General features: G+C 37.8%; 1 long non-coding RNA gene across 1 annotated transcript in view; it reads right to left on the bottom strand.

The window, feature by feature from the left end:
* Positions 1 to 143,638: 143,638 nt before the first annotated feature.
* The window catches only part of LOC121489187, a 10,688-nt gene continuing 10,147 nt past the window's right edge, over positions 143,639 to 144,179 (bottom strand). Inside the window, exon 4 of the long non-coding RNA XR_005987292.1 lies at positions 143,639 to 143,759. This is a non-coding gene — a long non-coding RNA (uncharacterized LOC121489187). The remainder of the gene's footprint in view (positions 143,760 to 144,179) is intronic.

Here is a 144,179-nt window from a genome sequence, read left to right as displayed (position 1 = left end):
ATGACCACTAAACCAGCCCTGTAAGAAATTTTAAGTGGGACTCTGAGTGGAGAAAAAACACCAAAAGCAACAGAGACTAGAAAGGACAAGAGAACATCACCAGAAACACCAATTCTACAAGTACAATGGCACTAAATTCATATCTCTCAATAATTACTCTGGATCTAAATGGACTAAATGCACCAATCAAAAGACATGGGGTTTCAGAATGGATAAAAAAAAAAACACAAGATCCATCTATATGCTGCCTACAAAGGACTCATTTTAGACCTAAAAACACCTGCAGATTAAAAGTGAGGAGATGCAGAACCATCTATCATGCTAATGGACATCAAAAGAAAGCCAGAGTAGCCATACTTATATCACACAAACTAAATTTTAAGCCAAAGACTGTAACAAGAGAGGAAGAAGGGCATTATATCATAGTCAAAATCCGTCAAAAATTTCTAACAATTGTAAATGTTTATGCCCCCAACTTGGGAGCACCCAAGTATATAAATCAATTAATAACAAACATAAAGAAGCTCATTGGTGATAATACAATAACAGTAGGAGACTTTAACACCCCACTTACAGCAATGGACATATTATCTAAGCAGAAAATCAACAAGGAAACAATGGCTTTGAATGACACACTGAACTGGATGGACTTAACAGATATATTCAGAACATTTCATCTTAAAGCAGCAGAATACACAATTCTTCTTGGGTGCACATGGAGCATTCTCCAGCATAGATCACATACTGGGTCACAAATCAGCCCTCAACTAGTACAAAAAGATCAAGATCATGCAAATTTCAGACCACAATGCTAATAACCTGGAGATCAAGCACAAGAAAAAAAATTGGAAAAGCCTCAAATACATGGAAGTTAAAGAACATCCTACTAAAGAATGAATTAACCAGGATATTAAAGAATAATTTTAAAAATGCATGGACACAAATGAAAATGAAAATACGACAGTCCAAAACCTTTGGGAGGTAGCAAAAGCAGTCCTAAGAAGGAAATATGTAGGAGTACAGGACTACCTCAAGAAGCAAGAAAAGGGGCAGCGTGGGTGGCTCAGCAGTTTAGCGCTGCCTTCAGCCCAGGGTGTGATCCTGGAGACCTGTGATGGAGTCCCACGTCAAGTTCCCTGCGTGGAGTCTGCCTTCTCCTTCTGTCTCTGCCTCTCTCATTCTCTCTCTCTCTCTCTTTATCATGATAAATAAAATCTTAAAAAAAAAAAAAAAAAACAAGAAAAGTCACAAATACACAACCTAACCTTACGCCTAAAGGATCTAGAAAAGCAGCAGCCAATAAAGCCTAAAGCCAGCAGAAGGGAAATAATAAAGATTAGGGCAGAAATAAATGATACAGAAACAAGCAAACAAACAAAACAGTAGAATGGATTAGTAAAACTAAAAGCTGGTTCTTCAAAAGGATTAATAAAAATGATAAACCCCTAGCCAGACTTATTATAAAAAAAAGAACCCAGATAGATCTTTTGATTTTTGATGATAGGCACAAGGTTTCTAGATTCCTTTATGAAATGAAAACAAATTGGGTTGTTGTTGTTGCTTTCACCTTTTAAACAATGACACCCAGTTTAAGGTCCTCCATTGAACTCTTCCTCTACCTCTAAATGAAGAAAAAATATATTCTTGGTTTATGTGAAAAACAGAAACTCTTAATAAATCCTAAATGCCCATTCACCCTTAAACCCAGGAAGGGAAATCCCTGCCCCGATCCTTGCAATTTGGGTGGCCTGATTTTGGCTTAAACCCTCTGCTGGCTATACTCCTTTCAACCAATAGGATAAGGAGTTTGTGAGTCAAAGTGATGTGTCTGCTCCAACTTTTCCTGTCCCTTTCTTGACTATTGATTATTCTTTCTTAGATTCCTAAGAACCAGAAACTGCTGGGCAAATATTCCAAACATGCATATAGGACATGTACAAACTTCTTGCCAAGGTCTATTCTCCTGAGAGCCCCTTTTCACAGATTATAGGCATCCTTAGGTTCACGGAGCCACAGTTGCAGAGGTGTGGGAAGAGCTAGGGCTTTATGTCCACACATGTATGCAAGGGCAGAAGGTCTTCACTGGGGTGAAAACCAGGACCTGGGTCTACCATATTCTTGCATGCCATTAGAAGAGGCTGAAAATTTGAAGTCCAAATCAGACCTTCCAGATCATCATGGAAGATATTTGTCAAGTAAAGAAGGAAAGTTTGCTAACTTTATGTCAATTTTTAAAATATTTATACATATGGCATATGGCCTCCATTTGTATCCATATTCCAGGCAACTTTGCTGATCCTAATAAATGACTGATTTTCTCTGGGGTTACTTGTTGAAATCTACACAACTTCTTAGAGTATGTTTTCCAGGAGGAATTAATATATATTCTGCAGAAGTATATAAACATATCCTCACATAAAGGAATGATTTCATCTCTGTTTAAGGCTGTCACTGAGTTACATTAGAGAAGAAAATTTACCAAATCTGATTATAATATTCAGACATTGTAGAACTGTATTAGTTTCATGGTATATTTTGTTTTTCCATTTCTGCCCATTTCCCCATCTTTCATGGGTTTTATCCACATGCATGTGTATTTACACATCATCAAGAGGACAGAATGTCTTGTGGATGGGAACTCTTATCTTAGGCAGGAAGGACACGTAGGGCTCTAACCCTGAGCTCTGAGTGGCTGGGGTTTAAAGAACAAGGACTGAATATTAAAGGAAAAACTGAGTTATCAAAGATTTGGGGCTGGAGGGTGACAGCAAACTAAAATCAAAGAGTCAAATCCGAAGGGAGAGAGAGAGGCAAACTCTGGCCACAACATAGACACTGTCACAGAAGACAGGCAATATGGAGCAATTCATTTTAGCAAAGTAAATACAAGATGGATCCTGGAGAAAGTCCCCAACTCTTTAGTACACAGAAGATGACAGGTCACTTGTCACTTGTGCTTGCTAAGGGGAAGAATGGCGATTTCGACATTGTGGGTATGAATTTACACACATTCTAAATAACAGTGAACACATTAAAGGTATAATTATGAAGAGCAGCCCTGCTTGTTAAGTGAACATGGGGGCTGGGAGCAATGGGAAGATGATGAGATGTGCAAAGTTTCAGACTTTAAACAAAGGGGGAAAAAAACTAACAAAAAAGGGGGGGAAGCAGAGAAGGAGGGAGAAAGGGAACATGAATGTTCAAAAGGCAAATCCATGGAAAATGCATCAATGAAGGATTTGAATAATAAAGTCAAATTGTGAAATAAGAAAATAAAGAAGATAAACCAAGTGGGAAATTTAAGGGAGATTAAAATAGAACAGTAGTGTAGTCCAAGAAAGCGCCCACATACCAGGTATACTGAAGTGGAGATAGAATGGATGAGATATGAAGGAAGGAAAGAGAAACAGAAAAGGACATAGTATTGAAATTAATTAAGTTAAAATGCTCTAGAATTATGGGGAATCCAAATGCTATTCATGCCACAGATAATACTGAAATCTAGCTAATGAGCAAAATTCATTCAGTCACTCAGGCATTAGCTATTGAATGCCTCCTTTGCGCTGATCCCTGTTCTTGGTACAAGCTATCTAGTGCTGAACAAGCAAAATATGGTTCCTGCTCCCATAGGGCTTACTATCCATGGGAGCAACAGACTATGGGAAAAATTGACACAGATTCATAAATTGCTGAATTGCCAAATATGACTTGTGGTGTTAAAAATATTTCAATATGAAAACCAGAGTTTATAAAAGTTCTCTTTAGAAGCTACTATTAATATACAATCTGAAATATGAAGGGGGAAATTAGCCAAGCTACCAGAGATACTAGTAGTTCAAGCAAAAGGTAGAGAATGACCAAGATTCCTCAGATGAAAAGAAGGTTGGCTTGGTCAGGTTGCTGAGGGAAAGCCAATATGGGCAATGCACGGTCAGCAAAATGGAGAGCAGTAGGACACAACATTATAAAGTCCACTGCATATTAAGGGAAATGTCTACTGCATATTAAGGATGTGAGCTTTTATCCTAATATATACTAATTTTCAATACAAAGTGAGACCAAAGCAATTTTTGAAGTACATAATAAGTCAGAGTAAGAAATCAAGATGGGTTGGCGTTTAAAAAAATAAAAACATAATGTGTTGAATGAAGTCTGTAAGACCCCAAGCCATACATGCATCCTAAGGAACATGGATCTTTAGGATACTGGGCTAGAGACAACAGAGAATATTAATAAGTAAAGAACATATGTACCCAATAATATAAACTCAAGCTGTTCCCTGGTCATGCTGAATTTTGGTTCAACAACAGCCCTTATAAAAATGATTGAAAGTATTTTCATAAGTGGACTGTTAAAAAACATAATGCAGAGTGCACCCAAACACCACAGATTTTGCAGCACTAGGCAGCTGCGTTATTTGGCAGTGCTACCTCTCATTCTCCAAGGAAAGCAAGAAGAGGTCTAGGATGTAAGAGTGATATGATGGCCTCTCACCACAAGAATGTAGAGGCATTAGCTGAGGAGCTGGGCATCAACACCTACTAAAGTATATATAATCGAAACAAACTCAAATTCATATTTTTGCATGTTAAATTAAAACTAGAAAATGGCATTTTATGTTTAGCTACTTATATTCGATTTTTTTAGCTTTAATCTTGGAATGTGACATCATCATGAAAGAAATCTTTCTTACAAATGATAAATAACGCAAAGAGCCCTAACCTTAAGAGAAGTAGACTACTGTCCCATTGCTAAATTCTTTACTCAAAAGCACCCAAGGAATTATTCCACTTTATTTTCTTCTAGATTCAGATTTTGTTCTAGTGCAAAATAACTGTACTAATCCATATTTATTCTCCATTTTCATTATACTTCTCAAAGGTTATAGTACATCATTATGGTTTTGAGGGCAGGTTTCGAGATTTATATCCAGGCTCTAGTATTTGGCAAGTTGGAGACCTTACTGTGTCTGTATCATACATTGGTAGAAAGGACTGTCTCATGGAATTATGGGAATTGAATCCTTCATAATAGCACCCAGGATATAGCATGGAGCCAGTGGATATTATTATTTTGTGAATATCTATTAAATGAGGCAAACATGTTTAAGTACTTAGAAGTATTAAGTGGTATGCAAAGTGTGACCCATTATTACTTTTATGAGGTAACATTTTTATTTTCTCTTGAAGTCAAAGGGCATCAATGTGAAATTCAGCTTTTTATGACACTCTAATGTCTGTGGCTAATAGTGACAATTGTCAGTCAGTATTAAAAGAAATGTATTTGCTTGATATATGGCAGGTATAAATAGACAAGAATGGATGTGCCAAATACTTGTATTTTCTACTCTAGAACCATTCTCCATCCTTCCTCATCCCGTTCTGGGCCTCTGAGGCTTACCTTCATGGATTACACCAACGGGACAACCATGCCCTCTTTCTTCCAAATGAATTCAGTCAATAAGGAATCCTAAAAAGATCAGAGAAAGAGAGGAAATGCACTAGTTCTGTAGTTAGTTCCATTCTCCGTTGTCTCCTGTCCAGTATCATCACCTTGCAAATCACATATTCCATAGAGTCCTTCCCTGAGCAATTGCCTCCTGCTGGCTGACTCCAAGGAAATGGAGCCTGTGCCCCATGTGACTCTCTCTCCATGTTCTGATCTCTTTGGCCCTAGGAGTGGTGGCAGCCCCTCTGCTGCTACTCCAGGTCCCTGCACTCTTGTGGCTCCTTAACACCTTGCCTTAACACCTGTGTCATAAGATCCGCTGTATATAAGTCTTCTTTGAATGATCCTAACTGAATCTCCTCCTGGTTGGATCTTGACTAATACAGGGACCTTAAATTATTCTTAATTTTACTCTAGCAGATCTTTATCTCAGACAATATATAAGCTATGGCACCAGCATCCCTACCATGAATGACTGAAAAAGAGTCAATTCTGAAGAAGTGAGGTATTTGACTCCCCTTTTCCTAGGGAAATGGTTGGCAGCAGTCCCGAGCAGGGGCTGAGACACTCAGGAAGAAGCCCAGGAGGATGACTGTGTTGAGGACTATAGCTCAGAGGACTTCCTGAGATTCCAGAGGGGAGAAGAAAAGCATGAAAAGTGGATCTGGAACTCTGCATTAGGAGTATAAATGGACTCATTAATAGTTAGGCATACATATTAATGGGATCTCAACAATAGATGTTGAGGGTTCTACTGTTGCTGTTTTACAGTCCTTAGTGACAACTGGGCTTGCCCATTGAGTCTTAGTAACAGGTCATGACTTGTACTGTTGAAACACTTCCTCACAGTGGTCCAGGCCAGTGCAAACTCCTCCTGCAGCTACCTTGGTGTTCTAACACTGTTCAGTACAAAAGGGAAAAAATAATAGAAGAAAACTCAATGACTAATTATGCTTAATTATCTCCAAATGAGTAAATTATACTCATAAATTTAATTTGGGGGCTGCCTAGATCTCAAAGGACATCTAGAAAGTGTGCCATTTACTCTTGAGACCTGCAAAATAAATGCAGTAAAGACCCTGCTATATCCCCTCAAACATGCTTTCTGTCACATTCTGAACACATTGAGCTCTATTTAAATGAGAAGGGTATTAATGGAGAAGATGTATAATCTGGCACCTTAGATTTACAGAGCAACTCTTTATAAAATGTCCTATATTTTAGGACTATTGCAATGGGTTTAAACAATACTAGAGATTACAGATTGCACTTATTTCTTCAACAAAAGAAAAAAGAGGAAGATAATTTGAGATGAGTAGGGAGAGGTAAGCATGGTCCAAGATGCATGGCAGTAAGAAAGAAGGGCAGGGGCCCTAGTGATGGATTTGTTTAAGTGTCAGAGTTGCACACCCCTACCTCTGTCCTCTGCTCCTGAACCTTCTGACAAAGTGCTTCTTTCACATATTCAACAATTTCAGTAACAGGAAATCTGATCTTTCACTGGAAATTCTGATGTAGTTTAAGAAGATATTATTTTTATTCAGTAATTCCTACTGAAACCCCTTTCTAATTTTATTTCTTCTTCCTCTGTAAGTGCTTTTATTTATGATGTCTTATTAATGGCATGGTATGGTATTTTAACATCAATAACCATTAAGTGTTAGGAAAATGTGGTTTATTGAAAATGACTTCCAAAGGGTTCCAAGTATTTTGCCATTAAAGTTTAAGTATTTGAATACTTAAAACTGAATTACTTTAGGCTCTGTTAAGGAAGAGATTTTCAGAGGTGAAAAAAATTGCCAAAGGACATTAATAGAGACAATAAGCCTCTTGAAGGGATTAACAAGAAATAGAATCACATTTACAAACAACAAAGGTTGTGTTCTAATAAAATGATTCCTTTCACCCGGGTCTAGAAAGACAACACTCCCATTCAAAAGATCATTACTTTGCAAGACATTTAAAGCAAGAACATGACTATGGTACAATACGAATAATAAATTATAAAGTCAAGAATTAGTGTGTGGGTGTATTATTGTCATTTATATTCTATAACACAGAAAAGACCATTTAATAAATTAACTGTCAGCTCAGAATTCCTTACAGTTATTTGTTCTACAAGGTTTATTCTGTAGTTGCCTTCTTTGGGGGATTGTTAGGTCAAGTGACATTTTAAAAATACATGATAAAAAGTATATGTCTTTCAAAACTGTTACTTCTATGTTGAGACATTTGATATTTTCAGGCAATTTTGTATTGTTTCACATTATAAAGATGTAATTTACTACCTTCTACTTTATATTGAATATACTAGCTGTACTTGAGGTATATATACTGGGATAGTTTAATATGTCAAAATGTTTCCTAATAAAAGCCCCCTACTTCTTCCTTACTTAAATCCCATTGGAAGAAGCCAAGAAAGTCCCATTTAATTTGAAAACACTTTTGAATAGTAAACATTGCTCTAATGAGGTTTCCGTGCATTAAAAAGTTGATTCCAGTTCCAAAAGTACTTTACTCGAACTCAGGGAGTGATAGAGGTACCACGAGACAATGACTCATTATTCTTTGGTGACTGTCTATTGCAATCCTCAAAAACCTTACATTCATCTGGTTTACTGATCTCTTGCTAGTTAGTACTCACTAGGGATCTCTCTGGAATGTTCTACCCTTAACTTCTGTCTTTTCATAATATGCTAATTTTTCTACTTCCTTTTGTTTTTGTATTCCTATTCAGATATTTGCACGTTATTAGCTGTATTTTAATCATCCCTTCATTGTCAGCAGGTCTTAATTTATACTATATTGGAAGTGCTCATTTGGGGGTTAATTTTATTTATGTACTTAAAATAATACTCTACATTTGATGAATTGATTTTTTAGTAAGAGAAAATTTATTATGGAGTACCTTATGAATATCCCATCTTGAAATCCCTTTTCCTAATGTGTCAGCGCACACAATGACATGACTTTTCATAATAGGTTTGAAAAATAAATCATGAGCAATATTTCAGAAATAACATCGCTAGTAGCTTCCAAAAGTAAAGAAAGGGAAACAAAATTTCAAGGACAGCTAACGATACACAGGGCATAAAGAAATGCTCCACATTCAATGAGGTGCTTTTTATGTTTGCCAGAATTAGAAGAAAAATAGAAACGAATAACATTTTTCTTATACCTGATGGAAAAAAAAATATGTACACAGACTTGCCATTTTTACAATGACGGATAATTTGATGTGCCATGAAGTCAAGAAAACAATAAAGAGCAATATAAAGCTGTGGTAAGGATAGATACCTGACCCAGTTTTCTGTCTTGGAAAGAATTACCAAAGATAATAGAGACAAAAGTTGCATTTGTCAGTTTTCCAACATGTAGCACATTTCCATTTTCCTATGTGTATTTTTGCATGCATTAAGGACTAATAGGTATTAAGTTTAATTGTATGGAAGTTTTGACTAAGATTGCTTGAACAGGATACTTACTACCAAAAACAAGAGACTGTCCTGAGATCCAAACATCTAAATAAGCCTGCAGAGGAGATATTGTATCAAACAAGAGACAAATTTGGTTTAGTTTGATCTGGTGTAGCGTTTCTCCAGAGTAGGCTAATCAGCAAATTTTTGTCAGGAAGCATTTATTCTCATAAAAGCTATGGTCACAACAGCTGTTAATAGCATTAACAACACCAATAAAATTAAGATGCTCTCCTCCTTGTGGTTAAAAACGAAAAAACCTGCTGACCCGAGTTGGACACCTAAGTATACAAAATAAATACAGGAAGCTTACACTTGTGCAATAAGCAAAAAATGATATGATACAAATCATTTGCAGAGGTTTTACTGCTAAGTACCTATTACAGCTAGACATAGAGCATTAAGAACCAACGGACCGTGTTGTATTGGCCCATTTATACTGTCTACACAGTGTGTACTCATTGTTAATACCAGGAGTAATCCAGCAGAGCACATCTAGCCAGAACTGTCACATAAAGGAGTGGACTGTTTGAAGAGGTTATGGAACATGAATGGAGCTAGTCATAAGAGCCATAAGGCAGTCATGAGACCAAAAATCTTCCCTTACCTGTTCCCTAGCTGTTCCTAAAAACCATGAAGATTTCGAGCAGTTTAGAAAGCCCTTTCGCTGGAGAGACCATCCCCCTGACATTGGCCCCATAGCGTCCCTAAGTGCAAGGAATCAGCTCTGATTCAGGTGAGTCAGGAAAACCTGTATCACTCTGGCCAATGAGTTCAATATCTTCACTTCTTAAAATTTTTTAAACATATTTATGGAGGTATTATTAATATATGACAAATTACACATATTCAAATTACACAGTCTTGTCAGTTTGACATATGCATCCATGATAACAAACATGCATCGTTCCAAAGAGTTTCCTTATGCTCCTTGGTAATCCTTTTCCCACATCCCCTCCACTGTTCTCCGGTCACCTTGTCACCAGATAGTGATTTGCTTTCTGTCACTATAATTTGCCATTTCTAAAATTTTTATATGAATTTAATTTATGTAAATTGAATCGTGCAGTATGCTCACTTCTTTGTCTGGGTTCTTCTACTTGCCATAATTATTTTGCAAGTATCAATGGTTGCATGTGTACCAATAATTTACTCAACGTCATTTTGCTCAACATAATTATTTTGAGTGTATTAAGAGTTTATCCCCATTTGTTGCTAACTTTGGGCCTCAAAGACCAAAAAGGCCATTTCATCAGAGGTTTTGACTTCAATTAAAGATGATCTGTGCGACAATCTTTTGTTGTTATTCAAGATTGTATTTTTAAGTAATCTCTACACCCAGTGTGGGGCTTGAGCTCACAATCCCAAGATCAGCGTGTTCTACTGACTGAGCCAGCCAGGCATCCCTGTGCGACAACTTTTGTTGCTTTCTTGCTTCTATCACAGTGATAAGAAATAGCAATGAAATCTTTTTTCCTGCTACCAGCTAGATGTCCCATCATCTGCAGATAAAGCTTCAAGTGCATGCTTTCCTGTTATGAGAATGAATATCTTATAGCTGAAAATAAAGATCATAAAATCTCAATGGACTAAATTCAAAAGGAATTTACCCCAACGAGGTAGTGCAACATATTCCTAAGTATGATCCTTGTTTGTGCACTCTAACCAAAACCCTTCTTCACTACTTAACAGTTGTATGACTATAAGAAATATACCCCCTGCCCAAGGGTCCTGGGTAGCTCAGTCCATTAAGTGTCTGCCTTGGGTCAGGGCATGATCTCAGGGTCTTGGGATTGAGCCTGCTTCAGGCTCCCTGTTCAGTGAGGAATCTGCTCTCCCTCTCCCTTTGTCCCTCCCCCTGCTCCTGCTCACTCTCTCTCAAATAAATAAATAAAATCTTAAGAAAGAAGAAAGAAAGAAAGAAAGAAAGAAAGAAAGAAAGAAAGAAAGAAAGAAGAAAGAAAGAGAAAGAAAGAAAGAAAGAAAGAAAGAGAAAGAAAGAAAGAAAGAAGAAAGAAAGAAAGAAAGAAAGAAAGAAAGAAAGAAAGAAAGAAAGAAAGAAAGAAAGAAAGAAAGAAAGAAAGAAAGAAAGAAAGAAAGATGCCCTATATTGTGCCTCTCCTTTTTCATCTGTAAAATTGGGTTGTGCCTAATTGATAGATTTTTGTGAAGACAAAATGAGCTAATATGTGGAGAACAATTAGAATAGTGCCTGATACACAGTTAACACTGCAAGCGTTACTCATTGTTAGAAGTGGTGGTTATGGGGACACCTGGGTGGCTTGGTGGTTGAGCATCTGCCTTTGGCTCAGGTCTTGATCCTGGGGTCCTGAGATGGAGTCCCGCATCCCTCTGCCTGTGTCTCTGCCTTTCTCTCTGTGTGTGTCTCTCATGAATAAATAAATAAGATCTTTAAAAAAAAGAAGTCGTGGTTACATGTAAATGGCATTTTTCATAGATGACACATACTCCTGGATCCACATAATGTTAGAGAAATAAAAATGGTTTTTCAGGTTTTTGATTTTTTGTTCCTATTAGTAAAAAGATGAAAGGTAATAAGATAAAAGAAAAGTCTGACAACAAACCCTTCTTACATAACTTATTGGTTCTTCTCCTCTTCTATTTAAATATTAAATATTGACATTCATAGCACAACAGCATGTCCTACAGTTGACCCACTTTGCTCTTACAGTTGTAAATCAGCCCACCACAACAGCTCCCTGTCTAGGATTAGGAATTCTAACTTGGGTATCAACTCACTCCCACACCCCATGAAGGAGATGGTACCAAGGTAGCCAAAGGGAGTCCTTTCTATGAGGTGCTCTGTGCTTCCAACCTTGCACCATGAACCTAAAACAAAAACCAAAATAAAAAACCAAGTTGTTGGCCATATTCAGAAAGTCCTATCTCCATGTGGAATTTATCAGTGAGAGGGTGTAGTCATAATGCTTAAAATATTTAAAAATGAGATGCTAGGTTTCCATACAATTTACTGAGTTAGGAGTAGGACTGCAGCTACTGGCTGGGCTAGGACCCTAAGGTCTTGCTCTGGGAAAAGTTGCCAGCAAGAATGGGAAGAATGATCAGGGTACCAGCTACAGTGGTACCAGGTCCGTGAAACTAGAAGACTGTTGAAAACCATGCAGCAGTCCATGGCCAGGACAAACTGGTGACAGTTTGGTGAGAGTCAGTGGGCACAGAGGGGCACAGAGATTCCTGAGGTGCATTTTCCTAGGGAAGCAAATTGCCTCCTGATCTACTGGCAAAGTGAGTTGGGCTCAAGATTCTACCAGCAGGTCTATTTCAGGTAAGCTCAGAAGCCAATCCTCTAGGATGAAAGTCTTCACTACCTGTGGATGGTTGCACTGGTCTAGCAGGGAATGACAGCACAGGAGGAGATTAAAGTTTATGTGTCTTAGGTAAAATGACGACAATAAATAAAATAGCGAAATCTTATTCCTTAATTGAGAGAGTTCTGAGTAGTTGCCTTTAAAAAAACACATTCTTATTTCAATGAAAAGTAAAAATCATTCTTCAAAATGTGACTCGAGAACTTTGTTTTCTTCTCCGTCAAAAATATTTATTTGTACTTAATGGGCCTTTTCTGGTTGTGACACAACTGTCTCCTCTCTCTATTGCAAAACTTCCTTGTAAGCAAAATCCTTGCCTCAACCCCTTCTTGAAAGGAGTTTTGCTTTTCTTCATTTTATAGTTATTGGAACCCCAATTCACTGAAGTGGTGCATTATTTTAAATGTTAGATTTTGGGACACCTCAGTGGCTTAGCAGTTGAGCATCTGCCTTCAGCTCAGGGTGTGGGCCTGGAGTCCTAGAATTGAGTCCCACATCAGGCACCCCTTGAGGAGCCTGCTTCTTCTCCCTTTGCCTGTGTCTCTGCCTCCCTCTGTGTGTCTCTAATGAATAAATAAATAAAATTTTTTAAAAAATAAAAGATTTTTTTACTGGCTCATTCTAAGTAAAAATATCAACCATAAGAGAAGAAGAAATAATTTTAAAGACAAATAATTTTCAAATAGGAGAGGAGAGGAGAGGAGAGGAGAGGAGAGGAGAGGAGAGGAGACAGGAGGGAAGGGGAGGGGAGGGGAGAGGAGGGAAGCGGAGGGAAGGGGAAGGAAGGGAAGGGGAGGAGAGGGGAGGAAGAAGGGAGAAAGGAAGGAAGGGAGAAAGGAAGAAAAATACACACACATTTTTTTTTTCACACAATAAGCAGCAGTTTTTGTCCTGAAAGTAATTCGAGAATGGACACTCATTTTTAGTTTTGTGTTGAGAATGATTTGGCTATAAATGCATGAATCCTGCCGAGGAGTCCCTCCTGTGGAGCAATGTCAGAAAAAAAGGATTATGTTTTAAAGGTGGATTCGTTTCTGTGGCTCAGCATACACAGATATGATGTGGGTCTGCTCCACAGCGTTCAATGAGCTCAAATGCAAAATGCCAGTCTAAGCCCCATAAGCATTACAAGAAACTTTCCAAAAAAGTTCCTGTCTTCGAGAGCCTTACTATTAATTCACATATAAACTTAATAGATTTTAAATTTTTCATTAAAAATAAAAGAATATTGGATGAAAATGAGCAATTATACTTGTTTTGCAGCAGTTGTTTCAAAATATTTCATTATGGTTAGCAACAATGGGAGTTGATTTAAGTAAATCAACTATAATACGGAGTTTATTGAACGGGGTTGAAATTTCCTTGATGAACAGAAGTTAATTCAAGAATAAATAAGGAGAACTACTTAAAATCTCTTCATTTCCTAGCATAGAGTGAAAATGTTATTTCAGCCGTGTGGTCTCCTTTAGAGTTACATTAGCATGCAATAGTCTAGTCGGGCCATCAACAGAAAATTAGGAGAGTATGTTACTGTAGATCCTGCTCTTTGGAAACCTCCAGTAGTTCAGTTATTGACAGGCAGAACTTAGTTTGCATCATTTGGACCAGCTACATCACTGGCTAACGCCTACTGCTATAGTCCAATATATAAACATAGAAGAACTTTATTTTAATTGTAGGAAGTCTTGTAGAGCTAGCAATTGAGGGTCGGATTATGTAAAGACAATTGAACAGGCAATTCACCTTAAAGCCTTATGTCATTCATAAGACTATACCACGCCAAAGACTGGTAGGTTTCAGGGGATGGTGCTTAGTCTTCACAAAGGCCTAAAAAGCTTTTGAGTACCCCTATTCTTCCGAACTTAGAAAGTTTAAACCTTGCACTCTAGGATTGTTTGTGATGATAGGTCGATACTCCATTTGTCAAAAATAGCCCGTTGTAAATAGTAAAGCATTTTGGGATGCAAGATGTTAATCCCAATTTAAAAAGGAGGATGCGACAAAATATAACGTAAGAGCACATTATATTTTTGATACGCTCTTTGAGAGTCTAGAATATGCTCTCATTTATTGGGAGGATTAAAAATATAGCTTTACACAAGAAGAAAAAAAGAACTTAAGTGCTATTTAGGGAAACTGTATGGTGTGCTGTGCATTTATCCAGAATCAGTACGATTTTTCTTTCATGGCTGCGACATTGGTCATTAATCTTTGCAAGCGGCCAAGTGGAAATCTAAGGTGTCATCCATGCATAGCTTTATATTCACAGACTACTAGCAGTACATTTTAAAGTTCAGCTTACTGAATGATTGAGCAACTTACTTTCTCTAAAGAAGTGTACTTTGATCCACACCTTTCAAACTGGCAATGATCAGAGATCTTCACTTAATTACTTTTTAGCAGTGTCATCATTTTTCAAAGCAAAGAAACCATACAAATATATTTTGATTGCAGTTGAAAATAACTTGAAGGGCATTAGATTTGCACAGAAATGGCATTCTAAGTGTAATCAGAGTCTTAGTAAATCAAAATCCAACTTCTTTCTTGTAGACAAATTCCTCTCCTTAATTTAGGTGTTCAGCTGGCGGTGCTCAATAACCACTAGGAGGGTCTCAAAGAATTGTATTAATTTAATGATAATACTGCCAAACACATTCCACTTCAGGCTAGAGGCAAAGGTGATTGCAGAAGAATTGTCTCAGGCAGGCGTGGTTTATGTACACCTAAATCGTTACGAAGAATAAACTGAAGATGTTCAGGAGACCTAGATATAACCTGATTCCACCTCTTACTAGTTGTGTGACCTTGGGCTAGGAACATGCCTCTTACAATATTCATCTAGAAAATAATGATATGGCTTGCTCTACCTAACACACCAAATCCCTATAAAGATCAAATGAAATTATGCATATGAATGTGACATTCCAAGTTTAAATGCTACGCAGGAGAAGCCTGATTATCATACTGCTACATTTTTGCCTCTTCACCTTTCGAGTGTCACCTTCCTATAGCATCTCAAGATAAGAGGGTCTGTTTCACACCATTCCTAAGCCAGTTCACACGCCGACTCCTAACTCCTAACTCCTAAGTGTGTCCTTTTGGTCCCAGGCTCCATTTCATGCCTGGTCTTGCCCTCAAATTCTTCTACAAGGTAGCACTCCTGCCAAAGTGGCTCTAGTGGAGGGTCTATACTTCTAGCCACTTCCTTGCCCTTAGTTTACTACATAAGGAAAGCCAGGCTGCTGCATCAGCAGATCTGGAAAGGTTAGGCACCATGAAGGAGGGAGTGCTGCTTGGGGCAGAGGGAATTAATTGAATTAAAGCTATGCAAGGTACATCAGTTCTTCCCAGTTATCAGACCTACTGAGAATTTTCCTTCAGGCTAGACCCCCTTAGACTTGTTAAACCAAGACTCTGTTCCTCTCTCTTCCCTTTCTCTATCCGACAAGTTTCAAACTCCAATCCATTTCCTTACCATCCATTCCAAAGTAGGCTCTCAACGTCCCTTTGCAGAACGCCTCCCAAAATGAAGTCTCAAAGTAACATAACATCGCTGTGTTCCATTCCTTGGCCCTTACCGAGAAATCAGTTTTTTGAATTATTTTTTTTAAACAGGTGTGAGTGTGCATGTGTATTTGGTTGTTGTTTTATAGTTGTTAAGTTTTAGGTAAGATTCTCACACACAAAAGGAGTGATAAACTAATCATAAATATTGATGCAAAAACACTAAATATTTCTGAGCAAAAATCAGCATGTTGTTAAAAAATAAAATCATCAGTGTTTAGAAGCTATTCTCAGATTTCAAGGATGAGCCGACATCAAGAAAAATAGGGCACCTATGTGGCTCAGTCAGTTAAGCAACCAACTCTTGATTTCAGCTCAGGTCATGATTTCAAAGTTGTGGGATTGAGCCCTGCATTGGGCTCTGCACTCAGCATGAAGTCTGCTTGGGATTTTCTCTCTCAAAATAAATAAAATATTGGAAAAAAAAAATGAAAGTAAAAAATATCATTTTCCTTACTGATAGAGCTAACACAAAATTATGTGACTATCTTTACAGATACTGAAAAGGTATTTGATGAAACTGAAAACCCATTCTGTATATAAATCATTCAATGATATAGGGAAAATAGGGAACTTTAAAATTATTTCTGTATTTACATCTAATTTTGTATATATTATTTATGTATGTATAAAATAGTGGAGGTGTTTACATCCAAAATACAGAAAAGTCATCCTGTATTACCTATACTATTTAACACTGTACTGTAGCAATGAGCCAATACAGTTAGAAATGAGAACTTAATTAGAAAATTTCTAGTTTCAGAAGATGACTGTACCCCAGAAAAGGTAAGAATATATTGAAAAAATATTACTAAAAGAGTACAGAAAGTAAATAATTTTTAAAGATTTGTTTTTTTTTATTCATGAGAGACACAAAGAGAGAAGCAGAGACCTAGGCAGAGGGAGAAGCAGGCTCCTCACCAGGAGCCCGATATGGGACTCAATCCTGGACCCCAGGATCACAATCTGAGCCAAAGACAGATGCTCCACCACGGAGCCACCCAGGCATCCCAGAAAGGAAATGTTTAATAAAAGAGGACATAAAGGGAGAAAAGACTGTTTACAGTGACAACCCCAAACATAAAATATTGAGGAAAAAGATTAACAAGAAACATGTAAATTATAAATGAGGACATTTTTAAAGCAATACAAACAAGAGAACACTTGAACAAATGGAAGCCATGCAATCCTCCTAGGCAAAAAGCCAATGCCATGTTTACATGTACTCAGGTTTGTTTTAAGGCCTGGCAGATAGTCTATCCTGGTGAACAGTACACGTGCCCAAAAGATCTATTTTCCTGTGGCGGAATATACTGTTCTAGGGATGTCTGTTAGATCTAGTTGGTTGTGTAGTGTTCTTCTAGTCTTCTACTTCCTCTTTGATCTTCTGCTTAGCTATTCTACAACTTTTCCCAGTTTTTGTTTTCACAGTAATGCCTTTATCTTGTTCTCAATCCCTTGTACATGATGATTTGTTTTCCTTTCACTGCTTTCAAGATTCTCTCTTTGGTCTTTATCTTTTAGCATTTTTACTGAGATATGTAGGCTTGTGGATCTCTTTGTATTGTTTGGAGTTTGCTATTTCTTAAATATGTAAATTAATGTTTACAGATAAATTTGGGACATTTTCAGCCATTATTTATTTGAATATGGTAGTGAATATAAAGTATGTTCTCTGAACCACAGTGAAATAAAATTTCAAATAGGTGAGAGACACAAATTTGGCAAATTCACAAAAACATGAAAATTAAACCACACATTCACAAATAACCAATAGGTCAAACAGGCCACCAAAAGGAAAATTGGAAAATACTTTGAAACAAATGAAATTAAAGACACAGCCTATCAGAGCTTATGGGATACAGCTGAAGCAGTTCTTAGAGGGATTTAATATAGCTGTACGTGCCTATATTAAAAGATGGGGTGGAAGAATGGAGAAGATCTCAAACCAAGAACTTAACCTTCCATCATAAGACACTGGATAAGGAAGAAAAAATATAACCTGAAACAAGTAGACAGAAGGAAATAATAAAGATTAGAAGTGAAATTAATGAAATAGAGAACAGAAAAGCAATAGAGAAAATTGTTTTAAACCCTAAGTTTCCTTGAAAATCAATAAAATTGACAAAGCATTAAGTAGATTGACCAAAAAAGGAGAAAATTCAAATTTCTAGAATTAGAATAAAAGAAGGTGCATAACTACCAACCTTACAGAAATAATTTTTAAAAGGGATACTGGGAATAATTGTAAGCCAACACATTGTGTAACTTACATGAAACGGACATATTCTTAGAAAGACACAAACCACCCAACTGACCGGGGAAGAAATAGACAATACAAATAGATTTACAAGTAAAGAGATTATTTAGTAATCAAAAATGACCACAAAGCAACAAATCTACAGAACAAAACTCAGGCAGATGAATTCACTGGTAGACTCTACCAGGATACTTAGAAAAGAATTAATACCAATTCCTTGTAGGCTTTCCCAAAAAATGGAGGAGGAGGGAACACTTCCCAAGTCATTTGATAAAGCCAGACCTGACAAAGATAGAAAACTGTAGATCAATGTTTCTTATAAATATGGATTCAAAAATTCTAACAAACTGAATCCATCAGCATGTAAAAAGAATTATATACTATGGTGAGATTTTTTATCAGGAATTCAAGGTCAGTTTAATAACCAAAAAATAGATTAATGTAATATACCATATTAATAGAATAAAATATAAAAGCTATCTGATCATTTCAATAGATGAAGGGAAGTTTTTGACAAAAATCCAACCTTTTATGATAAAAGCATTCAAGAAACTAGGAATAGAAAGGACCTTTATCAACCTGATAAAAGGTGTCTACAAAAATCTTACAGCTAACATCATACTTGATGACAAAAGACTGGGTGCTTTCCCCCGTATTTACCTCTGCGTATAAAAGAATAACACTTCCTGCCTGACCTTTGAGTTGCTTGCATATTTTTGATTACAGCATTCTCCATATTGTAATAACCTCTTTCCCCTTATTGCAATAGCAATATTTGCAACAATTGTTTTGAATAAAGTCTCTCTCTACCTAAGTCATAATTTTTTTTGACACCTTGCAACTACTTTTAAGGAAATGTACCTGTTGTATTTTACAGAAGTTTTCGGTTGCAGAATTGTTTATAGCAGAATAATATTGGGAACAAACAGCCATCAATAGGGCACAAGTGAACAAAATAGTAGTATTTTGACATGATGGAACGTCATAAAACCATGGAAAAGAATGAGAAACCTATGTTCAGTTATAGAAAGATCTTTAAAATGCATCCTGAGAGAAGATACAGATACAACCTTTGGTGTAAAAAAAAGGTGAGAGTACTAATAATATACCTGTGTATTTGCTTATTTTTGCAGGAAGGAAACCAATAAACAGTCACTTTTGGAGTAAGGTATAAATTGGATGGGAACAGCGTATATCCTTATGTTGTATCAAGTCAATAGTCACACTGGGATTGTATTGCTTATAAACACACACACACACACACACACTTTAAGAAACTAGGATTGCTCCTGAAAGCAAGACCTATCATCTAAATAGAAACACTACTTGCTAGTGTGTTATTGCTAGTACTTCACTTAGGAGAAGTAGCAGATTGGACTACATATAGGTCTGCTGTTTCACTGAATTTCATTTTTCAGGGTATATACCCAACTTCTTCTTTTTTAAGTTTTCATTTACATTCCAGCTAGTGTGATACTGGTTTCAGGTGTACAATATAGTGATTCAACACCTCCACACATCACCCAGTGCTCATCACAACAGGTGCACTCCTTAATCCCCATCACCTACTTCACCCATCTCCCCACCACCACCTCCCCTCTGTAACCATCAGTTTGTTCTCTATAATTCAGCGTCTGTTTCTTATTTTGCCTCTCTCTCTCTCTCTCTCTCTCTCTCTCTCTCCTCTCCTTTGCTCATTTGTTTTGTTTCTTAAATTCCACATATGAGTAAAATCATATGGTATTTGTCTTTCTCTGATGTATTTCACTGAGCATAATACTCTGTGGCTCCATCTATATTATTCCAAATGGCAAGAATTCATTCTTGTTTATAGCTGGGTAATATTCCATTATATATATTCTTTATCCATTCATCTATCAGTGGACTCTTGGGCTGCTTCCAAAATTTGGCTATTGTAGATAATACCGCTATAAACATAGAGGTGTATGTATCCCTTTGAAACAGTGTTTTTGTACTTGTTGGGTCCATACCTAGTAGTGAAATTGCTGGATCATTGGGTAGTTCTATTTTTAAATTTTTGAGGAAATTTCATACTGTTTTCCACAGTAGCTGCCCCAATTTGCACTCCCACCAACGGTGCACAATGTTCCCCTTTCTCCACATCCTCACCAACACCTGTAGTTTCTTATGTTGATGATTTTAGCCATTCTGACAGGTATGAGATGATACCTCATTGTAGTTTTTATTTGTATTGCCTGGGTAATCAGTATTATTGAGTATCTCTAATGTGTCTGTTGGTCACCTGTATGTCTTTAGAAAAATGTCTACTCCTATCTTCTGCTCATTTTTTAACCTGGTTTGGGGTATGTAGAGTTTGATAAGTTTTTTATATATTTTGGATACTAACCCTTTACAGATATGTCATTTACAAATATCTTCTCCCATTCCATAGGTCGCCTTTTAGTTTTGTTGATTGTTTCCTTCACTGTGCGGAAGCTTTTTATTTTGATGAAATCTCAATAGTTTATTTTTTTTCCCTTTGCCTCAGGAGACATATCTAGTAAGAAGTTGCTATGTCTGATGTCAAAAAGGTTACTGCCTGCATTCTCCTCTAGGGTTTTGATGGTTTCCTGTCTCATATGTAGGTCTTTCATCCATTCTGAATTTATGGCTGTGAGTCCGTTTCATCGTTTTGCATGCAGCTTCCAGTTTTCCCAACACCATTTGTTGAAGAGATTGTCTTCTTTCCATTGGATATTCCACAACTCTATCATCAATCAATCTTCAACAAAGCAGGAAAAAATACCCAAAATGGAAAAGGAGAGTCACTTCTTCACTTCTTGAGGTGATAATGGAAAGCTACCACCAGGTTTTCATGCTGCATTCCAATCTGTCTTTGAGAACACTCTTCAAACCCTTCAGAAGTTGACTCTATCATATCTAATATTTGCAGTCTGAGAGGCCTAGTAGCTTCTCAGAGAAAACTGTTCCTACAGATTTCTATTCCCAATTAGGCAACTTCTTTCCTAAATTCACACATCCATACCTGTGCACACTAAATAGGTTACCATCTCCTAAGAATGTGACATTATTTGAGATTTTGCCACTATTCACTGGGGATCCTGGGAAGTGGAAAGAGGCAATAATCTGACTTTTAAAATATTAAGATTTTTTTTAATATTTTACCAAAAGCTAATCATAATAATAAGAATTCAGTAACAACTCCTTACTCATAGAAATCATGGGTTCATCTTTATGTCTCTAACATTTAGGATGATGCCTGGCATATAGTGTTTATAGAATGATCGATGAATGAATAAGTGGATGGATGATAAATTGTGTGTCATGTTTCATAACTCTGTAGAAATATCATATTCGGTCTCCTACCAAAAAACCCAATACCTTGATTCTTGTAAACTTGAGCCTATGTTATTAAAGTATGCAAACTTAGAATTGTTATATGTTCCAAGTGAATTGAACTTTGTTTCTAGATTTATGACTTAAAATTGAAATCTATTTTTGTTCTATGTTAATGTAACTACACCAGCTTTTTGAATGAATACTCACCCAGTATCTCTCTCTAGAATCTTTACTTACTTTCAACTTCTCATATATAGAGTAGATTGAATCATTAGCTATTCATTCCCTGTGATGATCTCATAGAAATGGAGTATATATCCATGGAGATTTTGTAGGATATAAAATCGACAGTTTCTGATTCAGTAGGTCTGATGTGGGGGCCAGAGAATCTGCATTTCTAGTAAGTTTCTGAGTAATGCTGATGCTGCTTTCTTAGAACCACAACTTTAGAAGCATGTTTCAAGAAGAAAAAAAAATTATATTTGTATTCTAAGCAACCACTCAGGTGATGCTGTTGTTGCTGATCTAGGAACCAAATTTTGAATTGTGCTTCTTTTCTGCCTCTGAATTCTTCTGATTTTCCATCTTTTTTCTCTTTGTGCTGTATCTGGATAATTTTATATTTTTATCTTTATTCCAGTTTCCAATTCCCTATTCTGCTGTTTTCAATCTCTTAATATAACCATGAAGTTTTTAATTTAGGTTATCTTGATATTCATTTAAAGAAATTATCTTTGCTTATTTTTCAAGCCTACTATGTCACATTTATAAAACCTAATGCGCGGCTGATTTGACATTTGGCATCTTAAGCAGAGTAAGCAGAGTTATATTAAAATTCATGTCTGAGGTTTGCAATTTGTTTTATACTGCTACTTCATATTCACAGTGTTTTGTTTCTCCATGTGATTAGTTAATATTTTAAAAATTAAAGGCCACTGGATTTGAAATATTTTTTGTGAGCATCCACTGGTCCGAGGATGCAGGAATCTGCTTTCAAAAACTTCCCTTGTGCTTCTGCCAGGTGCATAGTTACTACAAGTCATGGATCCCCTCTGAATAAATTATTGTTTGGGCATTCCTTGGTCATCCCAGGCCAAGTGTATTCAGAAAGTCCATGCAAAGGCAGGTCCTTGGCCCTATGTTCTCATTTCCTCCCTTCTGGTTTGTTCTCCGTTCTGCTCAGAGGTATGTCAGACATCTCTGAAGTCCCTAGGGAGGCAAAATGGGGTACAGCTAGAATGGGATTACATCTGGTATACCATTATCCTAAAGACATGGATTCCCTACTTAATTAGGAAAGGAAATCCTACAGGACTGAGCCTTGGTCAGATCCTGGGCCTTAACTTCTGTCTCTCTTACTATGTTCATGGTATCAAATCACCCGCAAAGATAACTTTATCATCAAATGCTCCCAAGGCAAAAATCGACCTAGTATTTATATCTCTGCTAACAGGTTTTTATTTACATATTTGGTCTTGGGGTTCTCCCATTGTCTTCTAAGTCCTCATTGTTTATAAAATTCGTTTTTAAAAATATATTTCTTTGGGCATGTTTTGTTATTTTTAGTGGAAGAGTTGATCAAGTAACTCAATTTTATCATTACCTGAGACTACCCTTGATTTTAAAATACACATTTTTGACAAGAATGTAGATAATATTGATATATATTAGGTTAAAATGTCTTTAGAAGTATAAGTAATACCTGTTTTCATTGCACTTATTTCACTTGAGTGATAATAACCCTACTGTGTGTGAAGTAATTTTGGCTAGCAGTTAGATGACTCTGAAATCAGCATTTTTATACATATAACATAGGGCTTTCTGTTCCATTTTACAACTAATGTTTCACTGTAAGATTTGACTTTTCCTGCTACTTACCATAAACTAGCTATGAATTTCTTGCAAAACAAAATTTTAATGTCTAAGTAGGCTAAGGGTAAATAAAAATTAAAAATAAGAGGCTTAATTCTCTCTGTTAAAGATAAAGGAAAAGACTCTATCCACCCTCCCTCTTTTTTAGAACACTTTGGTAAACTTGTAAATTCCTTCTGTCCCTTTGAAATGTATGTAAATCATTTTTAAAAACTAAATAAGCCTCTAACTGGCATCACAATCTCAGACTGCCTTTCTCAAGTATGTGGAAATCATTCTCTTTGAAATATAATCATCAAGAAAAAGGTCTCCTTCCTGGTCCCATGGGAGCATAGGAGACTAACCTCAGTTGCAGGCTGCCTCTCTCAAAAATGCAAAATCATCGTAAGATATGAAAAGTTTATTTTCTCCCATAAATATTGTCAATTAACTAACACAGAAGTTCACTTCAACTACAAAAAAAAATTGTAATGAACAAATAGTGCTGACAAGTTTTCTTAATTGAGGACTAGTTTTGCTTATCTCCAGAAAATGTACACAATGGGTACACCTGCTTGGCTACATTAAAGAGTAAGACCTTTTTCTAACTTTTAAAACTTTGTGATGGATTGTCTATGGTGTGTGTCACATTTTAGTTTAATGCTTATCCAATAAAAAAAATATTTTCCTTCTCTTCTACCTTTGTGCAGAAATTTTCTGCCTTGGGAGGAGATTTTTGTCTGTAATTGTATTTCCCCAATCACACCAAGTTACATCCAGCTGAGGTACTGTTAAGTATATAATGAAGTAAGCACTAAGAAATCCTTCAATAAACTATAACATATAAAAGGAAATTTCTACCAACAGTCACCTACAGTATGTTTAACTACAGATGGAACTAAACATTTGTAATGTAGCTAGAAATGTTATTTTGTTTTTTTAGAGGTTGCGGAAGGGCAGAGGGACAGGGAGAGAGAAAATCTTAAGCTGGCTCCACAGCCAGCATGGAGTTCAACGTGGGGCTCGATCTCATGACTCTGAGATCATTACCTGAGTGGAAACCAAGACTTGGATGACTAACTGACTGAGACACCTAGGCACCCCATAACTTATTTCTTAACCTCCATTCAAGATAAATATACTTGATATGCCATATTTAGAAGAGTAGTTATAACACCACTAATAATTGCCTATACTTAATATCTTTAGAGTATCATCATTTTTTTTTAAAGATTTTATTTATTTGTTCATGAGAAACACACACAGAGAGAGAGAGAGAGAGAGAGAGAGAGAGGCAGAGGGAGAAGCAGGCTCCATGCAGGGAGCCCAATGTGGGACTTGATCCCAGGACTCCAGAATCGCACCCTGAGCCAAAGGCAGATGCTTAACCGCTAAGCCACCCAGGCATCCCCTTTCAGTTATTCCTAATGAACACTATGGAATATTAAACATATCAGCAAGGGGAGTCCCAAATGTCTTAGAGAAGTCATTAAAATAAACTAAGAGATGCATTTTTAAAATGGAAAATCTAATATCTGCTACTGTTGAGATGATCTAATAGAGGGATTTCTGGAGATGTGAATAATATGAGATATAGTTTATAATTTGAATAAATGATCATCATAATTAACAGTGTTTTGAATAAGTAATAAAAACTCAAAAGTTTTCTTAAACTTTATAGGCTATTTAGTACAATCACTATACACAAAGCATTATTTAGATCACCATACAATGTATATGAAAAACAAGAATCCTGAAGCTGCACACTTATCTCTGCCACTAAGCGTTTTGGACAAATCACTTAATTTCTTTCATGTTCATATCCAAAATTTGAGCATGGAGGTAGAATTCTCATTCTGTTTTTTTGGTTGTTTTTTTTAAGTTTGCTCCAAGCCAAATGCAGGGCTTAAATTCACAACCCTGAGATCAAGTTAGATGCTCTACTGACTGAGCTACCCGAGAGACCTCTCATTCTGTAATTATGATTGCGTCTTTTTACTTCATTTTATAGAACCTTCTCTCGATCCTTTATTTTCACAGGAATAAGATTCAGCTTTGTACATAAGGTATAAAAGTCTGTCTGAGGACATCAGCAAGAGGGCAGATGAGAAAGCTATGGCCATCTTTTCCTCCACAGAGACACTAAGTTAACAACATATGGACCAGAATATCTCTGTAGGAACTCTTACAGATTGGTTGAGAAACTCTAATACCCTGACTGTTGTAAAACCAATAAGGGATTCCAATGAAAGAGGTAAGAAATTTTGCAGGTTTTGACACATCCTCATGCCTCTTCATGTATGTGGCACAGCATGGAGCAACCAGGAGGAAATCTCCCATACCGAAGGTCCTCTATTGTGACAGAAACAAAAAAGTGGATCTTAAATCCAACATCCATGCTTATGTGACCGCTGCCCAAGGCAATAGCTTCTATCTCCCCTGACTCAGCACTAATGGGTCAGCACCAGGGTTTGGAAGCCACTGGAAACAGAGGTGTGCATGTTAGACCTGCAGTTCCATAGGCAAACATGAGAGGCAGCAACAGAACAGAAAAGGTTTGAAAGACCCTAGAACTTCCAGTCTGCTGATTGGTAAAGGATTCCCCTGTGTTAAGCCAGTATGCAGACTGAGATAGGTGGTTGTTTTCTCAAATGTCCACATCAATCCCTGTCAAAAATATTATAAGGCATACAAAGAAACATAGCCCAATTAAAGGAACAAATTGATACTACAGAAACCAATGCTAAACAAATGCAGATCTATAAGGAATTTAAAATAAGTGTCATAAAAATGCCCCAGGTAAAAAAGAGCACAGACACGAAACTAAGTGAAATCTGGGAAACAATAGAAGAGCAAAATGAGAATATGAACAAAGAAATCAATTCTATAAAAATCAACCAAATTCTGTTACTGAAAAACGACAATACCTGAACTGAAAAATTCATCAGAAGGGCTTAATATCAGACTTAATCAGGCAAAAGAAAGAATCTGCAAGCTTGAAGAAAAGTAATTTTAAATCATTGAGTCAGAAGAACAAAAACAAAAAAGAATAAAGAAGTGAAGAGTGACTAAGGGATTTATGGGATATTATCAAGGTAACCAATATACACATTATGAGTATCCCAGAAGAATAAAAGCAAGAGAAGAACTTATCTGAAGAAATGATACCAGAAAAGTTCCCACATCTGAGGAAAGAAATGTTCATATAGATTCAAGAAACTAAAAAACTCCAAACTTACATGAAGCAAACATGATAGAGTTGAAGAGAGAAATAGACAGCAACAAAATGGTCGTAGGAGACTTCAATATCCCTCTGCCAGTGATGGATAGAAAGCCAGACGGAATATCAATGAGGAATTAGAGGACTTGAACAATGCTATAAACCAACTGAACTTAAATGTCATTTACACAATACTTTACCCAACAACAGCAGAAAATACATTCTTCTCAAGGGCGTGTAAAACATTCTCCAGTATAGATTATGTGTTAAGTCACAAAACAACTCCTAATAAATTCAAAAAGGTTGAAATCATACAAAGTATATTTTCTGATCACAATAAAATGAAACTAAAAATCAATAGCGCAAGGAAAACTGAAAAATACACAAATATGTGGAAATTAAACAACTTACTTTTAAACAACAAATGGGTCAAAACAGATATCACATGGGAAATTAGAAAATACCTCAGAATAAGTGAAAATGGAAACACAACATACCAAAAACAATGGAATGCAAGAAAGGCAGTGCTAAGAAAGAATTGTATAGTTGTTAAATATGTATATTAGTAAAAGAAAGATCTCATATTATCAACCTGACTTTACACCTCAATAAACTGGAAAAAGAAGAACAAACCTAACCCAAACTTGCAGAAGGACAGAAGCAATAAAAATCAAGGAAAAAAATAGAAAATTCTAAAAAGAGGAAAAAAATCAACAAAACTATAAGAAACTAAGAGGTTTTTTAAAAAGATTAACAAAATTGACAAATCTTTAATTAGCTTAAAAAAAAAGATAGACTCAAATAACCAATCAGAAATAAAATGAAGGGACATTATAACCAATACTGCAGAAATTTAAAGAATTATAAAAGAATAAAAAACTTGGAAAACCTAGAAGAAATGTATATATCCCAGGAAACACAACCTACCAAGACTGAGTCATGAAGAATTATAAAATCTGAACAAATCACCAAATCACCAAAACAATTTTGAATGAAAATTAATTTGGGGAATTCACATTTCCTCATTTGAAAACATCTTACAAAGCTACCATAATCAAAACAGTGTGGTACTGTCATAAAGACAAATACTAATGAAATACTACAGAGAGCCTGGAAATAAACCCTCATATAAATGGTCAAATAATCTTTCACAATGATGCTAAGATCGCTCAGTTGAGAAAGGACAGTCTCTTCAACAAATAGTGTTAGGAAAATTCGATATATGCAAGTAAAAGAAATGAAGTCAAACCTTATCTGACACCATATACAAAAATTAATTGAAAAATAAAGACATGAAATTAAAGATTTAAAATTTAAATTAAGTATAAAACTTCTACAAGAAAACATGGGGAAAATGCTTCAGAACACTGGACTTAACAATTCTTTTGCAGATACAACAATAAAACTGCAGGAAAAAAAAAAACACCCAAAGATAATCATAGAGCTACGTCAAACTGAAAAACTTTTATGTCTTAAAGGACAACAGAAGAGAGGAAAAGTAAGGTGCCTCAGTCAGTCAGTTGAGCATCCAACTTTTGATTTGGGCTCAGGTCATGATCTCAGGGTCATGAGATCAAGCCCCACTCTGGCTCTGTGCTGAGTGTGGAGCCTGCTTAAGATTCTCTCTCCTACTCTCCCCCACCCCTCTACCTCTCTTGCTCTATCTCTTTCCCTCTATCTCTCCCAAGAAGATATTTGGAAAAAAAAAAAAAAAGAGAGAGAGAGAGAGAATGAGAGAGAAAAGCAACCTATAGAATGGGAGGAAACATTTGCAAATCATATATCTAATAGGCAATTAATATCCAGAGTATAAAAGAGAACTCTTCCACTTCAACAACAAAAATCAAATAATCTGATTTTTTAAATGGGCAAAGGACTTGAATAGACATTTCTCCAAAGATGATATACAAATGGTCAACAAGCATATTTTAAAAATGCTAAACATCACTAATCATCAGAGAAATGTAAATCAAAACTGCAAATATATATCACTTTCCACGCATTTGCATATCTAGTATCAAAAAATATTGAGAAAGTAACAAATGCTGCTAAGAATATAGAGAAATTGCAACCATTGTGCCCTACAGATGAGATTGCAAAATGGCTTGACCCACATGGATCAAGAGAATGAAGAGTCCTGAAAAAATTTAAAATAGAACTACCACGTGACCCAGCAATCTCAATTATGGGTTTTTATCCAAAAGAACTGAATGCCAGGTCTCAAAGACATAGTCATCAATTCATCTTCATAGCAACACTATTCATAAAAGCCAAGATGTGGGAGCAACACAAACATCCCCTAACAGATAAATGGATAAACACAAAGTGGTACATACATACAGTGGAATATTATTTAGCCTTAAAAAGGATGGAAATCCATATCACAGCATGGATGAAACTTGAGGACATCATGCTAAGTGGAATAAGCTAATCACAAAACGACAAGTAGTGTATAATTCCAATTATGTGAGCACTCTAACAGAGTAACATTCACAGAAGTAGAAAGTAGAATGGGGGTTTCCAGGGGCTGGAGGAGGAAGAAAGGAAGGGCTGCTGCTTAATGAGCACAGCGTCTCTGATGTGCAAGACAAAGAAAATTGAAAGCAATGGGAAATTACATAACCTCACTGAACTATATACTTAAAAATGGTTCATAGGGTAAATTTAATTCATGCATTTCTTACCCCAATTTTATTTATTTATTTTAAGATTTTACTTATTTATTCATGAGAGACACAGAGAGAGAGAGAGAGAGAGAGAGAGGCAGAGACACAGGCAGAGGGAGAAGCAGGGAGCCTGACATGGGACTCGATCTCAGGTCTCCAGGATCACACCCTGGGCTGAAGGCGGCGCTAAACTGCTGGGCCACCAGAGCTGCCCCCTTTCTTACCACAATTTTAAAGAATCCCTGTGTAAGGTTTCTCTGAACCTATTTTTCCAGTTTCATGTTACAATAGTCCCACCATATATCCAATCCTCTGATGGCCACCACACTAAGGGGTCATTTGAAACCCCTAAATATTTCCCACATACTCTTTTTTCCACTTGGAGCACTGTGATCTATTTTCTCAATTTAAAGGACTCCTCATTTGGAAGGAAAACTCACCATGGTCCAAATCAGCAGCAGGGTAAGGACTAAAGAAGAGAAACATCTTGCAAGAACTAGGCTCACATAGGACTGCTGCCCAATTTCAAAGGCACCCTCTACCCTCTTTGTGGCTAACCCTGACTTGTTAAACCTGGCTTAGTTGCCCTTTTTCTGATTTGGCCTGTGGTTACAAATTAGCCAGATCTTTGCTACCCTTTGCTTCTCTCCTTTTGCAAATGTGCTTTACTCCAATCATATTTCATTTCTTTTTTGGAAACAGTCACATTTTCCCCCACTTCCAGGCTTTAGCAACGTGCTTAAATGTGCTGGGACACTGTACCCCCTCCCTCCTCACCTGAGTAATTTCTACTCAGTGGTTAGTTTATATGCAATTTCCAATTTCCTCTATACAGTCCCATCTGACATAAAATGTTTTGAGTTATCTATTGTTTCCATCAAGTTCTAGATTGTTCTAATGGTATCTAATGGTAACACTCAACCACAGTGTTTAATATTGATTACAATTGCCTGTTTATATGTCTCGATCAGCATTGCATCCATAGAACCTTGGTACTCTAGAAAATTTGCTAGGTTGATGAAGCGGTGAATAAATCAGCGCTCTTCCTTGTGATCTGGGGAGGAATACTGAGAGAAGCAATCGTGCAACAGACGCCTAGAAAGTAGAGATTGACAGGGTGATGGGTTAATGACCGGACAGTTAATAGAGTGATTGAGGAGATCTGCTCCCACTTGCTATGTAGAAATTCACAGAAGAAAATCATTCTCACTCTGACAAGAACAGGCTGGAAAACCTACAAGATCATGATTATTTTGAGCCCATCACAGAGGTGATGTCACAAAGTAAACAAATGAACTAAAATCAGAAAAGTGACAGCTTGCCTCGGAAAAATGGAATGCAGAACTGTTTCATGTATGGCAGAGCTGGCAAAGAAGGAGGAAGTCACCCAGGGAATTGGGTGAAAAGAAAGCAACTGAACTTTTTTTTTTAAGATTTTATTTATTTATTTATTTATTTATTTATTCATTCATTCATTCATTCATGAGAAACAAAGAGAGAGAGAGGCAGAGACACAGGCAGAGGGAGAAGCAGGCTCCATACAGGGAGCCCAACATGGGACTCAATTCCAGGTCTCCAGGATCATACCCTGGGCCAAAAGTGGTGCTAAACCACTGAGCCACCTGGGCTGCCCAGCAACTGAACTTTTAAGACATGTTTATATTTTTTATTTTTTATTTTTTTTAGTTTATATACATGAAGGAGTATATATGTGTATATAATTGAAGTTCGATTTGCCAACATATAGTATAGCACCCAGTGCTCATCCCATCAAGTGCCCTCTTTTAACGCATTTTTAAAGGCCAATTGCAAACTTGCCTGGCAGTTCAAGAGCCTGGGAGCCCCACGCAGAGGAAAGTCTGCACGCTGTGCCAATTCTGTTCCATGGACCCTTCCTGAGCGCTCAGAGAAAGACTGGTGTAGGTCAATAAGATCTGAGAGGCTGGCTCTAAAACACAAGGGTGCCAGCCTGCCAGTGCCTCCAGGCAGACTCAGAAGCCCAAGGAAAACACTCTCATACCCTGGCAGCCAGGGCGTGTGAGGCAGCTGGCATTACCCTGGGAATGAACCACGAGTGCTGAGAGATGTAGTCAAAAAGCCCAGCTACTTGGGGCTTGCCTAGGGTTGAGGGTGAAGCAGGAATTTAGGAGAAAGCCTCCCACACTCTAGGCCATGGAATGAGTGTGAGACAACCACTACTACTGCTTACAATCAGCAAAGAGTGAGAAACCCCTGCCTCACTTGATAGGCACCCAGGATCTGCCTGAGTCTGGAAGTGAAACATGGGACCCCAGAGACACCTTGCAACACCATGTAACTAAGAAGTACAAGACAGCGGGAAGAGATACCAGGCAAACAGGAGGCATATGAAAGCTTGTGTGGCTACATCAATACCAGACGAAATAGGCTTTGAGGTGAGCAACAACACCAGTTAAAGAAGGATATCTTATAAGAGTCAACTAGCCTAATAAAACTCCCAGGGGTGCCTGGGTGGCTCAGTCAGTGAAGCGTCTGCCTTCGGCTCAGGCCATGATCCCAGCATCCTGGAATCGAGCCCCCCATCAGGCTCAATGCTTCACAGGGGTGTGGGAGGGTCTGTTTCTCCCTCTCTCTCTCTCTGCTGTTCCCCCCACTTGTGCTCCCTGGCTCTCTCTCTGTCAAGCAAATAAAATAAAAATTAAAAAAAAAAAACATAAACAAAACTCTCAAATACATTATGGCAAAAATTCATAGAAATTTTTAGGGAAAATTGATAGGGAAATAGGAAAAAATCACATTCATAGTTAGAGATTTTAACCCACTTGTCTCAAAAATTGATAAAGCACTAGAAAACACATCAGGAAGGATATAGACAATTGGAGCAATATTAATAACCTCATTGACAGATACTCGGAGAACAAGTATACTTGGCAACCACAGAATGCATATTTTTCTCAAATGTACCATATTCACTAGAAGAGACCCTATGCCCGCCCAAACACATGTCTAAATCATTTTAAAATGATCAAAATCACACAGATTAGGTGTTCTGATAAAAACAGTGTTAAGTTAGAAATCAGTATATAGAAATCCCTGTATAACCAATGGGATCAGCAATTACAAAGAATATTAAAAGATATTCTGAACTGAATAATGATGAAATTATAACACTGGAATGTATGAGATGACCTAAAGATAAATGCATTACTTCATGTGCCTGTATTAGAAAAATAATTAAGAAGGTCAGAATCTTTAAATCTTAAAAAAAAAAAAAAAGGATGCCTGGGTGGCTCAGTGATTTAGTGTCTGCCTTTGGCCCAGGCCATGATCCTGGAGACCTGGGATTGAGTCCCACATCAGGTTCCCTGCATGGAGCCTGCTTCTCCCTCTGCCTGTGTCTCTGCCTCTCTCTCTGTGTCTCTCATGAATAAATAAATACAATCTTTAAAAAAAAAAAAAAAAAGGCAGCCAAATTTTTTTTTTAAATAGCAATTACTAGTAAAACACTAAAGATTAGAAAAACATGGACTATAATTATCCATAAAGAAATATATGTACTTTGAAATCTCTTTTCAAATTTAATAAATTTTTATTTGGAGAAGTATAACATTGAAAATTTTTCTATTTATTTGTTTGTAATTCCATGTCTGGCTATGAAAGAGTGACACACACCAGATTTGCTCTATGGCCACACACAAATAAAAACTAGACAAAATCTCTGAAACTACTGTTTTCAGACTTCAGGAAACAACAGCACAGAGCTGTAATTTCTGTAGGAAGGGAAGCAAAAAAAAGTGAGCCCTATATTTGGCCCAACTCTATACTCAGAAGCAAATTCTGAACCTTACAACAGGGAGGAAAATTCTAAACAGAGCGCTGATTTTAAAGTGTCCAAAGTGGCTAGAAGTTGTGAGGCAGACATACAATTTGAATATTTGAAAGAGAGGAGTGTAAAGGGAGCACAGAAAAATATTTGAATAAATAGTGTTTTTTTAATTTAATTTTTATTATTAATTTTTCCCAAATTTCATGAAAATTATGAACCCACAAATCTAAGAAGTCCAGTTAACCCCAAGCATAAGACACTTGTGGAAAATACCAAGATGCTTCCTAACTAAATTGTTTAAAACCAGAGAAAACTTTAAAATAGTCATCAAAAATAAAGCTCACTGAGTGTAAGACAACAACAAAAATAAAGATGACAGTAAGTTGGGATTCCTGGGTGGCTCAGCTGTTGAGTGTCTGCCTTTAGCTCAAGGTGTGGTCCTGGAATACTGGGATCCAGTCCCACATTGGGCTCCCTGCATGGAGCCTGCTTCTCCCTCTGCCTGTGTCTCTGCCCACCCCTCCTCCTCTTTCTCTTCCTCTCTCTGCATCTCTCATGAATAAATGACTTTTTTTAAAAAAGAGGACAGTAAATTCTCCCAACAGTGCAAGAAAAAATACAATGAAACAGGATCTTAAAAGTAATTTTAATAACCTATTAACTTAGAATCTCATCCCCAGCAACACAGCTCTCAAACATGCGGTGAAATAGTATCCTTTTAAGACTACCAAAGGCTGAAAGAAGTCATCAGAAGCAGACTAAAAAGCAACAGACGTAAAAGAACACTCATCAGCCAGAAGGAAAATGATGCCCCATAAAATAGAACAAAGGAGTGAAGAGCATAAGAATGGATAATAATATGGATAAATATATGAGGTCTTTTCTTATTATTTAAATACCTTTAAGAGAAAACAGCCTACAGAAAAATAATAACAGTAAGTCGCTGGATTTATAAACTCTGTAGAATGACAAACTGTGGCAATATAGCCAAAAGTCCAGGAGGGAAGAAATTAACGTGTAGGGTAAGATTCTTATAATATATGTGAAGGGCTACAATTACTATAATACCACTTGATGAGAGACCATGATAAATGAAAGCCGTAGACTGTGGCATCCAAGGCCACCAGTAAAACAATAAAACAAAGAATTACATTTCGTGAGCAAAGAAGGTAACATTGGGAATCATTCTAAATACATACTTAATCCGGAAGAATTAAAAAAGCAGACAAGGAAGAGAAAAGAAGCCAAGAACAGACGTGACAAAGAAAACAATCAGGAAGGTGGTAGATTTAACTTCACCATAAGTTGGTGATGGTCATCATAAACATTAATATTCCAAATACTCCAATTAAAAGGCAGATTGTCAGTCTGGGTTAAAAAAAAAAAAATACAAAAACCAAAAAAACAACAGCTATGCCCAACTGTATGTTATCTACGAGAAATCTATTTTAAGTGGAAGACTCAAATTAATCGTGAATGGAGGACTTTGATTTCAACTTACATACACACAGTGAGCTGCAAAAGCAGAGGTCTCACCTGCACAGCAAGCCAACAAGATGGACAGGCAGCAAATGAAGGACTTTTCTTGGACCCATTAGAGAACCCACAGGACAGAGGACACGTGCCCTTCACATATATTATAAGAATCTTACAATACACATTAATTTCTTCCCTCCTGGACTTTTGGCTATATTGCCACAGTTTGTCATTCTACAGAGTTTATAAATCCAGCGACTTACTGTTATTATTTTTCTGTAGGCTGTTTTCTTTTAAAGGTATTTAAATAATAAGAAAAGACCTCATATATTTATCCATATTATTATCCATTCTTATGCTCTTCACTCCTTTGTTCTATTTTATGGGGCATCATTTTCCTTCTGGCTGATGAGCGTTCTTTTACGTCTGTTGCTTTTTTGGACCATCCTGAAGAGACAGACTTGCAGGGAAACACAGGATTTGCTTACGTGTCAAGGAAGCCACTGCTGGACATCGTGTATATTGGCAGAAACATTAGAGATTCTGGGGCATCGCTGGTAAAAATGTGAAGACTCCTGGGGGCTGAAGTCATAAGGAGGTTCCCATCCTTCTCCAGGCCCTCATGGAAAGGACATGGGAGAAACTGAAGAAATCTCCTCTTGTGGCACTAGCGGGAGACAAGAAAAGGCAGCCGCTGTAAAATCCATCCAGACTCTTTTCCCTTATGGAGCAAGAGGCTCAATCTCCAGGGAAAATGATATCACCTGAGAGCCTAAGGAAAACTCCACCTCAGCTAGGAGAAGAGAGCTCTGCCCTATGCCTATCTCCCTGTCTCACCTAAGAAGAAATCCATAAAAGCCCTAATCTCCCTGGGAGAGTGTCTCAAGGACAGGCTGAGAACACTGGAAAATACTTATTCTGGGGGGCAGAGGGGGAACCTCCATCCCTGGAGAAGGAACACTTGTGAAGACCATGGCCCATATGCCTTCTGGAGACAGCGGTTTAATCAGAGCAGCTGGTGGCAGGCTAACAAGCCTCCAGCCCAGCTGGGAGAACTGGAAGATCAAAAAACCTAAAGGGGAGAAGTCACTACAAGAATTTGCAGCTTCTGGTGCTCACAGCAACCACAGACTTCAAACAACCCAACTCCTGACTTGATTAACATAAATTCCCACTCTAAAGACCTATTTATCTCACTATCTGCTTCCCTACACACATGCCAAACAGAACATTCCAAAGCACGCCAAAGGGCAAGGAAATACAGTCAGAAGGCATAAAGCATTCCTCAGAATGAGACAAAGATGACGTGGAAGTTGTAATTATGAGACAGGGGAATGTAAAATAACTATGATTAACATGATAAAGGTTGTTGTAAAGGAAAGGTAGCCTAGCAGCAAGATTCCAGAGGTCCTTGGAGCAGAGAGGTGGAAACTATAAGAAAGAATTAAATGGAAATGCTGGAATGTGAGCCAAATTACTCTCCTCGATATCCTTTAGTCTTTTTCCCCCCTCTAGTTCACCATCCACACCAGTAAAAAAAAAAAAAAAAAAAAAAAAGTAACTGTTCCTAACTATCAGTAAACACCTTATGGCTCTCCTCCAGTTAAGAATCTTCAAAGGGAAACAATAGGATAAAAAATAAGATTGGAGCCACACAGACTTAGAATGGAACGCTGGCTTCATCACTTCTTAGCTGTGAGATCCAGAACGCCTCAAACACTTTCTGAGCCTCTCTCCATCTGAAAAGTGGGAATAATAACGCACTATGAGGATTAAAACAGGGAACAGAAACACTAAGTCATAGGGCACATAAAGAGACACGTGGTGGCAGCTGTTGTCCTCTGTTAAATCCTAACCTTCAGGACGTCAGGCCTTTCTTTGCTTACACCACCTCTCACAGACCCGATAGCTGCATAGACACCGTTTTCCACTGCATCCAGTCGGGTCCTGCTCCTTACCAACCCTAAAATAATGAAATTCTGTTTGAAGACTCGCTGACTATTCTACTCCTGCTGTTGTGCCCAAGATTGTGAATCCGAGAAACCACCAAGGAGCCGACACCGATGCAAGCACACGAGGGTTTATTTACAAGCTCGAGCTAGGGTCCAAGTGTATACTCCACACAGCAGAGCAGGGGCTTGGACCCCCAAGGGGGTTACAACTGGGTATTTTTATGGGCTGGTCTAGGGGATTTTCAGAAGGGGTGGAGGAATTTTTTCCATTCCAATATGGGGGAAAGGGTGGGGCAGTTTGTTAAGATCTCATATGGGATTCCCTGCCGAGGGCATTCTGAGCTCTGTTTGTCTTCCTGATATGGGATTCCCAGTCAAGGACATTCTGCAGTTTTTCCTGTAAAGTTCAGCTCTTATTCCCAGGGGTCTAAGATGACTGTACTTGTGCTAATGCTAAACTTGAGGTGGAATGGCCTTAATTTTCTCGGCCTCCACACTGCGAAGCCCTCTTCCTGTGTTTCTGAAGTACATTAGTATATGTACCCAAAATATAGCATTAATTATTGACCCTCTGTTTTCCCAGTTAGCTTACCAACACCTCAAGGGCAACAGTGTTCTCTTGAATCTGTTTGCTTCACTCTATCTGGTACAATTTGGGTGAACTTTTCTTTTATTCTTACCCAAACTATATCATATTCAAGATGTAGAAAGGTAGAAATCTCTTTGGGATAATTTAAATAAGTTCTATCTTTCTGAAATTTTCTTTCTTTTTTTTTTTTAATTCTTATTCATTTGTTTGAGAGAAAGAGAGAGTGCGCACACAAGCAGAGGGAGCAGCAGAGGGAGAGGGAGAAGCAGGCTCCCCACTGAGCAGGAAGCCTGACACAGGTGCTTGATTCCAGGGTGCTGAGGTCACCCCCAGAGCTGAAGGCAGACGTTTAACCAACTGAGCCACCCAGGCGCCCCTGAAATTTTAATAGATCCTACAACACTGATGTTCATTCAGTCATGTTAATTTGGAGGACACAATTTTGTGTCTCACATTTCTCCAACTCTTTTGAATTCCCAGACATAAGCATATGTAAAACAAACAAACAAAAAAAATCTTTCTGCGTCACTTCCTTTTTTGTCTCCAAATGTTAGTTTGTTAGTTGTTTTTTTTTTTTTTTTTTTGGTCCACTTCTGTTTGATATCATTTTGGCAATAGAGTTCCTATTTACTAAAAAGAAAAAAATTCCACCAAACAGTATGACCCAGCCCTTGAAGTAAAAATGAAAGGTTTTTATCCCCGCTGAATGCAATAAGTAAAATGTGCATCTTCAAAATGCATAATAAAATAAGGCTATATTGTGTTTTTTGTTTGTTTTGTTGTTTTACTTTTTTTACATTGTGTTTTATGATAAATATTTGTTGCTAAGTTTTATGTAAGTCACAAAAATCACAATGAGAAACATAATTCAATAGAAAATATACATGCCTATATTTTATTTATCTTACCTGCAGCATATGAACAGGCGATGCTTGATAGTTCCGATGATGTCCTCGTCACCAAAGAGCAAGAATTGATTCGAATATTTTCATATGTTCAGGTAACTGGCCCAGTTAACTCTCAGATGTTTTTCAATGTATTTACAACATCATATAATACACAACTTCATCTTTCCTGGGGTAACGGATGGTCTTTAAATTTGCTGAAGACAGCTGAGACTGTCACATCCCAAAGGCATGACCTTGCCTCTCTGGGCTATGTAGGATTATCCGAGGGTCAGGTCAGAGACTTGAAGAACTGCAGAGAACCTACAGGTAAAGGCAGAGAGCAAATATGACTGATAACGAAGGTAAGAGTTTCTGCTTTCTTGCTTGATCACTCTTACCTAACAGCTCTACTGTTGAATTTTATGTATCCCCTCCCAGTTTAGATCTCATGGTCAGATTTTTCAGAGTTATCCTTTCTGGAACCATCCATTACTTTTCATTTTACTCTGGCAAGTGACCAGCTGCTTCCATTGCTTCCATTAGTGACTGCCGAGGACAGCTAAAAAATAAGGTTAAACAAGCAAAAATCCAACCACCACCACCACCACCACCATACTCTGATGGACTCCACCACAAATAAGCCCTGCCTGACATCAATCAAACCCTCTCTCCAGTTCTCCGATTCTTTTATTCATCCCTGTCCCCTAAAGCTGATTCTTGTCCTGGTGATTTATTAAATTCAATGCCCTTAGGAGTAAAGTAGTGAGGAAGCAGGCTAGGATATGGGGAGAAAAATGCAAGGAGGAATATGTTTTACCAGGAGGCTATTCTGTTCCACTGCAAAGCTCTAGGTCATGAATTGTCCCCACAGAGATGGTCCCACCTTGAGTCAAGGGAGTTGGTGTTTTCCCACTTCTATGTCAATACCTGGCTGGGGTCTGCAGCCAAGAGGTGGTCCTATTCTAGAGAGGGTATAGCTGCAAGAACTTAGCAGCCAATAGTCACGGCAGTCAGGGGTGGGCACACTGCCAGTAAAGGGGATGCAGATGGGGTACCAAGAGTGACCGGTGTAACTTCCTTCATACTAGCTTTTATTCTTCACACCAGATTTTTTAAAGGCCTCCCCCATTCCATTTAAGGTCTTGAAAAAGTAAAAAAAAAACTTGATGCCAATTTCCCTCAGCTCTCTTGCCACCTCAATACTTCTCCCTAACTCCACTGTTTGTACCATCCCCAAAGTGTCTCCACATTTTTAGCCTTTCTTGTGTTTTGCCCTTCTAGATCAACATAAGAAATATTTTCCAGAGGTTTTTTTTTTTTCCTTTTGCTTTCCATTTCATCACTGTCTCTCATCTTCAATATACTCATTTCTATACATTGTTCTTTAAAAAAAAAAAAAAGCTATTCCTTGATATTGTGCACTTTGGTCCACTATATTTTCTCACTAACAAACTTTTTGAAAGAGTAGTTTTGGCTCCTGTCTCCACTTAATTACCATCTGTTCATTCCTTAACCATTTTCTTTTTTGGCTCTAAATTGCAATATAATTACATATACTTGGAAGCGGTAAAAACACATTTTCTTCGCTGAAGGAATATCATGATCTGGTTTTTCGGCCGCCAGGATTATTGCTGAAATTATTCCACAATAGGTTAGCTATCTCCTCACCAAATTCAATGGCATTTTCTCGGTTTCAAAATCCTAAATGTCATTCACCATCACTGATTAACTCATTTTTTAATTTCTTTTATTTGGTAGAACGAAATGGAGAAAAAGTGTATCCTCTTGTATTGTATGGAGAAAATTGTATCCTATTGGCTTCTATTTCTGTTTCCGCGTAACACTTAATAAGCCACAGTCAACAGCATAAGAAGTTTCTTTCAAGCTAAGGACATTCTGCTGATTGTCAGGTTGCTTGTTGGACAGAAAACTTAGATGAGTGTCCTATTCAAATTTGGGTTCAAAGCAAGATTGTTCTGCATAGGTGTGAAGAGAGAAACCCACAATGTGAATACCGGGTAGAGTGAATCATTAGTGAGGGAGTAAGAAGCACAAAATTTGGGATATAAAATACATTTTAAAAGATATAAAAATATCTATGGGGATTTTTTTAAGTAAAATTTTGCATGCTATGGGACACAATTCTTCCTGTTAATCTCATTAAACCATCAGTCAAGATTATAAAAATTACGAAGCCTGGTATAACTATCTTATAGAAACCAGAATTGCCTGATTGACTTAGGATAGAAAGCAATCAACCAGCACATAAAAGTGGAAAATGGACAATGAGGTCATTCCTGGCTTCCTCAATTCTACATTATACTCTGCTTGAGGGATCCCTGGGTGGCTCAGTGGTTTAGTGCCTGCCTTTGGCCCAGGGCATGATCCTGGAGTCCTGGGATCGAGTCCCGTCGGGCTCCCTGCATGGAGCCTGCTTCTCTCTCCTCCTGTGTCTCTGTCTCTGTCTCTCTCTCTCTATCATGAATAAATTAAAAAAAAAACATCTTTATACTCTCCTTGAAGCTACTCTTCAATTCCATTTGCTGGGTGTAGTGTGGAGGTGGTTGACCAGTAGTACATAACCTTCATTGAGGACTTACAATTAGACAGGCACTATGATAAACATTTTGTATAGATATTTTATTTAATACTCAAAACCTGTATGGAGGTTGGTTATACTATTAACCCAATCTTTCAGATAAATAAATTGAGACTTACACTGCTGACTGCTTTAGCTATATTTAGTTGTAATTGTAACTTAACTTTTCCAATCCTTACTAGTAAACTGCCCTGGTTTTGTTCACCTTTTTATGTCCTCTCTTCCCAAATACGACTACAGCTTATAAAATACAGACCACACCTTAGTATCCTTTGTATCTGACAGAATTTGTGATGCTGAGAATACCAATTTAGAACATACTTCTGAAGATACTGAAGGTGTCCTAACAGATTCAAGACACACAGGATGAAAAGCTTAGGCTTCTTAGCTTCTCAGTGGGCTTTTCAAATTATTATTTACGAAATGCTTACTGTTCTTAAAATAATCCCTTAGGCCACTTATTTAAGTAGAAAGTTCACTGGAAAAAAAGTCATAAAGGCACAAACTCCACGAGGGCAGAAACTCCATAGGTTGAGTATGTCATTGACTAATATGTTTAGTATCAGTGGTGATAGAATATTTGGCCGCTGATAAAACACATGAATAAACCAGTTAGAAATATTTTGGATACTATAATCGCACACTGCCTATGACCATCAGCCCTTCTAGTGCCTAATGCCTATTTACTGTCCCCAATAAATATTGGAATAAATGTGAAAGAAGGAAGAAAGAAAGGAGAGAAGGAAGGAGGGAGAAATGAGACTTTCTTCATAATTCTAAAATACGTTTAGCTGATATATAAACTTCCATGTGTATGTCCCAAAGGAAGCAAAGCACAAAGCTTTTTAAAATTTCCTTTTAAGGGAGCACCTGGGTAGCCCAATTGATCTGACCCTTCATCTGAGCTCAAGTCTTGATCTCAGGGTTGTGAATTCAACCCTTGTGTTGGGCTCTACTGTGGGTGGGGAATTTACTCAAAAAAAAATTCCTTTCCAGAGGTACATGTTGCTTATGGATTGATTGCTATAGTTAAAATTCTTGTAAAAAAAGGGGGTTATTTCCTTATAAAGAGAATACCATTTGATCCACACCTTAGGATTTGGTGTTAGGATAAATTTGTTCTCACCGTGGCTAAAGATGAAAAACACTTTTGATCCCTAGAAATGATGCTTTAGTAATACAGGTTTGGAAAAATCAGCTTTGTTCTCTCCTAACACCCTCACATGTGCTTGAATATTTGCTAATTCCTTGTATCTAGTGGTGATATTTAGGAAGGACTCCAATTTACTGGTACCAGCATAACCTATGCCAACCTACTGGTGAGAAAGCAGCATGCTCTGGTAGCTTAACAACTCCCCAGATCCTCTACTGAAGCCACCGTGAGGGATAGATGGACTTCCATTGCACCACTTTCATCCAGTCACTTTTTATGGTTATAACTGCATTTAAAAGTCACCGTGGCTGTCACTGATCCATCTTGGCATTCCAGCTGATCCTCCATATAGTCAATCTTGCTGCTTGAAACCATCAGTATCTGTAGTGCAAGTATGTCAAGCAGTAGGAATAGGGAGTTCAGCATTTCATTGGCTGTCTAAATCAATCATTTTTTGAGCATGAATAAGTCATGCTTAAATGGATGGCTTCAGCCCACATTAAGCAACACTTGTGTGAGGAGAAAGTTGAAAAACAGAATAAATTCAGGTGTGGGGATGCCACAATGCATTCTCCTTTAGCCAGTCTCACTTTTTCTTTTGCCAAAATGATAGATATACAATCACTTTAATACAAATCCTGCTTAAGTCTCCTGAAACTGATTTAATAGAACAGCTTGTGATATTCCAGGAGAGAACTCATTAAGGAAATTCAAGATTCTGAAATCAGAATAGCGTTGCTGCCTTTCAGAACATGAAATGATAGATGGGAATGTCTTGCTATGCATGTTTACCAGAAGGCAGGTGTATTTCATTCCCTTGATCCCTTAAAGAACAGTTGAAGGATTTTTTCAGCATTAACTTCTCTCTTTTCAATTCCATCATCAATCTGTAATTCATTTCAGGATGTGTTTTTGTTGGGCATCTGTCTCGGTGAGCATTTCATTGGTTTCTTTTGAAGGTCATACCTTTGTATTTTTCCTATAGCAGAGTTGAGATTTTGCCAAGAGCAATGGGTTATGTGCTAAGGGACTAACCTATATTTCTTCAGTTTCACATTTACCGTGGCCTCTGCCATATTTGGTTGCATACAAATACAAGAATAACTCACTGCCCCAAAAGAAACCTTAATGATTGAGGAGATAACTGCACAATAGAAATCAAGAGAAAAACAAGACCTTCATGCTGTAATGCAAGCTGTAAACAGACATATGGACTATTTAGGTGAATTACCAAAACTCTCATTCAATATTCTCACACTTACATTCTACACCTGTGTTGATAAACCTAGTTGTATGATTTTACATTTCATATAAGATTAGAATCATCAACTAGTAACAAAAAAGCTGGCAACATTTACATTGGAGAAAGCATAATTACCTAGCAGAGAAAAACCAATGTTTATAATTCCATTATATTCATATAATAGAATACTATAGAGCAAACAAACCAAATGATTTACAGCAAGAGTTCGCAAACTTCTCTTGTAAGAGACCCAGTAGTAAATATTTTAGGCTCTGTAGGTCATAAGTTTCTGTCACAACTACTCAACTCTGCTGCTGTGGCAAGAAAGCAGCATAGACAACATGTAAGGCCGACTACATCCCATGGCCAATATTCCAATACAACTGTACAAAGACAGGCAGTGATACAGCTCTAGCCTGCAGGCTGTAGTTTACAACCCCTGATGTACAGTTAGGTAGAGAAACACAGACGAGTCTCAAAAAAAAAAAAAAAAAAAAGATTCAGAATGAAAAAAATTAAGTTGCTAAATGATATACACAGGGTGATGCCACATATTTATTGAAGTAAAAAAAGACATGACATTTCATTGTATGGTGTTTATGGATCGACACACATATCCTAAAATTAAAAGAGCATGCAGAAGAGTGATAAACATAAAATCATGGTAGTGATTATATCTGGAGAGAAAGCTTAGGGGAAGAGGGAAAACAAGATGTGCCAGCTATTTCTGCAATAACTTTTCTTCTTAAGCTCTATGTTGGCTGCAAATATGTTCATTATATTACTGTATAGATTTTTGTGTACCTAAAATATTTCATAATCATAAAAATAGGCACTTTAACTCAAGCAACATGGCATGCTGGGGCAATTTAATAGGGGCAAAAAATGAATTATACCACTTAGTATCTCTAAGTTTATCAATATTTTACATGAAGCAAAAAGAAAATTCATGCATATAACAACAATTATAAAGTTAATACAAAATAGAAAAATTCAATTTAGACCAGACTTCTGTTGAAGAGTCTAAACACATTTTAAATATATTTCAGAAAGAAAACAAAGTTAAGCTCTTGAGCTAGAATATTTTAATGCTTATATTGCTTTCTGTTATTGAAGACAATCATGTGGAATATTTCATGTTTGATTTGCCAAAAAGAGTTTTAGTACGTTGTAATCTTTTTCAGTGTTCAATATCATTTAAAACATATGTGAATATATTTGTATTCTCCAAATTTTCTAGGAATCTTTCCTTACTTCTCGGTAAAAGTGACTATACTATATTTTTAAAAACAGCATGGGATGGGCTTGCTTATTCAAAGTGGCTTCCTCAGCAGAAATTTTTAAGGTTTTAAGCAAAAGAACATGTGACTTTCAAATCAGAAAATTGTGAACGTTATTCCAATATAAGTGACCTCAACTGTACCTTAATTACCATTACCAGGCAATAAATCATTAACCAAGCACTAATAAAGAGGATTCATAGGAAAGAAAATTCTTTCTTCTAAGTGTGGAATTTTAAGCATTACTTCTTGAAGGTATAAAATATTCTTCCAGTTACTGGGAATCAGAATAACAAACCTATAGAGGTTATGGACTTTTAGAAGACAATAAACAATTTTTCATGTAAGTATATATTAATTATTGTAATCAATACATAGACACTGTTCTAGTCCCTGAAAAGGCAATTGTGTATAGACAATCTTGGCTCTGTCGGTTGCAAGAACCTAGAAGTAACAACATCCCAGTAGCAATGAGCATATCTCACACAGAAATCTTAGTTTCTAATAATATTCTTCAGAAAAAGGAACCAACATCAAGACAGTGTGGTACTGGCACAAAAACAGACACATAGATCAATGGAACAGAATAGAGAACCCAGAAGTGGACCCTCAACTTTATGGTCAACTAATATTCGATAAAGCAGGAAAGACTATCCACTGGAAGAAAGACAGTCTCTTCAATAAATGGTGCTGGGAAAATTGGACATCCACATGCAGAAGAATGAAACTAGACCACTCTCTTGCACCATACACAAAGATAAACCCAAAATGGATGAAAGATCTAAATGTGAGACAAGATTCCATCAAAATCCTAGAGGAGAACACAGGCAACACCCTTTTTGAACTTGGCCACAGCAACTTCTTGCAAGATACATCCACGAAGGCAAGAGAAACAAAAGCAAAAATGAACTATTGGGACTTCATCAAGATAAGAAGCTTTTGCACAGCAAAGGATACAGTCAACAAAACTAGAAGACAACCTACAGAATGGGAGAAGAGATTTGCAAATGACATATCAGATAAAGGGCTAGATTCCAAGATCTATAAAGAACTTCTTAAACTCAACAGCAAAGAAACAAACAATCCAATCATGAAATGGGCAAAAGACATGAACAGAAATCTCACAGAGGAAGACACAGACGTGGCCAACACGCACATGAGAAAATGCTCCGCATCACTTGCCATCAGGGAAATACAAATCAAAACCACAATGAGATCCCACCTCACACCAGTGAGAATGGGGAAAATTAACAAAGCAGGAAACAACAAATGTTGGAGAGGATGTGGAGAAAAGGGAAACTTCCTGCACTGTTGGTGGGAATGTGAACTGGTGCAGCCACTCTGGAAAACTGTGTGGAGGTTCCTCAAAGAGTTAAAAATAGACCTGCCCTACGACCCAGCAATTGCACTGTTGGGGATTTACCCCAAAGATACAGATGCAGTGAAACGCCGGGACACCTGCACCCCGATGTTTCTAGCAGCAATGTCCACAGTAGCCAAACTGTGGAAGGAGCCTCGGTGTCCATCGAAAGATGATGGATAAAGAAGATGTGGTTTATGTATACAATGGAATATTCCTCAGCCATTAGAAATGACAAATACCCACCACTTGCTTTGACGTGGATGGAACTGGAGGGAATTAGGCTGAGTGAAATAAGTCAATTGGAGAAGGACAAACATTATATGGTCTCATTCATTTGGGGAATATAAAAAATAGTGAAAGGGAATAGAAGCAAAGGGAAAATAAATGTTGGGAAATGTCAGAAAGGGAGACAGAACATAAAGACTCGTAACTCTGGGAAATGAACTAGGGGTGGTGGAAGGGGAGGAGTGTGGGGGGTGGGGGGGAATGGGTGACAGGCACTGGGGGAGGGCACTTGACGGGATGAGCACTGGTGTTATTCTGTATGTTGGCAAATTGAACGCCAATAAAAAATAAATTTATTATTAAAAAAAAAAGAAAAACGAACCAAGAGGGGCACCTGAGTGGTACATTCGGTTAAGTGTCTGACTCTTGGTTTGGGCTCAGGTCCTGATCTCTGGGTCACTAGATGGAGCCTGGCATCGTACTCCACACTCAGCACAGTCTGCTTACGATTCTCTCTCCCTCTCCCTCCTCCTCCCCCTTGTGTCTCTCCCTATTTCTCAAATAAATAAATAAATCTTTTAAAAGAGGAAAAAAAAAAGGAACCAAGATTCCACTCCTTGGAAAAATGTCTGAGTCTAGAACAGTGGCAGGGAGGACACAGGATAATCCTGATCATCTCGTAGAACCAGAAAGGAAGGAAATGCCCAAGTGCATAGACAGATGGGGACACACATGCACACACATGCACACACACACAACAATGGGAGTATGTCAAAGACACATAGGCACCAACTGAAACAGCTCCTAGCTGTCATAGCTGGCACAATCTGAGTAACAAAACAAAGTAGAATTGAATTATAACCAAATATAAAATAAATACCCATGACTGTGCCGATATAAAAAATAATTGAATAACAAATAGGGGAAAAGTGACAAATCTCCCATTCAGACAAATGCCAAATGATGTATATAGATACTCTATCCTCAGTGAGCTTAACCATAACTCCTTATTCCTTAATTCTGGGCTGCTCACAATAACTTCTTTCCAAAAATTACAGAATAGAAAAAGGGGGAAAAGAGTAACTTTATAATGAAGAAACTTCATAATGAACAAACACTACTTCAGTCAGGTGATCAAGGTCAACATCAGCAGTAAAGTCCTGTCAATAATAGGAACTTTTATATGATGTGAATAAAATGGCACTTTATTTTTGTGGTCTTCTGACCAAGAACACATCATCCCAGTCTAATGATGAGAAAAATGGACAAATGTAAATTGAATGACATTGTACAGAAGACCTGACCAGTATGCCTCAAAATCCTCAAGGTCATCAAAGACAAGGAAAATCTGAGAAATTGCCAGATCAAAGAGGATTCCAAGGAGACATGACTCCTTGGAATCCTCCTAGATGTAAATGACACCCTGGATGAAATTCAGATAAAGGACATTAGGTGACAATGAAGGAAGTCTAAATAAAGTGTGGACTTAGCACTGAGTTATCAATAATGATTCCTTAATTATATGTACACTACCAAAGCAAAATGTTCATATAAGTGAAACTGGATGTGGGAAATATGGAGCTCTGTAATATCGCCACAATTTTTTTCTGTAAATCTAAAACTGTTCTTAATTAAAAATTTATTTTTAAAAAGAAGCAATTGTGCAAACAGTTTATTTCTCCTTTGTTATTTAAACAGGAAATGTTTATTGGCTACATATAATTCAGCTATGTTGAAGCAGATCTCCCCCGAGCATTTATCCCCATCTGATGTAATGTATATTTATTACTTGAAAATTACCATGAAAGCAGAGTTTCTGCATGTTTTATTTAATGCTGTATCTCCTTCATTAGATTGGTTAGCTACTGTTAATCAACAAACCACTCTAAAATTTAGTAGTTTTAACCAATAGTCATTTACTATTTCTCACATGTTTATGGAGCTATAGGTAGTTTCCCTGTGGGCAGCTCCCCTAGGAAATCTGTGCCAGGTTTGGCTGATTCTTGCCGGTTTCATTCATGATGAGTCTTTGGCCAGCTGGCTCGTAGCTGAAGGCTCATGGGTCTAGGATGGCCTTGGCTGCAATGCCTTGGCTCCTTTCTCTCTGCATGTCTCTCACATCCCTATAGCAGGTTAGCCTGGGTTTGTTCTCATGGTAGTTAGTAGCAGGGTTCTGTAAAAGGGAACAGAAATGTGCAAAAATTTTAAAAATATTTCATTAATATTTCATTAACTTTGCAGTTGTTTCATTGGTCCAATCAAGTCACATTGGCCAAGCCCAGAATTGGTGTGCCAGGATACTATCAAAGGCTTTGGACACAGAGGTGTAAGAAAGGGAGGCTCTTGATACAATCAACCTATCAGGATCTTCTAGAATAGCGCTAGGCCCATAATAAGCACTTGGTAAATATCTGTTGAATGACAGAATGAAACTTAACTTCTTTAAAATAACACCACAAAATTTTTATTGATTCTATACTATGTGCAGAACACATCTATTAAATGTGAAATCTAGAAATTTCCTTTATGAAATTTAGACTCCTATAATACATATGCAAATATAAATTTAAATAAATGTAAAATGAAAAGATACATCAGACTTAACAACAGTCTTCATTAATGTGTGTGTGCTTGAGTTTAGACTTTCTATTCCATTTTATTAGTTTATCTACCTTTATATGAAAGTCCACACTATTTTAATTACTGTAGCTTTCTAATGGAGATTAATATCTTGTGATATAAATCCTCCAACTTTCTTTATCTTCTTCAGGATCACCCTCCCTATTCTTAGCTCCTTTGCCTTTGCAGATGAATTTTAGAATTAACTTATCAATTCCCACAAATTGATTTTGATTGAGATTATATTAAATCTATATATTATTCTGGGGAGAACTGACATCTTTACAATGTTACAATCTAGTACCATACAATATCACTTCATTTACTTAATCCCTTTCTAATAAAGTTTTATAGTTTTTTGTGTTGAAGTTTTGCACAGCTTTCATTCAATTTTTCCTAGGTCTTTGATTTTTGTAGATGCTATTATTAACCAAATCTTTCAAAAATCTTATTTACTATGTTTGCTTGCTGTTATATATTTTAAATTTGATTCTTGAGAGACACACACAGAGAGAGAGGCAGAGACACAGGAGGAGGGAGAAGCAGGCTCCCTGCAGGGACCCCAATGTGGGACTGGATCCTGGGACTCCAGGATCACACCCCGGGCCAAAGGCAGATGCTAAACCCCTGAGCCACCCAGGGATTCCCCTAAATTTGATTCTTTTATATTGGATTTACAACCAGCACACTTACTAAATTCACTTTTTAATTAGAATCATTTGTTTATAAATTCTTTTGGAGTTTTAGGTACACAACCATGTCCATCTGTGAATAATGATACTTTTCAAGTACGTGTGTGTGTGTGTGTATTTTTACATAGATTCAAATTTGTCTTTTTTTTTCCAATGTCAACAATAATATGCCAGTGATCTTTCACTCATTCTAATTATTATTGAATTCATATCGAACCAACAATTCTTCTGTTATTCCTTGAAATGTCTTCTATGCACATTCCTTCATTTCTCTTCATAGCCCCTACCACTGTGTTTCTCATCAGTTATTACGGAGATAAATATAATAGTGTCTTAGTCATTCCTCCTATATCTTCTCTTCCTTTTTTCACTCATGATTGACCCCTTCATTAAATTATATGATAGTAAAGTCTATCACATTACTATCACATCAACTACTGTTCCTTAGGCCCAATATTCCCCTGATTCTTTACTCATTTCATGAAAAGTCTAAATTTCTCAATCTAGTAAATTTAAAACTATAAGAAATATTCCCTTATACTAATTTTGCAGCCCTTTCATTTCTGAATTGTACATCAAAACAGTTTACTTAATTCAAATCTTCATGCCCTTGCATTTCCCTACTATAACTTGGCTTTCTTTAGCTCCTTCTACTTCACACGTATAGAATCTTTCCTTTTACAAATATTTTCTACTTTTTTCAAACGCATATAGAACTCCTGGTGTTCTTTTCATATAGAATTTAATTAGATACTGCTTTATAATATTACTTGATACTTCTTTTGAGCTATATAGATATTTTCATGTGTCCTGATTTCCCAAAATCAACAAGTTCCTATAACTCAAGATTTAGCAAATAACTAATTAATGAAACTATGTTTCAGGCATTTTGGAGACAAGGTGTTTGCCTGTCATGATCACAGCAAGATAAAGAGTAGTCAAAATTAGATATATTTTTTACTTTTGTTAAGTGCTGTAAAGAAAATGAACAATAAGATGTGGTATAAAGTAGTAGGTGAGGTCAACTTTGCAGTCATCAGTAAAGGAATCTCTTAGGAGACCATATTTGTGTCAAGAAAAATATGATTAGTAAGAGCCAACTATGATATAAGTTGAGGGGAGAACATTCCACACAGAAGGGATAGCAAGTAAAAAACATCTAACAGATGAAAGAGCTATTTATGCTGAAGGATCAGAAAGGAGAAGAGTTGTCTGGAGATAACTGAAGAGGGAGAGCATATTCATATATCTTCTTACATGAAGATATAAAGTTACCTTATAACTTTATAAGATAAAGTTAGAGGAGTATATAGATTACTGAGGAGCTTAAAAGACATTGAAAATATTTGGATTTTTCCTAAGAAGGATTGGAAGCCAATGAATGGATATAAAAGTAGGGGAAAACATGATTTCTTTTATTCTTGCATAAGATCATTCTGGCTGATGTGTAAAGAATTAGGTAGATTAAGAGCAAGAATAGAAACTGGAAGACAAGATTTGAGGTTAATTTCAGTTTTCTGGGGGAGAGATGATGCTAGTTGGATTCATTCAGGTGGAGGTTGCCAATATGGAGACAAGTCAATGGATTTGAGAAATATTTTTTAAAAATTGATTCTCTTTATGTATTTATGTATTTATTTATTTATTTAAGAGAAAGAAAGCACAAGCAAGAGGAGAAGCAGAGGGAGGAGCAGACTCCCTGCTGAGCACAGAGCCTGATCCCAGGACCCTAAGATCATGACCCCAGCCAAAAGCAGCTGCTTAACCAATTGAGTCACCCACATGCCCCAAGAAGTATTTGAAAGGTGTAAAGATCTGGAATTCATAATGAATTCGATACAGACGGATTGAGCAGCCATTTTTACTGCGATTACAGGAGTCTTGGAAAGGAACAAGTTTTTGATGGGGGTGGTTCCATTGTTAAACGACTAGACAATTGACTAAAGCTTCATAGTGGCAGATGATATGAGTGGGGAATAAATAAATTTGAATTATCAGTGATAGAAGGTATTTGGGACTGTGAGACAAGATATCATCCATGAGGCCAAGTAATTAAAGAAGAAAAGAAGGACTAGGACTGACCCCTGGAAATTCCAAATTTTAAAGGTCTGATATAAAAGGGGCCATGAAAAAAGACTGAAAAGGAGCAGCCAATAAGACATTAGGAGCCAGAGAGTGTGGTGTCACAAAAACTCATAAATGGGTATTTACAGAAAGAAGTAATAGTGGACTGATTAAATATTACTCAGATGTTAGATAATTTAAGAAAAGTTCCCATATAATTAGGCAACATGGAGAAATGTGATTTTTTTTAGATTATTTGAGTAGTTGGTATGAAAAACAAATTGGAAGACTCAGGCTGGAGGAGGGAAAGAAGGAGGTGTTGGAGGCAGTGAAGATCACAACTTTTTTTTGATAGATCACAATTTTTAAGAGATGTTTTTCTGTAAAATAGTGAAGAAATATGTGGTGTCAGCTGGAGGGTTTGTGGAGTCAAAGGACATTTGAGATTTTTGTTTTTTCTTTGGGCTGGTTTTGCTTTATTCACTTGAAGATGGATGTTTCCAGAACATGTGTATACACTGATGGGGATGAAATGGTTCAGAGAGAAGGACTAGTGATGTATGAGAGAGAAGCCATAAGTTGAAAAGTGATGTTTTAAAATATTGCTGAACTGATCTGACCCTGGCCCTTCAGGCTCATAAATAGAGCACACTCCTTATTGTTCCTATTACCAAAGACCTGGGTCAGCAGAGATAGATAAAACTTGGCATCATCCCAATCCCCAGGCTGACTATGAATCTCAATCTTCTCTCTTTTCCTTCATCTACTAATTTATTTTACATCCAAAGCTGTTAACAAGTCATGAAATATGTGTAATGTCATCCTTTCTACAGTTCCTTTATGGAATGAGACTAGTATCTTTAAGAAGAAAATGGTCAAATTTATATAATGAAAGCAATGAAGAAGCAACAAATACTGTCAGTCCACAAATTTACCAAACAATTTTTTAATTTGTTTTCATTAGACACCAAATTCTTCACATGATGGCTGTTTGCTGAAGTATGCTTGAAGGACTGTTGTAGTAAACCAGGTGACTTGACAGCAGGTGCCATACTGATGGATCAGGAGAGGAGGCGAGCCCCAACTGGAAAGGTAGGGACAAGCTGGGAGAAAAGGCAGCAAGGGAAACAATGGATAAGAAGGGAGGGAGGGGACAGGTATGGGAAAAAAGTCTGGAAGCTGCTGAAGTTTCTCTCTCTGACTTATTATGACTCAGGGTGTGTGCACAGGGCATATTCCTAAATATGTCTAGGTTCTTTTTATTTTTTTAATTTTATTTATTTATTTATTCAGAGAGAGAGAGGCGGAGTCACAGGCAGAGGGAGAAGCAGGCTCCATGCAGGGAGCCCAACGTGGGACTCGACATGGGACTCGACCCTAGGTCTCCAGGATCACACCCCGGGCTGCAGGCGGCGCCAAACCGCTGCACCATGGAGGCTGCCCAATATGTCTAGGTTCTTGCACACAATCCTGCTTTAGAGATTTTAGAGTAGGGGTGGGCCAGCTGAGGTTAGGTAACTAGAAAACAGAGGAACAGCCCCTACCGAAGCAAGGTCAGCTCCTGGCAGGCACAGCTGGAACCCAAGATCAAGTGCTTGAAGAAGATGAAGGCAAGGCTGAAGTTCTAGTCTATTCCAGCTTGCTCAGAGGCAGCTGAGTTGAACTATGAGAAGAGATTCTCAGGAGTCTGTTAGAAATGTATTCTGGTCTTGGCTGAGACAACTATGTGAGCCTCCTGGGGTTCAATCACATGGTATGCATAACTAACAAAGGAGTTTGTAAGTGCAATGTCTGAGTGTCTGGTTAAAAAAAAAAAAAAAAAGACTGAACCCTGGTTGGAAACCCTTTCACTTCGTTCATACAGTCTTCCAATCTGCATATAATTGTCTGAATTACCTAGTTATTATTAACTTATCAGAAACACTTGTTGCAAATATCCTAAACATGAGGAATTGATAGTTTTGTTGATACTTAGCAAAACTGGGAGTTATTAAATAAAGACATGTTCTGAAGAGTACATCCAGAAGAGCCTTCCAGACGGTTTCTTGAAATAAAAGCTTGCTGAGGAAAAACCACTTATATCATTTTGATTGAAAAAAAATTAATTTTTAGCATTGGAGAGATGGTTAAATATCTTTTATGTTTTCCTACTCATAGATATGCTGACTGATATTAAACATTTTTAAATAGCTGTGCATAATTAACTTTAAACCCCATTTTCATCTCAAACGGGCAATGTACTGTGTAATTATTAGTGACTAGCAAACCCTATTTCACAGCCCAGAAATTCTGTAAATCAATGACATACATTATTGCACTGTTCTACTTAATTTTTTTTTTATTTTTAAAGTCAATAGTATAGCTTGGGTACACGTTTATATTTTGTTGTATATGTATAACATGTTTTGGTGCATACACATTTTTATGGTTACCTTATATATATCACAGGTAAGTAGTTATTTTATACATGGAAACATAAAATTTATTATATAAATAAAGTGAAAAAAGAATACTTTTAAATATTACAATAATAATGGAATAAGACTATGGCAAGTAGTATGAAGGTAATTATAAAAACAGAACAAAGCAGAAAAACTGAAGTTTTTTTTAAGAAATGCTGTCTTAATAAAGAAAATTAAAACGTTGACCATCCTTAATCAAAGACTTGTCTTTTCCACAATGACTACAGAGAATCAAATTTATTTCTCAAGATCATTCTGGAGTTAGGGCCATTTTATTACACTTGTAACTACTTTAAATCGGCTGAAAAAAATTTTAAAGCTACTTTAAGAAATGGTGCTCAATTATGATTCCCAGTGTATCAAGGTGATTTTTTTAAATTTAATAATGCTACAATATAACATTTGAGTAGGTATAGCCCTACCTATATTAAAAAATGAAAGTTAAAAAAACTGTATTACTGCTACCTAAATATAAGGTTTGCCCAAAAAAGGCTCATAAAATCCTTTCTCAGCTGCCCTGAGGTGGTGGGCTGCAGGAACAGGCATTCCAATGAAATGATAACAGCACCAGCTGATTGGCCTGAAACAAGGTCACAGTGCAGACCAGAGAGAGCAATACTTGAAAAGTTGCCTGAATTTTGTTTTAGAAAGGTAACTTTTGCCTGTTCTCTGAAAATTGCTAATTTTACTCTGAAGCTTGTGGACTCAAATACTCAAAAACTGAAAGTTAGAAACTCTTAATCATTTTTGCTATTCATTCTGTGACAAGTTCAAGGAAAGATTAACCAACCACCTTTGCAAACATTATCAATAGTTGAGACAAAATTATTTCTTCTCCTGTGTCTATTCACTACTCATCACAGGAGAGACCCAGAGAGGAAAGGTACCTGATACATATGATTTCAGATTTTAGAAACTTAAGAGCCGAAGAGGACCCACCTCAGAGATCATCTAATGCAACTATCTGCACAAAGGAAGAAATTAAGGCCCCAGAGTGGAAGTGGCCCGGGCATGTGCACATGCACGTGTACAACCGACTAATGATACGGAAAATGTCACGTGTTCTTTGCAAGGCAAAATCTTTTTCAAATGATATATGAGGTTTCTCCATCTCCTCATTTTTATTATTTAATTGAAGGTGTTTCTTTCAAAGAAAAGTAACATAGATCCCTATATTCTAGTTTACAGTTTGCCTACATTTTCTGTCTTAAAATGTATCTCTAAGAAATAGTTTTCCTTAAAACTGCTTATCGAAAGGAACAGGAATAAGGGTGACACTTCAGAACAGGTATCAGAGACCAGGAGACACAGAGCTCAATATAATAGCCCTCAGTTGGCAGCCTTGAGGCCACCTTGATTTGGTCTCTATTACAGCTAAGAGAATAACTCTCCCCTTCTTAGAGCTGGCTCACATTCAACGAGCTTATTTCATTTCTTAAAAATAATACATACCCACAGAATTCTTTTTTTGATCATATAAGTAATAATAATTCATGGTTATTATAGAAAACCTGGAAACCTGGAAAAGAACAGGAACAATAATAAAAATCAATCTCAATCCCACTGTAGTGGGAAATTATTGATTTCATTTTCAGAATCCATTCCTACTTCTTAAAAACCTCTAGCTTTATTTTTGAATTCATATGTTTCTGGGAAAGCAGATGTCTTTCGAGCCCCAAAGGGGGTGCCCAATCAGTGTATATCCTCTGTCCGTGGCCACAGTGATAGGAGTAAAATCAACTGTGTGATTGCTTTTTCAATGAAGGATATTATCTCATTATCATATTTATTGCTAATAGCTCCCAATATGTTTTTTTTTTCAAGATTTTTAAGATTTATTTATTCATGAGAGACACAGAGAGAGAGGCAGAGACACAGGCAGAGGGAGAAGCAGGCTTCCTGCGGGGGACCTGATGTAGGACTCGATCCCAGGACTCCAGAATCACACCCTGGGCCAAAGGCAGATGCTCAACCACTGAGTCACCCTGGTGTCCCTCCCAATCTGTTTTTGTTTTCCTTATTTTATTTATGATATTTTAATATAAACAATTATTGAAATTTTTCATGCGTGCAAGTACACTTTTCTGTTTAGAATTTTGTTATTGCTTTCAGGTTGAAAAGTCCATTTCTGCTATGGCCTGAAATTTTGTGTTGTCCCAAATTCATAGGTTGAAATCGTAACCTCCCAATGTAAGGGTAATAGGAGCTGGGGATTTTTCAAACTGATCAGTTTATGAGGGTAGAGCCCTCATGAATGGCAGCGGTGCCTTAACAAAAGACCTCACAGAAAAAAAAAAAAAAAAAAAAAGACCTCACAGAACTCAAGTTCCTTCTACCCCATGAGGACACATGAGAAGGCGCTACCTATGAACCAGGAAGAAGACCTTTAACCAGGATGTTACCATAAGACATGTTGATCTCAGACTTCCAGTCTCAGAACTATAAGAAATAAATATCTGTTGCTTATAAGCTACTTAGTCTGTGATATTTTGTTACAGCAGAACAAATGGACTAAGACAATAACCGAACCAGAACCACTTACATATTTATCTAGGTTTATGGCATCATGTTTTGCATCAAATAAAAAAATTAATACTAGTTTGAAAAGCAACCCAAAAACTGTAAGTACTTTCTATCCATATAGTCCTAGGTTATTTTTTTTCATATGTGTTATTTTTAATTTATTTAGCATTCACTCAAAATACATTCATTGAGTTCAGACTGTATGTTAAACTCTGTGGCCATTACACGAACAGAGTTTCTATTAGACTGAAATCAGAATTATAATAGATGTCACAGGGACTCCTGGGTGGCTTTGCTGGTCAAGCAACCAACTCTTGGTTTCGGCTCAGATTATGATCTCAGGGTCCTGAAATTGAACTCCACGTTGGATTCCATGCTGAGCATAGAGTCTGCTTGAGATTCTCTCCCTCTCCCTCTGCCTCTCCTCCCACCCTGTCTGCCTGTCTCCCTCTCTCTCCCAAACAAATACATAAATAATCTTAAAAAAAAAATAAAGAATGTCCCAAACTTCAGATTTAGGAAGAGAATTTCCTTATACTTGAAGTCAATATGATGGACTCCATGAAGGATTCTGAGGAGGGCAGGGAAGGGTTTAAAGGCAGAGATATAAGAAGCTGAAGTATAAAGAGGGAGAAGCTTAGGGAACATGATTCACCTTCACTGAAACCTAGCACACACGAAGAGTAGTTGAAAATAAGACTGGACAAATGGAAATAACACAACACAGAGGCCTTGAAAAATCAGACAAATTTGTCCATTATTTCTGGCACAATGAGTCCGTTCAAAGGGTTTTTGCAGGAAATTGAAAAGAGAGATGTTTTAGCAACTATATCGCTAAATTGTATTTAAAGAAAAGACTGAATAATTACATATTTCTAATCTTGATAATAAAATAAAAAGGAAATCTGACAGCTTTTGATGGTGTCAAAGACACTTCACATGATAGCAGATAAGTTGAACCACACCTACAGTTTTCTTAACTCAACAATAACAAAGTTCATTCATCACTTTGTAGGAAAATTGTCATGTTGTCCTTCCTTCCCATTTATTTGAAAATGAAAGGGTCAGGAATGCTATCCTTCAGGTCCTCCTGCGAGGTCCTCAGAGATAGAAAAAAATTCTAATGAGAAATTAGTCAAATAAAGCAAGGAGAATAGCTGTGAGGGGTTTTCTCCTCCATCTTGTTCTCTTAAGATTTCCAAACATTATATTTAAGTTTTGAAGTAAATACTACTCTTCCTCTCCATTTTCAGTTGCTTCTTAGGCTGATAGCTATCTTTAGAGAGACACAGTGAATGTCTAATTCCTATTCATGCATTGTACTCTTTGCTACTATGAAATTAAATTCGAGCTGAAAGTGGAAATTTTCCTGCTGCATTAATTCCACCACACACAGCATAGTTCGAATCATGTTGCTCTTCATGGTTTCTCCTGGGGGCAAAGTGAACTTCATAGAGCCAATTTATGACCCCCTATAGCAATTTTATGAACCTGAAAGTATGGAGCCACCTCTATGTGCTTTTCGTGTACCTTAGAGAATCAGATTCAGATGTAATAGAATTAATCTTTGTATTATATTCCATGAAATGTTGACGTTCCTTCTGCCATACTAGCTCGCAATGCCCTGAAAAAAAATTTACCTTAAAAAATTCTAAATATTGAAAATAATGGGTTTACATTTATCATGGTCCATTTGAGCAAGATGCCCAGGTATAACTAGGGTCTTTATTTGAACTAAATCCTGATCTAAAATCCTATTGTAAATGTGACCCCTAGATTTTTATGGCCGGGCTATAGTTTGAATGAAAAATTACCTCATTTAAACATAGTTTCAGGTAATGTTTTTCTTGACTTTTATACAATGAAGTGTTTTACTGCAGCTGCTAGTGGATAAGGTACAAATTTTCAAATCAATGTGCTCAGCACTTTTGAAGAAACTAATTCACTTTTCATAGAGCTAAAATCATATACATTTATACTCAAGCATTAAATTCCTAAAAAATATCTATTCTGTGATACTTACCTAATAGCAATACATTCATATTTAGTAACTAGTATATTAGTATTTTAGTACTAATTCAATTATTTGTACATTCTGGTTATGCTTTTATAACAACAGAAACAAAACTGCTCAAAAATGGTAATTGTTGAAATATTTCAACAACTTAGTAATAGTAAATCAAACTGAGTGTCAGAATATTAGGGGAAAAATGTGTAGACAGTATTTGATTAGGCCATAGTTTATAATTAAACTTACGCAAACTATGGTAAAATTAAAAATGCCATAAAATTATAATTATAAACATAAAAACTAACCATATTTTATCTAAGGGAACATTTATGAAATATGTGGAAAGTAAGTGACCTTCAGAAGAACATAGTACATATATATCTAAGCAACAAATAGCTCTGTAGATAATATTCAGGTAAGTGATTCAATTATCAAAGTGATGGCTTAATCCCTAAATTAGAAAATAGAAATAAATGAACAGACCAGAGAAATATGGTTGTCTGGATACTCGCTGACCAGTTGAGTACAAAGCCAGTTAGTTACTGACAGGATATCTGTTGACTTCAGAAAATGAAAAATAGGCCAACCTCAGAAGGTATAAACAAATTTAAAAACTTACTAATTAAAGCAAAAATAATAACTATGTGGGGCCCCTGAGTGGCTCAGTTAGTTAAGCATCTGCCTCTTGATTTCAGCTCAGGTCTTGATCTCAGGGTCCTGGGGTCCAGCCCCAGCTGGGCACCCCACTCAGCAGATTGCTTATCTCCCTCAGCCGCAACCCCCCCACCTCAGTCCCTGCATGTCCTCTAAAATATATAGACAAATAAACCTTTTTAAAAATATTAATAATGATAATAACAATATATAGTAGATCTTTTACCATATTTAGAAGTAGAATGTGTGACAAAAATACCATAAAAGATGGGAGGGGGGAAAGAACTAATTTTGTGCAGATTTCTTCCACTGCCATGGAAGGATACAAAGTATTTGAAGGTAGACTCAGAAGCTAAAAATGTGCATTAAAATCCCAAAAGAAACTACTTTGATAAAAGAAAACAATGAGGTGTAGTTGATAAAACACTAAGTGGAAATAAAATGAAGTCATAAGAACAAAACTTAGTTAATACAAAAGAAGACAAGAGAAGAAACAAATTGGAACAAAGAACATATGAGGCATATACAAACAATAAACTCAGAGATTTAAATCAAATCATATTGATTAATTAAATAAGCAAGTTAACCTCAAATATAAATAGTCTAATCACTGAATTAAAAAAACAGAAACTTTAGAATTAAAAATCTAAACACAACTATCTGTTGTTTATAAGAACCAGAAGTTACACTACTGTCTGTATATTTGAAAATTGTTTAGAGAATAGATCCTAAGGATTCTCATTACAAGGAAAAAAAACTTTTTTTTCTTTCTCTCTCTCTTTTTTTTTCTATCTACGTTAGATGATGGATGTTAACTAAATCTATTGTGGTGATCATTTCATAGTAATATAAGTCAGGTCTTTTTGCTGTATACGGTAAATATACACACTGCTGTATGTTAATTGTATCTCAATATTTTTGGGGAAAAAATAAATTTTATGTACAACAACACAATGAGGATAAAATTTTTAAAATACTACAAATTTATGTAAAATGAAGTATATTTTGAAACCAAATATTACTAGGGATAAAGAGTAATATTTTATAATGACAGAGAGTGAATCAGCAGGAGCATATAAAAATCACAAATGTGGATGCATCCAAAAAACATAGCTTCAGAATAAATGAGGAAAAAAACTGGTGGAGCTTAACAAAGAAATAGACTAATCAACAATTTGAGTTAGATATTTCAATACTCCTCTCTTGGTAACTGTTAGAAAAAGTAGAGAGGCCATCAATGAGAATATAAAAAACTTGAGCAACTTTTATCAATGTACTTGACCTAACTGATGTTGATGCCTAACTCCACCCAAAAATACCAGCATATGGGCTTTCGAGTATACTTAAAATATTCATCAAAGAAGAGCATATACTGAGCCATAAAATCCATCTCAATAAATTAAGACTAAAAACATATAAAGTATGTTCTCTACTCAAAATGAAATTAATGACAGAATAATATAGGGAAAATCCCCACAGATAGGGAAACTTAAACAACATATTTCTAAATTAGACATGGATTAAGCAGAAATCCAAGGAAATTAGAAAAATACTTTGAACTAAAAGAAAATGAAACCACAATACGTTAAAATTTGTTGGAAATCATGGCAATAAGTGCTTACACTAAAAATAAGAAAGATCTCAAATCAACGACCTAAGGAACTTCCATCCTAAGAAAGAAAGAAAAAACCCAAGCAAGTGGAATAAAGGAAATACCAAATATAAGGATAGAAGTCAAAGAAATAGAAGGCAATAAGGAAAATCAATGAAATTTTAAAAAGTTGGTTTTTTGAAAAAAAATCATTAAAATTGAGAAACCTCTAGCAAGCCATCTGAAAAAGAAAAAAGGAATAACATGCTTAGTCATCATAAATGAGAGGACATCAGTTCAGATTGTAAAGACATTAATAAGATAATAAATATCATGAACAACTTCATGCCAATAAATTTGAAAACTTAAATGAATTGTATACATTCCTTTAGAGACAAACTATCAAAGCTCATGTTTTAAATGAAATTGTGGTTAAAACTCCTTCCAGAAAGAAAATTCTAGGCTCACAGGGCTCCACTGTTGAATTCTGCCAAACATTTATTTAAAAAACATCATAATTCTACACAAATTTATCCAGGAACTAGAATAGGAGGAAGCATTTCCCAATTCATTTTAAGAGGATATCAAAATCAGACCAAAAAAAAAAAATAAAATAACAAAAACTTCAGACTACTACCCACAATAAAGCATTAGAAAAATCTTTAAAAATCTTAGCAAATGAAATCCATTTTTTAAAAGCAATACATCATGACCAATTAGAATTTATTTCCTGAATGCAAAGTGGTTTAACATATGAAAATCCATCAGGGGATTCACCAAATTGTGATATTAAAATTAAAAATGATTTGCCTTAATAGATGAAAAACAATACATTGGACAACATTTCACAATCATCATGATAAAAAAAAAAAAAAAAAAAAAAAAACTCTCGGCAAGCCAAGAATGAAAAGAACTATTTCAAATTGAAAACAAAATCTATTGAAAGCCTATAGCTAACATCATACGTAACTGTGAAAGAGTGAAAATCTTCTGCTTAGAATCAGAAGTAAAACAAGGGTGCCTGCTTTCACCACTTCTATTTAACACAGCACTGGAAGTTCTAGTTACAGTGGTTAGGTGGAGATTTGAACTGAGCAATAGTTTATAATCGTAAGTCAACTAGTAGAGCCTAATACCATTACCCTGTGAGAGAGGGAGGTACAGCCCAAATACCTAATTGACCTTTTTCCAGCCTGAATTCAACTACTTAGTTTGAATAAGGTTTTGATTCATTGTGTTTTATTTAGTAAATTGTACTGCTAAATAATGCCTTCTGAACACAGCATAAGAACAATACTATAATTGATGTTGGCAAATCGAACTCCAATAAGAAAATATAACAAAATTAAAAAGAGATGAATCGTGAAAAAAAAGAAACATATCAATAATAGTTGAACAGACAATACCAATAAACTAATCAATCAACTACTATTCTAACTACTAATCAACTAACAACCTGTAGGGAAGTTTCTTAAGAATTTCTGACTATTCCCACTGTATCTCTCTTTGCTTGCCAAACTCTACGTTCATCTGATAAGTAAATACAGACTAAGCCTACTGCAGTAATCATTTCACAATATATGTAACTCATTTATATCACTACCCCTTAAACTTATACAGAGATGGATGTCAATTATTTCTCAATAAAACTGAAACGAAACTTTTTTTATTAAAAACATCTTTAATTCTTTAAAAAAAAAAAAACATCTTTAATGGAAAGAAATGATCTGTGCAAATTCAGTAGGTAAACTGTCTCTCGTGGATTGCCTCTGAAGTTTTTGCTAAGTGCATTTTAGATGCTCCTCTAAAAATAGAATCCTACTATATGTAATTTGTGTTCAAAAATTATACTGAACAACTACATACATCATAAAGCTAATCACATCAATAAACTGTAATAGATTTAATTTTCCATTTCGTTAATTTTTCACCTCTAGAGTAGGTCCTGCCTTGATCTTCAGAAACTGAATTTGGTTGTATTCCTTATGTGTCTGCTTGATGCACTCTAAAGTAAGACTGAACAATTTCAGCTTCAAAAATAACACCAATAAAGTTTATGTATGAGAAAGGTGAGTACTTACCTTTTGTGTATTCTTTCTCGATACACATAAATGCCAACAGCCCTGTACATATACATGAGCATAGGCATATTTTACTGAAAATCACTCATTTCACAAACTAATGGAACTCAATTCTATGTTTCTAAAATCATAATTATCAAAAGTATATACTCATATAGTCAATGGCATCCTAAGAGCATTGGACGGTGAGCATAGTGCATAGTATGATGTATAAACTTGTCAAATCACAACGTTGTACACCTGAAACTAATGTAACATTGTGTTCCAACTACACTCAAAAAAAATGTTTAAGTATATATTCTTCCGTAATGAACATCTTTGCTGAAAACCCCACACTATTTCTAAAATTAAGGTAAGAAGTGTATTTCTATCTTTATTATTTCCTTGTTTCTGTGTTAGTATATATCCAAAATGATGCATGAATGAACATGCTAATTGGAAATTAAATGAATATCCCAAGGTCCCACAGAACTTGCTGAAATCAGTGGTGACGTGCCTTAATCTATAGGCAGCATTAATTTCTATTTTATGCGACAGTGTTCTGCTGACTGTTGAAATTCTATGTCACCTTGTGCGGACCTCCTAATGCTTTTAATGGTAAAGCCATGGCTGCTTACTGTCTACCATTCTTAATAAGAGAAGAAACCCTTAAAGCTTAGAAATAAGAAATGTGACTGAGTGCAAACATTTAATTTGGGAATTAAGAAGGAAAAAACAAAAGAGGCAAGGGATCAGAATTGTGATCTCCAATCTTAGACCTCACTAAGGTCCCTGCACGTGGAGGCTTCACACTTTGGGCCAGAACAGGAGAGCAGGGGTAGTAGGGCTTTGGGAGCCCTTAGATCTGGCCCACACAAAGGAGAGCAGAGTAAAGCACCCAAACGCTTCCCCCCCACTCCTTCCACTCCTACACACAGGGTGCACCGAGCTGATTTGCATGTCCATCGCTGTCTGCTTTCTGAAGATCATTGTTCTCATCCTATAGATGTTCATGGAAATGAAAAATAGAACAGGATTGGGAGTGACTTTGCATAAAAAGTTGTCATGGGCAGGACATAAAAAGGAAGTGAATCAGCTTAGCTAATAGCAACAAATGCAATAAGCCCCTGATTGAAAGAGGAAAACCAAAATGGGAGCAAAACAGAGGGAAAGCCAGGGAGGAGAGATACATATTTACACCTCTCTTATGTCATCCCTCATAGGTGAACCACAACAGCACTGCTCACTGAAATCATTTTTACTGTAAGAAAACATACGTAGACACACACACATATATGTATATACTGATAACTGTGAGCACTCCAATGTTTTTTATGCGCTCACAAATATCAGGCACCACATGGAAACAGTGAAGTGACTTCTGAAAGACATTTCCAATTACACGTCCAAAGGGTGTAAATTATCAGAATGATAAAAATAAAAAACAATGGGAACGGTGCTTGTCAGAGTATCTCCGTTTTCTCACATTTATCTTGAATCCACATGCAGTGCTTTCATGGGGCGAGATCTGGAAATCAATGCTGTAAGTGAAATATCATTGGCGGCCTCTCCTCATCTCAGCTGTGGTGTGAGTGAAGAGCGGTGATGTCTCGATAAATAATGTTTAGCTTCAGTGTCTTTTACCCTCGTACCAAACAGATGAGCAATTTCTGAAAAGCAACTGTAGAAGATGCACTTTTACCTCTTCATCAAAAACATATAAAAATGAAATATATTGTGATATTTATTACCATGTATATTACAAACCACCATGGCGATCCAGTACAAATGGCTTTTTTCTCTGTGGCACCGACCTTCAAAAGTGATGATGTGGAAAGCCCTAGACTTTATGACAGCTTAACTAGAAATACATTACAGCTGCTATATTAATATGTAGTTGTGGCTTTGCTATAAAGCTGGAATATGGAAAGAAACTCTAAACCTTGTGCTCTGCTATAAACTTTAAATATGCAGAAAAATATGTTCATGAAAGCAGCAGAGGAGGTTGAGACAATGTTTATATGAAATGATGCTGCCTCTTCTTTGTAGCCTCAAAACTTCATGGCAGTTTTTGCATCACGTAATTCAGTATTAGCAACTGAATGGCTGGCCTCATCTTTAGCACAGCAGATCAGAAAAGCTTTCCAAGTTTGTAAGTGTGCACGTTCACACTTTCAGATCCCTGTGCATGGTGACATGTGAGTCTCTACAGATACTCTATATTGAGTATTTCCTGTAGAGAAAGAGAGAGGTATAGATATGTTTAAATTCCATATTAAATCAACGAGTACGTTTCAGTGCCCAAATGCTGAGTAGTGAAAAATTGATGGGCAATGAAATATTACTTTGAAAGCATCAAATGTGCTTCCTCTTTATGACTTCAAAGCACTTCAATATGCATAAATATTATGATGCTACGTTTTTAGGAACCAATTTAACACCTATATTCAGTTTGGTGAATATTTTGGTTTTAAGTTCAAGCAGCTTTCTCTGACATATAAATGATGTCATGGTGCATACCAAGATAATTTTTATAGGATTTCATATTTGCAAACATCCTCCAGCAGGGACATAATCTGTTCTTTTCTGTGATGGTGTAGGTGGGCATAAAATATGGCTTAAGCCTGCACTCTCAAATGGAGTGAGACATTGGAGGGCCTGTCTTAGTCAGCTTGAGCTGCTATAACAAAATAATACCATAGATTAGAGGGCTTAAAGAACACATTCTTATTTCTCATAGTTTTTTGAGGCTGGGAAGACTAAGATCAAGGTGAAAGCAGACCCAGTTCCCAGTGTGAGCCCTCCTGCTGGCTTGCAGGTGAGATTGCCTTCTCACTGTGTAGTCACATGGCAGAGAGAGAGAGAAAGAGAGAGATCTTCCTATTTTCCTCATCTTAAAATAATACTATCCCATCATAGAGACCCCACCCTCATGACTCATGAAAACCTAATAACCTCAAAAAGGCCCTATCTCCAAATACCATTACATTGCAGGTTAGGTCTTCAATGTAAGAACGTCATTGGGGTGGGGGCGGAGGGACAAAATATAGTCCACAGCAAGACCTAATATCTTGATCCATTTTAGCAGATTTGCCAGTTTTTGCAAATCATTTAAACAACAGGCATGAGGAGGAAACAAGTTATATTAATTTTTATATTATTGTCATAATTAATTTCTGAATGTTGGTTTTGTATACAGTCAGCATTTGGTATCCTAGAAAAAGGAAAAATATCAATAACGTGTCCTTGAGAGAAGTATCAGCAGCCAAAATGGCAAAGAACTAGGTTGTAGATTTGGCTGAGGTGATAACTTACAATGGTGTGGAGTGAAATGAACAATATAACATAAATTAGGATGAAGGCAAAAGAGCAAATGAAGTAATACTCGTAAGTCACCTGCCATACACCGTGTCCAAGTGTTGGCCATTTTATTTTAAACACACTACAATTAATTCCCAATACTTGTCAAAGAAAGACCTAAGTAATATTGGCCTATTTTTATAGATGAGTAATAACTTGCCCAAAGGTCATACAGCTGATAGTTACAGGGCTCAGAACTGAACCCCAGGCTACTGCACTGCCATGGGAAAGAGAGCAGAGATAATCCCTTGGCTCTATATATCCCCAGGAAGAAAAGATGGAGAGAGAAGGAGATTGTTATTGAAAGAGCTGTGCATGACAGAATGAAGGGGGAGAAAAAACCACATTCCCACATGAATCTGAAAATGGTTTCTGAAAAGAGAAGCTGAGATAATAATTCTCACAATTTATTTTGTTCCGATTTTTCTATTTGCCCTGTATGCTTTATAACTGATAATTCTATTTGTTCTTTAGAGTTATATTTTTAAGAGAATTCCAGTCTAATCATGTCTAATCTGGCTAGAACTGGTTTATGTGCCAAAATGTATGATCTAATCTGCCTAATAGTGTAGCCCCTCAGGCTGATGTGGCTATTTAAATGGAAATTGAAATAATTAATATTAAATAAAATTTAAAGTTCAGTTTCTTGGTCACAGTAGCCACATTTCAAGTGTTCAATGACCACAAGTGGCCAATGGCTACTCTATTCGGCAGTGCAAATATAAAACATGGCTCTCTTTGGGTTAGGTTTTATAGGACAGGGGCTGCTCTTGAGTGTCAGCAAACTATGGCCTGTGGACCAAAGTGGCATACCATGTGTTTTTGTAAATAAAGTTTTATTGGAACACAGCCACACTCATTCCTTATGCATCATCTATGGCTGCTTTTTGTACTATCACAGCAGCCTTGAGGAGCTGCAAAAGAAACTATACATCTCAAAAAATTTCTAACATATTTACTTTCTAGTCCTCTAGAGAAAGTCCACCAGTCTTTGTTCTGGAAGATGATTCTTATAGGGGTTTGTAGCTCATGTTCTGCAGATCGACATGCTGGAATTTGAAATCTGATTGTGCCAGAAATTACATTGTTTCTCAAAGCATTCTTTTCAGTTGTTTGTAAAATTAAAATAATAATAATACGGAGTTTTGTGAGCTTTAAATGAGTGAGGATTTAATCAGCAAAATGACTGATACATTGTAAGCCCTCAAAAAAAGTTTAAGTTATTATCACTGTTATTTTCATTGATATTATTATTCCTGTAGCTGGCAAAAGATGTGCAGAAGTATCCTGCCTCTCAAATCTCAGATTAGAATTGCAATTCAAGAGATCACAAATTAACCAAAGGTACAAAGGCCCAATGTTTTATAGGCTCACTGCTATAGGTAGATAATTTACTCCTGACAATGTATACTAATTTTAGGAATTATACATCTTTTGAAATTTTATATATTTTTTTCACCTAGTATGTCAGATACATAAACACATTTGAAATATCCCATGCCCATGAACTAACAAGCCAAACTCTGTCTGAAATCCCTTTGGCTCATGGTCTAAAGGCTTGGTTCTATGTGAAGCTGTATGGGGAAGCTAAATATGTCTTTGATAATTGCTCTAATCCTCAATTATTTTATGCTTAGGGATGACCTCTCAACTCCTTGGCCTGATCAGAATGGCCAGGTGCAGTTTCCATGCTACTTACCTTCCTCCTTCCTTCTACTACCTAACAATAGCTCATGCCTGTGGTGCCTGGGTGGTAAGTATCTGCTTTGGGCTCAGTCATGAGCCCAGTCATGATCTTGGGGTCCTGGAATCAATCCCCACATTGGGCTCCCTGCTCGGTGGAGAGCCCACTTCTCCCTCTCCTTTTGCCCCTCCCCACGGCTCATGCTTTCTCTCTCTTGCTCGATCTCAAATGAATACATAAAATCTCTTTTTTATTTTTTTAAAAAAAAAGCACAATAGTCTGTTCTTATAGAAAATTAGGAGGTTGTAGGGGAACTATTTACAGAAAATGACTTGTCAGTAACAGAGTCACATACAGATGGTGGAAATTAACCGGTGGCAAAATTGTTTGGAAAGCTCCCAATATGATCTCATCTTCTTCTCCTTCTGTCACCCCTCTTGATTTTGGAACTTCTCATACCCCAACACCTCCCAGTCCCAGATCACTGAGACCAATGAATTCACTATTTTCATATGACCCTCCAGTGCCTAGAGCCTCTTTCCCAGACATTAATGTCCTAGGCACTTGCCCCATGCATTCAAGGACTAATGGGTATGAGATCAAAGTAGAGTCTACAAAAATCAGGTCCGATGGGAAACCACACAGTTTAACAGGCTGTTCTCAGTTTTCTTTATTTTTCCTTCCAATGTTTCCTCAGCCCAACATTATGGACTTTTAGCTGCAGTTATTACTTGCAACAATATTTATCATTGCTTGCATGCATTAATCCTCTTTTCTTAAATATTATGTACCACAGTTATTTCCAAATGAGCCTTGAAATAAAAAGAAGAATTGGGGGAGGGGGAAAATGTTGCACTTCATATGTACCAAATAAAGAAAGAAGGGTAAAAGAGAGATGGAAATAAATCTACATTGAAATTGACTGTGCTTGAAATCATGCTGGGCCATTTACAAATAGTAACTTGGTGAATAATTCTTTCAACACATTTCTGAAGCAGGTAGTAAAAGCCCCCTTTTGTTACTGGGAAAACTGAGATTCCGAGAAATTAAATAATTTGCTAATAAGAGAGTATGGATCAAGTCCAGTCTGATTCCAACATTTATCTCTCATTATTTAAGATAATCCATAGTGCATGCCATTTTATATGGTGGAATGTTTTTATAAGTGAAAATTATCTGTGATTCACCTCTTGCATAAATCTGGAGCATAGTACAATTTGACAAACTCACAAATAATCATAAATGCCAGCAATGGATTTGAATTACAGGAGACACATACAAATCTCTAAATAACCCTGTCCTTGACTTAAATTTGCAGTGAGGGCCATGTTTGAACAGCAGCTGGTAGAGCTTCTTGAACTTATGTTCACTGCCTGGCACCACAAATTGCACAGTATAGCTTGCACTGCTTTTCTAGAATACATGCTTCCAGGGACCTAGAGCATTTATCTTAATCTGGAGCACCTGAAAGTAAATGGAACCGAGCACTCCCCACTAGATGAAACTTGGCCTTGGTTATTTCTGATGACTTCAGAAATCAGATCTCTCTCTGTTAGTCATCTTGGCAGATGATTTCAGACACCTGCCATTTATGCACAGGAGAAAGCACTAATGTGTTTTGGATTTTTGTTGGCTAAGATCCTCAACTTTAAAATTCTTCTTTTACAGAGCTTAATTAAGCTTGAAATTGGTGACCTATAGGATATTTTACATTTAGTGATTTCTCTGAGTAACAACAATATTTGAACATCTTGTCAGATTTGAAAAGACTAATTTTTTTGTCTCAATTTTGTCTTAGAGGAACTCAAACTCACATTGGGATGGTAAATATGCTGCTACAGCTGCTACAACTTCTATGTGACAGCAGAGGCCACCATTAATTGAGTGTTTTTTCTGCTATGGAGGTTCCTAAGGCTTTGATATACTGATCTCATTTATTTAAACAGCACAAGAACTCTGAGACACAAATCCATTGTTCTCACTTTACCAATCAGTTAATGGAGTTTCAGAAGGCATAGGGGGATTTACCCAGGGTTCTCTAACAATAGATGGCATACACAGAATTTGAACTGAGATTGTTTGAGACCAAGCAAGATGTTCTGAACTACAGGTAACAAAAGGCAAAGGTGCAGAGATAAGTACTCATGTTTGAACCCAGAACCTTATGCAAACCACAGGGTAACGGGTGCAATAGAAATGAATTGTTTCCCTGGAAACTTGTCCAGTTCTGTTCCAGTGTCTCAATCACCCTTTGCAAACTGTGTAGAGGTTTTAGCCTAGCTTAACTTTGCAATTACCTGGGAAGCTTTTGAAAAAACACCTACTAACTGAGCACCACTAACTAAATCAAAATATCTGGGAGAGGAGTCTATGTATTAGACATGGGTTCTATAGTGAACATTTCTTTAAGATTTTTATTTACTTGAGAGAGAGAGAGAGCATGTTTACAAGCTAGAGAGAGTGTGAGCTAGAGAGAGCACGAGAAGAGGAGCAGAGGAAGAAGGAGAAGCAGATATCCCCTTGATCAGGAAGCCTTGACACAGGGCTCCATCCCAGGACCCTGGGATCATGACCTGAGCCAAAAGTAGACACTTAACCGATTGAGTCACCCAGGTGTCCCGATAGTGAATATTTCAATAAACAATTCCACTAGCACCAGAAAGATAGGGTGATTTTGAACATAGTAGGGGTGACAGTTGTTTCAGTGGTATTAAGGGGAGGTAGATGAGGATGAAATAGTGGGGAGGAGAGATCCCAAATAAATTCTCCCAGCATTTTCAGGGATAAAAATCATTGGAGGCTGCATCAGTGCTTGCTGGTACCCACTCCCCCCATATACCTGTCCTACATCCACTAAAGTCTCTGAGGAGATCTCTGTGTCTTGACAACTGTAGTAGCCAGGCAGTCCAGTAACTGTATTGCAGTTTAAAAATACCTGATGAGTGGATAAATAGATGAAGTGATTTCAGTGTTCATTGGTTCCACAGAGGTGCAATGGAGCTTTTCAAAAAACTGCTTGCATTCCATAAAGGCAAATTTTATTGCCAAAACTCCTCTTCCAAAATATCATGATTCTTCTTCATGGGAGTTAATTCAATAAACAACAAAGCATGATAAGTGGAACATATCTGGAGACTTATCTCATTGGGTCAAGGCAGCACTGATGTCACTGTGAGAAATTTCTGCTACTTTACAAAGTAAATCAAATCTGGGTGAAGTGAAATAAGGATAAAGAAGAAATTCGCTTTGAGTTGGATGGAGTTAACTCTAAAAGCTGGAGTCCATTTCAAAAATAGATCCTTAGTAAATACTAAAATATCTGCCACTGAGATTACAAAACAGTAGTAAACCCAAGAAAATGCTTTACCTCTCATAGACTACTGTGTGTGTCTTCTGGAAGATTCAATTTACAAGGCTTGAGAAGGAATAATGTACCCTCAATAAGTCAATGGTTCCCTGCATGAATGTACATTTTTCAAACTTGGTCTCAGAAGTGCAGGAAGCTCATATACACCAGATAAATACTTGTTTTGTCACAAAAGTATCAAAACATTCCAAAAATAGATAACCACATTGTAGGTAAGAAAAACCACAGGCACCTTATATGAAATGGCCAGAAGTTTGTAGGAACATTACCCATAGATTGCAAAATTCTGTATGTGAACCAGATACATCCACTTTTCTGCTCATTTCTATAGCATTCTCAAGCTTGACAGAAAATATTGAGATGTTTTAGAAATCTAAGTTAAAAAAAAATAACATAAACCCCTTATAGACCTTTCAAGGGGATCAAATGCATATCTGTTATTGATGGCAGACTTCAGTTACAGAAATTTTGTAAGGACTCTGCTCCAAGTTCTTTGCGTAAAACATGAATGCCCCAATGGACAAGTTTCTTCCTGTAGATTCACTCATGGAATCCCTAATTTCAGCCTAGGCATTAAATATTTCTCTGAATTGGATCTGGAGACAAGTTATACACAAATATATTGGCAGCATTGTAAAAAGCTTATGCTTTTTTACCTAAATAAGACATTGATGACTGGGGCCCACCCCCAGACATCCTTATTTAATTGGTATGGGGTAAAATGAATAATGATAATAATAATAATAATAATTGATATGGGGTGTGACCTGACATTTGAATTTTTAAAAACTCTCTAAGTAATTCTAATAGGTATAAATCTAAAAAATATGTGAACCATATATATGAAGAAAACTAGAACATTCTAATGAAAGAAATTAGAAGAACTAAATAAATGAAGATATATTTTATGTTTGTGGATAGGAAGACTCAATATTGCCAAGATTGATTTCCAATTTGATCTATAGATTCAATTGCTATCCCAATCAAAATCCCAGTCTATATTTTGTAGATATCAACAAACTGATTTTAAAGTTTATATGGATATCCAAAATGCCCAGTATAGCTGATATAAGACAAGGAAAACAAAATCAGAGGACTGACAGTGCCCAAAATCAAGATTTACTATAAAGATATAGAAATTAAAACAGTGTGGCATTAGTGAAAGAATAGACAAATATATCAGTGGGACCAAAGAGAGCCCCCCAAATAAACCTACATAGATATAGCCAAGTGATCATTGACGAAGGAGCAAAGGCCAGTCAGTGGTGTTGGAACACCTGGATATCTACATGCAAAAAATGAATCTGGACACAGACTATATCTTTCAAAAAAAAAAAAAAAACGCAAAATGGATCACAGATCTAAATGTAATGAGCAAAAAATTTTAAATTCCTAGAAGGTAACATAGAAGAAAATCTAGGTGATCATGGGTTTGAAATTACATTAAAGATACAACATTAAAAAGATAGTTAACAAAAAAAATCGGTAAATTATACTTCATCAAAATTATAAACTATTTGGACTATTTGGTAAAAGACACTATCAAGAGAATGAAAAATATAAGCTACAGCCTGGGAGAAAATATTGAAAAAACCCATGTCTAAAAATGGTATACCCAAAAAAGAAGTCCTAAAACTTAATACTAAGAAATTTTTTAAAAAATTAAAAATTGAGCAAAAAACCTGAAGAGGCATCTCACCAAAGAAAATAAACACATGGCAAATAAGCATATGAAAAGATATTCACACCATATATTAGAGAATTGCAAATTAAAACAATGTGACATGATTATGCACGTATTAAAATTGCTTAATATCTAAAACATTAACAATTCCAAACATTGGTGAGGATATAAAACAATAGGAACTCTCACTCATTGCTCATAGGATTGCAAAATAAATTGTGGTACATCCATACAGTGGAATATTATTCAGCAGTAAAAAAAAAAAAGCTATCAAGTCATGAAAAGACATAGAGGCACCTTAAATGCATAGTTAGTAAGGGATAGATGCCAATCTTCAAAGGATATATATTATGTGATTACAACTATATGACATTCTGGAAAAGGCAAAATCATGGAGGCAGTAAAAGATCAGTGGTTGTCAGAGGTTGGGAGGAGGGAGGAAGAAAGCATAGACTACAGAGAAAGAGCACTGGGGATTTTTAGGGTAATGAAATCATTCTGTAGGATACTGCAATGGTAATTATGTAACAGTACACCATTTTTCAAAATCCATAAAACTGTAGAACAAAAGAGTGAACCTTGATATAAGATATGGACTTTAGTTAGTAACACCATATCAATATTAGTTTATCAATTGTAACAAATATACCACATTAATGCAAAGTTTTAATAATAATAAAAAGGGAAACTGTGTGGAGGAGGTGTTGGTGAGAAGTGGCATATGGGAACAATCTGTACTAGAAAGTACTAGTACTAGAAAGTACTAGTAAGTGCTCAATTTTTCTGTAAACCTAAAACTGTTCTTAAAAAAAAAAAAGTCTACTAATTAAGAAGAGTGACAAAGACATTGTTGATTCAACCTCAGGCCAAAGAATAACAGGAACTAGACTTAGCTTCCCACCTTATTTTCCTACCTAAAAAACTATAAAAATATGTAAAACAGTTCCAGGCAATGATGGAGAGTGATCTATGAGAGGTAGAAAAAAGAATAAGATGAACTCTAGGAGAGCAAATCCTTGTTATGTAGAGCAAGTTCATGGCCATGGTGCAAGAAAAGGGAATGCAGATAAAGCCTGGTGGTATCCCACTAAGAATTCATCGGTTAATCAATGTGAGGAAATGACACAAAGTCTGGAAAGTACCAACCAGCAAGTTGAAAGGGAGCAATTCTGAGTTTGCACAGACCAAGAAGAATTTCTCTTCAAAATAACCTACCTGGAAAATCTCATCATTGACAAGGCATCACAGAGGGTATCCAGAAAAATTCTACCTCAGTAAAGTAGAAATGTAGTCCAAGACAAACAATGTTATTCCACTGCTTAACAGAGCTTAAAAGCAAGCCAGAAAGGAACAGCCTATTTTTAAGTAACTTCACTAAATCCCAGACCACAGTGGAAGAATATTTAAAGGGATGAAAAAATCCAGAACCCAAGAATAGAAAACTAATATTTACATTCAATAAAAAATTGCCAGAAATGAAAAAAAAAGGCAGGAAAATACAAATACAAATTACCAGAAATGTGGGGGAAAAAAAAGGCAGGAAAATACAAATGATGAGGAGAAAAATCAATCTAAAACAACCCTGGAGGAGATGACACAATTAGTGAAAAGTTATAACTGTAATCTATATATTCAAAAAAGCTAGAGGAAATATTAAGCATTATAAGTAGAGATAGAGAAGGTATAAATAAGACCAAAATCAAGATCAAAAATGCAATGTCCGAGATGAAAAACACAGTGGTCATGATAGACAACAGATGAGCCATTGCAGAACAATTTCTCAGTGAACTCCAACAGCTGGCATTAGAACTACTCAAAATGAAACAGGAAAAAAACCCTACATTTTCAGTGATCATTGCTGAAAAATCAAAGGGTTTAATACATATGGAATTAGAATCCCCAAAAGAGAAGAAAGAACAGAAAAAAATATTTGAGGGAATAATGCTCCCAACTTTTGAAAGCATGATGAATACTCTAAACCTACAAACAAGAAGTACAATGAGCACCAAAGAAGGAGGATGAGGAAGAGGTTACCCCAAGACCCATCATAATCAACTGCTTCAGGCAGCCCGGGTGGCTCAGCAGTTTAGCACCACCTTCAGCCCAGGGCCTGATCCTGGAGACCCGGGAATCAAGTCCCGTGTCTGGCTCCCTGCATGGAGCCTGCTTCTCCCTCTGCCTGTGTCTCTGCCTCTCTCTCTCTCTCATGAATAAATAAATAAATAAAATTTTTTTAAAAAATAATCAACTGCTTCAAATCAGTGATAAAGAGAAAACTATACATAGATTTAATTTTAAAAAAGATAGTTTGCGTGGAAAAGAAAAATAAGAATGAAAGAAGACTTCTTGTAAGCCATCCATGACAAGAGGACAGCAAACACCAAGAGGGGGAAAAAACCTTTCATCCTATAATCCTATGGCCAGAAAAAAATATTTTTCAAAATTGAAGGCAAAATAAAATTTGACTCGTATATAAAAATGCCAAAAAGAATAATCGGCAGTAGACTTGTACTCTAAGAAACAGTGAAGGGATTCCTGTGGGTGATGGGAAATAACACAAGATGCAAATACGGATCTATGCAAAGGAATAAAGGGCACTGGGGAGAGTAACAACCTTTGTAAATATTTTTTAAACTTTTTCTTATTTCTTAAGGATCTTTAAAAGGTATAGGACTGCTTTAAGTAAAAATAGTAACAATGAGCTTTCAGTTATACATTTAAAGTGTATGACAACAAGACAAAAGACAAGAAGAGACATTGACATACATTACGATAAAGTTCATATGCTGTATGTCAAGTGGTGTAATTGTCACTTGAAAGTAGACTGTGACAATTTAAAGATGTAGACTATAAATTTTAAAGCAGCCATTAACTTAACACGACAAATGGTTATAGCTAACGAGACACCAAAGAAACTAAAATTGGACCATAAGAAAAATAATTAATGCCAAAGGAGGCAGGAAAAGAGAGCAAGGGGAATAAAAGAACAGATGGGACAAATGGAGAACAAATAACAAGATGTTAAATTTAAAACCAAGCATATCAACCTTCACATTAAATTTAAATGTAAATATTCAAATACATTTTTAAAATTCAGACTATTGTCAGATTGGATCAAAAAGAAAAATAAACTATATGCTGCCTAAAGAATTACATAGGAAATATGAAAACATAAATAGAATAAAAGAAATAGAATGCGAAAGGACATATAGTGCTAACAACATTAAGAAGAAAGCTTGAATGATTATATTAATATCAGATAAGTTTACTTAAGAAAAAAGAACATTAACAGAAATAGTGTCATTACATAATTATATATGAATCAATATTTTAAAAGAACATAATAATTGCAAATATTTATGCATCTAATAATAGAATTGCAAACACTGCAGGGATAAATAGAAAAATCTACAATTATAATTGGAGGTTTAAATACTACCTTCTCAAAAGCTGATAAAACAAGTAGACAGAAAATTAATAAGGATAAAGAAATAAATAATAATAGTATTGAGTATTGATCAACTTGATCCAACTGACTTATAATATAGTCAACAGCAACAGAATATGCAATCTTTTCAATTGCACATGGAACATTTAACAAAGTAGACTATTTTCTGGGCCACTAACAAGACTCATTGATTTTTTAAAAAAACTTAAATTATACAAATATGTTCTCTGACTCCAATGGAATTTAATTAAAAATTAACATTAGAAAGACACCTGAACAATTCTAAATATTTTGAAAATGTTCTTCTAAACTTACAGATTTAAGAAGAAATCCAAAATTAGAAAATACTTTTAACTGAATAAAAATGAAAGGACAACATAACCAACCTTGTGAGATAGAGCCAAAGCAGTATTTAGAACAAACTGATGGATATCAGAGGAGTGGGAGTCGGGGTGGGGTTGAATAAGTGACAGGGATTAAGGAGTGTGTTTGTTGCAATGAGCATGGGGTGTTGTATGGAAGTGATGAATCACTGAAATGTACACCTGAATCTGATATTACCCTGTATGTTAATTAGCTGGAATTTAAATAAAAACGTTAAAGAATTTAAAGCATCAAATGCCTACATTAGAAAAGAAAGGTCTCAAATCAATTATCTTGATTTCTACTCGTAGAAACTAGAAAACCAATTTATCTCAAAGAAAACAAGAGAAATAAAGATCAAAGCAGAAAACAGTGAAATAGAAAACAGAGAAATGATGAAGGAAACTGATAAAACTAAAAACTATTGCTTGTGAAAATCAATAGAATAGATAAATTTATAGTCACCGTGATCAAAACAAAGAAGTTAGAAGATACAATTATCAATAACAAAAATGAGAAAGATGCTACTACCACCGATTTTATATACAAGAAAGGAAATTAAGTGACAATTTTGAACAGTTTTATGCTGATAATTGACAACTTAAAGGAAATAAAAAATTTCTTGAAAGATATGCACTACAAAAATCTCACCCAAAAAGAGATATGTAACCTGAATAATGCATGGCTTTTCTGTTTTGTAGAAAAATATTTAACCCATGTAGCTAAACAATCTATCAATAGGCCTACCCATACAAAGACTTGATTTTTGACAAAAGAGCAATGGAAAATTCCATCAAAAAAACGTATTCTTTTTGGGATGCCTGAGTGTCTCAGCAGTTGAGCATCTGCCTTTGGCTCAGGGTGTGATCCTGGGGTCCTGGGTTCGAGTCCTGCCTCAGGCTCTCCACAGGGAGCCTGCTTCTCCCTTGCCCTATGTCTCTGCCTCTCCCTCTGTGCCTTTCATGAATAAATAAATAAACCTCTTTTTAAAAAGTGCTCTTTTTAATCAATGGTGCTGGAATAATTGGATATGTCAAAAAATGAACTTTGATCCATGCGTACCATATAAAAAACATAATCCATTCACATAAAATGGGTCCTAGACCTAAATATAAAATCTAAAATTTTAAAACATCTAGTCAAAAACATAGAAAATCTTTGTGGTCTTGAGCTGGGCAAAAAAAGTTTCTTACTTAATTAAACAAGACTGGGACACCTGGGTGGCTCAACAGTTAAGCATCTGCCTTCGGCTCAGGGCTTGATCCCGGAATCCGGGATCAAGTCCCACATCAGGCTCCCTGTGAGGAGTCTGCTTCTCCCTCTGCCTATGTCTCTGCCTGTGTGTGTGTGTGTGTGTGTGTGTGTGTGTCTCATGAATAAACAAACAAATCTTTAAAAAAAATTAAACAAGACTCCATCAACAAAATTTTAAGAATTTCTACTTTTCAAGAGACAGTTTCTCCCTCTTCCACTGCCTACTGCTCCCCCTTGCTTGTGCTCTCTCTAGAATAAATGAACGCAAATCTTTAAAGAGAGAGAGAGAGGGACTATTAACAGCTTGAAAAGACAAAACACACCCTTAGAGAAAATATTTGCAAATCACTTATCTGACCAAACTGTTCTACCCCTAGATATTGTCCCAAGAGAAATAAAAGCATGCATCCGTATAAACCTTGCACTTGAATGTTAAAAACAGCTTTATTTATAATAGCCAGAAATTTGAAACAACCTAAATGTCTATGAACAGGTGAGTGGGTAAACATATACCTGTATACCCATACAGTGGAACACCATTCAATAATAGAAAGAAATGAACTGTTGGTAGACACTGTAGCAACAATGAATCTCAAAATAATCACACTGCGTAAAACAACTAATATCCAAACAAAGTACATACTGGTTGATTTTATTTATATAAAATTGTAAAATGAGAAAACTAAGCCCTACTGATAAACAGATCAGTTGCTGCTAGGTGCAGAGATAGATGGTTTACAAATGGGCCTGAGGAATCTTTTTGGAAGTCGTGGAAATATTCACTATCTTGATTATAGTGATGGTTTCACAGGTAGGTGTATGTGTGTGTGTGTGAAAATGTTAATATGTACCCTTTAACGTTTAGAATAGGTTAGTTATAAACCAATAAATCTTTTTATAATAATAAATTTATTTTTATTGGTGTTCAATTTACCAACATACAGAATAACACCCAGTGCTCATCCCGTCAAGTGTCCCCCTCAGTGCCCGTCACCCAGTCACCGCCACCCTCCGCCCTCCTCCCCTTCCACCACCCCTAGTTCGTTTCCCAGAGTTAGGAGTCTTCCATGTTCTGTCTCCCTTAAACCAATAAATCTTAAAAAAACAAAACAACAACAACAACAACAACAAAAACAGGTAACTTGATTTTCTCAGAGAAATGAAAACTGATGAAATTAATAGAATATCTAAAAAAATTCTGAAGGAAAGATCAAAGAAAAATTCCAGAATGGAAGATCTAAATAGGTAAACAGATAAGTGAATTAAGAAATAAAGGAATAATTAGCATTAGCACATTATTTAGTTAATGTGGGACAGGTATTGTGATAATGACCTTAGTACATGGAGCACGGGCTGTGGTGGCAGCAATGTTGGCGGCTGACAGCTCATGGGTGTGTCCTTCTCTGATACTGCCCTCTATCAAAGGAAGCTGCCTACCCAAGGTCAGGCCTCCTTTCTGAGGAGTTACTTGCATCCATTGACTGGTACAGGAAATGCAAAGACTCCCCCTGCACCCCCACCCTTGCTTTGATTGAGACATTTGCAGACATCCCACCTCTAGAGTTCCCCATGGAATCATCTGACTCTTCTGTTGCATGTGCCGAGCAATTCACATTTCTCCCCACCAGAGCCTTCAATCTCCTACAGGTGTTGATTCCCAGAAGTTTCTCCAATTAACTTGTTACAAGCAAATATCAAAGCCTCAAAATCTATTTCCCAAGGAAAGGGGTCTGAGAGAGTTGATTATGTTATTGCATCCACCAAGAAATTCTCTAAGGTATGTTATGCTAGTATCTAGGTTTTACAAGTGAAAAAAGAACGGAAGTTAGAATTCTAAGTAACTTGTCAAAGATCACCAGGATAATGGTTGGAGGAGCTGATAACACAGGCCTTCTTATTGCCAAACTATACAGCCTCTTGGAGTGTTTTTTCCAGGAATGAATCTAAAAAATTAAATTTAAGTGTCTTTTTATATAACATTTCAGTTGGCATATTCTATAAATGCCAAAAGCGTAGTTTATCTTGATACATCAAATTATCTCAAGTAGCTTTAGATATAAATTAGATATAAATAATGGTATAGATAGATGAATTAATAGCTAGTTGAATCACTGTACCCAGTGAGTGTTGATTAATAGGGCCATGTCAAACTAGCCTGTGTATTTTTTGCAGGCAACATATTGTTAAGGCCTACACAGGCCTGCCACATATTTAGCACTGATAAATGCTTGTGGAATTTAATTGAAATCCTCTGGAGTCCCTGATGGAGTGTCACCAAGCCCTATCCTTGACCTTGTCTTATATGATATTTATATCAATGAATTGAATGGAGCCCACAATCATACCTATAAAATCTGTAACAAATGTTCCATTAAAATAGCACTAATAAATTACATATTAAAAGAAAATTCAAAGATACTTAATTCAGCAATAGTTATACAAAAAAAAATTTATGAAGCAGCCAGTATGTACTAGGTCCCCTACTATACACTGAAGCCACAAAATTGACTAAAGCATTTCTGATTGTCTGGTATAAGATAACGTTTAATAGATTTTATGAGAAGTGCTAGATTTACCTTCCACAAAAGCAATTACACAATTTGTAGTAACTGATCAAGGCTTTGGGTTGGTATTGGGCTGAGGATACAATTACAGGAAACCCAGAAGTATAATATTGTTATCAAGATTATCTGAGTCAAATGTATTCTGGGTAAATAGAAACACAACGTAGATATAAATAAAAGGTAGAATGCCCAGCTGTATTCTGACTTGGTCAGACCACATCTATAATACTATATTCAATCTGACCACCACATTAAAAACACCACAGCTAACCATTTAAAAATGACACATACATTGGCAATTACCCAGATCAAAAAGAAAGTAGTAGGTTTGCTCTTCGATGCTTTGGAGAGGAGGTGAAAGAAAATCAGAAGGAAGCACATTTTGATTTTACCTATGAAAAAACTTTGTAACAACTACACCGATTTCAAAGAGGAGTGTTCTCTCTCAAGATATGGTGAGTCTTCTCTTCCAGGACGTATATTTTGTTTTTTTGTTTTGTTTTGTTTTTTAATATAAATTTATTTTTTATTGGTGTTCAATTTGCCAACATGTAGAATAACACCCAGTGCTCATCCCATCAAGTGCCCCCCTCAGTGCCCATCACCCAGTTACCCCCCCCCCTGCCCACCTCCCCTTCCACCATCTCCAGGAAGTATATTTTCAAAAGCAGCTGCATAATATTAGCTCAATAACTTTTAAAGTTATTTCTACTTCTAAAGAACAGGGAGACCTTTTGGCTTTAGGATAAATCATTTAAGGGGATTGAATGTCATTATGATTTTTCATGGAGTTCATTCATCCTGAAAAATAATGCATATATTTCTTTCAATAATATATTTCCCCCAAGATAATATCCCCACAAACTCTGAGGAAAACCAAATTCGGAATGAACAATCTTTGTGAAATAAGTTCCAACAAATGGATTTTATCCCTTATTCTATGTATTTGAAAAGCTCAAATTATTAACAATGTGGTAAAGATTATACCATACTTGTCTCCTGACCTCACTCTACCATATAATTTACAGCCATTTCAAATCTTAGCATAATATCTATATGTTCTGAATTAATGGAATATAGATATAATGCAGCTACTGCTTTTGGTGTCAATTTAATGAACTGAAACAACAATAAATTTTTATGTGTGTGTCATAAATATGATATGTATTTTTTTCCTATTTGAGGGCAAAAGATAAATAATGTAAGACAAGAAAAATACTAAATGATATTTTGAATTCTCTCCAACCAGACAACAACTGCTATGAACATTGCATATATTATTGAAAATAGGTAAATATTTTGGAGTCATCTGTTCTCTAAAGAGAATTAACATTTTTTTTTCTTTTTTGCTAAGATCTAATGAAGAAGCTCTTATTTTCTCTCTCTGAAAAAAAAAATGGTGAAAATCACTCACATGCCATCCATTGGAAAAGAAAGACTGGGGGTTCAGTGGTTGAGCATTTGCCTTTGGCTCAAGGTGTGACCCCAGGGTCCTAGGATCTAGTCCTGCATCAGGGTCCCCACAAGGAGCCTTCTCCTTCTGGCTATCTCTCTGCCTCTCTCCATGTGTCTCTCATGACTAAATAGATCAAATCTTAAAAAAAGAAAAGGAAAAGACAGACTACTAACCAGCTATAGAACAATGAGCTTTGTCCTGAAATCTTTGTATAAAAAATTAAATGATTTTTATAAAGTTAACATCTTGAAGAAGAGAGATGTAGACAGGAAGAGAAGAGAGAAGAAGAGAGGAGAAGGAGAAGGAGAAGGAGACAAAGAAGAAGAAAGAAAGAAAGAAAGAAAGAAAGAAAGAAAGAAAGAAGAAGAAAGAAGAAGAAGAAGAAGAAGAAGAAGAAGAAGAAGAAGAGGAAGAAGAAGAGGAAGAAGAAGAAAGAAGAAGAAGAAAGAAGAAGAAGAAGAAGAGGAGGAGGAGGAGGAGGAGGAAGAGCAGCTCTCTGGGGCACCTGGGTGGCACAGTCAGTTAAGTGGCCGGGTCTTAGTTTTGTTTCAGGTCATGATCTCAGGGTCCTGAGATGAAGCCCCATGTCAGGCTCCGGGCATGCACTTGAGATTCTCTCTCCCTCCCCCTCATGCTCTTGCGCTTGTTCTTTCTCTCTCTCTCTCAAATAAATATTTTTTTAAAAAAACTCTCACATAGTACAGTGACTAGTAAAGTCAAGTAACACACACTTTTCTTACAACAAATATCAGCTGGAAAATACATCACTTCTCAATTTGTAGAAAGGCTAATAATTCATTATACACAACTATCAACTCTTAAGACATTGGTCTTTTAACAAAAATCAAATAATGTGTCATGATTCTAGGACAAGTTGCTAATTAAAAAACAGAAAGTTGTGATTTTCACTTTGGGATATTGTAAGAGAAAAGGCAGATATGAAGAAATAAAATGGTTTGTAATGCATTTCTGTGGAATTTCATCAGAGCTAAAATTTACTCAGAAAAGAAATTATTCAGACGATAATTCACAGGAAGAACTTTGGTAGAACTCTATAATAACTTATAGCTTTGAGCAAATTTAAATCATTATCAACATCCTGATAACAAATATAAGTAAAATACCTATTATGTGCAAGCCCTATAATATGCACACTATACTGAAAAGAATAGTGAAAAGAAAATTTAAGGATGAAAAGAAATTTAAGAAATGCACCCTGTTCTTACTGAGCTTAAAGTTGAGCAATCAGAGGAAGGAGATTGGCTTTACCACGAGTATCACAATTAATTTATAATGGCTTCCTGGAGTGCTATATAGTAAAGGAATCTGATAGAATGCCAAAGCTTTACAGGAAAGGGAGCCGTTTTTATTTATGAAACTTGCCATTGGCATGGGAAAGAATAGTGACATCACGTGGATAGGCAGTATACGTAATAGTTAAAGCACAGCTCTGGAGCCAGACAGCCTGGGTTAAGAAAAAATAAGTATATTAGTATATGCTAACAATTAAACATATACCCATGTTTATACACCCATTTGAAGAGAGAATGAGAGATAAAGAAAAACCTATTTTATTGTGCATGAGTATGTAAGTGGATGAGAGATCACACACAAACTATTAAGGAAAGATTTCATAGAAAAAAAGAAAGGAAACTAAATTGGTCTGTAGGAAAGGCTAAGGACTAAATAGGTGGAGTGGAAGTTAACCATAAGAGGGGCTAGGCTGAGCAATAGCAAAAAGTAGATTAATCCAGAACGAGGTTATTCCAGAAAATGAAACATCTCTGTGAGTGTTGTTGTTCCAGTAGAACTCCTTGGATGAAGCAGAAATTTCTTTAGAAAGCCACAGAGACGGGGCAGCCCTGGTGGCTTACCGGTTTAGCTCTGCCTTCCGCCTGGGTTGTGATCCTAGAGACCTGGGATCAAGTCCCACATCCGGCGCCCTGCATGGAGCCTGCTTCTCCCTCTGCCTGTGTCTCTGCCTCTCTCTCTCTCTCTCTCTCTCTCTCTCTCTCTGTCTCTCATGAATAAATAAATAAATTTTTTTTAAAAAAGCCACAAAGAAAACAGGATGCCAGGACAAGGATTATGGACATAAATTTATGCTTTAGGGAATAATAGCTATTTTTTAAACAAGGAAGTAATGTATTTTACAAAGAGTGTCTCTTAAAAGTATGTTGGAAGAATTCTGGAAGCTCAAGGAAAATGGCTTCAACAAAGGAGGATTCCTGTGTCAGCCCTCCAAAAATCTATACAGATCATCAGATGGCATGTTTAAAAAAAACAAGAAAAATGTGAATTTAAAAAGGAGAAGATAAAAGAAAAGAACAACCCCCACCTGGTATTTTAGAGCTTTCCATATCTTTAGACCTCATTCAAACACTGGTGACTTAACGGATTCTACTGGTAAATGAGTCACATCAGGATAAATGTGTCGCCTCCATGAGGAGTTATTAGCTGTGGGCTCTGAGTTTACACCAATATCCAGGGACTCAAAATACCCATATTGGTCCAAGAGTCAGAGTGGGGAATTGTGGAAATCATACAAATCAGACGTATTTGTCCATCTTGCAATGAGTTCAGTGGACCAGATTAGACGATTCTATTACTTTGGAAAAGCACATGTCGTAACTGTCAAAATCTTCATAGGGTGGCGTGTGTGTGCCTGTGAGGGCTATTATAGTAGAAAAGATCAAGGACAGTGCTTCTCCCAAAAATAAATAAAACAAAAGTGATATGGATTCTGAGGCAATTCCAGAAATTAATGCTGAGAATGAAGACCTGACAATGCAGGGTGTTAATTCCTACCGTATCCTGAATAACTCAACTCTTTGGATGACACAGGTTCCTCGTGGATTCTGGAGGATGACAATATGTCATCATAAACTTACTCAGAAAGTGATGTCTGTCACAGCTCCCATTGCAAGTATGGTTGTCTTTACTGGTACAAATGACTGGAGCCCCTTGCACCTGGTACGCATTTATGCATCTATGGGCTGGTGAATATTTTCTTCTCAATCCTAATTAATAAAGACACCCAGAAGATGACCTTTCTCTGGCAGGTACAACAGCAGTACGCCCTCTTCGTCTTACTTAAGAGCTGTTTATAGTCTCTTCATCTCTGTCATAATGTGGTCTGCAGAGACCTCCTGGTATCCCGGAAAACATTGTGTTAGTATTTAACATGATTGCGTCACGCTAATTAGGCCTAGGAAAGTAGTATTCTGTTTGTAAGATTTAGGAAGACACGTGTGTGTTGGCAGGTAATGACAAATCCTGTGAAAAGCCAGGGGCCTGCTGTATCAATAACATTGCCAGGATTCAGTGTTCTACAACACGTCAAGGTACCACCTGTAAAGTGAGAGACAGTGGCAATAGGTTTTTTAGTGTGGCCAAGCAAGTTGTGCATAAAATATTCACTTTAAAATTCCCATCTCATTAAACTTTTGAATATCTTCTTTCATGGCGAAGTTTAGCAAACTTTTTCTTTAAAAGGCCAGAGAGTGGGCACCCAGGTGGCTCAGTAGGCTAAGCACCTGCCTTCGGCTCAGGTCATGATTCCAGAGTCCTGCGATCAAGTCCCGTGTCAGGCTCCCAGCACGGAGCCTCTTTCTCCCTCTCCCTCTGCCTGCCAATCCCCTTGCTTATGCACTGTCTGTGTGTGTGTGTGTGTGTGTGTGTCAAATAAATAAACAAATAGCCAAGTAGTAAATATTTTATACTTGTGTACCACGCTCTGTCCTTCTCAACTATTGGGCCATTATAGCATGAAGCAGCCATAGACAATGAATGAACGGGCATGATGGTATTTCAATGAAACTTTATTGATAGGCAATATACCATATGTGACCGGGGGTACATAGTTTATCTCAGCTTTATAATATACCAGGAAGTCCCAGCATCCCAGGCTTCTTGACTCTGGAATATGGGTTTAAATTAACACCCCCTCCCACTGAGAGAAATTGAAGCCAAACGGATGGCAGGCTAGGTAATACAATTCTTAGCATCCTCTCTAATCTCACCTAAATGTTTTACTAATGGGGTACAGTATCAAAGAATTTAGAGACCATATTTGAATAGCAAATACTCTATAAGTATGAAGAACCAAGTCTTAAGATTTTTCATGTATAGTGTTCACATAGAGGGGGGAGAAAGGGAATGTCCATGTAAGACATCTAAAAATTCCAGGGCTTTCTGCTTTATGGCTAGATGAAAAACATTTTTATGAACTTTGCTTCCTGGGATGACATTATGGAATCTGCTATGGCTATGGAAAAGCAATAATGCTTCCTCTCAATTTCATAAATCTAAACATGCAACTTCTATGATCTTTCTTGCACTCACTGTCCTCCAAATGGAACACTTCCTCGTGTGTAGTGTTAATGATTAAACAATCGGCTTTCAATGTGCATTTAGCTGATTGTGTGTTCTTCATTATCTTGATGTCAGTGTTGTCCAACTTCAATCATACGTACAGATCATACTTGAAGTTCACATCTCCGTATCTTATGTTGAATACAACCAATGGCTAAAACAGTGCTCAGAAAGATGATCAGCCCAGGCCTAGATGATTGTGATTTTCTATGACAGGAACCTCTCAAGATGACAAAAGGGGACTATAAGGTCATCATTCTACCTCTAGACAGACCTTACAATACTTCAATCACTCCCAGACAGGTAACAAATACCTTTCCCCATTTCTGCTGGGATATTGTGAGTTGCTTATTACTTCTCTTTTATAGGCAATTGATTTTTCTTATGCACTCCATGTCATCATTACCGTCTGAGTAATGTTAATGCATCCTCACTATTGTAAACTATTTCATTTTTGCTTTAATGACTTTTTCCTCCTAAACAAACATTGAGAATCAGGAATTTTTAACTCTTGTCCTGCTCTTCCATTTACTGTTCATGTGACTTCAGGCAAATCACTCTTTCCCGAGCCTTAGTTTTCCATCTGTTGTAAGTATTCAATCACAACACTCTAAACTCATGATATCCCTTCAGTGGTATTAAACCACTGGTTCTTTCCTGCAAAGTTTAACACACCTGCCAGAAAATGAGAAGTGTTTAAGGTTGAGATTAACTTAAAGTTCATCTTTATCTTAGGTTTTTCTCACTTGACAGTATTTCCTTTAGATCCTGGGTAGTTTTCCCTTTAACAATATAGGCCATGCATTTGACACATTGACCACTCCCTCTTTTGCACTTCTTTGATCCCCACAATGTAAACTATATATATATAATTTTTTTTTTTTGGTGCCCGTTGCTAGATCCTCATCTAGCCTTCCCTCCGATATCTGTCTTCCTCAGGGCTCTGTCCTGATGTCCTCCTCCAGTCACCTCACACAATCCTCCATCTATACACATGGTTTCAAGCACCATCTATGCATCGATGTCTGCTAATCGATATCTGCAGCTCGTATACTTCCAGAGCTGCACCACTTAGTGTTGCTGTCTGCTTGATATCACCAATCAGGTGTGGCGCAAGCACCTCCAATGTTATGTATCTGACGTGAAACTCATCACAGCTCCCACTTCTTCTCTGTGTAGTTCTATGCTTGTTCGATGTCTCATCATTCCCCCAATTGCTCAAGCCATGAACCTGGAAGTCATCTTTGAATATTCCATTCTCAATTCCTACATGTAACTAATGTCTCTGGAGAGTGTAACTGGGAGAAGGTACAAGTGGGACAGCTTTGCTTTTGGATCATATAACAGGCTTCTGTGGACAACTCCCCCCCTCACCCCAAGAAGACATGAGGTTTGGTCATGTGAGAACAAGTTCATTAATTCATTTTGTAAAAAGTAGAATTCATGTATTTTAAATGCCATGGTCTTCTCTAAATTTGAGATTTACTTCCAGGGTGAAATTAGTGAGGTGATCTAAGGGAGTGCTCATCCTGCTAACTGGCTGCATTTAATTTCACTAATTTAATATATACACACCCCAATCCAGCCAGAAGTGCTTCTATTTTTATTCAAGTTAAAACAATAAACAATACACATTTTTATCTAACTCTGGTTGTTTGAAAGAAACAATCTAGAAAGAGACCCTGAATTGAGGTTTGTGCCAAATTAAAGAAGTATAGAAAAACTCTACTTTCTGTTAGCTTATAACATTCAATTTCCTTCTTCCATAAAAGACCAAGGATTCATTACCCATGTTGATATATTCCATGTCAGGTGACTACAAATTTTCAAAAACACAAATAGAAACAAAGCTTTGACTCTTCCACAGTTTCTCTTCAGATAAACCTCATCAGAAAAATATTTACATAAGAACATGCATGAAATTACTTTTAAACATACAAGTTACAGCCACAATGAATAGAATTTAAATGCGTTTTCTTATTTTTCATTTTTACCAAGTGTTTAGTAAATGCTAGGCACTCTTTTAAGTTCTTTATAAATACAGTTGACCCTTGAACAAGGAAGGGGTTAAGGGCACTGACTCTCCCACAGTCAAAAATAGCATATAACTTTTGACTCCCCAAAAACTTTAAATAGAATTATTTAGAGATTTTATTTATTTATTTGAGAGGGAGAAGCAGACTTTCTGCTAAGCAGGCTGCTGAGAACCCTGAGATCAGGACCTGAGCCAAAGGCAGACACTCAGCTGACTGAGCCACCCAGGCACTCCAAAACTTAACTATTAATAGCCCTACTGTTGACCAGAAGCCTTACTGATTACATAAATTACTACACATTTTGTATAAGTATTATATACTGCATTCTTACAATAAAGTATGCTAGAGAAAAGAAAATGTTACTGAGAAAATCATAAGGAAGAGAAAATACATTTACAGTATGGTACTGTATTTATTAAAAAAAAAATTCATATATAAGTGGACCCTGCAATTCAAACCTGTGTTGTTCAAACACCAACTATGCTAATTTATTTAACCCTCAGAATAAGCCTGTAAAAGAGATGTTTCATAAAGTCTGTAAGATGAAACAGTGCTCATTTTACAAATCAAGAAACTGATGCTCAGAGAGGCAACTTACCTAAGATTCTATAGCCAGTAAAGAGTACAACTGGGATTCAAACCCAGGCTATCTGGCAGTAGAATGCATCTGCTTAATCATAATGCCATGGTCAGAGTATTTCTTAACCTGACTTCAATCAAACTCAACTGACATATGCTATATTTCTTGGAGAATTTTCAGGGTAGTCAACTTTATCTGAGTTTCCAGATGTATAGTGAAGCACTATAAAATCTTCACAACCTATATGCAAATTATTCCTGTACTGTCTCCTTCCTTCTATTAGGCACAGGAGAAATGGTTTCCCCGCTATCCAAGTATCTGTCAGAAATTAGTTCCTAGAAGAAGATATACTTCTGTCTTAAATTTAACTTCAACAAGATCAAGGTGATATTCAAAGATGAGATTATTTAGAAGTGGTTCAGGACATAACAGCACTAGAAATGAAATGTAGTCAAAGTTTCTGAAAAGACCACAAAGACCAGAAATTTTGTCCTAAAGAAAGAAATGCTTGGAGATGCAGAATATGTGCATTAATAATTCACAAAGAAGTCTGTAGCACTGCATAAAATATTCCTAGCCAGAACCTGGCCATGTGGCTTTAAATGAATTTGGGGAATAATTTTATAAACATCAGGTGTGTTTGGTCTGTGACAGACACCCACACAAGGGCATTTATATAAAAGCAATTGTTCTAACATGCGTTCTAAATGCTGACATCAATCCAACATCAAATGAACCTCAGGGACAATGCTCTAAATTTGAATGTTATTTCTGATTATTAAATAGTTATTTTAGATTTCTCTAGGCCATCGTACAGAAGCTAAGATCATTTTGTAAACTTTAAGTATGACTGTCATTCAAGTAATTTGATTAATAATATGCTGAGGGAAGCAAACTGATATAATTATGCACTCATATTTAAAATAGACACAACTAACTCTAAGATATTAACTAAAAACACTATGGTATCAGTCTGCAGCTTATCAGATTTATACAAACTGCAAAGGTAGAATTATATGGCTTTTATTTATTTTATTTTTTGTAGACAACATTTTTGCTAAATGAATAAAGCTAAACCAGACACTTCATATGTGTTTATTATCTATCAACTAATTTTTAGGATAAAATTAAGCTTCTTCAGTTCTTTAGCAAGTATCTTGCAGGATGGCCTTCTGACTGACACATAAGGTCAAACCATCCTGCCATCCCTGCTGCCAATCCAGAGGCCACAAGCACCTCTTATGTGTGCCCACTGTGATTCCTGTCACATGACTGGTGGCTCTTTGTGTTACATACAAAAAAGCTAGGCAATATATTTTCACCACATAGGAAGGCTTCAGAATAATGGAACAGGTTTGCAATTAAGTCAGCATTGTCTGTTTTATAAAATAGAATTCAAAGCTAATAAATTCCATAAAATTTGACTTAGCCCAGAAGTGAATTTCACTCCAATACCTCTGGAGAGAGAATTTTAAATTACATGGTTACTTTTTAATTAAATATTCTTGACCATCAAGACTTATTTAGATCATCATTAGACAAGCCTATTCTCAGGAAATTTGCTGGACATTTATCCTCCCTTCTTTTACAGAAATGATCACTTAGAGTGTGATCTCTCTGAAAGTAAGCTTTTTCTATTATCCAATCATACATTCCTATAGCCCCTATCATAATTCTTGGCACACAGCAGGTTCCTAATACAAATGTGCTCATTCAGCCCAGCATTTATAAAATGTGCTCTATATCCCTGACCTACTTTATAGACATAAGATCACAGAAGTGGACCTGTCTTCAAAAAGCTTACAATCAAACAAAGGATATCAATACAGTGTAGTATATTTTCTGTGTGAGTCTGTGTCAAATCCTGGGAGAGTACACAGATGGTACACCTGCCTTCTATGGAAGGAAGTGCCTTAAAGTGCTCAGATTAGATAGGAATGCAATGAGAAGGAGAGTCACAAAGTCATGCACAAAGTCATCCAAGGTTGCAGGACAATAATGGTCAAAGTTTTAAGTAACTTAACTTGAAGGGTAGAGTGTGTGATAAGGGTAGTGGGAGAGGAAATGGGGTCATGGAAGAGGTATGATAAAATACTGGAGAAGCAGATCCAAAAAAATTTGAACAAAGTGGAAGAGTTTGGATTTTATCAGGAAGGCTATGAGAAATAGCTGGAAGTTATTAGTAGTGAACTAACAGGATTGATTGGGATTTGGGAAAGAACTCCTTAACAGCAACATATAGATTGAATTGAAGGGGATTGAAAGACACTGCAGTGACTCAGGAAAAAATGGCAATGATAGCCTAAATTATAGCAGTGACAATAGAGAAAGAAGGAAAAAACTTTTTTAAAAAAGGTTTTATTTATTTACTTGAGAGACAGAGAACACAAGTGGGGGGAGGAGCAGAGGGAGAAGGACAAGCAGAATCTGCACTGAGCATGTATCTCAATGCAGGGCTAGATCCCAGGATCCTGAGATCATGACCCCTTAAGATCACAACCTGTGCCGAAATCAAGAGTTGGACACTCAATTGACTGAACCACCTAAGCGCCCTGGAAGAAGAAAACATTCTGAGATACTGTGAAGATGGAATAAATAAGACCTCAAACTGACTATGAAAAAACATCGAGAGAAGGGAAGAACACTTATGCCTGCTATGATTCTGCTCTGGTCACCATCGTGGATCTTGCACCATCATCAGGAGAAAGGCTATGAGAAGAAGAGTATATTTGGTAGATTATGGGAGGAAAAAACTGATGAGATCTAAATGTGCTGAGTTTTGTTGCACTGTTGGATCATCTGGAAAGATGTTATCTAATAATACTATTCACTGTTATCTAATAATACTACTCACTGTCATTATTTTCACCCAAGCAATTTCAGATGGGTTCCAAAACTCAGCAGAGAAATGTGAGCCAGAGAAAGAACTTTGGGGATCATCATAACATTGGGCAGTGTTCTTCAACCATAACTGTGTATCAGAATCATCCAGGAGCATTAGAAAATGTCCTTGTCCAGTACTTCCCCCTCAGTATTACAGGGTATTAGAGGCCCTTCCCCTGGTAAGTCAGATGTACAGCCAACAGAGACATCACAGATGGGTAGACATGGAAGATGGAAGGTGAGATCTGGACAAGTAGGTAGGATGACAAGAGGTCTTCATGTTCAAGGTTTTCAGACCAAATTCATCACCTTACATGACCAGCTCTTTCTCTAGATTCTAGAATGTTACTTATCATAATGGGACTATGGGCAAATATGAACCACAAAATGATAGGAAAATGCAAAGACACTAGAATCTACCATTTTTGTACTACCTGTCATGAGACTTTGTGGGAAAGCCAGCAACTACCCCTACTCTCAGTCATGCTGAGTCAGAATTCAAGCAGACTTTGAGAACCCTGGGGACTAGAGAAGATTCAAGGCATGATTCTTCTGTTAATGGTAGCCCTGTCCCTGGACATGTGGAAGCAAGAAAAAACTCTAGCAACACCATCCAGCTGGTAACAGCAACGTTGGTAGAGCCTCTAGTCTGAAAATACTGCATTTACATCCTGGGCTCGCAGGGAAATAGAGAGAGGGATGATGAACATTTTTCATATATGAGAACAAATGTGAGGGCTCCCTCCTCCCATCTGAAAGGAGTTGTCGGTACCAACAGCCTCTTTTGACCTCGCCCTCCAGGTGGTCCACAGGAAATGACAGATCCAATGCTTCTCGAAGAAGCAGTCTCCAAAAGACCAATAGTATTAGCAATCGGGCTATTCCTGAGCTGAGCATAACAGCAGTTGAGCCACCAGAGCTGAACATAACAGCAGAGAAAGAAGACTCCCTCTTTCTTTCCCAGCCCCTTACACATGTGCGTGAAATCATAGGCTATCTGTGGTATCACCTTCTTTGGAAGTCAGAGCCCTTCCTGCTGTGTTACAGCCAGTGGTCTGTACCTCTGGACCAAGCATTATCAACAGAAGCACCCAATGGAAAGTCACCACTGTTCTTTAGGAAGCTTTATATAACTCTGCCTTGATCTGTTATATGTAGAAGAAGCGAGGCTTAAGTAGGCCGAAGTAAGTTATAAATATAAATCTAAAACCACGATTTATCCCTCCATATGATAGGGTATATTTGGAAATAATAAATACGGTAGTCCAGTTCAGCTAATTGTAGAATAAATACAGGAAATAAACTCAAAATAATGCTAGGGAAATGGTTTAGAAGATAATTTTATGCCCTAAGTCTCAAGGAAAAGAGTGAAAACCAAATTCAGTAGAGTGGAGAGACGGTAGCATGCAACATCAGTGCTTTTTGAACAACTCATCCATTCTATTGCACAAATATTTCAAAAAGACCCTGGGATATAAGACAATAAAGGAATGAGTATGTGGATGTGTGGGGAGAAACCAAGAAAGATAACAAGTACAAAGTCCCCAAGAGCAGGAAGAAGGCAGCCAAACCTTTGTTGACCTAATTTTGGATTCCAACTGCCTACCTGAATATTCCTTCATGGATATCTACCTTATTGATACAAGATTTGTTTTGTTCTGTTTTGTTTGTTCTGTTTTTGAGAGATACAATTTTTCACAACATGGGGTCTTTGGGAAGAAGAAAAAAAGAAAAAAGGTCCTCTCCATCCTCTTTGTCCTCTAGAAAGATTAGAGCCAAAATAACTGTTTAACGAATCTACCACCACCATTGCTGTCTCCTAAGCCGTACTATCATTTTTTAGTAGACCAATTTTCTCTTTTATTGTCTGTCGACTGAGGATATACGGGAGCAGCCCTTTATTGTTATATGAAACATTCCCTGCAATTTGGGAAGTCTGAGTTTTCTTTTTGTACTTCTAATTATAATGGGGAACCTGGACACAGCATGATTGAAGATATCAAACAGCCGTGATGAACACTTCTCTGATACTTTTGATTCATTAAAAAGCATATTTTGCTCCCTTCTGAGTAACAGCTTCCCAGAATTTCTGTAGCACAATGATATTCTGACCAGCTTGATAGTTTCATATGTGCAAAACATCATTTTTTCAGCATTTTGAATAGAAGCCCAAAGTTACATGACTTTCTGGATGTTTTAAAGGACACAAAACACCTCAGAGAAAATTGCTTCTTAGTTATAGCTTCTGTGAAGCTAGCAAGAGTTTCAAGTTTACTGGTGTCTTTTCAAATTGGGAATATTTGAAACTTGATTTTTTTTTTTCCCCATCATGTCACTGTAGGTCTTACCTCTTTACTCTCTTGATACTCCTTCTATTCAATGCAACTTCAGCCCAATGGTAACTCTTCATAATTTACAACTCTCCTAAAAACAAAAGGCAAAGGAAAGCTAGCAGCAAGTGCAGTCAAACAGAGCACTCTTTCTTGTCTCCAATGAAGTAAGTTTCTGGAGGGTATAAAAATAGCATTATTCAAGAGGAGAAATATGGTCTTCAATTTGACCTTGACCTAATTATTGAACTTGAACCAAGCCCGGCTTCAAACCATGGCGATATTGGTAAGGTAAGGCAATATTATATGACAAGATCCGCAAAACACCAGGAACTTCCCTGCTTAAAATACAAACCTTTTCATAGAGGCTCCATTAGTAATCCATTCCTTTGGGGTTCGTGCTACTTTATCCCCACAATTACCTGCAAGCACCGTCTATGCAGCACTTCTCTTGGATACTTGAGTAATAGGACATGGGAATATAAAGGAAATGGGCAAGGATACATAACGTGGAGGTAAATGCTGGTCAAACCACACTAAGTCCATTTCTTCAACATTTATCCTAGAGGCGGCCCTATGAGAGAGCCAATGGTTAAAACTCTGGCCTTTCTACAACCTTAGTGTAACCACAGAGGATGAGAGAAGGGAATGGGGCACCCAGTGAGTCGGTTTCTCCTTTAGAAATACAGACGCAGGACCAATATGCCCAGCCATTTTCATCAAATTAAATTTGGACAGAACACCCACTTGGATGGTTTCAGTCTATAGTAATTTTAAGTGCACGTTTTATGTCTTCTCTGACACAGAAGAGCACTGCAATAAAAAGGTGACAATTTGATACTTGCAGGCAAGTGAAAAGCAGAAAATTACTCCAACCTAGCAGAATAGGTTTTTTGAAAATAATATTAGGATAGCTGCCCTGAAGAAGGCAACAATTTGAGGGTTGAAATCCCAAAGAATAAAAGATGGGCTGTACAATGTAAAGGCTGTAAAATAATTGCCCATAACCATAAAAGTCTCTGTAGCATAAACATGGTGTGGTTTTTTGTTTTTGTTTTTGTTTTTGTTTTTTTTTCTGGGGCTTTAGTTTTCTTTGCCCACACCATGTGTCAGCAAAAGACAGATTATTATCATCACTATTTTGTTGCCTTCTTCATTATCCAAATGCTTTATAGACATTGATTAGTTAACTATATGAAACCTGCCAGGAGGGTCAGTATGATTAACCTGAAGGCAGAGCCAGAGTGCCCCAAGGTTAAGTGATTCATCCTTCCCTCCAAGGAGATCAGTGGAGGACAAGATCTCAACTCTAGAGTCCCTCCATCTGAAGCTGTTCCTAGCCTGGCTGACACATGTAACAGTGAAACTGCTTCTCCTTCCTCCCTAGCATAACTGATGCCAGAAAAGACTGGAGATTGAACACACTTACTGGTAAAGAATGAAATGTTATCCTGGTGAGATTCCCTATTCATTTAGAGTAGGTACATCTGGGTAAGCTTTCCAATCTGCAGCCAGTGGAGGAATTTCCACTTAAAGTTCTTATATCTTCTTGCAACAATTTGTTCCTTCTCTAAGTATTTACCTCATCATGCCCCCAGAGGAAGGTTCTAGGCTCCAGAGATACTGAAGGGAATTTGAGATCCAAGGTCCTATTCTCATGAGGTTTACTTCCTAAGGGGCTGAGACTAACAATAAAAACATTAAAGAAACAAGAATCCTAACAAATAGTGTAAGAATGGGGAGAGAATTGACACAGGATGAGGTGTAACTGAGCCTGGGTGATTTTTTAATGGGGTACTCAGGGAAGAAGTCTCTAAGAAGGTGGCCTGAGAGTAAGTGACAAGAAGGAGCTTAAGAAAAGGAAACCAAAGAACCTTCTGGGAAGAAATGAAAGCCAAAGGAAAATCCTTAAAGTGGAAGCGAGCTAGATAAGGCCCAGGACCTGGGTGCAATTCCTTGTGTCTGAGGGATGGTCAACAGCTGGGTGATCAGTAATTCAAGGTCAGAAAAATCAGAGGACCAGAAGCTGGATATCAAAAAGGGAACTCTTTAAATACTGATGTGACAAAGTCCTACTCCTATTTGTAAAACATTACTTTGGCTGTTATTTTGTGGGGAAAGACCAGAAGGAGGGAAACCAGTTAGCTGGCTGTTGGTTAGCTGAGGAGAGACATGGTGCGGACCTGAACTAGGATGGCAGCAGTGAGGATGGAGATAACTGGATGGACTTATTTAGATTTTGATGGTAGAAGCCGTTAGGATTTGCTAATAAAGTTGAGAAATATGGGCAGTGTGGAAGCAAAGACAACTCCTTTATCTTCAGGTAGAAAAATGAAAGAAAATTAGAAAATGTTGAAATCTAAGGCTTGCCAAAATGCATTTCTACTTGGAGAAGGCAAAACACCAGAAAATAAAAGGAAATATCAGGAGTATCCCAGGTAGTCTGGGAGGTCAGAAAATGCCTCTTTGGGAAGTGACTTTTTTTTAAAGATTTTATTTATTTATTTATTTATTTATTTATTTATTTATTTATTTATTTATGAGAGAGAGAGAGAGAGAGAGAGAGAGAGCACAAGCGGGCAGAGTAGCAGGCAGAAGGAGAGTCCCTCCTGAGCGGGGAGCCTGACATGGGGCTCCATCCCAGGACCCTGGGGTCATGACTGGAGCTGAAGACAGATGCTTCACCCACTGAGCCACCCAGGTGCCCCTGGGAAGTGACTTATAAACTAAAGTCTGAAAGACTTAGGTGGAAAAAATGCTGTGACTGTCACCGGAATATAAAGTCATAATTCATAGATAGATTGTCTTACTGACTATAGCCGTTATGTCTCCTTCAGGTTCTAGAGACAGAGCATCTGGTCAATTGGTTGAGTGGCCCTCGGGCAGGTATCCAGTCCTGGACCATTCAGCTGTAGCTTGGGAAATCAGAGTGTGTCATAGGGCCTATGGTTTCCAAGTCGTAGGGGAGAGACCTTTGTCCTACAAGAGAAGTTGGGTATGACAGCAAATTGACTTATGTGTCTAATATAATCTTCCATTCACCTTTGTATTCACAGAGCTTAGCGAGAGTACCAGGCATATAGGAAACACTCAATGTCAAGTGATTAAATGAATAAAGCAATTAAAGAGACAGGAGGCAATTTGGGGCTTCTCTTAAGTAGTAAGGAAATCTATTTCCCAGATCAATCACAACCATCTTCCAAATGTACTACTGCCTCCATTCCCATAATCTCTTGAAACCATGCCTCACTAACAGACATGTTAACAATATGAGGATAGAAACAGTTCAGTTATTATTGACACCTAAAGTTTCTCACATCTGACTCCTGCGCTTCTCAAGCTTTACAGAACATAAGAATCACCCTGGCCAAATTCCTAGATCTCTCTCATTTTAGTACAGCCAGAGTAGAACTCAAGAATATGAATCTTAATAAAATCCAACTACTCCACTTCTGGCTGCATATTCAAAAGGAGTGAAACAGGATTTTGAAGAGATATTTGTATACTTAGGTTCACAGCAGCACTAGTCACAATAGTCAAATATGGAAGAAACTCAAGTTTCCATCCATAAATTAATGGGTAAATAAAATGTAGTACATACATACAATAGGATATTACTCAGCCTTAAAAAGAAGGGAAATGTTGACATATGTACAACATGGATGAACCTTGAGGGCATTATGCTAAGAGAAATAAGCCAGTCACAAAATGGCAAACACTGGATCATTCCACTTATTTGACGTATCTAGAGTATTCAGATTCACAGAGATGGAAAATAGAATGGTGGTTGCTGGGCAGGGGAGATGGGGAAATTGTCATTTAATGGGTAGAGAGTTTGTTTCACAAGTTGAGAAAGTTCTGTAGATTGCATAATACTGTATATATCTGTAACACTACAAAACATCACACTTAAAAATAAGTAAGATGCTAAAATTTAAGTCATGTGTATTTTACCACAATAAAAAATAAAAAATAAAAGAATATGAATTCTGGCATGCCTGGGTGGCTCAGTGAGTTGAGCATTCCACGCTTGGTTTCAGCCCAGATCATGATCTCAGGGTTGTGGGACTGAGTCCCAAGTCAGTCTTGATGCTCAGTGGGGAGTCAGCTTGAGATTCTCTCTCTCCCTCTCCCTCTCCCTCTCCCTCTTCCTCTGCCCTTCCCCCCACTCGCATGCCCTCTCTCTTTCAAGTAAATAAATAAACCTTTTTTAAAAAGAATATGAATTTTAACAACGATCCCAAGTGATTAAGACGCAAGTGAGGACATTAATCTTTAAAACCACCACCCTCTAATGGGTCCTTTCCCATATCTGATCTGTTGCACACTGAAATGGCCTCATGGATTCTCTCTGCCCTCATTACCATTGTCACTGACTTAATTTATTCCTTATCACCTACTTATTGGATTCCAACAGCTACATACTGTTGTTTTCCAGCTCTGATCTCTCCCTATCCTGCTCCATCCTGTTCTTTAACTCATATAATTTTCCCAAAATGATGATTTCTGTTTAATATAGATAGATTATGATACTGATAGAGGAGTAGAATGGAATGAAAGAAAATTTTTAAAAGATGTGGAAAGTGGTCGACTACAAACAGAAAGTCTAGTATGTTTATATAAGAATTATAGATTTGAATTCAGTCTTTTCTATGGTTTAACCTCCTCAAACTTGAAGTCTTTTGCTTAATATGATCTATGAAAGAATCCTATTTATTTTCTTCCTCTTATATACTAAATACAAACACTGCCCGCCACAAACATGGTCCTCGGTAGTTTCAACATAACATCTTTGCCAGGAGCATTTCCACCATAAACACGTTCACTGTGTAACTAATGGTCATAAAGGCAATTTTGCCATAAAAGATAAAACAATGAAGAATAAAAGAGAGGCATTGAAAAAGATGTAATGAAACATGAAAAAAGTAATAAAATTAATTCTCAATTTCTTCCTTCACTAAGAGAGGATCGATTTTCCAAATACTAGGATTCAGGTTTATAACTGAGCTTCATAGTGTGTTGTGAGAAGCCTTCTACATTTCTACACATTGTCCATTCTTGGCGTATTGTCATGTGTCCACTGATAGGCGTTCCTAAGTTCCATGGGGAATGTGAATGCAACCAAGTTTGTTCATTGTAACTGATATATTACCGCTTTCTCGTATAGCCTACTATGCAATCTGGCTTTACAGTCTCTTATTTCACATTTGCAGTGAGTTCCATCATTGTATTTTCCATCAAGTTGATCTACATAGTCGTTATCAGCTGCTATTTTAAGATCACCATGTCTACTCACCATTGTGTGGGCTCATCACGAGGGCTAACTAAGTTTTTACATAATATAAAAATGGGAAATTTGTCAATGAAGAAATGAAACCAAACTGTCAACCAGTTATTTTATCTTTTAACACAAAACTGCCTTACAGCCAACTAGTTATACCATGAAAACTGCCTTACAGCCAACTAGTTATACCGTGAAAACATTTGCAGCCAAATGCTTGCAGGAAAGATGTCTACATTAAAGATTCTTACAGTGAAAATACCAGACATACACAAACCCATCTCACATCCTCCACTCACCTACCTCCTTGTGTTTTCTAGAGACTCTGCTTCACATGACCTGATACTCCCTGAAAGGAAATCCAAAAATGAGATTATTCAGGAAGTCTGGTGTCAAACCAGTCTTATCCGCAAACAAACTGCATAAATGCAAAGCAATTTTCTTAGCTTCCCTGAGATCCATTGTTTCCATGTGTTACAGTAAGAGCACTGACTCAGATTAGTGGCTTTCAAACATTTTGATGACCACCCCCTGTAAGAAAAGAGGTTTTACCTGGCAAAAAAGTTTCACAAAATTTTCACACTGCTAGCCCTTACTCTTACTGCATGTGGGAGATGCTGATATTTTATCTCCCAATCTTTCCTATTATATCCTGTATTATTTCTTTCTTAAAAAAAAAAAAAAGCTGGTTGCAACCCTAGTTGATTTCACAACACTACCAGATCAGAGTCCCAATTCAAAAAACACTGGGGTAGACAGTCTTTATGGTTTGCCCCATTCTAATGCTCTATAAATAAATAAATATGGGGTTTCTTTTGCGTATTTGTGTGTTTTCCTTATTTGTATATTATCAGTTATACAGATAAATTCTTGGGAGAAAAATAGGTTTCTAAAGATTCTCTGACCACTCTAATAAGACAGCACAGATTCCTACTGCAAATTCATAAATTAATAATTCATACATTAAAATAGTTTACTTAATAAAAACACAAGACAACAGAAAAGAAATTGGATTTCTGTCCTCGTCTTCTCAATGAGCCAAGTACAGATTATATTTCAACTATTCTTACCATGATTAAGGCAGAAGCACCACAATGGAAGGGATATCCCTTCATAATTTGGTTAAATCACTGGCTCTCAACCTTGGCTTTACTTTAAAATCACCTGGAAAAGTAAAACAATTTTCTGACCTCATTCTAGAAGTATTAATTCAGAATGTAAATACCAATTTACCAATTGGAAATACCAATTATCAGTTTTTTAATCTTTCCAAGTCAGGGTTGAGAACAATTAGACTAGTTGATGCAACAAAAAGTCACCATCCTCTTGGTACCCACTTAAGTCCAGTTACAGAAACCAATCAGAATGAGGGCAAACACCACTGATTTAACATTCCCTTTTAATCCCATGACCCCATATTCTTTGCTGTTGTAGACTCAATGTGCTGCCCCCTCAACAAAATTCATATGTTGAAGTCCCGGCCTTCAAGGTGATGATGGTATTTGGAGGCATCTAGTGGGTAATTAGGTGTAGGTGAGGCCATGAGGTAGGAATTAGAGGAAGAGAACTGGGCTTGAGAAGGTGGCTCTCTGCAAGCCAGAGTGACAGCTCTCACTAGACTCAACCATGCTGGTGGCCTGCTCTGTCTTTCAGCCTCCAGAAGTGTGAAGATTAAATTTCTGTTGGTTAAGCCACCTGGTCTATGGCCTGAGCTAAGACACTCCCCTACACTTCACATTAATCTTCTTCTCTCTCATCATCTTCACAATCCATAACTGAAGACCAGTATCTCCTGCAGTTTCAGCAAGAATGTCTTTAAGTCCCAAATCTCCTTTGTTGGCATGACTAAAGTGATTTAACAGCTCCTGAGTGTAAATGTCACACGAGATGGGTAAATCTATCCTTTTCTGTCAGTTGTACAATTCACTGTGGGGGGCAGCTGCCAGCAGCTGGCAGATGCATCATTTTGAAGAACTGATAGCTGAGAGTGAGGAGTAGGAGTAACAAGCATCCCATCATACAGGTGATGGGAAGGTCTTGGAAGGTAGGCTGAAGCAACACAGGCATGTGGGAATACATTCAGGCAGACAGAAATAGTGATGGACTCAAGGGTGGTGGAAGCTGTGATTTTGGCTTTTAATATAACAAAGTCTAATTTCTGGGTAAATCACACATTAAAAACAAGCCACTGAAGAGAGAACATGGAGGTCAGAGAAAAATATACCAAAAGATAGTTCGATGAAAAAATTTAACAAACATTTAGCTTGAAGGGTTATGGTGCTTTTGGCTTTTGCTCTGTAGGCTTGATTTTATCATGGTGATTAGTTTTTCTCAATAATCAAATTAGTTGAATTTTGAGACATAAGAGGGTTGTTTTAAATTTATGAATCCTCGTTTCAGATGAAAGCTACTAGCTTTTATATGCTTCCTTACTGCCACCTGGTGTATGTGAATATATTGCAAGGGAAAGGCAACCTGGTACAACCAGCTTATCAGTGTAAGATCAAAGCTGTTGACTAATCAGCTTAATTCACCTATACCTTTGATGTAGTTCAATGAGTTGAAAATATAATAGAGAAGCATCTCCATTCACTAATATGGCTTTCTCCGGCCTTCAGAGACATAAGGACTTCCTATTGTTTTGAGATTATGACTTTTTTATGATAATATTAAAATATATTTTAATAAAGTATCAGTGCAAAGAGGTGGCAGTGTTCTTATTTTATCATCATATTTTGATTAGTGTACTTGGCAAAAAGAAACTGGGACAGGCAATCCGTCTTTCTGAAGAAGGGTAGGAGAGGTGTTCAGACCCTCAGACACACTCTCTCGCTTTCTCCTCTCCCTATCACGTGAACACCACCTCACTCATGTTGAGTTGGCTCAAAATCTAGAAAACAGTACGATTGATGTAGATATCTCCTCAGTGGAAGTGCATAGATGCTTACTGTAACTGCCTCTTGGGTGGTGATAAAAATCATACAAGGGTTTATGGTGAAGCAAGAATTGAGTTTCTTTCTCAGTTCTGAAGGCTTCTACCAGCTTGGCAAGTACCAGTAGATACTCTACAGAGATGGATAGGGATGCTCTATAGAGAAACGAGGGGTAAGGGAAAAGCTGCACTGAATCATGGCACATCTATTCCTGCTCTATGTAGCTGCATCATATCCATTAATTTCTGCTGTCAGTGGACAAATATATTGGATCCCGCAGCACATGCATATATGGTGTGTGAGTGGTGTGTGTGTGTGTGTGTGTGTGTGTAGGTGTCCATATTCTCTTCCTATCAATCCATCACCGAAGTAATAGCTCCATCTTACTCCCCCCACATACATATTCCCAATTTTGTTGTTACTGTTGAAATTTTGCAGGACTATGAAATCCACAAATCTAGGAAGCACTGATACGGTTAATGACAATAACAGAATGTGAAAGGAATGAGCTATTTCAGGGCCTTATTCCCTTCAGTCACTTACCAAGATGAGCACAAGCTGTTAATTATACAGCGCAGACAATAGGCCAGCAGATACTGGTGAGATGCTAGGTTGGAGAAAGGGGTGGCTGGTGGTGGGTGTGGCAGGAGAGGGCTGGCTCATGAGAAAGGGGAGGATATACCTTACTGGAATTTGGGAAGAGAGGCTGAAATAGCAGCGCAAGGCTAAGACTTATTCACATGTTTGCTTAGAGACAGGCCTGTACTTGGCCTTTTATTGCCCAGTGATCTGTAAGCATTGGTTTATGGGCATGTCCTCAACAAGAGACAAATTTTGGAAAGAGAAACACTAGGCAGCAGAGGCGTGGGTAACTGAACATGGCTCTCACTCCCTTCTTACCTCTTAGGTTTTATATAATAATGACATCAATTGCTATGTTGTTGTTGTTTTTTTTTATTCTCTTCTTCACACATCTCTTTAATCAATATCATAGTCAAGGCTTATGAAACAAATGAGAAAAGTAGTTTATCAAACTCTAAAAAATTTGCCTACCCATTAAAATGTATATTCAATTTCTTAATTCTGTTCACCAAGACATTCAATATTTCTTAAAGCAATGCCTGATTATTCAAGAGATGCTTATTCTTTTCAAATATTGCAAGTGTCTATTGTTGGCAGAATTCTGACAGCTTCCAAAGCTTTAGCAAAGCTCCCCAACTTGGTTTAATTCAGAAAAAGCCTCATTAACTTAACTAGATCAGAGAGTCACTCTGCCAAAAATTAACCTATTTAGCACAGAAATAGTTCCTCTTTACCTATAAGTGTCATCAAACCCAGATCACTGCAGTCACACTGTCATTTTCTTTTTTCTCCACCCACAAAGACTGAGACTCCTGCAGCTCATAGAATGATCTGGCATTTTATAATATTGGGATCATTTAAAGGGCCATGTACATGTTTTCTCAATTTTAATCTATGCTGTCTCAAATACAACTTTTTACTCTAATGGATTTTATAGAAATTATCTTTCAAAAGCCATTTTTAGACTAATGCTAAAGTTCTACCAGTGATATTTATTTCAGGTCTTTTCTTTAAAATGAACAGTTACTGCTATTTGAATAAAACAGAGGGAGGTTGCTGAAAGGGGATTTTTTTGCTGCTGATTCATACAATAATTGGAAAGAGAAAAGTAGCATGCATGAAAAGCAGTAATAGTACTTTTTTATTCTGTAATCATTGAAGAGTGGGGAATTGTATAATATTTGATTCTCTATTAATACTTACAACGGCAATATATCAAATTTGAATATTTCTGTTCACTTTCATCAAACTGGGTTCTCATTGCTTTTTTAGTAGCAGTGGCTTAAAAAGCTTAAGTTATATTTATAAAATGAGCAGTTAAGTGTTTTATTGATGAGAAAAATTTAAGTTGAAATGCAGATATATTACTAAGAATCAGAATGATTGAGCGAGAAGGCAATTTAGAGGAAATATAATGGAATGCTCATTCTGACTCCTCGTTTTATTGTTTCACAGATGAGGAGACTGAGTCCCAATGAATTGCTTAATTCTACAGAGCTAATCTGTCGGGGGAGGGGGGGAGAATTTACTTCATTTTTTAAAGGAAGCCAGTAATGCATATTGCCTTAGATTAGGTGCTATGAAAGCATAGTTTATTTTTGGACTCTATAAAAAATAAAAAAAACTCAGCTTCTTCTAGTGTTTAAGAAATACTATTTGCTAAGGTCTTCTGATTATGCTATTCCTTACAGATAAAATAGGTAATAAATGAAATCATTTACATTATTGAGTTTGTCGTTGGTATTCATAATAGAAATGAGATCAATATTTTTTAGGATATTATTAATTGAATTGGTGGGATTTCTGTGCCGCTGAATAGATTTTTAACAAGTAATTGACACTTGAGACGGATTCCCATTCTTATCTAAACCTAACATAGGCAGAAAGACACAGGAGCCTCCACAATCAAAGAGAAAACCCTTTAACCTTGAGCCCCAGAGGCAAATCAAAGCCAGTCCAAAGTTCTTACAGTGACCTATCCCCTTTTGAAAAGAGAAATACCCTAACTCCCAGCTCACATCTTGCAAAAGAAATGTTATATCTGTGTCAGTCCTGAACAAACAGCCTCTTTCTGTAGCTTCAGGCTTTATTATTCTCAAGAATGGCCCTTGAGAGCCATCACAGCACTTATTATGTGGCCTTTCTAAAAGTTTCAGATCCCCAATAGTTAACTTCATCATCTAGTTTTGGTGTATATTTTCCTATAGATGAAATGGGCTCTACCAGCTTGTATTAATACAACAGGACTGAGGTGAATCTTGGCCTTTTGTTTTAAAAACTTCCTTTTAGAAGAAAGAGAAATTGAAAGAAAAAATCACAGTAAAGGCATTTAAGACAATGGATCAAGCTCTAGAGATCTACTGTACAGCGTTGTACCTACAGTCAACAATACTATCTTGTACACTTCAACATTTGCTACGAGAGTAGATCTCATTTTATGTGCTCTTACCACAATGATATAAAATTCAATAAAAGGTGGGGGAAAGAAATATCCTTAGAATCTGCTCTAACAAGTGAAGAGCTTACATCAAAAGAAACCCTTTAGTATTTTCCCTTCTTTTACTCCCTCTACCTGGAGTTGCCTCTGGTGTATTGCAAGCTGAGCTGCTTCCTAGCCTACCCTGCAGCTGTCAGGCTGAGGGCTTTGTGTCAAAAGCAGAGAAGGTCCAAGATGCCTGCCTATAAGCAGCTGGGACTTTTTTCTCATGCTTAAAATCAAAGTTCTATCAGCTGAACTTTATTTAGATCTGGCAAGTCCAGCCTACCTTTCATCAAGTCAGGCCACATAGTCACCAGCAGGAACCCATAAGAAAAAAAAAAAAAAAATAGACCACACCCTTTTTCTAAGAAGAGACATTTGAGCAGGTAATTGCCCCCCAAACCAAATGAAAAGCATTTCGTTTACCTGGAAAACCTGGGTTTACTTACCTGGCATAGACCAACCAGAAGAGTGAGTCACCGCCAGGTGTGTTCAAATCAGCCTTTATCTAAAGTTACGGTCACTTTCAGTGAACGATAAATTTCCAGGAAAACTCTTATGTAACAGATTTTTTTTGGAAAATGTATAATGTATAAGTTCAAGGGTGAAAAGCTTCTATTACATGAAAGCATTTTGCTCTTTATCCTAAATGCAACAGGGAGTCATTGAAGAGTTTTCACAGAGCAGGAGCTCAGTCCTATGTGTGTTTTTGTTGTTGTTGTTGAAGATTTTATTTATTTATTTGACAGAGAGAGAGAGAGAGAACACAAGCATGGAGAGCTGCAGAGGGAGAGGGAGAAGCAGGTTCGATCCCAAGACCCTGAGATGATGACCTGAGCTGAAGGCAGGCATTTAACCCACTGAGCTATCCAGGCACCCCATGTCTATGTGTTTTTAAACTACTTTGTTTCATCCAGGGCTGCATTATGTCTTCCACATCATCCTTATGGACCTCTTCCTCCATTTCAGATCTTATTTATATATTTGTTTTATATAAAATACATTATTTATGTTTATATATTTTATTGCATATATATATACAGAAACATACATATATATGCTTTATTTGGTTACTGTGTTAGTATATAAATTAATATAATCAAGGCTAGACTATATTTTTTCTTTTTTTTCATATAATCCTGACTACATTCATTTATTCATATATATTTTACATATGAATTCATATATATGTATATATATACACACACACAGTTCATTTTATTTACACATACCTCCCTGTATTCGCATAAAGGTGAATATATATAATCCAGGCTAGACTATGTTTTCTTTTTCCTCTCTGATATTAAAACATTTTCCTGGGCCCCTAAAATTATTGTGGACTCTCAGCCCTGTCCCTACTCTGCCCCATGCATAAGGCAGGCTGGTCTTATCAGGAGAGAACAGATTTTAGTCGAGATAAAACAGAAAACTATAATATGATAACAGGCAAGAGAAGGTGGCAGATACAGACAAGAAAAATCAATAAAATAGGATTAATTTAATTTTAAAATAAAAATAAAACATAAAACATTGACTTATACCCTTTAAATATATATTTAGAAGTATATCAAAAAATATATATCAAGAAAACTAACCCAATGTTTGCTAAAGAGTGAAATGCCCTTATCCTGGTCCATTTAAATGGTGACTGAGAGCCAAGGAAAGAGAGGAGTGGAAAAGAGTGGCCAGTGGACAGGTGCAAAGGAAGAGGCCAGGGGTGGGATGGGGGGCAGAGAGACAGAGGTGGGAGAGGGAGAGAAATACAGAGCAGCAAGAAGAGAGGAAGAAGGATAATCAAGAGGGAAATGTATGTGAAAGCTCTTTGCACGCCACACAAATGTAGGGGAATGTTAACAGGAACCTGAGGACACATTTCCCTGGGAGCCTGGAGCCAATGCATTAAAAACCTTCTAATGATCAGCCATGATCCTTCCGAGGAAATCCATGGAATGTGGGCCATTATCAAAACAGCGCTTTTTAAAAGGAGCACGAAGGCTTGGCAAGCCAGCATTTTTGCAGAGAGGCCTGTTGGGGAAATCTGGCATCACACTGGATGCCTGTTAGAGGAACTACACATGGGGGGTTGTCGTTTCCCTTGTTCTCTCTGTAAAGCTTCTGCAACGTCATTATGTGAAAAACACTCCAAGATGGTTTATAAGAAAAAGGCCAATTGTGCTCACAGCCACTCCCTCCTCGCCTCCCAACAGAGTTTGACAACCTCTATGCTCTGCTCTCAGATCACCTTTTAATGCTCCGCCCTACGTGGAACAGGAGTGATACCCAGTGAGTCCAGCCTGGCTGGCTTCCCTCGGTGGCCCTACTCTCTCCTCTGCAATTTTGGTTAGTCTTATGTCGGCTTCGCCTGGCCATAGTACCCAAGTATTCAATCAAACAATGTAATTTCGGGGATCCCTAGGTGGGTGGCTCAGCGGTTTAGCACCTGCCTTTGGCTCAGGGTGTGATCCTGGAGTCCCGGAATGAGCTCCACATCGGGATCCCTGCATGGAGCCTGCTTCTCCCTCTGCCTGTGTCTCTGCCTCTCATGAATAAATAAATAAAATCTTTAAAAAAAAAAAAAAAACACTGTAATTTAGATGTCGTGAACACAGACAACCCATTGACTACGTAAAGGAGATTATTCTCCATAACATGGGTGGGCCCCAGCTAATCAGTCAGGGGGACATAAATGTGAAAAACTCATGTTTCCCTGAGGAAGAAGAAACTCTGCTTTAAAACTGCAGCACCAGTTCCCACCCAAGACATCCTGGGCTGTCAGCCTGCCTTACAACATTCAGATGAGCCATCCTTCACATCCTGTGAGCCAATTCCTTGAAATAAATCTCTTAATATGTATATTCTGCTGGTTCTGTTTCTCTGAAGAACCCTGGCCGAGACAGAGTCTGGTACTAGGAGTGTTTCTAGAGGAACAGCGTCTTAAGGATGAGTTTTCCGAATTGGTCCTGGGGATTCTGGAACTAGTTCTGTAAACTAATTAGAAGGAGGCACTAATGATCCTAACACCAGTGTTAAAGAGGGTGCTGATGGTCCATGGGGTAATGTGGGAATTGAGATATGAAAAATATCACCATTGGATGCCACTCATCAAAATGTAAGATTTTTTACAGATGTAAAAGGCGAGCTTCTGGGTAACTATGTATTGATATCTTAGAACATTTTTGTCGAACTAATGAGTATAATAATGAAAGTGACTCATTGCTCCTAACTGTACGGAGGAAGTGGGTAAGGAAAAGGATGAGTTTATGGCTTCAAACTCCCTGCTCTACTGCAGCATAAATGACCTGCAAGGTTCTGTGTCTGCCTAAAAGAAATCCTTACCCCCTGGAGCTGAGGGGCTGAGATTCCTGAAACAAAAACAAAAATAAAAGCCAGAGACTCACTCATATTACAAGTGGCTAAATGATAACACAAGTAGAATTCTTGATCTCTCAGGATGTAGCTGGAAAATCTTCTGTTGGGAAGAATAAGCTTGTGACCAGTGGATCTAATCAACCATCTCAACAGAAGCCAGGAATAAAAACAAACTTATCCAGGTAAGATTGGTGGAGGGTCCTCTTGCCTGAGGGCTTACACCCTATTAATTACACAGAAAAATACTGACAAGTTTTTATTTTACAGAATTTTATATCAGCAGGAACACTGCCAGCCTGCATTTTAAAAGGAGCAAGATTCAGAAGATACACAGAGAAGATGATCTTGTGACAACAGAGTCAGCAAATGAAGTGTAGCTAGGAGATAGAGATTGCCAAGGAAGCCAGGTACAGGCAAGGAAGGATTCTCTCTGGAGCCTTTGGAGGGAGCGTGCCCCTGCTGACACCTTGATTTCAGGCTCCTGGCCTCCAGGACTACAAGAGAACAAGTTTCTGTTGTGTTAGTCCACCCAGTTTGTGGTCATTTTGTAGAGCCACCCAAGGGAATTACCATAGCCACCACAGCCACCCAGTACATACTCCATACAAGCCTCTTCCTCGTTGTGGGAGGGGCGAGAAATGAGCGACACAGAGAAATTGTAGATCTTCTGTTCCTTCTTGGAATGTGTGGAAATTCAGAGGGGAGGTGGTTTTTCAAAAAAAAAAAAAAAGTTTTAATCTTTACTTACATTTTCTCTGAAGATCCATAATACAGCCTGGTGTATCAAAAATTGATCTATAGAAAGATGGTTCAAAAGAAAAGAAGGTTTTCCTTCTCTGGACTCAGTACTACGATTATTAATTATTGCCAAGAAGACTAAACCGAGCAAGTAGAAGAAAAGTTGAGGAGAGATTAGAGAGCAGGCCAGGGAGCAAGATTATTATAAATGCATGGCCTGGAAGTGAGTGTAGAGGCCCAAGAGCAGTTTATCACAGAAGCTGTTTGAGTTCAGAGAGATCTTAGATATTATGTAGTCCAGACACATGGTATTTACCTGGAGACAAAATGTAGGGCAACTTTTCAGTATGCCTAGAAGGTGAACATATGTAGTTGAGGCCTCTGAGGAATAGAAACCGCAGGGACAGATGCACAACACTTATGTCCATGCCCCACGAACTGGAGAAGAGCCTGGTGGGGGAAAAAAAAAAAAAAAGGCAACAGCTTGGTTCTCAATCCGTGTGCTGTGGCACCTTGGTGTGGCTCTCCGCAAACCCAAACCACATTTTGGTCTTACTGGGTCCTGATCATACTGCTTCAGAGACGTCTGTCATTCAGAAGACTGAGCTGAGTGGGTCCTGTGCCATGAATTCGAGCTATCTAAAACAACATGTTTCAAAGAAGTGTTTACCAGAATATGACAAACTAGAAGAGAATGGAATGAAAAAAAAAAAAGTTCTAAAAAAAAAAAAAATACAGTGACAATATATTTAAATAGGTCCAAGATAACAGAGCAATAATTGTTAGTATTTTGTAAGATGTATACTCAAGTACTATTTGCGTTGTAATTAAACCTAATCTTTAAAACTGTTTTTGAAAGACTTTTGATCATTCGGTATATGCCGTTAAAAGCTGTGTGATCTCAAAAATGTTGAAAACTACTGCAGTAAGATCTTTCATCATACTTTATGTTTCAGTAAAGTACCACCAACCTTGGTTAGCTGTGTTGTCAAATCATAATAGATTGAAAACAGGCAATTAGAGGGGAAGGACTCTGGGGCAGCCACACTTAGAGTTGACAGCCTGGTAATGAGGAAGTGAGGCTCTAACTACTATTTAGCTACCCAGTAAAAAGCTAATTTGTCATAATAATAGCAACTCTCAGGTGTTTCTGGAGGGCCTTGAGCCTAAATTGTGTACCCACCGAGATTCAGCCATGTGTGGGCATATCAGAAGGGCTGGGGAGTTACACACAAGATTATCTATTTTAAAGAACAATCTTAGAGCAGCCTACAGAAAAGAGTACTTGGGGCCCCCACAGTATCTGTTACTCATATTATCCTTTAGCTGAATCGCCATGAACTTGTCCATTCCTAAGGAACAATGAGGCTGCAATTAAGAAATGAGAGACCTGTTGCCATATAAATTTCTTTGAGTTCTTAGGGCCAAAATAATTCAAAAGTGAGAGCAAATGTCCTCTCTCCTTGGACACAGCAGCTTCAGGGATGTGACCTTGCCCCGGAGGAGCTTGCAGACATCACAGGAAATGACACCGAGTCAGCAAGTCCCCCGGCGTGGTGGTGGGGGGTATGATAGCCCTCACTTCATCATAGGTGACAGAAGTCGTGGCATGCCAGTATCAGGAGGCAACATTCACTTTAGTGACATCTTAACTCAGTGCAACAAGGACAGTTTGAGAAATCTAGATTACCCTGTCTGTGGCAGCAGGCCCAGCTGCAGTGGTGGAGTTGAGGCGTCTCCATATGTCCACGTCACTCAAGAGATCAGGAGCAGAAAAAGACACCATGGAGTATTTGAGAATTGTCCCTTTTCCCTCAGAACATAGGACACATCCTTAGGTGCTTTCAGAAATCATTATGGTGGTGGTGGTAGTAGAGGGGGGCGGGGGGATTCCTGCAGTAACAAAAGGCAGCTAGGGTCAAAGAAAGTATTTATTGCCATTACTGTCACTGCCTTTTTATTTCCTGCCAGACTCCCATGTGGTCCCGTGTGATAGTTCTGGGGAAATGCTGACTACATTAAGAAAAAAGGGTTAATTATTTTAAATACACCATTTAAGAGAGCAGGTGGTCCATAATACATTTTAGGTGTGTTTTCATCAAGATTGTTCTTTTATTTAAGGTTTATGCACTTGAAGCTGTATGCTTAAGTTATCTGGGAAATTCACTATGTAGAATAGCTCATCCCTGACAGCCAGATAAATAAGGTATTGCCACAATAATAGTAGTAAACCCTGAACAAATTTGATTAACAATGGATTCAAGAACAACCAGTGTGAAGAACAACTCTTGGTTTAATTAGGAGCAAAGCAACTTCTATTTTCAATAATTATCTATTAAAGTTGGGCCAGATTTCGTAAAGAATCAATTTTATTGTCCAACGCCTTTGTAAAAATTACTATTCCTCCTTCCCATCCCTACCATAGTCTGGCTGTTAAAAATGTAAATTTATGGTTGCTTTCTTTTGTAGCATAAATATGCAAGTTCTGAAGTCTGTATAGTTGCCTTAGAAAGACTTTTCTTACCATTCACAGGGGAAGGCAAACATTTAACTGCTTCACAGCTGGCTGTCTTCTGCTGTGGGCGGCCTCTGCCATTCTTCCCATGCTAGAATGGACTATAAAATTAACAACTGAATGTTATGATACTCTGCAGGGCATCATGCATCTGGCCCAAGGATGCATGTTGGGCAGCAGTGACATGGGTAAGTAATTGCAAATAGAGATCAGATTCCCAAATTAGATTGGCTTTTTTTTTTTTTTTGCAATAGCAGCTCTCATATCCAATTTGCATACTGTACATTATCAGCTCAAATGCTAATAAAATTTGCCCTGAGCAAATTGTTGCTTTGAATAGCAAAATGAAAGCCTGGGAGAAAAAGGAGAAAGTAGTAGTGGGGAGAATTCAAATGTACTAAATAATAAATGTAATAAATAATTTTTGCATGTTTTCCCATTAAAATATTGGATTTCCCTTGTTCAGGATTTTCTTTTAAATGAGAAAAGGCTATGCTTATATCTAGACGTATATCTAGACTGCAGACTCTCTCACCTCCGAGACCATGAGAAAAGGTAGAAAATATCTAGACTGTGAACTAGCCCCTAGGGTGGCCTTGGATAAGATCACTGAGGAGTCTTTCATGAAAAAAAACACTTCATGAAGAAATACACTACCAAAATTGAGGCAGGTAGTATATTATTTCCAAAAAAAATGATACGGCCCTCACAAGGTATGTTTGAGGATAAAATGAAATGTGTGTATACATGTGAAGTAATGTTTAAGTAGTCCACGCCCAGGATGATCATTCAATCAAAGCATCTTTTCTTTATTTAATAGGGAATGGAAAGCAGTAGTAAACAGAAGTCCTGCAAAGTTTCCATGTCTCAGACAAGAGGACTGGAGTAGCACTTTTGTTCTTTATCAGCTCATAAGAGGCTTTCCAAGTACCATCTCTTTTCTCCTAAGAAATGGACTATATTCTCAATTCATAAAAATATTTAAAATGGAGCTAAAAAACGTCCATACTTTTGCCTCAGATGCAGATATATCTGAAAAAAAAATAGAGCTGAAGCAACACAGATGAGCCTTTTAAATAGTTCTCCTTTCTGATTTCTAAAGCCAACAAATGGGACGTGTTTTGCAGAGGACACTCCAACAAAGAAGAGGAGGTCTGAAGCCCACTTGTTCACTCTCTCCTTTATCAGTGACTAAAACAGTGCTGGGACCTGCTTCGCTTCTTTATCTGGAGCACTTCCATAAACAGAAGGATCCTCTCAAGTCTGATCATTTCTCTGAGGCTTGTCCAGAGCGCCAAGGAAATTAAAAGGGTAGAGGAGGAAGGCCATCCTCCTTTCCGTTTGGTGGGATGACACCAACTCCTACATAAGATGGAGAAATGACTTTAAAATTATGAATTTCAGTGTATATTTTATCAAACTAGTATGTCTAATAAATTAAAAATAGGACTATCTTTCTAATGAGAATAAAGACAGCAAGGATATATTTAACTCATGAATAGGAAAACCAGGGCAGCCCTGGTGGCTCAGCCATTTAGCGCCGCCTTCAGCCCAGGGCTTGATCCTGGAGACCCAGCATCGAGTCCCACATCAGGCTCCCTGCATGGAGCCTGCTTCTCCCTCTGCCTGTGTCTCTGCCTCTCTCTCTCTCTCTCTCTGTCTCTGTCTCTCTCTCTCTCTGTGTGTGTGTTTCTCATAAATGAATAAGTAAAATCTTAAAAAAAAAAAAAAAGGAAAACCATCAGGATGGGGAAGCTGGTTCAAGGCAGAATTGGAAAGACTGTTTCATGTCCCCCCCACATAATAATATCACAAGTTTCAGGGTCATCTATCAAGGGAACAGAAATCTTTTGCACCTCCACAGAATAGAGTCTACATGTTAACAACGTATGATTTCACACAGGCTTACATATAATAAATAGTAAATAGTAAAAATAGAGGTATGTCCATAAAAGAATTAAATAAGACCATGTTCTGTTACAACATGGGGAAAACAAGCAGTGATCCTTTTGCTTTTTTTTTTTTTTTTAGACTTTATTAGTGCTAAACCGCTGAGCCACCTGGGCTGCCCAATCCTCTTGCCTTTTTTGCAAATTTTAGACAAATTTTTAGATATCATCTAAATTAAATCAGTAACTTGGATTTCCTCTCAAGAAGTACTCTTTGCAGTGATTTAAGAAAGCTGTAGTGATTTAAATGCCCTTCACCATCTGAGATACGCCTTCCATCTTTGGAAACCCAGCTCAAGAATCTCCATAACCCCCCATGTTAGAATGAATTGCTACCCCTTTTGTGTTCTCTGCACCTTTTGATTATAATCTCACTTTTCATGACTCATTTCTGTGCCTGCATCCCGACAAGATTGTCAGTTCTCTGATATGAAGATTATGTCTTAATCATTTTAGCATGCCAAAAGCCCTTCTAACACAGTGCTGTAAAGAAAATACTCCCTAAAATCATCATCATTGGTTGTGAACAAAGACCAGATTTCCATATGATTTTATATAATACCTCTTTATTGGAGGCTAGAGTAACCTGTCCAAAAGATGATTAGTTAGTAGCATATTATCCCCGCAGAGCGGGACAATCAGCAAAAAGTCACCAAGAATTAATGCAACATAGTCTCTTCTAACACATGTTAAAATGCACAATCCATAGTCACCTCATTTCATTTACAATATTCATAATTACACATACAGTATCTTAATTGGTTTAGATTTATTCTCCATTTTGTACAAAGGACTGTTGTCAGCCACAACTGGATGTGGCAAATATGCACTCATCCAGGATTTACAAGGCACTCATGCCTTAATTAACAGACCTTATATCCAATGAGTAGTAAACTCATTTAAATTTCAATAAAATTAAATGTCCATGTTTATGCAGTCCTTTATCTAAATGCTGCCATTTGAATAGCAACATCTATTTCATTTTTCCCTTGGTTTCCCTTGATTAAACTTGTAGTAGATTGTATTGAGGCTGAATTATCCAAAAAAGAATTCAAAAGTTCTTGGCATTTATTCAGTGTAGCAGGATGGAAATACTAAAGTTTTAGCAGTAACGACATCTGAGTTTCTGCAATGCTGCAGATTTTCCCAAAAGATGGGAAATAGGATGAGTTAGACTAAACTCTAGTCAAAATCTATGTGATATCTTTGTCAAATTACATGCACATGCAGTATGACTTTTTTAGATTTCAGATACTAGATCTAAGCTACACCAAATTAGTTGAGAGGTGGTTTTTCAGGAGAGCATTTATCTCCATATATGCCATTCATGTGAATCATTGTAAACTATGGTCTAATGGCCCACTGAATCATATTCTACTGGGTAATATCCAACATTTTTAGAAGAAACAAAGAAGAAAAAAAATATGTTAGGGCTTTATTGTTGAAAATACTCCAGTGTGCTTTTGCATGTACATTTAGAAATTATTTAGTATCCATAAGGGAATGTGTGTGTGGGAAGGGAAAATGCTATTCCATTGGCTGAGGAAATGTAATGCAAACAGCAGGTGACTTTGGTTCACCCCTAAATTCTGTATTAACTGACCAATTACGTGCAGAAGCACAACTCCCTTTATTACTACGGGCTGTGTCAGCTTCTCTATAATTGAAGAGATATTTGCACCAAATATTCCCTGATGTCTTATCCAGCTTTAATATTCAACCTGTATTTATATAGGACTAGGGAAGGATACCTTAGAAGCATTAAAAAAAAAAAAATCCTTGCCTAAATCCTATCAAATCACTTACCACAAAAGATTTTTCTAAGTATTTATCTCTAACCCATTCACCTCTTTCTAACCTATAGTGGCACCGTTGGTTCAAGCTTCGAAGAATTCTTTTTTAAAGATTTTATTTATTTATTCAGGAGGGACAGAGAGAGAGAGAGAGAGAGACAGAGACAGAGACGGAGACGCAGAGGGAGAAGTAGGCTCCATGCCGGGAGCCCAAGTGGGACTCAATCCCCGGTCCCCAGGATCACGTCCTGGGCTGAAGGCAGCGCTAAACCACCAAGCCACCCAGGCTGCCCCAAGCCTCCAAGAATTCTGCCTGGATTTTGGTAATAATAACTTCAGTTGGACTCAGCCATCCATCTACTCTTTGCCTAACGCCTACCCATGTGCACACACACACACACACACACACAAATTCTTTTTTTCATTTCTTTCACACAATTCTTTTTGCCCATTATAGCCAAATTGTGTTTTTAATGAAGAAGTGTATTCCTTTAAAATGTAATTAACCAGGGTCACTCCTTCCTTGGCTTTCTTTTTTCTCTTTGGATAAAGCCAGAAATCCTTCATATGGCTCTCCAGCCCTATCTCATAGCCTTTCTAGAACCCCTCACTCCAAAAATCTAGGACTTTTCTTAAACCCTCAGGATCTTCAGCATGAAGAACTACTTTCATCTCTCTTTACTGAACAAGTTCCTCAGGAAATTTTTCACCAATTCACATACCAGGTGAGATTGACAAATACCTGTACTTTTCTTCCTTACTGTTTAGCACAATTGTGGTTATTAAATTCTTTAATATCTATGTTGCAAGATAACTTGAGCCAGTTTGCAACAGCTGGCAGGTCACTCAATTAATTAGGAGTCACCTCCATTAAATAGAAGAGATTTTCTACAGTCTCCTCAAAAATATGCTCACTAATGGATTGTATGAGACAATTCAATGAGTCTCCAATAAATTCTTCTACATTCATTTATTAGCTAGGAGGCACCAAAACCTCCCCATATGAGTGGATCCCACTCTCCAACCTGGACTCTGACACACACTTTTCTGGCCTCTCTCTTCTCACATGTAATATTTTCTCTGTAGACTCAGCCAACCTTCCAGGCACACCGGGTGTTACCCTTCTGGTAACCAGAGTAAGAAAGACCAGAGTTTCAAATGCCTAGGTGTTGGACTGCTGGGCCTATTGTGTATGGTACTTTTGCCATTCCCAAGGTTACACTAGCTGAGTTGAAATTCACTTAATTTCCAAAGCCCTCCCTCCAAGCCAGGAGGTTGATCTGAAGGGGCTTCCAACTCTCACGACAGGTGAGACCCTCAGAGTGAGCCCAGCTAACAGTGCAGATGGTGGCTCTCTGCTTTCACAGTGAGCTCCATCTGGAGGGCCTTGGTGTATTTCCTCAGAATCAGCCTGAGGCCAAAACATCTATTTGTCAGTGGTTTAAATGTAGTGAATTTCAAAAAGAAAAGAAAAAGAAGACTACAGGGCTCATTTCTCTTTTTTTTAAAGAGCAAATTGGCTACTTTTCTCAAAGGAGAATTTTCTTTTTTAAGATTTATTTATTCATGAGAGACACACAGAGTGAGGTAGAGATACAGACAAAGGGAGAAGCAGGCTCCATGCAGGAGCCTGATGCAGAACTCGATCCCTGGACCCCGGGATCACACCCTGAGCAGAAGGCACATGCTCAACTGCTAAACCACCCAGGTGTCCCCCAAAGGAGAAATTTTAAATACATAAGGCTGCTGGGAGGGGCAGCTGAGTTTTAAGTTTCAAGTTAAAATAAAGAAAAAGGTAATATAATATCACACCTCTAGAGCAATTAATTGTTCTTTATTGACATCTACACAACTTAAGAGGGACCGTTCAGGGAATTCTTCCCAGAACAAAGAAATTCTAGAGATGACTTCTGCCTCCTAATAGCAGAAACAACAGCAAGGATAATAATAGCAAAAATGAATTTAAATTCTGTCTAACCCACTACATATGGATGGCATAATCATTCCTAATAGTTTGTTTAGGGGTTATTGGTACTAAAGATATTACAGATGTCCTAATAGAAAGAAAAAAGAAAAAAGAAAGAAGAAGAAGAAAGAAAGAAAGAAAGAAAGAAAGAAAGAAAGAAAGAAAGAAAGAGGAAAGAAAGAAAAAGACAGGAAGAGGGGAGAATCTGCATCTTAAGAAAGAAAATCTCTTAAGAAAGAAAATGCCAAGAATGATTCCAGATGATGAAACAGAAGATCTGAAGGCAAAAGTTGCCTTTTTCTCAGCTGTAGTTTTGGTTGAAGGTTTGTCTTCAAAAGCCTTTAACTTATTTATTCCTTTCTTCAATGAATATTATGTGCTGACCCTGTTGCAGAGACCATGCTGGGCCCCTGTTCAAGGACCAAAGTGAACATATATGTAAAAATGCTTTGTAATGTATTATGCAATTATAGGCAAGGTATTGCCCCATGGCTAAAGCACAAAATTCAATTGAGTGAATTTTAAAGACATTATTGACTTTCTTCATTGATTCATGAATTGGTCAACAGTCAATCGAGCAGGTAAAAAGGAGTCCCAAAGAGCTGTACAAGGTGAAAGATTTTTATAGACCAAAGTGAGCAGGAACAAGGAAGGTACAGTGCACATGTGCTGATTGGGCAAAGTGGGTTACTTCCCCTATATGGAACAAAGGGGAGGCTTAGAGCCCAGTCCGTTAACTTGTACTGAACAGGCAAATGCTAATCGGTTGACCTAGGCCTTCCTTTTTGGAGAGAGCCAGCATAGGAATTGAATTAAGTTCTGGTTTGCTGACACGGAGCTTAGCGTGAGTGACTCCATCATGGACCCAATCTGGTGACTTTAATAACCATGCAAGTTCTCTTTTGCTGTAAGGTCCATATTGTTAAGGGAACAGAAGGACAGGGATGTTTCATTCTCTAACGGCATCACAAAGACCTCAGTCTTTAGAGTTGAAAAGTTCACAAGAGCTTAGACTGAGTAACGATCTCAAACTCAAGTCAACTTCCCACCATTAATGGCTGAGATTCGCCAAAGTATGGAAGGTGCAGCTGTGTCTTAGCTGGAAACGTAGCTGATGTAGCAGTTAGAGCCCCTCGCAGGGAGCCAACATGTTCACAGTGACTGCAGGGCAAACCTTACAATGAAACTGTGTGCTGCTGTTTTGATAGAATTTTATACATGTATTTGGATTTTACCTATGTGTACGATACCACAAATTGGGAAGCAGAGTTTGGCTGCAAGAGATCATCTAATTTGAAGTACAAAATTCTCTTGGATATTTACCTGTGGTTAGTTTACAAATGCAAGGTCTGTGGCCAATTCTAAACCGCTCTGCCTATACTGTGCTGATAGTGTTTTTATTTTCATGACCAGAAGAGATGAAGAAAACAAAAATTACCTGTGGATCTCTTCATCCCTTGCATCCCATTTCAAATATCCCAATCACCTCCAGAAGACCCCACTTAATCAAATGACTACATGAAATAAAACTACACGAGCTAGTTGGGAAAAAGATACTTAGAGCTTTTTCAGAGCAAAGAAGAAAGAATACACAGGATTTTTCTAGCTCTTCCGCTCATTCTACAAATACGGAGTGTCTACTATATGCCAGGTATTGATCTAGGCACTTAGAATAAATCAGTGAACAAAAGAGACAAATATTTATCATAATGGTACTTATATTCTAGCTGAGAAGGAAAGACAAAAAATAAACATGATATATTGTAGAATTGTATTAATATGAGTAACACTAGCTATTGCAAAATAAATATCCCAATACCTCAAATGCTTAATCCAAAAAGGTTTCTTTTCCCCCATGTCATAGTCTGTTATATGCTGGGTACCCTCTTCCATCTTGTGATTATCATATCTGGAAATGTGACATCTAAAGTCACTGTATGAAGATGCAAAAGAAAAGAAAAATAGAGGAAGCAAAATTGTCTTAACTAAGAAATGATATGTATTATTTCTGCTTTTATATGATTGGCCAAATCAGTTCATAAGCCCCTAACTGCAGTGGAAGCTGGGAAATCCAGAGCAGCACATAGACATGTGATGAACACTAAAGAGTCTCCACCCTACTATGTTAGAAGGTTAAAGTGTAATGAAAAAAATAAAGAATAGTGAAAGGGGCATTTGGAGTATGTGAGCACTTGAGTAGTAAGCACATTGATATTTTAAGGAGGGTGGTCAAGGAAGACCTCTGTCAGCAGGTAATTTTGGAAATAAGGATTTGAAAGAGAGGGAATTATTCACATAGATATTTGGGAGAAGAGACATTTAAGCAGGGGGAATAGCCTGAGCAAGAGTTACAAAGGAGTGTATTTGGCTTATTGAAGGATTGTCTGAGAAGGCACTGCAGCCAGAGCAAACTGAGAGTGGAGGTGAGGAGGGGGACACGTTACGAAGGGGCTTGCCCACTATAAGAACTTTAGAAATCTGGAACTTTGAAGTTGGAGCTTTTGCAGGATGTTGAGAAAGGAGTAAAATGATTTATATTTTAAATAGTCATTCTGTCTTGTGTAATGAGAATAGGCTGTATTGTAGACGAAGGGTTAGGAACAGGAAACCATCACAATAACTCAAGATAAGATAACGGTGGCTTTTACCAGGATGGTAGCAATGAGGATGCAGAGGAGTGGCTGGATTCTGCAGATATGCTGGAAATAAAGCCAGCGGAATTTCCTAGCAGACAAAATGTTGTGCGCCAGAGAACAGACAAGTCACAGGCTAATGCCAAGATTTTGGCTTGAGCAACTCAGGCTAGAGTTGTTCTCACATGAAATGGTAAAGGGCAGGCTCTGAATTTCACCTAATACACACATTAAGCTTAGATATCAAATTATGATTGTATAAGTATTGAGTTAATTCCAGAGGTCTAAGCTTAAAATATAATTTAGGGAGTTACAGTCATATGGATGGCATTTAAGCAATGAGATTGGATGAGATTCCCCGAGGGGTGAGTATAGAGCAGAGGATTAGAGATTGAGCCCTGAGGCACTTCAGTATCAAGAGAGCAGAGGGAAAGGGGAGACGTAGAAAAAATATCTGAGAAGGAACAACTAGTGAGGTGGAAAGAAATTTAAGAGCATGTGGGATCCTGGAAACCACGTGAAAAAAAATAACGGAAGAGGAGTGATGATGCCAAATGCTGTCGATAAATCCAGTTAGGTCGGGACTGATCATTGATAATTGAATTTCGCCCTAAGAAAGTAACTGAAGACTTTGAAGAGGGGTTTTTCAAACCCCTGAAATGAAAGAGAAGTGAAATGAAAGAGAATTCTAGTGAAGATGTGGAGCCAAGGGCTAATTTACAAGAGAATGAAGGAAAGAGGAATTAAGAACTCCTCAAAGAATTTTTACTGAAAATTGTACCAGACAATGGACTGGGGCATTGGCAGGGGTAGTGGGGGGATTGGGATAAAGAGAATGATTTTTAAAGATAGGAAATTAACCTCATTTTTACATGTTGATTTGAATGTTCCAGGAAACAGAAAAATAAATGATGTGAGAAAGAGAGGAGAGTGCCACACCCATGGATGAGCAAGAAGGAGGAGATCTAAAGTAGAAGTCAAGAAGGCAACTCGGTGGCTCAGTCGGTTAAGTGTCTGCCTTTGGCTCAGGTCATCATCTCAGGGTCCTGGGATCCAGTCCCTTCCTTATTGGGCTCCCTGCTCGTGGGGAGTCCGCTTCTTCCTCTCCCTCTAACTCTCCTCACCCCTACTCATGCTCGTTCACTCACTTTCTGTCTCTCTCAAATAAATAGAACCTTAAAAAAAATAATAATAAAGCAGAAGTCAAGAGATATGCCTTAGAAAGTAACCCAGATTAGGAAAGAAAAAGAAATATATGCCTGAAATGGCTCTTTAGGGAGAGAATGAAAGAGACACACACAGAGATAGACAGAGAGAGAGAGAGAGAGAGAGAGAGAGAGAAAGAGTAGCAACAGTATTTGTAACAGACAGTGCTAGGTAAGGTAACAGGTTTAGGAGAGGACTTTTTGTTAAAGAAAGTATTTTATAAATTCCACCAGCTGCCATTTAATACGTAACGGCTGAGCCAGGTAAAACAATCTGTAGAGTTCTTTTCAGGATTGATAAGCCCTGAACTTAGAGTTAGAACTAAGAGGGCCATGACAAAATGGAAGCAAAAGATAAACTAGTCACATTGAGATCTAGGAAAATGAGGAAAGGGAAGAGAAACAGGATAGGGGAGACAGATAGGAGGAAGGTGCACACAGGTTGGCATTTGTCTTCATTCCCCCTCCCCCAGCCTAGAGAGTAAAGGGTCTAAAGAGACTTTAGGAACCTTTGGATAAGTTGAGGGACCTTGAAAGACACAGGGTTTTGCTTTGATTTATTGTGTACGCTCCAAACACACATAGTTGAAGGCTGTTGCTGACTAACCTCCTCTGGTACCACTCATCGAAGGTTCCTGCTCACAACTCTTGTTTATGCAAAGGGAAACCTGGTTGTCCTCTGTTACCATAAAATGTGAATAAACTAGAAATATGTGCAAGTGTGATGGAGACCTTGCCAGAGTGAGCTGCCGTAGATATCTGGTCTACCACCTGGTTCTGGGCCCAAGAGGAAGCACAGCCAGACTCAAAGAAGATGCCCAATGATCTCCTTTAAAGATAGAACACCATGAAAGAACAGAAGGACACCGTGACAGCTGACCAGGTGCTGAGTCAGCAGAAAACGAGTTCCAGAAGAATCCCAGAAAAATCAACCCAACCTCAAGACACCAGCAGAAAATGCAGGCAATACATTTGTATTCTCAAGGTCCAGAAAGTAGTCCCAACATTTCCACAGCCTTCCCTGGGCAAGCCTTATATAAAATGCCATCTTGGAGAGCTGGAGGATGGTGATAGAAATCTGAAAGCCTAAATATTTTTAGCAGAAGATACTGAAAACCATCTAAACGCAGGACGGAGGCTCAGTTGGCCACCACCCCCTCTTCTGGTTGCCCTGTGTTTTGAGGACTAGCATCACTTGTTGCTTCAGGGTTTGCCCTCTGATTAGTTGGTGTCTGTACTAGACCAATCCCTAAATAATTTGAATTTCCTTCTTAAAGGTACTTTCTAAATTTTCATATCAGGCTGCTTTAAGTCTAACCAGACTAAAAATTATTATTTTCCCTCATTCTCAGAGAACAAGTAATCATGAAGAAGACCAGATAAAGTAGAGACAAAGTAAATGTTTTACATTTCCCCCCTATGATGCTTCCTATCTCCATGGTGGTTTAAAGAAGTGTACCATCTCACAGCAAGCATGGCTGGCCCAAGGAGAGTATGGATGCCAAGATGGTTAGGGCTACAAGGAATTGGGAGAAGTCTTTACTCCTCATCTTTACTCCTTTTTTCTTTCAATATGTACGTATTGCGGGTCTTCCATCCATGAGTCAAGGTCCCAAGATACTGTTCACAAGTCCATGGGATAAAATCCTGAATGAGGGCATATCTAGTTCCTAATTTGCAACATGTTTGCCATCACCACGAAATAGAGAATCTTGATTTAAAAAATGAATTTTAAATATTCTACTGAGCAATATGAAATATGCAGCATAAAATGATTCAAGGTGATAGAGGCAGGGACTCTTTCCTGGTCATCTTCATCCTCCTTGTGCCACTTTGATTTGGAGGTTGTGGTTCTTAACTAAAGCACTCAGTCAACTACTTTCCTTCTTTTAATTGGTCATTTTAATTGGTCTCTAAAATTTATATGAGACCATATCAGGCAGTGGTTTGGAGAAAACAAGAAAATGTCTGGCATGTTTTTATGCAATTTGGGAAACTTCACAAACAGGAATTTTTTAAATAATGAAAATATTGAGAATATCTTTAGTACATATAATACAGTACTTTATATAATGAAATAATAATGAAAATCAATGCAATTTAAATGTAAAAGATGCAGTTCTTAGATTTTATTGGGAAAAGGTTCATCTAATCATGAGTGAAGGTACCAAACAGTGGAAGAATGAGCAATGAATCTCCACTGTGTTAAATTGCCGCTTATAGAGAACAGACGGAACTCACCTAATTTATTTTCTTTCTTTGAAAGGATTTTTACATACACCTTTTAAAAAGCACAGACCTTAGGAGTGCAGTTTGGGGAGTTCTGATGAATCTATGTATTCACATAACTAACACATCAATCAAGAATTGGAACATTACCATTACCTAAACGTTTCCTTCATCCTTTCCTGCCTCATCTCCCCCACTAGAGGAAAAACACTGTTTTGATTTCTACTTCCACAAATTTGTTTTTGCCTGTTCTAGAACTTCATACAAATTAAACCATACATTTGAACTCCTTTGTTTCCAGTTTCTTTTGCATAATGTGATGTGTGTGTGTGACTTGTTAGTTATTGCATATATTGGTGGGTGGTTCCTTTTCATGTCTAAGTTTTCCAGAAAACTTGGTGGTGTTTTCAGTCTTGTGGGTGGTATAGGTGACATTTCACAGAGCACTTTTTCATGTATTTGCTAACCATTTTTATGTCTTATTATATGAACTGTCTGTTCAGGTCTTTGCCTATTTTTAATTGCTTTGTCTGCTTATCATTTGTTGTAGGGTTTATTTTTGTATTTTAGATACAAGTCTTTGTCTGCTATATGAGCTGTATTTTTTCTCAGCCCGTGGCTCACTTCTTCATTTTGAAACTATTTTCTCTTACTTGCAGCTCATTTTATAATTTTATTAATGTTTGCCTTTTGATGCACAGATGGTTTTTAAATTTTATTACGTCTGTTTTGCTACAGCAACAAATACCAAGGTAGGTTACCTAGTACAGCTAGAGAATAAGAGAACAGGTCTATTTTGTTTGGTTAAACAAAGGTTAACTAAACCCTATGTGCATATTACCTTCTTCGATATTTAAAACATTGCTGTGAGGAGACACTACCCACTTCTAGGTACAATCTTGGGCAAAAAGAGGTTAAAATTAGTTGTCTAAAGAGGAACCCAGTATTAAACCAAAGTCTATCCAAATTCAAAGTTTATGTTCTTCCCACTATAAAACACAGATGCTCATTGAGAAAGAGAAATGATTTAATTTCATCCAGACTTTTTTTTAAGATTTTATTTATTTATTCATGGGAGACACAGAGAGAGAGAGAGAGAGAGGCAGAGACAGCAGGCAGAGGGAGAAGCAGACTCCATGCAGGGAGCCCGATGTGGGACTTGATCCCAGGACCCCGGGATCACAACCGGAACCGAAGGCAGATGCTCAACCTCTGAGCCCCCCAGGCGTCCCTCACATAGAGTCTGATACAATTCTTCTTGACATTGCATTCTTTAGTTCTCCAAACCTGGGACCATAAAAACTGAAAGAATAATCAGCCACACCGACTAAAATCTGGAGTGAATTTTTTTCCTAAAATTATTTACCAGAAAAGGAGTCACCTCATCCTTGACTTTCAACAAAATCTATTAAGTTGCAGAATAAACTGCCATTTACATTATTTTGAGCTGTAAAATAATATATTGCTTGGAGAAAACATATTAATCTGAAACAGGTATCTAAGTTCTGAGGACTTCTATCAGCCAACTGGTAGAGTCTGTGCCAAAGAATCAATTGAACGAACAAACAAATGAGTCAATAAAAACACAGCACACATTTAGTGATCACTTCTGTGGGGATATCTCCGAATCGCATGCTAGATTTTGTATGAGTTAGGGCAATGCCAGATTCTGTTACAAATCAATTCTCAAATCTCTATTTTTTTTTAACACAACTGAAGTAGAGTTCTTGCTGCATTAATGACAAATGGAGTTGCTGCCAGATGGCCAGAGACTTTCCTCCAGGAGTGCTGGGGTCTGATTTGGAGCCTCCATGAACCTCTGGAGCAGAGGTGAGCAGAATACAGCCCGCAGAACACAGCCATGCCTCTCTGTTGATCATATTGTCTATGTCTGCTTTCCAAATGCAACAGCAGCTTTGCCACAGAGACCACATCACCAAAAAAGTCTAAAATATTACTGTCGGGTCCTTAGGATAAAAGCTTGCCAACAGCCTACAACTAGGGAAAGGGAAGATGGGAAAGGCACTCCCTTCAGCGGCCCCAACCCAGAAGTGACACACCTTGCTCCCGCTGAGATCTCTCTGGCAAGAACTAGTCACATGGCACCACCTATCTGGGACCTCCTGGTTGAGAGGGGCTTGAGAAAGGTAACTGGGGCTAAGATGCTATTTCCCAGTGATGGTTCTAAACAGCTCAAGATAAAGCACAAATTTTTGGTGGACACCAACTGTTCCTGCTGCAGCTGTCACTTTAGACAAGATTTTTAAAGATCTATTGAAACAGCAATAGAGATCACATATATGCACACTCAGAATGAATAAAAAACCAAATGTTCTAAAGCTGGGACTTGAGATAAAATTTCCAGCGACAGCACCCTACATAGATATAAAAATTTCAATATCTCACATTAGACAGCAAGATAAAGTGGTGTGAAAAAAAACTGTGTTACATAATTCAAAATGCTGTTTTAGTGACACCGAAAGCATAAAAAAGGTATAAAAATGCATATGCAGAGTTTGATTAAAAACATTTTACAAATATAACACTTCCATATTGATATATCTCATGCCCCTTAAATATGTGTAATTCAATTAAACAATGAAGTATAAATACATATTTGACTATATCATTACTTGCCTAAAACTGTACCTATTTATCATGTAAGGGACATGGTAACCCACAGTATCAATGTCACAGGGTTAAGCAATCAATGGGATCTATTGATGACAAATGAAGGAATAAGAGAGAGCATAGGCTCTCCCATACTCCCGCTGCAGGAGATGTGCCTGCATGGACAGAGCTACTACGAAAAACCCTCCGATAGTGGGAACCCTAGCCCTGTAAAGCATCATATAAGTGAGCCAGAGAAGGGGAACATCTAGTCTTCTATGAAATAATAGATTGAGGGATCTCGAGGACAGGAAATGACCTTGGATTGCTTTCTGAGACCACCTAAAACACTGCACATATAACTGTTGAAATATCAGTGAAGGCTTTGATGCCAGATCATAAAAAGGAGAATGGGGAGATGTTCCCAGGGCCGCATCTCAGAGACCAATGGTTGGTATCTCCTTAATGCTCATGTTAACCTAAAAACTTTGGGGAATGATATTGTCATTGGAAAAATAGGATTGCCATATACTTGAGTTTGTATGGCCTGTAGGCCATGGATATTGTCCTTTCACTGATGCAGGAGACAATAATTAAAATACTTTATGTAAATTGAGGTCAGAATTTTGGTGAAAATACTATTGAACCTTATTATCATAAGGGGTTTGACTTTTGTCTCCAATTTACATTAACTTGCTTTTCCCTTATTTCAAATACAAGTTAGAGCCTTAGCTAGTTTCATTTACTTTCCCTTGTCATATTTTTGCTGTGATTCTGCACCCGTATGACTTTTTTTCTTATGTGATGTTGGCTCCACTTTCAGGAAATACTAGGAAAAGAAGTGAGAGCAATAGTTATTAATCCAAGCATAATATTCTTGAGGCCCTAAAGCCTAGGGTGTGATGCTCAGATTTTTATGTTTAAGTAAAATTTTTAAAATGATTATTTTCCACTGAATTCTGAGACCGATACAAAGGACTCCCTACACCTTACCTGACTCTTTCGACTGTTGTGCTATTATAAAGCACTCTACAAACAGATTTTTGTAAATTTTCATCTTCCAGGATAGTTCTCTATTATTTCTATTGAGTCTCATCTTCGATTACAAAATAAATTTGATTTTAGCACTACTGATACTCTTTCCAGTGCCTGGATTTTCCTTTATTATTAAAAAAGGTTGTTGGCTTCAAGAGAACCTAACCAAGATCTGAAAGGCCAGAGTGGTTTCAGAAATCTCTGGAACTGCTCTTATAAGATTAAAAGAAAACCAATACTCACTGAGCACCTAGTCCTGTCATTTATTCAGCTAAGCATTTATATACATTGTATTTCACTTCCACTCAAGAAAATTATAAGGGATATATTGATGTTGTCATTTATGATAGAAAAAGTGATAGCCAGATTAGTAAAGCACCTTTCGCATATACCCTAGCGTTAGCATTTAAGCCCAGGACTATCTAAAGAGTATTCAAGACAGGGCCATAAGGTAGATGACTTCTCTCCCAATGTCCTTGAGTCCTACTCTAAATTCCTAAGAACAAGAATCTAGTTTACCCACCTGGGTCAGAAAACCACATCTGGGTCAATGAGCCATAGTTAGAGGAACAAGTCTCAGAGACTTGGTTGCGCAGTGGTTGAGGATGCCTCCTACAAGCCCAGGGCAGTCCAGAAAAGGGAGAAGGGGGGGATGACCCATGATCCAGCAAAACACCAAAAGAGGAACCTGCTGCATAGTCTTCAATATTATCCCCCAGACCTGATACGAATACTCTGTAATAGTAATCAGCCTAAACTAGTTCCCGTCTTTTCACCAATTCTTAGTAAATCATCTTTCACTGTCCAATTCCAATTGGCTTCCCAAATCAGAATGAGTCCTCTCTTAGCTATGCTATCGTTCCTGGATCCCGCTCCTAGCCCTGATACTTTCCTTTTTGTTGTTGTTGTTGTTTTTAAAGATCTTATTTATCTGAGAGAGAGAGAGAACATGAGCAGGATGAGGGGCAGAGGGAGAAGCAGGCTCCCCAAAGATCAGGGAGCCCGATGTGGGGCTCAATTCCAGGACCCCAGGATCATGACCTTGAGCCAAAGGCAGACCCTTAATTAACTTAGACACCCAGGTGCCTCCCTCTTGTTACTTTTCTAACACTAGCAAAGGCCATTTCCTCTGGCCTTGGCTTTTAATGAATCCCAAGCCCTACCCTTTCTCAAATACTGGGCAGCCTTTCACTAGGCCACACGGCTAGCATTTTCATCAGTGACTTCCTAAGATAAAAAGTAACTGTCTCTCTTACAGAAGTCTTGCAAGTTGTACTTTACCTTTTAAAAATTGCTTCCTCGAAAACGATCTGTTTAACAATCATAAACAACCCATCAGCATGTACACACACACAAGCTTGCCTGTTGACCATATATTCTCTTTTTTTTTGTTTTTGTTTTTTTGACCATATATTCTCTAAATACAACGAGTTCTAACACGGCACAGACGTGCTCAGTTCTTCCCATACTATATACGGTTGTAGACAGTGATCCGATGACTAGCACAGCACTACTGCACAGAGTACTGACAAAGTATTTGTGGATTTGATTTGAGCTCCTCTGGAGAAGATATGTTACTGGAAACAGCAGCTGGAAAATAATGTTGCTTAAGAATTATGCAACTTCTCTTTATTATACAACTTCTTTCCGCTTCCTTTGTATTTGTGTTGTGTATATGTGTGTATACATATACAAATACACAAAACATATTCATACACAATATATAATGTTTCTTGGTGTATGTGTGTATATACATTACATATAGAGATCACATATATATTTATATACACACAAATATATATAACGTGTCTTTTCTGACTTTATATAAATCTAACCCACAAAATTTACCTTGAACAGATTTATTTTGTATTCCTAGTCACATTAGTTATTTTAACATCCTAAAGGTCTTCTGAGATTTCCAGTAGTAATTCTGAAACACCCTTTACTTCAAAACAGTGAAGTATATCTTTTAGAGCTCAAACAGTGAGAGTACAGACACCCAAATCTCAAGTTAGATACAAATTTAAATAAATCTTCTACTACATTTAGCCAACTTATGAAATGATAAAAGCAATCTAAAGGTTGGGGAGGAGAGGCATATGGGTAGAAGTTGCTCGCTAACCCTGAATTACAGCTTCCTAACAGAGACCATTCACAGCGCAGGGCAAACAAAACCCTTGGACTGTGAAAGATTTACTTATTTATTCAAAAGAGCGAGCAAGCACAAGCAGAAGGAGCAGTGGGAGAGAGAATCTCAAACAGACTCAGTGCTGAGCATAGAGCCTGACACAGGGCTCAATCCCAGACCAAGGGATCATGACCTGAGCCAAAACTAAGAGTCTGTGCTTAACTGACTTCACCACCCAGGAGCCCCAAAATCCTTGGACTTTTTTTTAAAGATTTTATTTGTTTGCTCATGAGAGACACACAGAGAGAGGCAGAGACATAGGCAGAGGGAGAAGCAGGCTCCATGCAGAGAGCCTGATGCGGGACTCCATTCCAGGATCACGGGATCACAACCTGAGCCAAAGGCCAACTCTCAACCACTAAGACACCCAGGTGCTCCAAATCCTTGGACTTTTAAAAAGAAAGCCAATACCCACTGAGTATTGTATAGTTTAAGAGTGATTGAGGACACACCATTACATAGACTATTCTACTATTCCTAAAATAACACCAACACTATATATACATTATCAGAGGGCCTGAAATGTCATGTAGTCTGATTTATTAGCCTTCTCAAGAGAACTTGACTTGTTTTGTTTGTTACAAATTAGAAAGATAACAAAACTGAGCTACCTAATTATTTTACCTTAATGACGAAGCATTTTCTCCTTTCATCCCTGGGCCCAAAACCTGGTTTATGACAACATTTTTTTCCCAACTCTATTAAATTATCCTCTTCAAATTTGTCTTCTATAACTTTTAGCTTTGTCTTAAAGGCCAAGGAACACCAAGGACCCGACAGCACAAACAAAAGATTTAGGAAAACCAGCAATGAAGTGAAGCAGTGGAACTTCCTCAAGCATATGACACAAAATCCATTGAGAGATACGGAAAAAAAGTTTTTCCCATTGTATCCGGCTTCCATCAACCCTACACCTTTCCCTCTTACCTGTACATGCGTCTCCTATGGGCAAAACTGAAACATGGAAAAGTGTATGTTTTCAGTTAAAGTGATTTTATGAAATCTTTAAATTTTAATGTTAGAATTTGAATGAAAATAAACATAGCCCTAAGGTTTACCCTATATTCTCTTCCCCCATTGCTAGCCAGGACCCCATCTTAGCTCTCATCACTCTTAGTAGATTTCTAAGTGTTCTTTATCGAGTATCTTCTTTTGTCAATATATTTTGCACTTCTAGCTATTTTCCCCCAAAGCACCACTATTAGCATCTCACTGCCAAGTCATGAACCAATTATCTAATACGTAAAATTACATTTCTTTTCTGTAGTCTCTACTTTCATGACCTCATGCTACTTCTTGCCTACAACAGAAATTCTTCTCTCTAGCCTGGCAGGTCCTATTATTTGTCGCAATGAGTCTGTTCTAGTATTTATGTTGTTACGTCCATCCAGAATGCTCTTTCGTCTTCACTTTTCCTTCCTAAATGCTGTACGGTCTTCAAGGTTGGGTTTACTTCTCAGCCTCTCTACAAACATCTATCCAAATTCCACTGATGTTTCCAAGTCCTAAATTGGTAGGCTACCTATGACACGGGCAAGAGAACTTCTTGCCCATGACTTGAACCTCAGGCACCCTACGTATCTCTCAATCTCTCTCTCTTTCTCTCTGTCACACACACACACACACACACACACACACACACACACACACACACAATCCCTTTGCTAAAGAACACATGGATACTTATGTCATTCAGAGTCCAGTGGTCAATATTGGCAGAGGGCAACCCTTAACCTAAACATCTACTTTGGTTGATTGACACCGGTCAGGTCCTAGAGGCCTTCTCCATCTTATTTTCCCTATGGCGCATTTCACTGTTGGCGAACACCATAAGGGATTTGGGGTTAGGTCCTGCCCATGTGTGATATGAACGCTGCTGTACAGCAACAGGAGCAAGATGTGCTTTGATAAAAGACAAGCAAGACCCATTAACTTCTCACCCTGACTCTCCAACTACATGCTCACAGTGGAGCTTGCATAGCAAAATATCATTTCCCAGAACTGCCGAGTGTCCATGTTCTTGCTTCCATTACTAATTGATCTAATTTGCAGCTGTGGAAGTATTCATAATTTAGCATGGCATTTGCAACAATTACCAAGTATGACTAGAAGCTTTTTGCAGTATTAAAAAGTTCATATAATTCTTATGTTTATTTGTAAAAATTACATTTCTATAAATATAAAATGTATGAAGTATGATACAAATTCTTTACATGTGAAACTAGATGCTCACTGTATATTAGAAAATATTCAATAAGATTTCACCTTAAATTTTAAAAATAAAATTTTTACTTATTTATTTAAATGCCAATGTAAGGTTTTTTTATATTCATTAACTATAATTTATAAAATTTATACTTACCCATCTATTAGAATAGGTAATTTTGACTAGTTTTCAATATTTTAGTATAAAATAGTTTGGTTTTTCTTTTTAAAGATTTTATTTATTTATGAGAGACACAGAGAGATGCAGAGACATAGGCAGAAGGAGAAGCAGGCTCTCTGCAAGGAGCCCAGTGTGGGACTCAATCCCAGATCCCAGGATCACACCCTGAGCTGAAGGCAGAAGCTCAACTGCTGAGCCACCCAGGTGTCCCTAAAATAGTTTTTAAAAATTGGTTTATACTTTAGTAAAAATAATTCCAAATTCAGTGCTCTTTAATACAATTATATTTATTGATTAGTGATTTTAAGTCATTAGTGTAATGAAAAAAAAATATGTGAAAATATTAACTAGGAAGGTTAGCAGTTTTTTAACTTTCCTAAAATGAAGGGAACAAAAATAAATATGAAATAAATGTGTAATAGATTACAAATTAGGTATGTTTATTTTATTGTCATTAAACATTAAAACAGTAATAACTAAAAACAGTCATTGTTGGTATTTTGTCAACTTTCAGTCATATGAAAAGCAAAGCTTTGCACAGATGTTTTTATTTCTTCATTACAGAAAATATTTTGTCAGAGAAGGAGGAAAAATATGTCTTATTCAATACTTTGGTAGCTTCTCCTATAATTTTAAAACATGTAACACATGATAACTAGGCCTCCATTTGTAACTCTTGCCTTAAAACTTGCAACTATTGTACCTGGCCATAAAAATGTTTATCCAGGGGCATCCGGTTAAGTATCTGACTCTTGACTTTGGCTCATAGGATTCACTCCTTCTGCCCCTCCCCTCACTCATGTTCTCAATCCCTTTCTTTCTCTCTCTCTCTCAAATAAATAAACGAATAATCTTTTTAAAAAATGTTTATCCAAACTAAAATGTAAAGCTACTTCCTTTTCTATTACTGTCACCCCTGTAGGCATGTATGTCAACTCTCTTCCCCCATTAAATGGTGACTCACTGGGCATGTCTTCTTCCCTTCCCTATTTCCGATGGTTCTCATCACTATTGTGAGCAATACATTGTTCTCATCACTATTGTGAGCCAAGCCAATACATTAACAATGACTGTTAATTGGTTAGAAAAGAAAGGAGGCAAACACCATGTGATTTCACTCTGATGTGGAATGTAAGAAACAAAACAAATGAACAAAGAAAAAAAGAGACCAAAAAAACCCAGACTCTTACATATGGGAAACAAAATGGTGGGTGGCAGAGGGGAGGTTGGAGGAAGGTGGGTGGAATAGGGGAAGGGATTAAGAATCCACTTCTCTTGATGAGCACTGAGAAATGGATAAACTCATTCTATTGTAAACCTAAAACTAATATAATACCTGCATTTTTTAAAAACGTTCATGAACAGGTGAACACATTGTAAATAAATACCAATAAAATTTTAAAAATAAAAAAAAATTTAAAAAGATGAGAGAAAATAATTACGAAATTTAAAATAATTAGCATTTCCAAGATGAGTCTTGGGTGCAGGTCGGTGGTGATGACAGGGTCGTATCCAGCCTGGAAGATGACAACTGCCCATAGAGACATAAAAATAGCATGAGGAGCAAGAGTAGACCTCTCTAAGGAGGCTTTACATAGTTCCTGCCTGATAGAAAGCTGGTGAGCAAGAGTCTTCCTGATAGAAAAGCAGGGTTTTACAGCCACACAGCAACATTCGACAGTGTTTAATTTGAAAATGAGGGGAATAAGAAGTGAGTTCTTAGAAAGCAAATCTGCAGTCAATCTTTTTTGTTGCTCTACTTTGCAACCATGTCAAACTCTTTCATTTCCAGACTCTCGGCGAGGTTGCTCCAAATCGATTTTTGGGTGAGCAAAATTGGAAGCTGTCCCCCTCCCCACCACCTATCCTCACTCAAGAGAAAAGGCTTGATATTTAATGTTCAAATGACATTTAGTGACTGCCGAGTTACTGTTAACTATTAGCTTTCTTTAAAAAAATATTGAAACCATTATTTTACAAAGACATTTAGGTTTTGCCAGTCTGAGAGCTATTGTTGAACAGCTGCAAAACAGTTCAGTTAAAGAGATTTCTTGTATGCAGAGAGCCTAACACTGCAAAATAAAACTGGCAGATTGCTCTCGTATCAGGTGCTTTAGTAAATATTTGTAAGATCGTGCTCAAGGTAGCTTTCACTTGGGAAATGCAATTCACAATATTCCTGAAAGATCAATTGTGATTTTCTACAGTTTCCGTATTCTTATTACCTGTTCCAAAATACATATATGTTCCTATATACATAAACCATGACTTGAAAAAGGACTTATATGAAACTCAAAATCTTTGCAAAAGAATACATCCTCATACTGAACTATTGTTAAAGTCTATTTCACATCTTATTTCTTATTTTCCTGTAATTTGAGTCAATGAATCTAAATAAAGCTCATTTAGATTTTAGCATATGTATGATATGTTCAAATTAAATTATGGTGAAATATAATTTCTAAAAGATTAAGCCTCAAGGACTCAGATTGGATACCAACTACCAGAAACTCTGTGAAGCACAGTAAAACAAGATTAAACACTGAGCTCCTCCTCTTCCATTTTCTCTTCATGTTCCTTTCTTTTTCTAACATGAAAGCCATTTAATGGGGCCAAGCAAGACAGGCATTGTGCAGGAGTAGGGGAACCAAGGGGCAGTGAATCCCGGTGACACGAGGGATTGTTAGAGGCCAAAAGGAATGAGGACATGGCCACAGGAGGTGCATCCCGGCATGGTGCACCGGAGTTTAGTGAGGGAAAGAGAGTGACACCACACCCAGGGGCAGGCTAGCGCAGAATTTCCAAACTCAAGGCAAGTAAGGAAGGTTCCCGTATCTGTGGGGCAACATGAGTACGGATGAGGAGGGCATGAACACAGGGTAATTTGAGGTCCAGCCCTGGATACCTGAGCACAGATAGGGCGGGGAGTGTGCCTACAAGGGGGGGAACCTTTTAATATATACAGAGAAGCATACAGAAACGAATACAGCTGTCAATGTATATAGGCATGTATACACACATATTCATACATATATTCCTTAGGTTGAGCCAGCACACTCCAACAGCAATGACACATCCAGTGTCCACATCTTAGTTTCCGAATACCATTCCTTCCCTCTGCACTTAAAGGAACCAAATCTCCTTGGAGAAATGGCTGATTCCAGAACTCGTGTAAGGAAAAGTGTTAGATGAGCCTTGAACATCTTGCTGTGCCAGAGAGGAATGAAGTACTGCAGAAAAAAAGTGCCCTGATAGAAATAAATTGCAAGCTTGATGAAGAATGGGATATTTGTATAGTCTCAAAGTTACTTCCCACAAAATACTTACTCTTGATGAAGGAAAGGCAAGATTTTTACTAAGCTTGGCAGACACCATCTTGATCAAGTGACCAAACCTGTGACTGGTAATGGGACAAATCAAAACTGTGTGCTACTTGATAAGAAAAGAACACGGTAGCACCTCTGTGATATCCTTGCCACAGATGCATTGTCTAAATCTAATCGTGAGGAAGCATCAGGAAAACAAACTGAGGTGACTTCTATAAAGTAATTCTCCTGCAATCTTCAAAAGTGTCAGATGAGGAAAATTAAGGAAAGACTAAGGAATGCTTTCTGATTGAAGGAGAAAAAAGAAATATTACAACAGATCCCGAACTGGGATTATGAATCCTTTTGTTATAAGGGACATTATGGGGATAAGGCAAAAGTTAATGTGGTCTGAGGAGAAGGGGGGTAACAGCGCGTTCTTTACATCTTCACCCTGTTGATGTTTATATGGTGGTTATGCAGGAGAACTTCTGGTAGAAAAAAAAATACATCAATGTCTTTAGGAGTGATGGGTCATCAATCCAGCAACTTACTCTCAAATGGTTCGAGAAAGAAAAGAATTATCGTTGCTACTTTTCTGTTAGCCTGGAATCGTCCAAATAATAAAATCTGAGCTGAACATATAAAGAAGTTCTCCTCTTAAGAGATAACACAAAATAATCTGAGAGAAGCCCTAAACTAATTTATCAGAATCCTATTCCCTCACCTAATTGTATTCCCATTTTTCATTTAGATAATATGATCAGAGCCTACTGTGCAAGCTTATATAGTAAAGTTATTACATATATAATACGGAAAAGTCAGGAAAGCTCACTTACACCACCTTCTATGATGCCTAAATTTCCATAAAAGGAATCTTTCCCCTGGACTAAGAATCATCTTTCAAAAGGACTGTTGTAGAAAATAATTTCCCGAATGCCAGATGATCAACTACAGATAGGAGAGAAGCACATGTGCAAGATGGGCTTGTGTAATCCTTTTCTTGTCCAAATGTACTTTGAGAATAAAGGACGGGAGGAGCAAATGTGACATCCTAGGGGAGAAGCTGAGCCATGAGTGGCCAAACCAAAGTCTATCGACCAAAAGAAAGCCGTCAACACAGCCAGAGACCCATGAAGTCAGCATGACCGGGAAGAGCGTGGGCGTCCGGCCTGGGACAAATGCTCCATGGAAGCCATGGGTTGTAAAGTGATTATACCCAAGAGATGAAATAAACCTGAAGGTAGGCTGGAAGCACGAAGATCAATAAGTGAGTCAAACATGATTCACAAGCCAGAGAACCAAAAAAAGAGGAAAGAAAAAGGTTTCCAAAAGCAAGTACACAGATGAAAGAGGTTTAAGGAAAGATTAACTTCCCACATGAGGGATGCTGTTGTGCGGTCCTAGTCGATCTTTATCCCAATTTACTCCCACCTTTGCTTTGAAAGCACAGAGTAGAATAAGAGATAGACCTCAGTCTCCACCCAGCTGGTCTCGGGTTTTGCAGGTGTGAAAAAGAAACACACTGTATTGTGGTAAACAAGAGATTCTCATGCAGAACTCCCTTCAAGGAAGGACTTTCTGCCTTTCCGTGGAGAATGCAGTAAACAGGCAATTAAAAAAATTGTTAACGAGGACGTGGAGAAAAGAGATCACTTGTACACTGTGGGTGTGAATAGCATTATGGAAATCCGGAAAGATTCCTCCAAAAATTAGAAATAGACCTACATTATGATCCAGCAGTCCCACTCTGCATAGGAAATGAAATCAGTTTCTCAACAAAATATCCGCCTTCCTACAAATACTGCATTATTTACAATAGCCAAGATATGGAAACAATCTAAATGTCTGTTGATGGAGGACTGAATAAAAAAACCTATGGTATATATATGTAACGGAATACTACTCAGCTGTAAAAAAGGAAACCCTATCATTTGTGACAGCACAGATGAACCTGGAGGACATTAAGTAAAATAAGCCAGACACAGAAAGACAAAGACTCCATGATCTTACATCTTTTTTTTTATTTATTTATTTTATTTTTTATTTATGATAGTCACACACAGAGAGAGAGAGAGAGGCAGAGACACAGGCAGAGGGAGAAGCAGGCTCCATGCACCGGGAGCCCGACGTGGGATTCGATCCCGGGTCTCCAGGATCGCGCCCTGGGCCAAAGGCAGGCGCCAAACCGCTGCGCCACCCAGGGATCCCCATGATCTTACATCTTGAATCAACAATAATCTAACTCATAGAAGATGTCTATACTCTGGAGATATAACATGTGGTAATGTGATTGCTGCTAATAATAGTGAGTTGTACACTTGAAACGTGCTAAGAGGGCAAATCTTAATTCTCACCAAAGGAAAAAAAAAAAGAAAGAAAGGAAGGAGGAGAAGCTGGTAACTATGGAGCAGGTCCCTGTGCACTAGTTACCAATCCCAAGAGGGGCTTCTGAACATTTCTCTCCACTGTACCTTGTTGTCAGAGTCACCAGGAGCACAATGCAGTTGAGCATTGCATGGAACCACGCTTTACTCCCACAGAGAAGAGACAGCAAGACCAGCTTCCTCAGTGGACACTGGTCCCATAACCAGCAGCTTTCACTGGAAGCCAATCCAGGGCACCTTGTCTTACTCACACCCTTCCTGGGGCACAGAAATTCCCTGCCCCCTCCCCCACGGAGGAGACATGCCACATGGCACCTGCACAAGCTTCAAGCAAAGACAAAGAGCACTATTTGAGCCTCACACGGGGAAAGATCCCCACACAGGGTGATAAGCCTGACACAGGCTCCTTATCTCTTGGTAAGGACATGTCCTAAATGCAAAGCCCATTCTAATACAACATCATGAAACTGGAAAGACGGCCTGCGCCAGACTGCTTAACTCCATGAGGTGATGGACATGCTAATTAGTTTGACTAAAAAAAAAAAAATTAGCTTGACTACAGTGGTTATTTCACAATGTATGTCAAAACATCATGTTTTACACCTTAAATATATACCATTTTTATTTTTCCAAGAAATAGACAATCTTTGCCTCCCAGCTCCCCCAGGGTTCTCCCAAAGCACAGAAAGCCAACTTATCCAAGGTGCTCTCTCCCCAGGACATCCCGCTTCCAGAGGCTGAGCAAGGTGTGATAGGTGGAGTGCTCACTCCAGACTCCCCGCTGGGCCTCCTGAGGCTGCCTACACCCCCCACTCTGCGCTTTTCCCCTTCCTTTTATTACTGCTGATCCCTAATAAACGTCTTCTCTTATCCCAAATCTTATCTCTGTGTCTCCTTCCAGAAAACCCAAACTGTGACTGTTGGTATTGGAAATTATCGCCATGAGAAAGCACCGTGGAGTCTGGGATCAGAATCCTCACTGCCAAGCTGGCAATGAGGTAAATGGAGCCAGTGTCCAGTACAGGGCAGTGGTCCAGTTGTGAGCATGTTCACAGGTGCTGAACTGGGACTGGGTACTAATAATGGAAGGAAGCCCATTAGTAGGTGTGATGTGTCAAGCATATGAAGCAAGCAGTGTTGATGGCAATCTTAAGAGCCAACGATGGTCTGATGTGCTACAGAGAGATGACAAGCTGAGATGAATAAAAGCTAGTTGAAACTCGGGTGTGAAAGCCAGAGGATTCATTCTGGTTTTCTGTGCAGAGCCTGGGACTAGGGAAGACCAAATGAGACATTCGCTTCAGCTGAGCGTTAAGGGAGGGCCAAATGCCAAAAGCTTCAGTAATCAGGAGTGCCTTTCTCGGAGGCCTGCAAAACCTTCTTTTAAAAAAAAGATTCTATTTATTTATTCATCAGAGACACAGAGAGAGGTAGAGACACAGGCAGAAGAAGAAGAAGGCTCGCTATGGGGAGCCCGATGCAGGACTTGATCCCAGGACCCCAGGATCACACCCTGAGCTGAAGGCAGATGCTCAACCACTGAGCCACCCAGGCGTCCCCTGCAAAACCTTCTTTAAGAGGATCCCTTTGGTATTATGCTGAGTGAAATAAGTCAATCAGAGAAGGACAAACATTATATGGTCTCATTCATTTGGGGAATATAAAAAATAGTGAAAGGGAATAAAGGGGAAAGGAGAAAAAATGAGTGGGAAATATCAGAAAGGGAGACAGACCATGAGAGACTCCTAACTCTGGGAAACGAACTAGGGTTGAGGGAAGGGGAGGAGGGCGGGGGTGGGGGTGACTGGGTGACGGGCACTGAGGGGGGCACTTGACGGGATGAGCACTGGGTGTCATTCTATATGTTGGCAAATTGAACACCAATAAAAAATAAAATAAAATAAACTTACAAAAAAAGAGGATACCTTTGGAGTTGACATTGGGAAGAAAAAGAAGGAAGAGATACCTACTTAACATAGCTGCTTATGGATATTTTCTTTTTCAGTGTCTATAAATGTTTTTAGAACATGTTAGCCTATGCAAGGTACTTACTATATGTGTGGGTGTGCTAGATTTTGTCTATCCCAGGGGGTCTCACCAAGGAGATTTTGCTCCCAGGGGCCTTTTGGTGACACCTGGAGATACTGCTGGTTGTCATGGTTGGGGGTGGTGTTCCCTGGCATCTATATTGTGTGGCCCGGAGATGCTTCTGAACATGCTATAGTACACAGGACTGCTACCCATACACAATAAACAATTATTCAGTCCAAAAACTTAGTAGGTTGGGAAATTTTGGTCCACACCCCAGGGTGGTTACTGTTTGAAATATGCTCAAGACAAGGACATGCTGCAGTACATGAATTATTAGATAAAGGACCCTAATCAGGAGTCCAGGGGCTCGAGGTAGCCTCTACAAATGTCACCCATCGCTATCTGAGTAGCACTAGTGGACTCCATAAGGAGCATTCGAAATTAGTGTTGTGGGGCATCCGGGTGGCTCAGTGGTTGAGCATCTGCCTTCGGCTCAGGTCATGATCCTGGGGTCCTGGGATCTAGCCCCACATCAGGCACCCTGCAGGGAACCTGCTTTTTCCTCTGCCTATGTCTCTGCTTCTCTGTGCCTTTCATGAATAAATAAATAAAATCTCTAAAAAAAAAAAAAAGAAATTAGTGTTGTAAGAAGAGTGGATTATAAACCATGAGCAGGCACTTCTGTCCTTCCACGTGTAGGCATGAGATCTGGCGATCCCTGGAGCCTGTGCACATCACAGGGTGCTCTTGGGCTAGAGCCCCGTTCAGCGCATGTCTTTGGAGAATGTATCACTTGATCCAACAAGTTCCGCTGGCTCTTGGTAGCTCTCCCCAGTGCTAATCAACCCCCCTCTGGTAGTGCCAAGCCCCTGCTGAATCAACCCACTGCAAACAGGAGTCCGTCTTCCGACCTCCGAAAGCCCCTCCTCAGTGGCCATCATTAGCCTGCCCCCTATTACGTGTAGTGCATGGCGTAGAAGGAGGTGAAGGCTCAGGCCTCCTTCACCACAGTATCACCGGGTCTGATGATGAAGCCAAGGACAAGGATGGCATTGACAGATACCGAGACAAGCGACCTCAGCATATTTGGACCTTTGTAATAAGCAGGTTATTTTTGGTAGGAAGCAGTATCCGCTTTGACACAGGCTCTCTTTATGAACACTGAGATCTCCAAGAAGCGGATTCCTGCAGGCTGCCTTGTACGATTCCTGGCGTGTCTCTCTCATGGTGGAGTGACCAAAACTACTGTCACTTGTGGGAGACTTCAGAGAGTTGCACGTCTATAGCGAGGCCTTCTGATCACTCTGCTGTGATGCATGCAGCGCCTTTGTTCTCAGTAGTGTGCTATTTCGGTGGCAATTCCTGCCCAGTTGGAGCAGAAAAAGATCCTGAATGCCACTTTGCACCATTCAGTCACACCACTATTGGAGACTCCCCCCAAAACCCATATTCAAACTAAATGGTCCTTAAGGATACAGTTGGAGTTCCTCCTAAGATGATTATTTTCTTGATTTCACCATACCAATATACGAACATAAATCCTTTATAGAAAATAAGTATTTTTTTTTGTTCGCACACAGCCCTGAGAGATTTTAGATGTAGACACAAGTCCTCTGAAGCTGAACTTGTGTCAAAACAGTCACAATACTCTACACTTGATTTTTCATAATTTGCTTCAGTAGATACTTAATTAAACGCCCATGTGATAGAGCTAGCACCCCCTTAATGCCTACGGCATACAGAGTAATATTTTGCTCTCAAGTGAGGGGAGAAAACCTGAAAGGAACAATCTGTAATTGTAGCTATTATTCTCAACTAAGCGACACTCAGATCTGTGTCAGATCTTCTCAGAGAGTTAAATTGCACGTTATTATATTTTTACCACAAAACATTCATATTTACCTTATAAAGACCGCACTAGTTATTGTGAGAACATTTGAGGCTTACCCAGTTTCTCCGATGCTCTTTGTTGTTGCCGCTTAAGAATGGAAAGTTCTCGGGACGCCTGTGTGGCTCAGTGGTTGAGCATCTGCCTTTGGGTCAGGGCATGATCCCAGAGTCCCCGGGGTCAAGTCCCATATCAGGCTCCTGGCATGAAGCCTGCTTCTGCTCCCTCTGCCTGTGTCTCTCTCTCTCTCTCTGTGTGTGTCTCTCATGAACAAATAAATAAAATATTAAAAAAAAAAAAAGAATGGAAAGCTCTCTGAAATCCACCTCCATTAAAGTAACAGCAACGTTTGGTTCTCACCACGTCAGGGGGTTCTGTATTAAGAGGGGTCCTAACCTCTTCTCCTTGAGGTAGATGCCTGGTGATGGGCAAATTCCTCTGTGTCCACCTTTCACACGTTAGGTGTCCAGTTCTGCATAGACATTTGGAAAAGGCCCACTGAAAAAGGGGAGGGCTAAACCCACTGGAGAAGTAATGAATGTTGTGTCTTTCTGCTTCTGCAAAGGGGAAGATTTTTGTTTTTAAGTCTCTTGACTTGTATGAATTCTCTGCCTCTTTAATTTAAAATAACTAAAAAGTAGGCTTAATTAGAAAGAAGAAAATCCTGGGTCCCTGGGTGGGGCTCAGTGGTTGAGCATCTGCCTTTGGCTCGGGGCATGAACCGGGGTCCTGGGATCCAATCCCATATCCCATATCCCCTGCAGGGCGCCTGCTTCTCCCTCTGCTTGTGTCTCTGCCTTCTTTCCATGTCTCTCATGAATAAATAAATAAAGTTTTTTTTTTTAAATAAAGTGTTTTTAAAAAAGACTCTGGTTAAAAAAGAAATGCCTGGTGGAGCTCCAGCCCCACTCCAGCTACTAAGTATTCAAGCCTTAGAAAACTGGCAAAACCATTCCCCCGTGCAAGAAATGATATAATAAAATGATAAGGGATGCCTGGGTGGCTCAGCAGTGTAGCACCTGCCTTTGACCCAGGGCATGATCCTGGGATCGAGTCCCGCGACGGGCTCCCTGCATGGGGCCTGCTTCTCCCTCTGCCTGTGTCTCTGCTTCTCTCTCATGAACAAATTAAATCTTAAAAAAATAATAAAAATAAAAGATAAAAATGATAAATCCGAAGTAGTTATGTTTGTTTTGTGCCCGGGATGAGGCTGCAGCAGCAGCAGCAGCCACAGGGCGGGAGCCGGAGCACCTGCGCTGGTGACCCAGGGCAGGTGGCCAGGGGGAGCCTGTGCACATGCGCGGCCACGGGCCTCCAGCAGCGTGCAGGCTCCAGGCCCTGAGCAGGTGGGAGCTGTCAGCTGCTGGGAGCGTCGTTCCTCCAGGGGCCTGGGAACGGAGTGAGCCTGGGGGAGCTCTGGGGCAAGAGACCTTTGCAGTTGAGAGTCCCTGAGGCCTTTCTCTTCTGCTGGAGACACTCCTGCCAGGTGTGTGGAGCAGGGGGTGGCCGGGGAGCGTGGGGTCTGCTGTGTGGTGGTGCCTTTGAGTGAGAGGTGGGACAGGTCTGTGATGCGGAATGTAGGGGTCAGCTCCTGGCTGGACCTCCCCCCAACCCCAGGGCCTTCGGGGAGGAGACCAGTTTGTTACTAGATGATTCGTTGGTTTTCTCTTTTTGGGAATAGAAGGTGCGAAGGGGTCTGCGTGGTGACAGAGGATGGCCTAGTATAGTCGCTGAATGTGGAGTCAGGTGGCACAGGCCTCTCTGGCAGCCTGCCTGCCCCCCGAGCATCATCTGGCATCTCTGAGACCCGAGGCTCAAACTTACTCCTTTCCTATTAACCTACCCTGGGCAACCCAACCCAGCCTCAGCTGGGACACCCAATTAGAACCTTGGCCAGGTTCCTGCAATAAACACTTCTGATTAAAAAAAAAAAAAAAAAAAAAAAGAATTGGAAGCAATTTTTTATTTTATTCTATTTTATTATTTATTTATTTATTTATTTATTTATTTATTGCCTCTCAGTAAAATAGACTCAGTGCCCTTCCCCTCTGTGGGAAGGAGGAAGGGCAAAGGTCACCTATGAGCGCAGTACAATAATTGTGTTAGTCTGAACATAAACGGTTAGACTGCTGGTAAACCAATCTGAGCTACCAGTCTCTGGCATTTCTATCCCGGGGAACCACAGTGATCAACAGCAAATTGTCATTGAACAGTTGTCATCAGGAGAGCGTTAGCAGCAGCTGTCGGAATTAGGCAACCAAATCTGGCCGCATGAGAAAGCTGGTCCAGGTAGAATCAACAAAGTTTGTTGATTAAAATGGTTCTGAGCTCTGAGGTTGCGTGAGAACTGAACCAGGTTGCACATGTGGTTGGATAGGGGCGATTGAACACCCCAAGGAAGTGGCAGGGAGGGGACGTAGGTGAAATTGCAGGAAGGCCCCTTAGCTTTGAGAAATTTCTTCGGGGAGATCTGTGCAAGGTTAAAAAAAAAAAGTTGGTAATTTGACTTTACAGGCATTTACTTTTCTGTGTTGGCTGTTATAAGCAGCTGCTTTTGTCTTGTGTGTGTTACAGATAAATACGATGATTACTGAACTATTTCTAAACAAATACTTCTGAGTTGCTGGCTTGTCTTTCCTCCATGTATCATAATACCGGCCTTGTATAGTAGAGTTGGGTATAGAAGGCAAGCTCTGTTGAATTTGTTAATTCCCTTTGTTATCTGAATCTGAAGCTAGAAGGTTGGTCCCCAAGTATTTGGTGGTATCTTGGTAACAGTCACGTAAGAAACTGTAGTTGTGAGGGAAGTAATTTTTCCAGTGAATTATCTTTACTAAAATGACACCTCTTAGACATGGTGAGATGCTGTGCACGTCCTCCTCCAGGTGTG

This window comes from Vulpes lagopus, chromosome 4 (assembly GCF_018345385.1).
Source record: "Vulpes lagopus strain Blue_001 chromosome 4, ASM1834538v1, whole genome shotgun sequence".
NCBI lineage: Eukaryota > Metazoa > Chordata > Mammalia > Carnivora > Canidae > Vulpes > Vulpes lagopus.
The sequence above is the reverse complement of the archived record's forward strand: the minus strand, read 5'-3'. Positions and strand labels throughout refer to the sequence as shown.